The 144,179-nt window shown below is 41.7% G+C and overlaps 1 long non-coding RNA gene across 1 annotated transcript; it reads left to right on the top strand.

Moving 5' to 3' along the window:
- Window positions 1–45,292: 45,292 nt before the first annotated feature.
- LOC146496772 (uncharacterized) lies at window positions 45,293–112,839 on the top strand. Its single transcript, XR_014871265.1, has 2 exons — window positions 45,293–45,342; window positions 112,361–112,839. It is a non-coding gene; the product is annotated as an uncharacterized LOC146496772 (long non-coding RNA).
- The last annotated feature ends 31,340 nt before the right edge of the window (window positions 112,840–144,179 follow it).

The following is a 144,179-nucleotide window of genomic DNA, read 5'->3' as shown; positions in this document are numbered from 1 at the left end:
ACAGGAAACCCAGCATGTTTACTTTATCATGTGTTAGCAGTGTGTGCAGGTAGTGAACAACATTACCAGCGGTGCTGACGACGCGTTCTGAAGGTGTGCTCGTGGCTGGTATACACAGATATTTCCGTGCCATGTGTGACATCAATGGGAAACATTTTTCATGCATTTTCCTTGGATTTTCTTCTCCGTCTACGACCTCCTCACTGAGGTAACAGTCCATTTCTACCTGTGCCTTCCCTCCAGTGTGCAATTTGGCAATTAGTTCGTCCACGTTTGGACTTCTCCTGTGTTATAAACGCCAAATCAGTCCGTGCATGATTATATTGCTCCGCCCATCAAATAGTCTGCGCATGTGCGAATATATTGCCTATCGTCGGTTACTGGACTGGCAATTGTCAGTTGGAAAGTTACATATCGCCCAGCCTTACCACAGTATAAGTCTAAATAACATTTGACCTCTCTATTAGGTAGTTGTTGGGATCATCTTTCCAGCTTGGCTTTACAACAGTTTTTTATCAACTTCTTAACATCCATCAGGAGATCAATGAAATTAAAATGTTTTGGGGATGGGCTCATAAACATTACAAACCTTACCTGACTGGAAGGTAAAATCAGTCTCCTCGTGGTTTCCTCTGTGTTCCCAGAGATGCCTGATCATGCAGAACCACCTGAATGTTGACAGAAAAAGTAGGATCCATGTCCGAAGTCTCACCTGACACACCGCCATGATGCTTAGAAACTGTGGACAACTGGTCATAGTTGAAGGTCCAGTTATCATTACCAGCGAGGATGCGTCAAGCAGAATAAGGTTCACTCTCTGGAAGTTTGATGTCCACGGTGAAATCACAAAGCACATGTTGAAGTTGGCAGAATGAGACTTCCATCGAGGGATCTACACATAACAACAGGCATCTAAGGACATCCCTGAAGAGGGAATGCGAAGTAACACTACTTCACATTGATGGAGCTTTAGAGTTAAACAGATCTTTTATGGTTTGCACTAAATTATCCAAAATAAATAAAAAGTAAACTTAAATGTAATATTACATTAAGAACTTTTAATTATGATCTACGATGAACGATCGTGGCTCAAGAGTTGGGTGTTCGTCTTGTAATTGGAAGGTTGCCGGTTCGAGCCCCGGCTCGGACAGTCTCGGTCGTTGTGTCCTTGGGCAAGACACTTCACCTCCCACCTACTGGTGTTGGCCAGAAGGGCCTGTAGCCAAGTACAGGATAGGGTAGGGAAAGTTCAAGTAAGATGGAGAGAATGGGCCAATAGCTAGATTCGTAGGAGGGATAAAGTGAGTTGCGTGGAGAAGAATGACTGGAGCCACAGGTAAAGTTGCTATGAATTGTATTCAACTATTTAGCAACAATTTAACAGCATTTCATGAACAGAAATGAAAACATAAAATAAAATACAGTGACAGCAATAATAATAACAATCAGAATCCTATCTGAGCTCAGATATGTCAGTCTTGCCGGCTTAATAGTCAGTGTTCAGTCAAGTCAAATCCAATAGGTCAAAAGTCTGTGATTGGTGCGATTTCGTCCTGCCGCACTGTTGCAATTGTTCGTGAGGGAAGAGCAACCTGTACTTCAGGGCCAACTCGGAATGGCTGTGGTTCGGTTCAAAGGGAAAGGCTCGCCATCTTCCTCGTCAGGAAGAAATCCAGGTCTCACGATCCCATAAAAAAAACCTAGCCTGTAAACAACAGGACTATTACTAATTCAGTTCACACTCTAATGATATACATGGCCATATGTGTAAATAATGCAAGTGCTATAACAAAACAAGCACAAAACATTAATTCTAATTTCTAACTATAGTCTATACAGTGCATCTTAATCATGAATGCAATCTTTAAATCACAATCAGCTTATTCATCAAGATACACATTTCTATCAGAAATCAGAAATAAACCATAAACTATGGTAGATTGTTTTTTTTACAGTATTGCCCTTTAACTGAATTACAGGAGCATTGCTTTACACTGCATAGCAATGAAGCAATATATTATTTACACTCAATGTACAGAATAAAATTACCAAAAGAATATACAAAAACCCACAGGCTGTATTTTTACAGTATGTGGTAACGTATCAGCACAGTAAGAATACACACGGACATCTATCCAGTGCCGCTCAGCATCAAATGTAACAAAAATAAAGTAGATTCATGACCTTTAAGATCAAAATTAACTTATTCCATCATCTTATTTTAGTGAATTTAATGTTCAACAAGTAATACTAGAATATCATCAGCACACAAGCTGAGTGCTCAGAATGGCTGAACTCCGTGGGAAACCCCGTGTGTTCTCCCACAGTGAAAACGTGGTCAGCTACAGCTACAGCTATAAGCACCAGGCTAGTTAGCTTTTCAATTAGCCTGATTCGCCCAGTCCCAGTTTAACTCACCAGCACACTTCTAATGTTCAACTCTCAGAGAGGATCTTGTCCACTTCATCCGCTCCGTGCAGATCTACAACATTGAAATTGGGCCATTATATTCCCCGTTAACTTCTTGTTAGCTTTTTAGCTTCAAGGTTAGCTTAACAGCTTCTGACTCACCGCGATGGTTTCAAGGTCCAAAATATTCACAACAAATCAGGTCCGTTTCTCCAAGGTCCATGCAGATCTCCGGTATGGATATTTGCTCAATTTATCAAGTTAATAGTTATTTTCCAGCAAAAAGCTTGGCTGTGAAAATCAGTGATGGTCTCGTGCACCTCCGTCTCTCTCTGTGTCTGAGCACGTGAAGGTACAGAGCAGGGGAAGGCGGGGCTTGTTCCTTCCTAACCAGTAGGGGTGTTAAATATACTCTTTGGGATTTATTCTTATATTTATAGTATTTATCTTTTATTATTGATTTACTTTTGATCAACTCAGTGATTAACAGAGTAATGATGAATCACAATTAACAATAACAATGTTGTAGTGCGTTACTGAGTTGTGTAAACTCACTGGGTTACAGGCCGATGGCGCGATATGGCAGCCTCGCCTCTGTCAGTCTGTCCCAGGGCAGCTGTGGCTACAACCGTAGCTGCCTCCACCAGTGTGTGAATGTGAGAGTGAAGGAATAGTGGCATTGTAAAGCGCTTTGAGGGGTCCCGAAAAGCGCTATATAAATGCAATCCATTATTATTATTGATGTGAAACTCACCTTAAAATCTAACATGTTCTGCTTCTAGCCAATGTAATTATTTGGGTAAATCAGTCAAAATCAAGCAATAAAACAGAAAACAAGCTAACAGTGTCCAAATTGCAACTGCAACTGATGACTTTATACTTATAACTTGGTAATTCAAGGCCACTCATTGACTGAGTGGACTTTAGATACAGCTGCTTAAACTGTTTTCGCCTTGGGCTACTTGGGCTCCTTTGCTGCTTTTATAAGATTATCTTATATAGTTTGATAAAATCTGGTTTCTATCCAGCGAAAACTAGTTTGATCACTGCTCCAAATCTCTCCAGTAGAATTGTTAGAATTGTTGTGTACTAAAAGAAATATGGAGTGGGGCTAACCATTGAGGAATATTACTGGTTTCTTCAATTGGTGTCACACACTGAGAGCACACCCTGGGCAGGAGAATAGCTCCCCTTCTTTATTCTTTTCGTTTAAATCCAGTTTGGGAAGCCTCACATCCTTTGCAGCAGATCTGATAACCGCCATACCGGATAACATCGAACTGCACTAGCCTCTAAGAAGTCCTTCCCTGGGGTGCAATTGCCATTGCCGATCTCAGCATTAAAATAGACCTTTGATGGTCATTATTAAGATAAGCATCATGTTAGTCTAGCAGAAGATTAAACTGATAGTGTCAGAACCTTGAACGACTGTCTTTTTGTTGGAGGCTTGAAAAAGCAGAGATATTAGATAAAAAGAGCCCCTCTTAGTTACTGGGACGAGGTAGCCCTCGAACAAGAATTGCAGATTTCAGTTGTTGTTTAATGCTACTTGTCAATTTTGTTTAGCATATTAACTATCAATCAGACAGCATGCGTTGAGGTTTTCTGGCTTTCTGCATCCAGTCTCTTTTTCATCTCCTCCTGAAAGAACAGCACAGGTACGATCCTACACTTCGCATTATACTTTTCCTTAATAAAACCACGTCCGTATCTGTTATCAACTAATCTAAAACAATATATAAAATAAATTGTAACATGTGTAACCCAGCTGGAGAAATCTGTTAAAAGATGAAACGATTTGTAAATGATTTGTGTAGTTGTGGAATTGTTCTTTTGTTTTCATGTTATTGTTACACACAAGAAGTGATGGTCTGAAAGAATTTGTTTTGGTTTCTGCACTTCTTGCTGGGTCGAGCAGGACCTTTAATTTTGAAGATCCAATTCAATTCAATTCAATTCAATTTTATTTATATAGCGCCAAATCACAACAAATGTCGCCTCAAGGCGCTTCATCAGGAAGTCATTGACTGATATGTTGTGTTGGTATGAATGATGCAAAAAACAAAATTTTTCTTGACTAGTGGGAGAAACTGACGTTTGTGCTGGAGCTCAGCTTCGTAAAAGTTTTTAAAAAACTGCAAGTTTAGACTACTGCATAAGGTCACCACTTACACACCTACATAATAACAGTGAGAGGAATAGATATATCTTCTGAAGTTGCCAGAAGTGTCAGCTAATGTAATGTTGCTGCATGTGTCTCAGTAAGCTAACCATCTGAGAGGTCATGCATTTGATGCAGAGTATTATTTTACTGTCATATTTGCCAAATGAATGAGGACATTCTCCCATACATTAGTCACTCCCTTGTTATTTTAAGAGTCATTACATTATTTTTTGTCTGTGATGGTTCTCAGTCATCCTTGAAGGTTCTGGACTTCTCTAAGTTGCTTGAAGACAAGAAGTTTCTTCAGTTCTAGGGTCAAATGGTGGAGAGTCCCAGATATAAGCCCTGTGGGAGAGGGACAATGCACCCCCTAATGATCCTCTACCTAATCACACGAGCCAATAGTGTGAAAACGGGTGTAGGTCACAATCAGCGGTTTCGGGTGAGCTCATTGTGAAGCCTAGCCCCGGCCTATCATGTGATTTCCTGAGGTCAGAAGGCCCAGGATGTGAGTGGGCGTTAAGGCGTCTGGAAAGGATCTCAAAACTAGATTATAGATGGCAGACAGTTGGTGTCGTAAACCACCGCCTCTGTTCAAAGAATATGGTTTCTGACCCAGTCTCTATTAGTGGCATTATTAAGAGATTCACTGCAATCTCTACAGCTCTGAATCACATTCAGTTTGAGATGAGATGCTTGCCATGATCTAGAATTACACTATATGCACGATTATACATTGCTAAACACATTTGTTTCTGCTCATTGCCCCATATCTGAGGTGATTATGTCTCTCGATGCAGAGAAGGCCTTTGTTCGGTTTGAATGGGACTACGTCTTTGCTGTCCTGAATAGGTTTGGGTTTGGAGAAAGGTTTGTGTCTTGGATCAAACTTCTTTATACTCAGGCTTGTGTCATCACCAAGTGTGTTCAATCTGAACACCTGTAAACTCTTTAGCGTTAGCACTTGAGTAATCTGACATTCCTTTCTGACATCTGACATACCTAAACTCAGCCCCTTGGGGTTTATTACTTAATAATATCACGCGTACTTTGCCTTCACTGTTTTCAGAGTTTGGCCCCCGTGGTCTAACAATTTACATCAGATTTCCAGAGGGGGAACTCTCTCCCCTGTCTCTAATAGGCAGGATTAATATTATCAAAATGAATGTGCTACCCAGATTTCTCTTTTTATGTCAGTGTATTCCCCTATTTCTGCCCAAACAGTTTTTTAAGTTCTTAGACCAGATGGTTTCTTCTTTTTTGTGGAGTGGGCGGGCCCCTAGACTGAGGCTCACTCTACCATATCTCCCTATTAGAGCACTTCGCTCTCACTCTGCAGGCCTACTTGTTGTTCCTAGAGTATTTAAAAGTAGAATGGGAGGCAGAGCCTTCAGTTTTCAGGCCCCTCTTCTGTGGAACCAGCTTCCAGTTTGGATTCAGGAGACAGACACTATCTCTACTTTCAAGATTAGGCTTCAAACTTTCCTTTTTGCTAAAGCATATAGTTAGGGCTGGACCAGGTGACCCTGAATCCTCCCTTAGTTATGCTGCAATAGACGTAGGCTGCCGGGGGATTCCCATGATGCATTGAGTTTTTCCTTTCCAGTCACCTTTCTCACTCACTATGTGTTAACAGACCTCTCTGTATTGAATCATATCTGTTATTAATCTCTGTCTCTCTTCCACAGCATGTCTTTATCCTGTCTTCCTTCTCTCACCCCAACCAATCACAGCAGATGGCCCCGCCCCCTCCCTGAGCCTGGTTCTGCTGGAGGTTTCTTCCTGTTAAAAGGGAGTTTTTCCTTCCCACTGTCGCCAAAGTGCTGCTCATAGGGGGTCATATGATTGTTGGGTTTTTCTCTGTATCTATGAAGCGCCTTGAGGCGACTTTTGTTGTGATTTGGCGCTATATAAATAAAATTGAATTGAATTGAATTGAATTGAATTGAATTGAATTGAATTGAATTATTGCGGGGGTCTTTCCCTATCCAATTTTTTAATGTATTACTGGTCTTCACATATTCATAAACTGACTTATGGATAAATTCACCTAACTTGATTTGGTGTAAACTTGAAATTCAATCAATTTCTCCACATTTTTCTCTCTTATCTATTCATCACGGCCTATTAAAACATCTTCTGTTACTTCAAATCCGAGATTGTAGTTGCTAAGAAATCATCAATTTCATCTACCAACGCCGCCTATTTGATTTGGCACAAAAGAGGCATAAAAACCATGAGAGCCCTTTACAAAGATGATGTCCTACTTAGCCCTTCAGAGCTGTCCTCAAAATTTAACCTACCTTCTTCTCAGTTGTTTCTCTACTTTCAAATTAGACACTGTGTCTCATCCCTGTGTCTCATCACTGTGTCTCAACCAGAAGGTCATATATATCGTACGCTTATGGCGACCGATTCCGACTCATCAGGTAAAATTAGAACCCCCTAGGAGCGTGAATTATGTCCTGAACTGTTTGACTCATGGTGGGATACGGTGAATCTCACCGTATGTTCAAATACACCACGTGCTAGGCTACAGCTTTTACAGTTTAAAGTAATAAACAGAGTTCATTTTTCAAAATCCCATTTTTTCCTTCTTTCCTTCAGTTATAGACCAATGTGACACATATCAAACCTCCCCTTGCAACCTAATCCATATGTTTTTCTGATGTCCAAGTTTACACAAGTTTTGGAGTGATTTATTTTCTGTAGTTTCAGGGGTTTTGGAATCCAGATCCAAAAAGACCATCTAATTGTCATATTTGGAGTTCCAATGACCCCTCTTAATCTATCTCACCAGCAAAGTGCGATCTTAGCTTTCTGTTCTCTTCTTGCTAGTAGCTGTATTTTAGTTCTTTGGAAATCTCCCACACCTCCACCTGAATCACTATGGCTTAATACTGACATTTTTGAGGGTGGAAAAGATTTGTAATTTGCTCTTATTTAATTTAGAAATAGAATTTTGCTGGCTGTAGTCTGAATCCGGTTTCAAACAATTATTCAGCCACCAAGTTGAAATGTTTAGAAAAGTAAAGGATCTGAAAAGCCACTTATTTATAGTAGTAATGATCATGCTGCACTACAATGGGTAGGGATGGGAATTGATAAAACTTTTTATTCCATTCCATAAACCTGAGGCTACAACCCCACACCAGCACAAAGAGGCTTTAAAGTGATCATCACAGTGAGTCTATGGTAGAAACATGAACAGGTAGAAATGGAGGCTGCAGCCTGACTGCTAATCAGTTTGTTACCTGTTGAAGTTCAGCAGCGGCTGGCTTCACTTTATCACGGTGCTGGGCTAGGATCAGCATTTAATCAACATCCCTCTGGGTGTTTCTGGCTAGCTTAGCATTAGCATGCTGTCTTTGCAGGTACTTGTGAAGAGCCAAAGTTGTGTTAACAGTATGATGTAGTTGTTTCTATCCTGTAGCAGTCTCCACTTTACCATCTCACTCTTGTCCTTTTGTGCAATAAAAAACAAAAGTAATGTCCACATCCACGCTGGAGATTTCGCCACTTTTCCTCCTCCAACACACAGACTGAAATCAGCTGGTCATAGTGAGAGTGCAAGAATTCATAAGTGGGATTGATAGGCAGGCAGAGTAACAATTCCAAGGAATTGGACAACTGAGAACCAGTTCTTGTAAAGCACTGAATTCCCACCCATAACTATGGGTGTTCAGAACCAAGCTGAGCACCCGACTCATCAAGTGGGCACTCTAGCTTCAGGAATTCACAGTCACTATGGAGTATAGGAAAGGCAACACTGTGCTCTCTCACCAGGCAGGATGTCTATAGCGAACTTGTATAGGTTGCAAGAGAGCAAGGTCTTTGCAAATCACCTCCCCCAGATTGTGATACTGAGTAGGCACAGGAGACATCAGGTTGCCTGCCATTACATGTGGATAGGGCATGCTTGGAAGAGAAGATTGCAAGCACAGCTTATGACAGTGAGATTATGCAATTTTAATCATGAAAAACCTTGTACTAGTGATGTCCCTCATTCCTTGCAGATATAAAGGCTCATGCAGTCATGGTCCTTGTAGGAGATGAAGAACAGGAGATGAAGAACAGGATTGGTACAATGAATAATCTGGTCCAGTAGGATTCCATTGAGTCTGGTCACCTGAAGGGTGGTTAGAAGAGTCTCTAGGGTGACCCATAGCTGGGTAGCCACCTCATGGTGCAGAAAACCTTGCTCACTATTCCCACCTTTACTGTCAAGCTTCTTCTTTTGGCCACCCAGAACAACCACTAGCATATGCTTTGTGCACAGTGAAAGCACTTGTTGATGGTGACTGTCCTCTGGTGTTATGAAGGGCAAAGTTAGTCTCTAGCTGTATGGCCTCAGGTGGTGACTCGCCAGAGTCACATCCTTTTAACAATTCTAGTGCATCCGTTCCCATGTTGGAATCAAAGCAAACCCAGGATTGCTGATATTTGTAGTTCCTGAATGTGATTATCCGCCTTAATATATGTAAAAAGATGGTAGAATTAAGGGAAGCAGTTCCTTAGCAGCCTATTCATTGCTTAACCAATGCAGAAAGGCACTATGAAGATGTTTCTTCTCATAGTCTTTTGCTAATATCCAGAAAGCTATAGCACAACCTGCAAACCTGCTCCTTCCCTGACTGAGATTCTTTCTTTTTCTTCAAAACGATCTAAAGTGACAGAAGCACTACCAGTACCCACCCGAGAGCCACGCCCCTAAGGAGGTTAGCCAGTTTTTGACAGAGCCATCTAAACAGTCAAACGCAATGTGTCATGAAACACAGTGTATATGTTTTTATTGCAAGACAGCGTTCACTGAACAAAGACAGGGTTGATCAAAGAGTCTGTTATAAAGGGACAAATGTAACTGGGGTTGAGTTTCCTTGATATAAATCTGAGTCGAGATATGTCTGATGAAGAGTCAAACCTTTTGATCTGGAAGGTAGTTAGGAGAAGGGATGCTAGCTACTTGTTTTGCTGCTTTGTCCGCAGCAAGGCAGCCTGGGCATCTCTCCAGATCCTGTGACAGATGAAACAAAAATCTCACCTTCGGTAGCAGAAAGCAGTAGTGGTTGATGAGATGCTCAAAAGGTTAAAGACTAATTGCAGTTGATGTCTTAAAATTCCAATGGTATTCAAGCCAGGTAAGTTGTCGGTTCCACGTGGACTGGTTGAAAGAAGCTCCACACCGAAGGGCTGCCTCACACTCTTTGTTTGCTCTCTAAGCTTGACCAGTGGTTTATGGGTGAAAACCAGAAATAAGGCTCACCTGTGTTCCAGGATAGAACAAAACTACTATACCCAACATGTCATCTGTGGCCCGCTGTCAGTAATGGTGTCCAGTGGGAGTTCCTGGAGATGGAAAATATTGTCCACAAGGAGCTGAGCAATCTCTAAAGCAGAACAACAAAATGTGCAGCCGTAGAAAAATGATAATGAGAATGATGGTGTTAATAGCTGACAAGTGACAAAATCCACCGCTTTGTGGGACCATGGTTGTCCAGAAGTCAGAAGACGGTGAAGCAGACCAGAAGAAAACCAGAAGAGATGCTCTATTGCATCTCAAAAAAAAAGTTGCTCTCAAAACCTTTTCCTCCAGACTCGCTTCACTGCCAGAATCTAGAAATCAATGAAATACCTGCAACGCTCTGCTTACCTTGCCATATGGTGAGGAGTCTGTCCTGCTGTGTTGGGACTTTACCATTTATGAACAACTGATTTCAGTTTGCTTAAAATACAAACAAACAACAAAAAACCCAAACAAAACATGGAAAGACAGGTTAGGGTGAGTTTTCAAAACAGCTTGTGCCCATTTTAAAGCTCGATCCCACAGTAACTGTATAAGGAACACTATATTGGTGCCATTAGACGAATATGTGTAGCATTGCTGTCTAAACACTAGCATGCCCTGGGCACTCGGATAAAACCGGTGAAGAAAATGGGTTATAGACTGGCATAGATGAGGAAGTAGGAGAAGTCAACCCATTTCCTAGCTCAGCTATTTTTTTATATACCGAAACACCCCAATAACTTAGTGGAGGCAAGAGTGTGGCTGACCTGAGCTGAACCTGCTGAGTCTGCAATCCAATTCAGCCCGGATTGCTTTCAGATGGACTCAAAATATAAACTGGATCTTTCTATTGTCAATGACAACAGAAAGATCCAGTTACCTAGAGCTCCAGAGCAGTCTGATCCACATCCCAGTTACAGTCCCAGGAAGGCACCGATATACTTGGATCTTCAATCCTCCTTTCCACAAGATCACTTTCACTCAGGACTACTCACACACAGTGTGCAGAAGGTTAGTTGGAGTCCACTAACAGGGCTTATCTAACAGTTCAGTATTGAATGGACACCTTCCTCCAGCTTAAGCAGGAGACAGCTGATCACTGAATCAGACACAGGTGAGGTAATGTTCCCAGCCCAGGCGCACAGGTTTTGGCAGGTGGGAGCTGGAGGAAGATCTGCCTCGAAAACACGGGGTGTGTTTATAGGACACACACACAAATGGAGAGAGAGTGATAAACAAGAGTGAGAAAAAGAGAGGCAAGTGAGCCAGGAGGACTGGGACACCATTCAATGTCATTTATTTTCAATATGTAATATAAAATAAATGCAAAATTTAAACAGCACAAAATGCAGGCAATGCAAAAAGAATGAAATAACATAAGTATCCCCATATAACAGATGCCCAATCAAAAATAGTCCATTTTAATAACAGACTTTTTCTGCTTTCCTGCAGCACATTGCCCTCTTTTACCCACATCGGCAAATCTCCAGACAAGCAGCTCTGATCATTTACTGAGATCAACAACAGACTTTCGAGTTTGAGAGTTAATAAATATGTTTATATTGCAAAGCCAGCAAACCCTGTAAGTAATTTTTCAGAGATGGCCTTCACGGCAAGAGTTTCTGTAGGCAGACAGCATCCTCATAGCTGCACTTCAATAAATTACAAAAAGAAGCTGCACAGTTACCCTTTGCAGAGGATTCTAAACCAACAACCAGCCGAGTGGTTGACGCCGTATTTCTAGGATCGTTTTGAGTCTTCTAACACTCAGAAACTGGTTATTTTCTCTTGCATTTAGTTAACATAGTTTTCATTCTGAAACAGTGGTGTTTTTTGGGTCCATGAAAATGGAACACATCCAGATAATCTCTCTGTATATGGTGTCACCTTTGGTGAAAGTCAAGTTTCAGATTTGAGTGACGTTTGCACTGCATTGTGTACTGTATATACTGTGCAGCGCTAAAGGAGCATGTCTTTGTGTGTCTGTGTGTGTGTGTGTGTGCTAGTCCTCATCAGGAATGAAAAATTCTGCTGTGGCAGGGACATATAGACCAGAGGGTGGGAAACACCCTGCATCCCAGCAAATCACACCTTGGATACACCAATCGGATTATCTTTTTTATTGTTCCCTTCATTTAACAGTTTGATATATGGAAGGTGGGCAGTGACATGAAATAATACCTCACATGCAATAACCCCAAAGTAACAAGTCTGTTTTGAAACTATAAGTGTAGAAAGAGAGATTTTGTATTGTGTTGCATATTTGACTTCTGCACATATTGTACACGTTTTATTCTGCACAGATGTTTTTTTATTGTGACTTGCTTTCTTTTAGCCCTGATGTGGGGCAGTACTGCAACTTCATTGTACTTTTGTACAAAGTATGCCTGTGCAATGACAAGAGAGAGTTAAAGTGTAGAGAGTAAAAAGTAATAAAGTATTTGTACTCATACTTCCCAACTTTACTCTTAAACTGTGAGATCGTGACAGATTGCAATTAGCATGCAGCACCAACAGCTGTGAAGAATCCAGCTCACGTGAATGAGCACCTTATTAATTGTTCTCTTTATGTTAGCATACCTGTACTTGTCTGTCTTGTGACTAATCCTAAGACACCAATTAGTATTTATGATGCTAAAGTGTTTCCAATCTAAACACATGTTAGCATGGTAGCTGGCCCGTCTTTTTCAACCCTTGTTATAAATGATTAGTAGGGGTTTTAACTTAGATGTGCATTGTGCTAACATCCAGGGATTTAAAAGACTTGTTCCTAAAGAACTGCATTAATGTTGTGTGAGTGCAAACTGCATGAAATTTCCTTGCACCATTTGCTCACTCAACCCTATAAACTCCAGTGGTAATTGACAGCACATTCCCTATGACTCCACATCTCATCAAATCATTCTTAATACATGTTAACACACCATAGGGGGAGAAATAGTCAAAGGCAGCATTATCCAAATTGGTCTCATGAATAATGTAGATACATGTAACGGTGCTTGGTTATCATGTTAAAAGGTCCTTTTTATGGCAAGCATTCGCTCTGATTAATCTGAGGTGTCTTTGAATTAATTCTCAATGCAAATTCACCATGACACAGTTTTAGAGAAGAAAGAGAGCACAGGTCATTTGAATACTGGTGACACTTGATGATACATTGTTATGCTTTTTAAATAGCAATTAAATCAATTATTCCCTTAGGTTCTTCCTGCCAACACCCACATAACACTTAATGGACCCGAGCTTTAGTGAACCCAGAACAAGTAATGTGATCATGACAGTATGCGTTTAATGCAACCCAGTGCTGCAGCAAGGAACAAAGGGGGTTGCAATAAGGATTAATCCGCATGTTTAAACACTGTCCCTGTTCAGCTCTGAATGTAAATAGACTGTGATTCACAATGCATTGCTGTTCTTTTTTCAAATAAAGGGAAATAACAGTTGGAAAGGGGGTTTACCTGCGTGAGTCAGCAATTCTAGGGTACCCTTAAAATTGTACATGACTTACGCCTGTGTGGGGTGTATGTATGTGTGTTTTGTTATGTAAACCGGGACATACGGACACACATATGTGCCCTGGGAAAACAGAATGAAATCATTTAATCCTCACAACCAACTCCTTCAATTTCACCAGACAAAGGGAACTAAGGCGAGACTTGGCGCAGTCAAATGCATGTTCGGCAGTCCATACGAAGGGTTCCTTTGGACTGCACAAACGAGTCAGAGGAGCCACTACTGTCGAAAAACATCTGTAGTAGCCCACTAGACCCAAGAAGCGCCTGAGTTCCTGTCTTGTGGTGGGCACAGGGTAGCTCAGGACAGCTTCCACCTTCACATTTACAGGACATACCTGGCCGTGTCCCACTTGCTTGCCGAGGTATGTCCCTACTGCCTTGGCAAATTCACATTTTGCCAGGTTCAGGGTTAGGGAAGCCTGAGCTAAATGAGCAAAAACATCCCTCAGTGTGCTAATGTGCTCAGTCCAGAACAACGAATATATCACGATGTCATCCAAATACACGTTACAGTTGTTAAATCCTGCTAACACAGAGTTCATAAGCTGTTGGAAAGTGGCTGGTGCATTTCACATACCAAATGCTATTACTGTCTACTGCAGGAAGTGGTCTGGAGTAACAAAAGCTGAAATATCAGAGACCCTACTAGTGAGAGGAACTTGCCAGTACCCTTTTAACAAATCTAATTTTGTTATGTAGGTGGCTGCTCCGATGCTGTCTTTGCAGTTTTCCATGCGAGGCAATGGATATGAATCTGGGACTGTGACTGCATTTCCTCTCCGAAAATCAGTGTAAAAACGAGGAGAAGCGTCAAACGTCAATGTCATGCTTTAACACTGAGGTTCTAGAGGGTACATCCCCAAACAGAGGGTGCGCTTGGATCAGGTTTTTCACATCATCTTTCCCATCATGGGGAAGATAGGAAAGGTAAATGTCTAAGGCATCAAGAACCTCAGAGTTCACAAGTCTACCACTTTGCTGACATTCACTGCACTTTTCCAAACCCTCATCTTGGCCTATGGGCACAGACATGAGAGACATGGATGCAGATTTTGGAAAGTTTCAACATATTTATATGGCAGAGACGTGTTTTGCACCTTCTATCAGGAGTGGGAACAATGTAGTCCGTGTCATTGACTTTGCTCTCAACCACATATGGACCCACATATGAGCTCTTGCCAGTCTCCAGACAATATTTCCACATCATCGCCTTTATGGTCTGATGCCATCTTTCTAGTGCGCCTTGTGACTGGGGATGGTAAGGGCTGGAAGGGATATGTTTGATACCAAGTGACTGTAAAGTCTACTTAAACAGTTTTGACTGAAAATTGCTGCCTTGGTCGGTTTAAATAATTCTGGGCAGACCAAATGTTGAAAATTCGCAAGCAGAGACATAGTTATGGTGGGAGCAGGGATTTTCCTGAGAGGAATGGCTTCAGGAAAATGGGTTGCAGCACACATGATTGTCAAGAGGAAATGATTACCTGGTTTTGTTCTAGGTAGAGGACCCACACAGTCCACCAAGACACGCTCGTACAGCTGCAACGTAAAACTTTCATAAGCTAAAATGAGCTTAAAATAACGGGGCTACGTGTGGTGATTCTAGCGTTAGCCACGTTAGCACGTTACCTTCACAGGTGGTCAGACTTTGTAAACTTCATTCTTCCCTTCATTCTTCACATATCCGTGTCGAGCCGAGTGTAAATCCTGAGGCCGAACAGCCTTTGTACAAGCACACATGCTTCTTAGCAGGGTGAAGCTATGAGCTAGAAAAATCCAGGCTGGCAGACAGCCTGTGTCTGACCAACCAATCAGAGAGCTCCTTACATCCCACGGTGTGGCTAATTTGAATAGCAGCAGGATTTTTAAAACGAAGTTGTTAATCCAACTGCTAATCCAACTGCTAATCCACATGTTAATCCCTGAGCGAACAGGAAAGGGAAATGGATTTTGAAATGCAGTTTATTAAAGTGCAATTCGAAAATGGTTTTTGAAATGAAGACTTAAAAAGCATTTTAAAAATCAGTTTATTAAATTGGAATTCAAAAATGAAATTACAAATGAACATTTTATTCTACAATTCATTAATTAAGCACAGAATCTTTTATTTCGATGCGGTGGCTCTTGTGGTCCTCCATACTTAGAGCCGAATCTTTGAAGTGAACAACACGAGCCGGCTCCTTATTGGGAGCACTGGGAAGAGGGGGGAGGGGCGGTAGTTACACTCCCAGTAGCACAGGAACAGAGCGGGAGGGAGAGAGAGAGAAAGAGACAACAACGTCACATTAGAAAAGTATAGTAATCATCCACAACTACTTTCAGTTGCGGATGATAAAGGATTCAGAAAGTTTATTCATGCAGGTCCATATGACAGAGAATATGCATCTTCTTTTTGTTTTATATTTTAATTTATATTTAATTGTGTTGTGGTTTGCAGTGTTTTGTGTTGTTTCACTTTAAATTTGTTTAAAAGGAAAAAGCTGAAAATTTAAATAGTTAAAAGTTGAAATGTGAATAGTTGGTTTTTGTATTATATGATTTATTTATTGCATTTTATGTGGAGTGAATAAATAAAAGTATATTTACAGTGGCCCCTACAGACAAAAAACATAAAAACTCCAAAACACGTAAAAACTTCATAGCACGTACAAAACACAATGGACGTGCTCCAGGATGCTAGGGGGCAGTGTTGAGCTTTTGTTACCTAGTGGCTACACAAACCAGGAAGTATCAACGACTGGATTTGGTGTGTGGTCCGGTCGTTAAGTCTGACGTCACTAGCCGTGTCTGGGCCTAAACTCCGCTGCAGGTCCATATATCAAACGATCACTATGGCATTACTGAGAGTTGAAAAACTAAAATCTTTCATCTTTAATAAAATGATCAGTGTTCTGCTCTATCAGGTGTAACAATTGAGTTTAACATCCATGAAAACGGAATTTATGACATTTAACGGAGTTAGAAGTTAGCAGGAAGTTAGCTCGCTAGCTTCTATCCAAATACAATATAGCATGTCCTGACTGCGGGGTTTTGGAAACAAATTCAAACATACAGCTCTGCTATCACTTCCAACACAAATGAAGACAGAAAACTAAACAGCAGTGACGTTTGTAGGGTTACTGAAGTTTGGCTAGCTGGTATATAATGATGTGCTACATGACCGCTAGCGACACAGCTATGTTAGCATAATATAAACAAGCTAACTTTTTTTTCCACTGAATAAAAGTTAATGTGAGTGTTCTCGGTGGTCAGGAACAAATGTAATCGCATGGCAGGATGCTGTAAAAGGACCAAACTTCAGCCAGGAGAACAACTGAGATAATCCATCCACAATACGAGGTTAGTCATTCATATACTGCTGCATGGGCTGGGCTGTAGTTACATCCTATGGTTTTAAAAACTGAGCTTAAATAAATGATTAGAGGTAATAAAAGCCGAGGGAGGTCAACAGTGATCACTGACTGTTTTAGGAGCTTTTTGAGATTAAATAGAAGAAAATACAAAACATTAAACATGTTAACAACACAAAAGCCATATTAAACGCAGACTACTTTAGGCCCGCAAGTAGGATTCGTCACGTCATCACTTAATGACCGGATACTCAAGTCAACTGATCAAAGTCATCCAGGCCAAAGGAGGAGCAACATGTTCAAAAATGGCTGGCATCATGAAATATGATGAGGTATGCATATTATCAGTTATTGAAATAAGCTATGGCCATTAACTTCTTTCCTTTTAAACAAAGAAATGAAGATGACTAGTTACTTTCTTTTAATTGCCAATACTTTTTTGATACACTTTTGTGTAAAGCTGCCATCATTCAAAGAAAAGCACGTTTGCCTGTCTCTTGCATTTCCGCTGCATTAAGCCTGGTTATAGTGAGCCTGTATTGTGACTCATTTATAAATTCAATAAAATACACCTTTACAGCCAACTTGCAAGATGAACAGATGTAATGTCACCAGATTTAATTTTCCTTCTGTTACACCTACATTTTTAACCTTTGAATGTTAGACTAATAGCAATAGCTACACTGTAAGATGTCTTTAATGACAAATGATCACTAGATCTGGTAGATTGTGCTAAGACAAAGCCATAACTTCGGAAATTCTTAACTTCAGTCTAGTTAGGCAAATTGAGCCTTGAAGGATAAACATGGCAGAGGAGGAAATGATGTAATTTGGAAGTGAAGTATTCAGACCCAGTGGACATGTGCACTGCCTATTATGGCATCCGATTGTCTTCAGCCAGAATACATTACTTTTACTTCATGAATCTCTTCAGAGATTTTGAATATTAGTAAAAACTTTTCACCAGGTTGAAGAAATTGACATTCAGAGGGTGTCATCACCTGGTGTCATCAAGATGCAGAAGACCTTATTAAGGAATACTGCAAGTTTTTAAAACTTTCTTTCTGGCCTGCCTGTATACAATGTGAACAACTGTTTAAATGCAGGCGACACGTTGAGTGTCTAAATGGTAAATTTAATATAGCTGTATCCTGTTTAAATCCAAACTTCATTTGAGATGAGTGCTTTGCTAATCAGCAGACTTCATTATCAGCTTAATCTGCTGTTCACCAATAGGTCAAACAATCAATACAAACTGAGAATGCATGTTTTAGAGGAATCATGCTAATTGGATGCTAATATCTGACAAGAAGTTCAACCATACAAAAACCTTTGGCTAAATTTGACAAAGTTATTCTGCATTGATGTAAAATCTAAGGACTCAATCTGTCATCTGTGGCCAAACATATAAAGCTATATATAACTGTTACCATGACAAAACCATTAGGAAACACCCTGTGGGCTATTCAGTTATTTGTAGTGCAATTTTGAACTTTATCAAGGAAATTTCAAATGTCTTAAACACGTTTGAGAAGCTCACATTCACAAGCTTTGCATCTTGAAGTAGATTCTAGCATTTACATGTTTTTTGTTTTCCAAATTCTGCAGTCAAAGATTAGTTACTGTCTTAAAGGTTGAACACATTATTGGAGTGGAGATGATGCTCAGATGGAACTCAAACAATCCACCATGGCACTGCTTATTATTCATGAGGGCTGAATGATGAGGGAGGGTGAAGAGCCTCCAGAAGACAGAGTCACTGAGGGAGTGGAGCTGTTGCATCACCTGACTTCAGTTGCCTCAGCATGTGTCCTGCTGGGTGTGATACATGCTCTTAACCTGGCTTATCCAAATCCTCTGCACTTCACATTTAAAGTCTTCCAAAAAGTTTTCATGCAACTCGAGCAGCACAAGATGTCTCCCAAAGTTCAGAGTTTGTTTGGAAGACTTCAGCGTCTGTATTGTGAGCGCTGATGTGCCAAAGGACAGATTTGTTTTTGATTGAACAGAAGAGCTCCATGTCTCGGACGCCTAACAAGGATTTGAACTGGACTTTCTGATCTTCTTTGACATTGTGCGCCATATGCACAAAGTAAAATGTACAACAAATTTTTGGCCGGTTACAGGGATTTCATTGCATGATGGCAAGTGTCATGCGTCTGCCCAGCATATGTTTGCCGCCTCACAATTTGTGATCAACACAAACACAGTGATGTTACATGATTCAATTGGAAAACTTATTATAGGTAGGAGTCAATCATGCAAACTGGCCAATAGAAGCCAAAGTTACTGCTCGGCAAAATTCAAAGAGGCCATGAAACACATATAAAGGTTAATTTACATCATGGATCCCTGCAATCAAACACTGACAGAGATGTAACTCTGCCTGTGAAGCTGGACTTAAGGATGTGCTTAGAGTTAGTGTTAAAAACATGTTTGGTGCCATATTCTGTCATTGCAGAACATGATGTCACCTAATTGGCTGGTTGCAGCTAATAGTATATGTGAGCGAACTAGTGAGAGAATTGATAACTCAGAGGAAAATAAGGACAGTAGAACTAAAATGAGTTTCAGAGGATCACATTTGTGCTGCAACAATGAGTTTTATTTATACTCTCCACTTTCACTGTCTGTCTCTTTAGCAGTAAGAAGCTGTTGATGACTCACCCATTTAACAAAATTATTTTCTAACTTCTAATTAGATGACCATCTAGAAACTTTTTCTGGATTAGAGTTACACTACGGATAGTTTTTTTTTCTGTTGTTGAATTTGCTCAATCCAGTTGAAAGATTTCATTCATTCATTTTTGTGACTCAGAATTTCATCTTACAAATTATTCTGCAACCTTTATTTTACAGCATTGTGCAGTATATAACTATATATGATTCAGAAATCATCTCTAGTTATCTTTTGCAGTTTAAAGTGTTTTATTGTGTACTTAAATATGTCCTTAAGTAGCAATGTTGGACTTTTTTTGTGTGTCCATCTCAACTTACAGATCCTGAATCATTTTGATGGTAAAAAGAACAGTACATTTCTGTCCCTAATTTCAATACTCAGAAACAAAGGTTGACGGACACACACACAAACAAAAAACACTTGAAAAGTATTTGTTATAGGAAACTAAAATTTCACAACACTGATTATACAGGTTGAAACTTTTCATGCAAATTGGAGATGGTCGAGTAGGAAATGTTCTAAATTGGTTGATTTGAGATGGTCCATGAGACGTGTACCTGTACATCTGTTGGTTTCCTTCCAATCTGCACCACTAGTAAGACATCAGATGCTCGAGCTGGGTTCAGGCTTTATTAAGATGTTACAGTGTTGGCATGCAGTGAGGACAGAAGCCCCTGGATGGGAGAGCTTGCATGAAAAATGGAGATCCAGCTCTGTCACCAAGTCACAGGATGTGGCTTATCAACCCATATTTAAATGTCTTCTGTTGGTGGATTGGATGATTGTATTCTTGTGGTCTTTTCATTTGTCTGAACTAAACATCCTGTGTTGGCAAACCGCAACTTATGGTAACACGATGGCAGAAGAGCACCTGTGCTAACGGTTGACTGCTGGCTTTGTTTATACATGTTTTTCAGTGACGGATACAGCGGCTTCATTTGAGCTAGAGTGTATTATATACTGCTGTGTCACAACTAACACATAAAAGTAGGAGTTCACTGCTCACACTCACATTATTTATTGCACTGAAGTTAGAGTGAACTGTGCTCAAAATCATCATAGTTTAGTTTCTATATCTGTACATAAAATATCTTTTCAAGGGTTATAAGCAGTAACAGCTCCTTTGGTATCTGAATGAATACACAGCATGAACACAGTCTGTAAGTGATCGTCTTTGTTTTGTGTTACATTTGTATTATTTACATTAAATATTTGACAAGCCATGGTATTTTAGCTCACGATGAGTAAAATAGAACAACGCAACTCAAATAAGGCATGCTCTGAACACAAGTTTCAAAATTTTGTGTGTGTGTGTGTGAGAGAGAGAGAGAGAAAGTGTGTGGTGGGGGAGTTAACCTTTTCTTTATGTCGAGTCATACTGATGACTCAGTGAAGACCAAATCTTTCCAGATTTTTCCTGTATCCATTACAGACTCCTTTCCAGATGTGTTCATCGGATGCAAAGGGGAAGTTTTACATAAGAATTTGTGTTGCTGCAAGAAATCGTGTGTTTGAGCTTGGTGTAGGCACCAGATGTCTATTTTATATTTTGGGTTAAACATTAAGTTCAGATTTGATGAGTGATTCAAAGATGTTTATCATCATTTAAAGCATTTTGTTTAGATCAGGTTAACCAGCTAAGTAAATGACATGGCACTGTTTGAGATCAGGAGCTAAAATAGTTGCTACCACTTAAAGAGTGCATTTATGGAACAAGTGGAAATGTGGATGAAAGCATCAGAGGAGTGTTCTGAAGACGCTAGATGGTGTAATGCAGGCATCAGCCTTCCAACAGCACATCTGTGTTGTTTGCTGCAACAAGAGCATTAAGTGTGGGTCAGCTGCTTCCTCGGGGTGCCTCAGAGTTGAAATGGTATGTAATGCCACATTGAGAGCAAACAAGACCTTCAACAACAGGATGTTAAATGAAAGGTTTTACCACAAAGCCAAACAGCTGCTTAAAGAGCATTTGGAAATGACTACACAATTGCTCTGTCCTACATGAACAAAGTCTTGAGCTGGAGCCAGAGGATGCAGAAGCTTTAAATGCATTTTCACTCTTTCGGACAACTTGCCTGTAACACATGGTTGAAGTGAGCTACATGGAAAACTCTGTTAATGTTGCAAACTTGAAAGCCTTTGTAGCAAAACGTCCATCCAAGCTATGTGACAGATAGAGAACTGCTGTGTGAGGTACGCAAGAGCAAAGTGACAGAAGCAAGTTTCAGGATGTGGTGGAGTTTAATAATAAACAACCCGAAATTGCTTTTCATCCAGCCTTTGGTGGCGTAAAGCAGCGGTTCACAACCTTTTTTGCGCTATGGACCGGTTTATATTTTCACGGACCAGCCTTTAAGGTGTCGCGGACAAATACAACAAAATAAAACCAGGTAGCAAAAGAAGATATATTCATAACACACGTGAAAAGACCCAGGTAAACTGAGTTAACGATAAAAACGATAAAAAATACATTTCACACTGAGCCTCAACTCTCACAGCCCGGTACCACATGACTCATGGACCGGTACTGGTCCGTGGCCCGGGGGTGTAAAGGATGGCACAACAAAACAATAACAAAGAGCAGAAAAGGTCGTAATGAAGAAGTCATTCACCCCAAATATCGTACACTTGGACAATCAGGAGACACAAAGCCAAAGGAGAGAACACTCTGTCACACCAACTACACAAACTACGTCTGTTTTGTAAGCACGTCATAGACTTCTGGAGTAAAATGAAAAACTTGAATTCTTGAAAGGCAAAGGACTTAACACTGAAAGTCAAACAATTTTTAGTGCCCTTGTTTTTACAGAGTTTAAGGATTGTGGGCCAACTGGGGTGAAAAAGATGTGTGCACACCTGCAATTGTTCCTGTCCAGGTCATTGGTGTTTTTGTGTAACTTATCTACGTGGCAGTTTATTTAAAAGTGTATAGATAACTTCTTATTTTACAGTGTAGTCTTCACATGCTTCATCCCAACCACAATCTCTGTGTATTCAGTGGTTTGTATCATATCTATCTAATAGACTCCAGTTTGTGCATGTAAATGGAGAGTCCTCTTCACACACTGAGGTTAATTATGGAGTTCCACAGGGTTCAGTGCTAGGACCAATTCTGTTTACATTATACATGCTTCCCTTAGGCAGCATCATTAGAAGACATAGCATACATTTACACTGCTATGCAGATGACACCCAGCTCTATCTGTCCATGAAGCCAGATAACACACACCAATGAGTTAAACTGCAGGAATGTCTTAAAGACATAAAGACCTGGATGGCCACTAACTTTCTGCTTCTTAACTCAGATCAAACTGAGGTTATTGTACTCGGCGCTGAAAAGCTTAGAAATATGGTATCTAACCAGATTCTTACTCTGGATGGCATTGCCTTGGCCTCCAGTAACGCTGTGAGGAACCTTGGAGTCGTTTTTGACCAGGACATGTCCTTCAACGCACATATTAAACAAATATGTAAGACTGTGTTCTTTCATTTGTGCAACATCTCTAAAATTAGAAATATCCTGTCTCAGAGTGACGCTGAAAAACTAGTTCATGCATTTATTACTTCCAGGCTGGACGACTGTAATTCATTATTATCAGGAAGTCCAAAAAACTCCCTGAAAAGCCTTCAGCTAATCCAAAATGCTGCAGCAAGAGTCCTGACAGGGACTAGAAAGAGAGAGCAGACACTGTCGCCAAAGTGCTTGATCACAGGGGTTCATATGATTGTTGGGTTTTTCTCTGTATGTATCATTTGTAGGGTCTACCTTACAATATAAAGCACCTCAAGGCGGCTGTTGTTGTGATTTGGTGCCCTTTAAACAAAACTGAAACTGATTTGAACTGAATTAAATCTTCCACAAGAGTGAGTGTTGCCAGATGATCTACCCTTCAGACAGTATTGTGTGGACACATTTGAGGTGAGACATGGTGAGTTTGTGGAGTGCACACGGAGCTGACTCACCATTAGACACGGATTGCATAAATGGAACCTGGTGCTTGATAGCACATTGACTAGTTTGACGAATATTGTTGCTGCAAATTATGAGCTGAAGGCATCCACCTGACTGTTTCAGCACTCAACATTAAGTGGACATTCAACCCTCCCACTGCTTCACATCATGGTGCAGCGTGGAGAGGTTGATAAGGTCAAGAAGAAAAGTGCTGAATTCCATCACGAGGGAGCAAATCATTGATGAAGCAAAGATTCACACCGTCGTTTGTGAGTTAGAGTCACTCATCAGCAGATGTCCAGAGACCCGAGGTTCTGACACCTTCTGTTGTTGAAAACAAAACCATCATTGCTTCCAGACCTGTTAGAACTCTACTTTTGGATGTTTGCAGATGGAGATGGAGCATCGGCCTCAAGTCCAGGAGTGTCACTAATGGGCCACAGCAAAAAGATGCCTTTCTTGTTCTCGTGGCTTTACTTTGAACCCTATTAAAATAACAAACACAAAGTCAGAAAACAAGAAAAACAAACAAACAAACATAAGAAAAACAAAATAATTACAATAAATAACATGTTCAAAAAAGAGTAGGAAGAAGCATAAGCTTAATCATTCCCACCTCCTTTCCACCCTTTACTAAATAATCCGAATGATTTCTTTCTGTTTGTGCCCTATCATAAATCCTCCCTTACAGTTTGTTGTATTTGGTTTTATTAGACCAGTTACACACCAAGAGACATACACATTTGCAAATATGTATACATCTACACACATATTCACACACGTACACACATAAATGTATATAAACATACACATACAGTCTGTAAATAGTCCTCCTCCTCTCTACACTTTGCAAAAAACATATTTTTAAAAGCTTATTCCACAGAGTTATACTGGGACATTATACTGGGACATAGTTTCAGTTCCTCACACCGTCTGTTTCACAGCTTCTCTCCACATACACAGAGTTTTAGTATCGTTCGCGTGTTTTAAATTCAATTTCCGCCTCCAATAGCAACCCACATCTCTTTTAGAGAACAGTTTTACAACATTACCAGGATGGAGTTGTGTATGCTTTAAACATCATTTGTGTGACATGAACCAGATCGCTGAATTGTAGATTTTTTTATTTTATTTTAAGGTTATTGTATATACTATATATATTATTAAAAATGTTATCAATTAAGGCGGCACAGTGAGGTGTAACTCTGCTCGGCCGAGTAATTTTAGGATATAAACCCAAAGTGAGTTAAGACATACACTGATCATTTTTTGCTTGTTGAGATTCGGCAGGCCGATGTTAAAATCATCACAGACAAAAAAAAACTTTTTCAATTGTTTTCTTTTCTAAAGTCCTTAAATGCTTGGATGCTGGGGTCTGATTGTTATATTTCTCATTTTTTCCTTGCAAAGTTCAATTATTTATCCATTCTAGTAAGTTGTCAGTCACAGTTAATAACTGTAATAATAAATAAGTTTTATCCACATTCACAGCTATCCTTCCTCCATTTTTGTTCCTTCTATTTAAAACCTTCACACCCATCCAAAGTCCATTTCCTTTTCTCCATGTTTCAGAAATCACAACAATTTTTGAAAGGTTTTCTGAACTGATTCCTCGATGTTATCAACAGACGAGTACAGACTATTAAAAAGAATTCTGATCATTTTTATCCATGTGTGATTAAACTGTTCATCACTGCAGCAGCAACAGTTGTCACTGATGTTGGAGCAGAAATGATTCCCCAGGTCTGTGTCGATTTCCCAGTGCTGACCTGGTCTGTGTATTGAAATGTTCATAGTTTATCATAAACTGAGTTATATTGTTGCCAGATGCAGTTGAAGTTCTTTCACCCTGTGGTGCGCTGTGTGTCATGTCACATACATATTCATAGTGTATGATGAACATCTGCACCTGTTCAGTTCCTCCATGCTTCTGATGAACAACACTTGAATGAATACTTTACAGTTTGTGTCCATGTTTGGATTTTTTCTCTGTTTTTTCAAGTAACGTGGTTTCCTGGTGATGTCAGAATCTGTTTTGTTTTGTCAGAAGTTCATTAATGACATTAGATTCCTTGTGTTTCTTCCTTTGTTTTATCAGTTTCACAAATCTTGTTTTGCTGGCTGTTTTGTCTTTTTTTCGGGGCAGTTGTGGTCGACTTCAGCACCTCTGGTCTACAGAAAGGTAACCACCTGTCGGTCTGTGGATCATCCTCCTCGCCACGCTCCTCCCTGCTGTCATAGCTCCGTCTCCTAGTGAGCATCAAGAACCGTTTGGTTATTTACACACAGGCGCATTACGCACCAGTGTGGCTGTCCACTATTTTTTTGTGTTTCCAAAAATGACTTCTGATAAGCAAAACTAATTTCTGATATTCAGTACCTAAAACACTTTCACAGATGGTGCCAAACTGGAAAATGCTTAGCCGTGTCGCTGATAAAATCTCTGTAACTTTGCTCTGCTTCAATTCACCATCATCAGTCTTTCTACAGATATTCTCCATATGTTAATTCATGGTTTTCTTCAGTTTTTGGTCTATTTTAGCACATTTTCAAAGAGATTATATGCTATCAAGAAAAGACACCAGGAAAAAAAATTCCATCCCACACCCACGATTAAGTGTCACCTCTGTTAGCTTTTGTTTTATACCAATATGGTTTATACAGAGTTTGTAATTGTAGAGAAACAATCATTCATGTTGGGCGTGTCGTTTTCAAGTAGGAACCTCAGAAAGCCGCTGGGGTTTAAAAGGTTCCAGGTCCAGGATGACTTTCTGCTGCAGTTTGACAGCAAAAATCTCTTGATATCTTATATCGTTGCTTTCTTCGGCTGTCAGTCTGATCTTTGGGCCCAGAGACCCTCTCATACCGTTACCCTGGAAACCCACTAGCTAGTTTGCTACTAGCGTCCTTCTTCCAAAACATTCCTGGGAGAGATCATTCAAATCAATCAATGTTGGTAATAAATAAGTTGGTAATAAATAGTCCACTGGTTGTACTCCAAAGTCAAAAACTTAGAAAACAGAAAAAGTAGTCAAAGTGAGGATAGTGAGCAATGTGCATATGATCACTGAGGAAACATCATCGAAGCAGGTCCAGACAAAAAGGCTCTTTTCTGCTGAGTCAGGATAAAGACAAAGACCAATGTCTTTGACAGACCCAATGCAAAGATGTGTAATGAGTATCTGAACGGAGAAGTGATAAAGCCTGACAGCTATGATGAGCCATGTACATCCGCTCTCTCTCTCTTCATGTTTTAAAGAAATTGACAACCAACAAACTTGTTATCATCTTCAACGCTGATGACACAAGTATTGGAAAAATAATATTTTTCCTGTCATGCGTTGGGACATATGGTATGTCTAAATGTGTATATTGGTTCATATTATGTTTTAAAGTTAATAGAAATATGGTTAATGTCAGTATATTATTAGAACAATTAGGAGACGGTTACGTAGGCACCAGATGTCCACTTCATATTTTGGGGTCAATATTTAGTTCATATTTGATAAGTAATTCATAGATGTTTAAGAAAATTTCAGGATTAATAATGAGACCATTTGAGTTCAATCATCTACGGTACTCATATTGGACAGTCTGTGATAAGCGCTTACTGCTTTAAGCACAAAGGTGCAATTGTTACATTGTTGAGGGAGTCTTCCTGAATGTGTACATGTGTCAGATTTTCACAATGCCTTATATTATAATGTTAATGTCTCTATAATTACTTCATTGTTATCTCTTTAATTTATAATAAATTAATAAATCTTTAAAGTGTTACTATGTGCACCCCTCTTGCACACAGTGGATGATTTTTCTTTTTAAGCGTTAGGCATAGACTCCCTTTTTGAACTCGGTTTATTGGAAATTACCCAATGTTTGGGTAGCTGTAAACTGACCGACTCATATGTTCTTTGGAAACGTGGGATGAAAACTCAGACTTTTGGCCTTAATGCAAAGTGAAACAGCATATCATTACAAAGGCTTACCATCAGCTGTCAAGCACATTAGTGGAGAGGTGATGATTTGGAGTTTTTTGCAGCCAAAGGACCTGGCCACCTTACAGTCATTCGAGTAGACCATAAATGTTTCTGTATTCTGTTTAAGTATTGTAGAGTCAGATATGAGGACAGCTGATTGGCTGAAATTGGGTCATGCAAAAGGACAATATTCACAAACTTACCAGCAAATCTACAACAAAGGAATAAGAAGAGAATCAATATTATTGTAAGGTCTTTAAGTTACAATATATGAGGCAACTATTGATGTGATTTGGGGCTATATAAACAAAACCCTGATGAACTCAAGCAATGTTATAAAGAAGCGTGAACTCAAATCTCCATGATGTGACACACTAAAAATATAAAGAAACTGCTAAAGGTTGTTCTACAGCAGTGGTCTCAAACTCGCGGCCCGGGGGCCAGTTGTGGCCCACGTCACCCCCACTTGTGGCCCGTACACTGACGTGAAGAAATCTAGTGCAGTGTTTGAAGTTGTGTTAGGGAGGATTTGTTTGTTGTTGAGTGCAATGTTAAAGTTCTTTACATTATTTAATATGAAGGCAATCTTATGAAGTTTAATGCTTTATGAATAATTCCTGGTGGTGTTACAACTCTGTGTCTCATATCTGAAGTAATCCACGTGTTTGTCCGCTCAACCTCACAGTTCCTACAAGAAAACCACATGCACATTCAATAAAGTGAACTGAGATTCCTGACAAGTTCACAACATTACAAATCAAACAAAGTGAAGGGAAGAAGTTATCGAGGAGACCGTGCTGCTTTCATTTAGATTGTGGACTCTAAAGCTGGAAACACTTGTATATGTTGCTGGAGCGTTGCCTTCAGGGCCCAATACAGCCACATAATGCAAATCGAACACAGTGAATCTAAATGTGATTTATAGTGTAAATCCTTGTATATCCAATGACTGCATTAATCAGCCGACAGTTTTGTTACTCTGTACTTTGCTTTGGGATTCAGTTTTCAGTCTTAACTCTGTCCAAGTGTTAACTGGAGAAACTGGCTTCTATCTGTGTGTGTGTGTGTGTGTGTGTGTGTGTGTGTGTGTGTGTGTGTGTGTGTGTGTGTGTGTGAATGAATGAATATCTTGATAAAGCTTCACTAATCTCCCATCCTAATCTGATTCTCAGTGGGATATATGTCTTATGTCTATACTTAGGTGACCCACGCAGCTTGTTGTGCATGTTCGGTTCCATGAGATCAGGGAAATTGGAAAAAGATGTAGCATCTTTGTGCCACCTCAAATTGGATTGCATGGTTTCTTAAATGAAAGCAAATAATTTCATGGCTAATGGGCTTAATTTCAGGAAATTATTACAGATTTCCACAGTCTCCTTTTTTGCATGTGATTTCCTCAGAAACTACTTTTGGAGATATTGTTATTGTGTGTGCGTGTTCACTGAATTTACCCGAATTAGAGAGCAGTGCAGTGCTGTTAGGCAGATCACATTTAGCACATTAAGAGTTGATCAAATGTGTGACACTGTGCTTTGACCACTTTCTTCTGATGCTGCGGTATTGTCGTAGGTATTGACAGGACCAGCACTGCTATTCTCTAAGCTTTCATCCACCGGGGACAGAACAGAAGAACAAAGTTATAGCCAAAAAATTTAAATAAAAGAAAGGAAAAATAACTGACATAAACAAGAAATAAAGATGTGATTGCCAACAAAGAAGTGATTAAGCCTCACAAAAAGTCTTCAGTTGTTAAATAAAAAAAAAAAATAGCTGTAATTAAATAATGAATGAAGGAATCAGTCCATAAAGCTTTGATTGATGTCCAGGAAAGGGGGTCTCTCTAATGGAGGCTGGCTGACAGTGATTGCGAAGGCCCATTTACCAGCTGATGTTTTGTTATGATTGGACATGTCAGTCTTCCTCCTCTGATTAAAAAGAGAGGGGGGAGAAAGCCCAAATGCGCCCCACACCCCTTTCTTCATTTTTTCCATTCTCTTTCCATCCGCTGGCATAAAGCAGTGGGTGCATATTATTTTGTCAATCCACAAGAACGAGTGACATTCTGGGGTTTGTAAAGATGCCAACTGCCCTTTACAACTACCTTGAAGATGTTGCTCCTACAAAATAAGCTTGAAACAGGTGTTTGTGGTATTCTTGACACAAAGGTTTCAAATTGATTGCTTTGTTTTCATAAGCAAAATATGGTACATTTACATTTCAAATATGCTTTTAACAGTAATATAGAACAGAAAATACTTAAGATCACCGGTTTGAATAACACATACAATAATACCATGGTTCCAAACACAGGTAGCTTCAGCCTGTTCTTTATTTGATGGTTTTCTGTGTGTTTATTTATAGCATTGATAACTTATTAGCAATGCCTTTAATGCCGTTAATGTTTTAGGGAATATTGGGGGTTACGTGACATCGAAAGAAGTTTGCATATTATTGTGAGATAGCATAGCAATCTGCCAATCTCAATCTTTATTCTTTAAGTTAGAGATGCAACGATACCAATTTTCTCAAACCGATACGATACCGATACTTGGATCTGAGTACTTGCCGATACAGAGTACAAAAAACGATACTTCTACCACACACACACACAAATACAATTAATTGGAAGACAGGTTTTATTATATTCCCTGCTGATAAAAAATAAAATCTTAATAAAAATGACCACAAAAAAAATTTCAAGTGAAAAATAAACACTTCTGTTAAATTATTGCAGAGTCTCCACATTGTAATTTTACAAAATATCACTGAACTATTGGCACTGTCTCGAGCTTTCAGAATAATACATAAACACTTCTGTTTGGAATAAATTAAAACTTAGTAGCGGCCGCCATTGTAAAAAACTGTAATTGGGTGCAGGCGGGACAGGTGAAGAAGGTGTGTGGCTTGTCACTCAGCTAAGAGCTAAGCTAAGCTAGCTATCCCTAAAGACAAATGAATACTGTGAATATATATATACATATATATATATAATATAAAATAAAATAAATAATAAATAAAATAATAATTGGCTCCCTAGTGGCCAATCTAAAAAACTACAACAGAAATGACAAGCCACCCTCTGATTAATGAAATAAGTTGGTATCGGTTCATGGTATCGGTTAACTTTTACGAGTATGAGTACACACACATTTTACAGTATCGGCCCTGATACCAGTATCGGTATCGGTGCATTCCTACTTTAAGTAACTGTTCATCTCATGCCCACATCACACCTTGTTGTTATCCAATGATGGTCTTGCTTCCTTCATTGGGCATATGGCATTAAAAACAGGCAGGCCATCTCCCCAGGCTCTTAAAGTGACTGTTAGTCCAAAGCCTATGCTTGGCCCATGGTCAGTTCTTATATTTAGGGGAATGTTATCCTTACTGGCTTCAAATCCGCTGGAATCACTGTTATCTCCAACAGTATCTGAAGTTTTCTTAGAAAGATCCTGTGTTGATTTGTTTTGAGTAGAGGAATTACTGCTTGTGAAAAAAAGCCATCACCCTATGCCACCCATTCATTACCCTGTGACACCCTCTATTGTTTGATTTGGGGACGAGGGTTCGCTCTGGAGGGAAATCTGAACACCTTGATGATTAGTTGAAAGAAGAGGCCTTATTTTTCTTTTTTTTCACCATTTCAACTGACTGTACTGAATTCAGTTGAACTAGACTGAACTGACAAAGAACTGAATTTAACTGGATTGCTGGTCTATTTGCAAACAGACTGCTGTTTGTGGCGATCTCATTTGGTGTTGGCTTTTTCTCCTGTGTCATTATCACACAGGGGTGTTTTGTATACCTTATCTATTTTAAAACCTAAACATAATCACTTCTCTTATAGTGTTATCTTCATGTGCTTTATCTAAAGCACACTCTTTGCTGAATCACCTGTTATATATATTCACAGTATTCATTTGTCTTTAGGGATAGCTAGCTTAGCTTAGCTCTTAGCTGAGTGACAAGCCACACACCTTCTTCACCTGTCTCGCCTGCACCCAATTACAGTTTTTTACAATGGCGGCCGCTACTAAGTTTTAATATGACTCTTATTCCTCTCTCTGGGTTACAAAATAAACTTTTAACATATTTTCAGGCGAGAAAGTAGCTGTGTAAACTTCAAATATCTGCTCGGTTTATCAAGATATCGCATATTTGCAAAAGTGCTTCGACGTTTTCGGAGACGTCTGCTACCCACCAGCTCGATAGCTCGCCGGGAGATCGAGGGTCACTGAAGCCGCCGAGAACGGCACAACTCCCGGCACATCATTTTCAGATCACTGGAGAGTTTTGCTACTCAGGTTAAACGTGATATATAAGTCACTTAGACAACCTAAAAATGTTATTGTTGGGCTTTTTTCAGTGTTTTGTTTGTTCGTGAGTAAATCGGTTTGGCTGAGATTAAAGTTATTAGATTAGATAAAATAAAACTTTATTAATCCCCCGGGTGGGTTCCTCCTTGGTTTTCACACAGCTGACTAAACGTCAAACAGAAAACTGATTAAACCAGATTAAACGGTCGAGAGTTTCCTCCAGTGTCCTGTTATATTTTAGGTAGCAAGGAGCAGACGGCCGAGTTTATTAAACTCCACCGAGACAGCGGTGACGCTAATCAGAAGGCGAGACCGTCCAATTCCACAGCCGTTTACTTCCAGCCTACCCGACCTCCTGAGGACCCGGCCCATGTAGACCACGAAGGCCGGGTCCTCAGGAGCATGCAGCCCATGAATTTGGACACGACCACAGAGAGAGCGCGTCACCATGGCAACCGTAACGCTGCCACAGAACGTAGCTGTCAAACAAAACCCAAACAGGCCTGACCCGCCACAATATGAAACAGGGAAGTACCGCCGTGTAATCCATTTATTTCAACAAAGTAACTGTATCCTAAATACCAGTTACTTACCAGTAACAGCGGTACATGTATTCCATTACTCCCCAACACTGATGACTGCAGAGGTCCTTGTAAATGGTAAATGGACTGATTCTTATAGAGCGCTTTTCTACTCTCACGGAGTCAAAGTGCTCTATACAACATGCCTCATTCACCCAATCACACCACATTCTCACAAGCACTTTATCTACACTTAGTGCTTTCTAACGACATTCATACACTTTCATACTCCGATGGATCCATCGGAGAGCAAGTTGGGGTTAGTATCTTGCCCCAGGATGCTTGACATGCAGACTGGAGGAGCCACCGACCTTCCGATCAGCAGGTAACCTGCTCTACCTCCTGAGCTACAGCCTGTCGTGGTTGGTGGAGTCGTGTGGAGTTTGGATTCTGCTATTGGTGGTTTGGGTCTTTGGCCCTAAGCAGAGCTGTTTTACTCTGCTTCTAGAGCCAGCTGCACCGCCACAGATAATGCTGGACAGAAGGGAACCGACCCATAGCTGATGATGTTAGTGTGCTGTGAGTGTACTGTATCCAGCTGAGGTGAGAGGTGGATTCATAAAAGCTACGTACCGCACAGCTGCTTCTAGTTCCTGGTTTAATCTCTCTGTCGGTCCATTTGATTGGAAGTGGTAACCTGAAGTTAGACTTACGATAGCTACCAATGAGGCCAAAAGCTTTCAGTGCTTGCATGAACTGTGGTCCCCAGTTAGAAACAATAGCATGTGTTGAACCAGAGGCAGAAGGGAACTTTAGCAAGGCTATAAAGTGTGCTTACAATGTGTTTACAATAGTTGATGATTTATGACCCTGAGAAGTGAGAGCACTTGTTTTTTGTGTTTATTTTATCAAGATCCTGATGATCTATGCAAGGCTTTAATGATTTCACTTTAAAAAAAAAAAGAAAAAAAGAAAAAGAAAGTGGAGCTCCTGGAAGAAGGTCATTGGAACAATTTTACGTTCAATTTTTTAAAGGGAGATTCAATTCAATTCAGTTTAATTCAATTTTATTTATACAGCGCCAAATCACAACAACAGTCATCTCAAGGTGCTTTATAAGCCCTCAACAGCCAAAACTCTAAATTCAGTCACCATTTAAGCACACTGTTGCCTTGTTTTATCAGCAACAACGGCCTCTGCTTGTCTTTGGGGGTGATCAAAGACCCACTGTGTGCTTGGTCTTTGTTATTTAACCAGTCCACAAATGTTTTCCCTAAAGACTATTTAAAACTTTCTCACTCAGTTGGGTCTTCAGACTACATTGTTTTTGAAGTTGATATTTTTTATTGATCAAACAGAACAAAACCAATTTCTTTGCTCTTATTTTGAAAATTCATCTGCTGTTCACCAGCTAGACCTTCCCATCTCTCACCACCGCGCTCAGCAAGGTTGGTTTTGTGGTTTTATTACGTTGGTAAGCAAAATATTGTTACTTCCCTTTATTGTAATGTAAGCTGAGGTCATGAGGTGTGCCCTGCGGCTTTACAAATGGCTGTAGTGCTAAAGACATCATCCGTACCAAAAAGGGAAAGAGCGCATTAATTCAAGCCAGTCAATACATGCTAGCAGGGCCAGCTAATAAATAACCCAGAGTTTGGTCTTGAGCTCAGCCATGTCTTTCAGCCGCCTGTGGCATCTTAATGTGCCGTTTTAATCAAGGCCAGTGGCTGTTAAAAGGCTTACGTTAGCACATTGCCTGCTGCATTTCCATCCATGTTCCGCGGATTTACTTAGAGATCCAGTAAGCCATCACCGGAGCCCCTCGTCCCATTCTCATTCCTTCTATGAAAACCTCACTGTTGCCATGAGGACCTGTTACACTGACTTAAACCCCTCAGTTCTTCTTCTTTCTTTATTTCAAAATTAAAAAGACAAATGGCTGGTGCTGGGTTGGGTGTAATAAGCACGGCTTTCATACGTAATGATGTTGAAACCCACATTTTACCAGCTTTTATCCTGATAGGGGAAAAGAGTCCTCCTTGTGCTGGTCTGAGGTGTGCAGGCAGGAGAGCACGTAGCACAGGGAGTGCGGCGCAGAAGTTGGATGTTAATACGCAGATTGTCCAAAGATTATAGCAGGTTCACTGAGATTCAGCTGGCAGATTTAAGTTGCTGCCTTTCTTCACCAGTAACCATGCCAACTACACTGGGAAACTATTAAAACAGCTCTGCATGGCAAAATAGGGACACTCAACAGAAAGAAGAAAAATGGCAGTCTATTGGCCCACAAACCCAGGATAAGCTTCTCATCAGTTTGGGAACAGCAGACTGCTTATGGTACAAAACATTTTGCCGAGGAGAGGATTTTGACACTCCGACTCATTTTCATACATATTGTCTCCACAATGTTTCGGGCTGGATAAGCAGCAGAGCTTTAGAAATCACTCTTTTCTGCAGCAGGCTACTCTGAATTCTGTTAATAACTGCACCATCACTGTCAGGATGGCTAAGGTTACACTTTCAAACCAACCTAGCATCATCAGACACATATCGCACTTACAGGTAGGGTATATGGCATTATTTATAGGATCTAATATAATGGGTTAAAATCATCGTGTGCACCTGCAAGCACTCATTCACTAATTGTTTAAAAAACTGAAATCATTAAACAGTAAAGAGCAATGCTCTGGCCTGACTGTATTACACAGTTGGGTTCACAAAATAATTTATTAAAAAGGGCATGAAAATATGATTTAGATTTAGTTTGGATGTAAAAACTTCCAGCTCACAGTTCCACTATTCTTGCACTCTCTACACGGGGGTCTGAGATGCTGTCAGTCCCCGTCAATAGTCTATGGAAAAGGAAAGATGAGGTGCTGGGGGACAATGATCATTGGTTGTTACAATCATAAAAAAACAGATTGGTGTGTCAAAGGTGCTTTTTTAGTTTCACATTAAGAAACATATTTGGATAATGCTTTTAATGCTAATCAAATACTTCCATTTTTATCTTATTGTTCATTTGTGTACATGGAAACACATTCATTCTTCTTTCCTCACTAATCCTACACTCGTACTGTGTGCATTGACCAACTGCTTCAACAACTGGATAAGTAGAACATATCTTACCACTTATTTGTGCCTCCTTTTCAACATAACCCACCTTTCCATGTCTTTCTGTCTAAGCACAATGTGAGCGAGCAGCTGTGAAACAAGTGAAACAGTGGTGGAAGGTGTCAGGCTCTTTGCTCTTATCACAAATCACAGATCTGTGTTGGTCTTCCACAGGTCACTGGTTATGAGTTAAAGGGTGTGTTCAGCTTTTCAGGTGTCCGGTTTATGATCTGATTTCTAGAAAAACATGATCTCAAAGGTCAAGGTCTTTACAAGAGATGCTGCATATTGTACAAGGCTGTCGGAGGGAATAGAAACTCTTGGCAGACGCTTGTGTAACTGTCAGTCATCCAGGTCAAGATAGTCTTAAGAACGTCTTAAGGAGGCGACTGGACTTATCTAAGGCAAAGTGGCTTCGGTTCTAAAACCAAATGTTGGAAAGTCCCAGTATTTAAACTCAGACACCTGGGCCCATAGAAAATGGTTGTTAATCACTATTAATGGAAAGCACTACCAAAGGTTTCAGGTGAAACCACAGGGAGACCTTGGCCAACACTATTATGTGACCTACTGAGATCATCTGACACAAAGTGTGAGTGGGGGGCTGTAACGAGATCTAAGGACTGCACTGTAGGTACCTGAGACGTGGTGTTGTAAGCCACCTCTTCTTTTCAATAATGGTCATTGACAGTGGACATAGATGACTCTTTTACTCGTCTTTCAAACCATCTGCCTTTTTTTTTCCTGTCCCATTTGGTTCTTTAGCCGTCAGAATTGTTGTCTGAAGACCAACAAGGATACCCAATGGATTTACTTTGCCAAATGGATCATCATGGCATTGCCGTATTGGTCCATTTGATCGACCTTTGTTGTTATTGTTTATTTTATTTTATTTTCAGTTGTTACAGACGGGACAGACATGACTGAGGGATAGGAAAGGGAGAAAGAAAGAAAAACAGAAGGGAAGAGGGACAGTGAGAGAGGAAACTTAAAAAGAGAAAGAAGAGAAAAACAAATCTCCTGGATCACCTGTTGAGAGAAAAAGAGAAAACAAGCAAAAAAACAGAGCAACATACTAATCACAACACTATCACGTTAATCTAGCTAAGTGTAAACAGCAGTAAATACTAAATATTGAATGTTGTTGTGCAGCACGCAGGACAGACAGCGCACAATGTGCTTTGAAGTAGCAGCCAATAAAGGTATAGTTTATGTCTACGAACAGTGAACACCTGTGTGCACCTGTGTGGATCAGCACGCTTGTATTCAGAAGGTTTCCCCATGTAATGGTCTGCTAGAGGATGTAGAGAGCCATAGCCCCGCCCCCAGGGGATGAAGCAGGCATGGAGGAGATCCAGGCCCCAGACATCCAGAGGCCCCAGAGTGCGAGAGCCCAAGGAGGACCACCGGAGGGGCATCCGTGCCACCCTCATGGGAAGAGCTGAGGAGAGCCCAGATGAGGGGTCACCCAGTAGCCACGGAGCAGAAGCTAGAGGGGGCTGCACTGGTGTGCCTGCCGGCAGCCAGCTGTGCCAGAGTGAACCGAGCCGCAGGCACAGAGGCCGGAGGCCCGAGGGCCCCCTTTGCCCCGGAAGAGGCCTGACCGAGCAGCAGGCGCCAGGCCCCGCCAAGTAGCCACCGGGAGTGAGCTGGCACATGACCTGAGCGCCCAGCCCCGGACACCAAGAACCACCAACGCACCGACCCCTGAGGGCATCAGTCACCGGCAGGGAGTGTGGTGAGGGGAGATAGGCCTCCACACTTTGGAGGGCCTGGGAGTTCCCAGAGAGGTGGAGTCTAAGACCCGACCTGACATATAGACACAGACAAACAGACACACACAGACACAAACATGCATTCCCACCCTCATGCACACATATACAAACACTCAGCACTCACCCAACGTAAGGATAGACATACATGGACATGTACACACAATCACACTCCCCAAACAAACTCTATACCCCGGGTCCAGGTACCCTCAACCCTGGAGGGGGAAACGGCACCTAGACCCAGGAGATGTTACCCTTTCCCCCGGGGTGGAGGCAAGCAGACCGCCCCAGGCTCCGCAGCAGCAGGGAGGCCCTTTTCATCCTAAAATGTAAATATTGGCATCCTTGAAAGAGTGTCCTAAATCCTTCAGGTGCAACTACACATGTACATACAGTCCTGCACATTTCAAGTGCAGTTAGACACACAGCAATTGCTCCTTTAATACCCAATCCTCATAGCCGGTTTCTGGTCTTGCAGAAATGGAAGTGAAATCATTGTTATATGCTAAGCTTTAAAAGTAAATAATAATAATAAATTCCTCATCTTGTGAAGCAAAAGAAACATATTTCTGATGACTGCACTTGAGAAATTCCTTAAATGTACTTTATCTGTTAAAACTTAAAGTAGAAATGTTATTCAGATGTTGTTTGTTATCCTCCTGGTGGCTAACAGCACAGGTGTGTGTGGATACTCACAGTGAGTCCCCCAACCCTGAAGTGATTAAAATATCTAATTATCTACCCTTTAAAGGTTTGACTAATTTACTAATTTTTCCTTCCTGTGTTTTTGTTTTTATGAGATAACTAATTTGTTAATAAGTTGAATAAATTTGCCATTAAGTAATCATCACTCAATAAAATAATTTAACTGTACTAATTTTTTCCAAGGTTCTGACAAACCTCCTTTTTCTCCCCTGTTTGCTTCCTTTTCTCTCCTCTTAGCGTCTTTTATGGTTTCAGGTAGAGGTCCAACCACGGGGCAGCATGGACCTATCCTCAGTCCAGCCAGCACACCTGCGTATCATTAGCTCATTATCTCCTGTGGATAAAAACCCACTGAAACATTTACTTTTACGAGACTGTTGTCACCTTCTTTCAGCAACCTAAGTTTGTTAATGCCGTTACTTGAAAACATAGGATTTTGTCCTCTAAAACAAGTTTGAATCTCTCATTCAAAGGTCACCTGGGAAAGTTTTCTGAAAATTTTGTGAATGTGATGACTCAAGAGTGAAGGCACCTAGGACTGATTGACACCACAAGGTGTCAAAAATCCTGGACAAGTTCAAATGTCAGTGTTCTTCAACTGAGGCTCCATCAGTATTTTTGATTTCACGTTGTATTAACTGACCACGTTCTCTTGCCTCTGCTCCTAATTCTCTCCTGGTGTTGATTCCTATGCGTGTCCTATTAAGTCTTATGTGCGCCTGCAAAAGAAGAATTTTCCACACACCCGCCTGCTCCTCTGTCATTCAAAAGTCACCTTGCTGCCCGCTCTCCACCAAGACTGCCTTCCAGAACTTTCACCTGCCTTTCCTGCCTGCAAATTACAAAGGAGACAGAAGTGACAATTCAAGTCAGGTTTGAAACAATTTTGGTAAAATACTTCACTGCATCAATATTTACCATTCTTCTTCTTTCTGGCAGTTTCTCGTCCCATTGGTGCCTGTGCTGAAAAACAACTTACCTTAGATGAAACTTACCTGTTTCTTTCCTTGAGAATCCTCATAAAAGCTTAAAATGTGCCCTGGATTCTGCTCTGATTCCAGACAATAGGAAAACATTAATTTGAGCATCCAGTTATAGAAAGTACTGCGTATGATAGACAAGATACAAAGAAAGACAAGTGAAGGAAGTCCCATTTCAGTCTCAGACTACTGTTTTAATAACAAAATAAAGACTAGTGTGGAAAAGGTGTCTGCAACATAAAAACAGTGTGTTTATTATACATTCCTTGCTAATTTAAATCTGTGGGACATGTTAATAAAAAAAGTCACATTTAATTGAAGGCATAGACATTAATAAAAATCTAATTTTACATTTTTCGAGTTTTATTAACTTTTGGATTTGCGTGTGTTTACATTGTTCTCAGCTCACTGTCATAGGGGATGGGTTAGGTCAGTATTTTTCTGCTCCAGACGGTTCTTCCTGCAGGCGTCCTCCCCCCATGTGGGCGGAGCCTTGGGTTCGTGCTCTTCAGCAGACACACCTGATCGCTCTCGCCTGCATCGGTATAAAGAAACCAGCTGAGCCATGCATGCCTCTCCTGAGTGGAAACAGGCCAATCCTACTCTCTCTGAGCTCCTGGGATGTATTCCTGCTCTTCTGGGTTTTTTCCTTGTATTCAGCAGTCCTCCTACCATCTGAAGGTTCTCCTACCATCAGTTCACACTGCCAAGCTAACCAGGCTGGTTCTCATCTGCCTGCTCACCACTGATACTCACCTGAATACCAACCCATGCCTGCTCCTCCCCTCTGGAAGTTTCTCTGTGGATTCTCACTTAAGCCCTCCTCATACTGGTACTACACACTGACCATATCCTGTCCCTTCTGGACTCGGATCTAACTCTTACCTCCTTTTCCCTTGGAGCTGCAGCACTGATAGGTAGAGCAGGGAATCCATATATACATGTACCTGGGCCTCTGCATTAGCCTTATGACATCTGCTGCATATCTTTCACTGTGCAAGTCAATAAAGGCTAAAAAGGCCCAAAAAATATATATTGTGACATTCAGCACAAAGAGTAATGTTTATTAATAAATTACTAGAGCATTTCGCATTATAGGTTAAATGTTTTGCATGTGATGCCATAACATCAACTTCTGAAAAACCATGGCACGGTGCAACAGTCAGCTGTTTAACAGAGGGTCACATGTGAACCTTGTTTCACAAGCTAGGAGGACAAACACATGCAGATTCATTTACGGGCTCTGCTCTGGCCCTTTTCATTTCTTCATCCATTGTCTAAATTGATGGGCGCAGAATGCAAGCTGTGGAAATAAACAGTCAGATTTAGATAGGCAGACAGAGGAGGGAGTGTGTGCTGCATGGCTGAGGCTGCTCTCTCACCCTGGGAACAGCAACATCAATAGAGCAGAGGAGGTATTAGCCCAGCTCAGGCATAGGTTACTCAGGAATTAATGAACTTTCAGTCGGACTCCTTATCCCGTTGTATTGACAGGATGAAGTCAGAAAGCCTCGGCAGTCCTCTGTGCTCCCAAGTGCAAGAACAGAGAGGGAGGGAGAGTTTCCTGATATGGAAAAAAAAGCAGTGCTTCTTATCTCTGAGACAGGTTGTAAGAATGGCTGGTGAACAAGGCAGAGGGCATACACACATGAACACAACACGTACTGAAATCTTCAAGGGAGAAAGTGCTCAGCAGGCCTGACCGCAATGTGTAAAACACTTGGCTCAGGTCAGATAAAAGGAGCCTGGAATGAATCACTGTCTTAGCCCTCGATGTAAGGAACGGGAAGATTTAAGGCACGCTGTCCAGTTCTCTCTGCATGAATGGTTTGTAAAAGAAACCCAGTCTCACCACTACTAACCAGGCAGATCTGGCTGCATTAGCAAAGAATGCAAAACACATTGTAAGATATTCTTACTATCGTCTGTAACTCCACCAGAGGAATGAACACAGGTGTTACAAACTGTTCCTCATTTATTGCTTTGGTCATGGTGGCTTTGCAGTGACTATACTAGTGTCTAATGTTGGGGTCTTCACTCTAAACTGACTGGGTCACCCAGCAAAAACTGCAATCAAGCATTTGCTAGAACAGTTAAAAAATACCATTGTAGTAGTAGTCCTAGGAGCACATGGGTATAAGAGCCTGGATGCAGGCAGAGCCCCCAGTGGGGGCACAAAGCTGAAAGCCAATATTAGGGAAGCCGGAAAGATGTTAATCTGATAACTGAGGTGCAAAAAGGTGTCATGAGAGGCAGGCCCTGAATGAAAAAGAGGAACAACATGATGTCCATAACTAAGCCTCTGGAAACTGCCAAACAAAGGCTCACAGCTCTGGACGGGAGGCTGAAGAGACATACCAGGAAGCAGAGGCTGAAAGAATACATGCCTGTTTGCCAAAGATTCATGCACAGTATACGCTCATGTACAACTGAATGTAAAAGTGGCACAACGGTAGACCTACTCAGAGATGAACCCGAGCAACACTGGAAGAACATGGTGAATGGGCTGGGTCTTATATAGTGCATTTACTGTACTCGAACATTCACACCCATGGCCCTAGCCATGGGTGTGAATGATGCAAAAGATGGCCCGCCATCTTTTGCTGTGAAGTACAGCCAGACTTTTGCCCACTTCGCCTTGGACATTTTTAATCTGTAGCTCTGCTCTAAAAGAACGTACGTACCTGGACCCGCCTACTATCCTCGGAAACGTAAAATGATTGGCTAGAATCTAAAGTGTATCACATCTCAGGGAAAAAAAGCACCAAAATAAAGCACCGAAATGTGCGCCGCTTTTCGGTCTGGTTACTACCGTTTATGTCAGAACCAGTGCCATCATGGCACCGGATACCGGTACCCATCCTTATTCCTGTGTATTCTCATTCCCAGTGTTTTTTCCTGGCTTCTAATCATGTTTTCTTGCATATAGATCTTCCTGCACCTGTCCCCGTTTCCACCCCTGGAGTTGTGATCGTGAGCGTCAGTGTTTTTGCTGAGTGGCTGAAGAAGAGTGTGGTTTTACCCCTCTAACCTCCCTTGGATTCCCTGCATCTTCTTTCCCCTTGCACTTGTATATACAGTGGGGCAAAAAAGTATTTAGTCAGCCACCGATTGTGCAAGTTCCCCCACTTAAAATGATGACAGAGGTCAGTAATTTGCACCAGAGGTACACTTCAACTGTGAGAGACAGAATGAGAAAAAAAAATCCATGAATTCACATGGTAGGATTTGTAAAGAATTTATTCGTAAATCAGGGTGGAAAATAAGTATTTGGTCACCTCAAACAAGGAAAATCCCTGGCTCTCACAGACCTGTAACGTCTTCTGTAAGAAGCTTTTCTGTCCCCCACTCGTTACCTGTATGAATGGCACCTGTTTGACCTCATCATCTGTATAAAAGACACCTGTCCACAGCCTCAACCAGTCAGACTCCAAACTCTGCCATGGCCAAGACCAAAGAGCTTTCGAAGGACACCAGGAAAAGAATTGTAGACCTGCACCAGACTGGGAAGAGTGAATCTACAATAGGCAAGCAGCTTGGTGTGAAAAAATCAACTGTGGGAGCAATCATCAGAAAATGGAAGACATACAAGACCACTGATAATCTCCCTCGATCTGGGGCTCCACGCAAGATCTCATCCCGTGGGGTCAAAATGATCATGAGAACGGTGAGCAAAGATCCCAGAACCACACGGGGGGACCTGGTGAATGACCTGCAGAGAGCTGGGACCAAAGTAACAAAGGTCACCATCAGTAACACACTACAACGGCAGGGAATCAAATCCCGCAGTGCCAGACGTGTTCCGCTGCTGAAGCCAGTGCATGTCCAGGCCCGTCTGAAGTTTGCCAGAGAGCACATGGATGATACAGCAGAGGATTGGGAGAATGTCATGTGGTCAGATGAAACCAAAGTAGAACTTTTTGGTATAAACTCAACTCGTCGTGTTTGGAGGAAGAAGAATACTGAGTTGCATCCCAAGAACACCATACCTACTGTGAAGCATGGGGGTGGAAACATCATGCTATGGGGCTGTTTTTCTGCCAAGGGGACAGGACGACTGATCCGTGTTAAGGACAGAATGAAAGGGGCCAAGTATCGTGAGATTTTGAGCCAAAACCTCCTTCCATCAGTGAGAACTTTGAAGATGAAACGAGGCTGGGTCTTCCAACATGACAATGATCCAAAACGCACCGCCCGGGCAACAAAGGAGTGGCTCCGTAAGAAGCATTTGAAAGTCCTGGAGTGGCCTAGCCAGTCTCCAGACCTCAACCCCATAGAAAATCTGTGGCGGGAGTTGAAAGTCCGTGTTGCTCGGCGACAGCCCCAAAACATCACTGCTCTTGAGAAGATCTGCATGGAGGAATGGGCCAAAATACCAGCTACTGTGTGTGCAAACCTGGTAAAGACCTATAGTAAACGTTTGACCTCTGTTATTGCCAACAAAGGTTATGTTACAAAGTATTGAGTTGTATTTTTGTTATTGACCAAATACTTATTTTCCACCCTGATTTACGAATAAATTCTTTACAAATCCTACCATGTGAATTCATGGATTTTTTTTTCACATTCTGTCTCTCACAGTTGAAGTGTACCTCTGGTGCAAATTACTGACCTCTGTCATCATTTTAAGTGGGGGAACTTGCACAATCGGTGGCTGACTAAATACTTTTTTGCCCCACTGTAGCACCTGGTGATTGTTTAAATAAACTGTTATTTTTGCAACATCAACAGTCCTGCACTTGAGTCTGCTTCTTCTTTGTGACAGAACGATCCAGCCACATCATGGACTCAGCAGACTCTGACCCAACTCGCTGGGATCTAGCAGCTCAGGAAGGCATTGCTAAGGTGCCACGAGCAAATGTTGACACATTTGCCTCTGGGCCATAGCACAACAGACACCCTTGGAAAGCTCACCATGTCCAATTAACCCACCATCTCCCAAGGAGGTTCAGGGCCCAATGGCGAGCCCCGCACCATTCCCTGCTTCTCCCGCACTGCCTGAGACTTTGCCTACCCTGGAAGCGTTCACTGGTGAGTTGGACAAATGTGCTGGATTCTTGATGCAATGTTCACTCGTGTTTCGCCAGGAATGATTGTTTTTGAGGATGATGGGGCCAAAATTGCCTACTTTGTGCAATTGCTTCACAATCGAGCATTAAAATGGGCTCAGGCAGCATTAAAAGCTAACCCGATCATAACTTACCCTGAGTTTCTTTTCAAGTTCAGTGAAGGTTCTCAGTCATCCAGGTCATCGTAGTCTAAGGAGCTTGCAAAGAAAAGCGTCTGGACTTCTTTAAGTTGCTTGAAGACGTTTCACCTTCATCCGAGAAGCTTCTTCAGTTCTAAGGTCAAATGGTGGAGAGTCCCAGATTTAAACCTAGTGGGAGTCTCCCCCCACAGAGGGACAAAGGACCCCCTGATGATCCTCTAATCGCCTGAGCCAAGGTGTGAAACTGGGTGTGGGTCCCAATCAGCCAGAGTTTCAGGTGAGCTCATTGTGAAACCTGGCCCCACCTTATCATGTGATTTCCTGAGGTCAGATGGCCCAGGATGTGAGTGGGCGTTAAGGCGTCTGGGGAGGATCTGAAAACTGGATTATAGATGGCAGAGAGTTGGTGTCGTAAACCACCGCCTCTGTTCAAAGATGGTCACTCACAGTGGACATAGATGCTTCTTTCACTCCTCTTTCAAACCATCTGTCCTCTCTGTCCAAAATGTGAACATTGGCATCCTCAAAAGAGTGACCTTTGACCTTTAGATGCAGATGGACTGAGTCTTGTCCTGTGGAGGTGGCTCTTCTGTGTTGTGCCATGCGCTTGTGAAGTGGCTGTTTGGTCTCTCCAATGTAGAGGTCTGGGCATTCCTCGCTGCTGTACAGCAAACACCACGTTGTTAAGTCTGTGTTTTGGTGTTTTGTCTTTTGGGTGAACCAGTTTGTATCTGAGTGTGTTGCTGGGTCTGAAGTACACCGGGATGTCATGCTTGGAGAAAACTCTCCTGAGTTTCTCTGATACACCGGCTACATAGGGGATGACAATGTTGTTGCGTCTGTCCTTCTTATCCTCCCTCGCTGGTGTCTGATCTCCTTTTCTGAGCCTCTTTGCTGACTTTAAAAACGCCCATTTAGGATAGCCGCACGTTTTGAGTGCTTCCTTTACGTGTGTGTTCCTTCTTTTTCCCTTCAGGCTTAGAGGGAACATGTTCTGCCCGGTGGTGTAGGGGCCTGATTACTCCAAGTTTGTGTTCCAGAGGGTGATGGGAGTCAAACAGGAGGTACTAGTCCGTGTGTGTGGGCTTCCGGTAAACTTCGATGTTGAGGTTGCCAAGGCAAACAGTCGTCCTTTGTGTCTTCCCTGGTGAACTTGATGTTTTTATCCACAGCGTTAATGTGCACAGTGAAGGATTCCACTTCTTGTGTCTTGATTTTGACCCAGGTGTCGTCCACATATCTGTACCAGAGGGTACTCTTCCTTTGAAAGAGCCAAGAGCCTTCCTTTCCACTCCTTTACATGGAGGGAGTGGAAAGGAAGGCTCTTGGCTGAAAAGACCCTTTTCACCTCAATACGAAACGCGTAATATTTTCTCTGAATACGAGACGATTCTGTTTTTTATGGGACGGTTGGCAACTCTACTAACTAACCTTATGAATAACATGAAGTTCACTATCAATAACATCATAGCACCCACCCAGCTGTATAGAAACTCCATCATGCTAGCTAGTAGCAGTACGAGTTATTGTAACTGACTGTAAAAAAAGGTCAGCCTCCCCTTTCCCTCATCCACCCGCTGGCCTCTGTGGAAGCTCCGCCATAGCCACCACCAAACAACTGAGTTATTTTTACACATCTGCCAGCATTTGGCCAATCCACCACCTTTGACTGTTTATACCGTTACTAAAAACAAATAAATAAATAAATCATCGGCCCATAAAAACAAAAAATCACCATCGACCCCCTGGACAAATGCCCAGTGGCCAGTCCAGCTATGTGTACAGCCTATCGCAACCTGAAGGGGAGGCCATGGAAAAATATATAAGTGACTCCTCAGCTGCTGGCAGCATTCGGCCTTCCTCCTCTCCTGTAGGAGCAGGTTTCTTATTCATTCAAAAGAAAGACAAGAGTCTAAGATGCTGTGTTGAGTACCGTGGCCTGAATAAAATCACAGTTAAAAATAAGTATACACTGCCTCGCCTCTGCTTTTGAGTTACTCCAGGGAGTCTTCAAGCAGACTCATTTGGTAAGATTAAGAGAGAGGGATGAGTGAAAGACGCCTTTCAACACCCACTTGGGCCACTTCAAATACCTGGTGATGCCTTTCTGGTCAACCCATGCTCCAGCAGTATTCCAGGCCTTAGTCAACGACGTTGAGACTATTTCTTTCCTGGGGTGTATCGTTGTGCAGGGGAGCTTGAAACTGTACCCCATCAAAGTTGAAGTGGTGAACTGGCCTGACCCCAAAGATCGTAAGCAGCTTCAATGTTTCTCTAACGTTTATCAGAGATTCATTCGTGACTTTAACAAAATTACTAACCCGCCTAACCTTCCCTAAGATTCTGTTCCAGTGGGATCAAGCTGCCGTCTCAAGGAGCGTTTTGCCTCAGCTCCCATTTTGGCTCAACTGGATCTGGGTCTCCAATTCATCATGGAAATAAGATGCTTCCACTCCAGGGTGGGGGACATGGTCTCCCAGCAAAAGGTAAGCTTCACCCATGGGCTGTTTTCTCTCGCCTTTTGTCCCCTGCAGAACCCAAACTATGACGCGGGACATTGGGAGTTACTGGCAATAAAATTCGCCCTGGAGGAATGGAGACACTAGCTCCAGGCCATGGTCCAATCCCTCATCATCTGGACTGATCACAGAAACCTAGCATACCTACAGTACAGTTAAACAACATTAGACCAGTGGAAATCTGTGCTTTGGTCTGATGAGCCCAAATCTGAGATCTTTGGTTCCACCTGCCGTGTCTTTGTGTGGTGAACGATGGTCTCTACATTCATTGTTGCCACCGTGAGGCATGGAGGAGGAGGAGGTGTGGTGGTGTGGGGGGGCTTTGCTGATGACACTGTTGGAGATCGACCCAGCATGGCTACCACAGCATCCTGCAGGGACATGCCATCATGTTAGTTGGACAATCATTTATTGTTCAAAAGGACAATGACCCCAAACCTCCAGGCTGTGTGAGGGCTATTTGACCAAGAAGGAGAGTGATGGCGGCCTGGCCTCCACAGTCACCTGACCTAAACCCAATGGAGATGGTTTGGGATGAGATGGAGCGCAGAGTGAAGGCAAAAGGACCAACAAGTGTTCAGCATCTCTGGGAACTCCTTCAAGACTGTTGGAAAACCAATTCAGGTGACGACCTCATGAAGCTCATGGAGAGAGAGCCGAGCAAAGGGTGGCTATTACGAAGAAACATGTTTTGAATTAGTTCACACTTTTTTGTTCACTACATGTGTTCATTCATAGTTTGATGCCTTCAGTGAGAATCTGCAATGTAAAGAGTCATGAAAATACAGAAAAACCATTAATCAGAATCAGAATACTTTATTAATCTCTAAGGAAATTATGTGGGCTTTCTTAGGCATTAATAAGTATTCAGATTCTGATAAATGAGAAGGTGTGTCCAAACGTTTGACAGGTATATGCACATATATTTAAATAAAGTTTTAATAAACTCATAAGATGGTTAAAACTGTTATATTAATCGAGCAATATTCCTTTTAGTTCTCTGCTCTCGCACATACATATGCACACACTCACACATAGCTCCCGCCTTGGCCACTTATTCACCACATTTCTCTGGGGCGCCATTTCTATTCTGTCTGAGGCGTCGCAGAGATTAGCTCTCTGCTGTGATTTTAAAAAGACCAAGTAAAAGAGAAAAAAGGCGGCAATCATACTTCCATTCTTAAATCATTTTTGAAAAAAGAAAGAATTTGCTCTAATGCTTTCACATAATAATGGGTTTATAGCCTTTATTTGTAAGTGGATGGGTCAGCCTTAATTACAGTCATTGGAGACCCTATTTTGCTTTTGTAATCTTCGACATATCAGTGCTTGATGAGATTAATGTTTAATGGGTGCTAATATAATAGTTTTCAAAACATGGGGCTCTTTTGTCTGTCTCTTTTCTACAGTGTCATTTTTACAAATGCTGAAATTGAGCTGTGATGAATTCACATTTTATCCAACTATTTATTAGCTGACAATGATAACTGAGAGAGGAGTTTTTTTTTTTTTTTTAGAACCATTGTTTTAGAAAAAAGTAACAATAAAAATTATGAAAACTACCATAAAACAATATTGGCAAATTCTCTATATAAATTTATTTAATTTATTTTCCTTATTCTGCAGAACAATGTTCCTCATCAGTTGATGAATATTATTGCAGCATGTGTTTAAATCATTTTATTAAATACAGACTGTAACTGCCAACATTTGTAGTGTTGGTGGAGCTGAGTGTTTAACTTGACTGTTTTATTGAAGCAGACAGAGATGGAGCTCTTTTCTCCATCTTTACAGCTTTTAACACCAACGAGTTATTGAAGGAGGTGGTGAGTAAGAGAAAACTACTGCTGATCTATTACTGTGATCAGTGCTTGTTTACGTGCTAATGTTAGCTGTATTTGCAGACAGTAACTGATCTCAGAGCAGTGAAAACAAAGCTCACAGTGCTTTTGATTTGGCGATCATTTTGGCTGTCTCATAGCTTGTGTTGTGTTTTTTTGCAGGAAATCTCAGATTTGTCTTTTACACTTACATGTCATCCACACTGTTGATGCATTTTTTACTCTTTCAACACCGTTGTGGACAAAAATCTGCACGCACAAATTCTGTCATAAAATCCAAACAACAAATTTTCTGTCTGCCCTTTTAAAAAAAAAAAAAAAAAAAGATCTCTTCCTTGAGCCCTTTTGAATTTAAATTCCAATGTAAACGTTTAAATTAATAATTATTTACTGAACAAACTCACAAAAACCAAATATTTTCCATATAATAAATATAATGGGCATGGGGCATTGATGCGATTAATTCAATTCAATTCAATTCAATTTTATTTATATAGCGCCAAATCACAACAAAAGTCGCCTCAAGGCGCTTCATAGATACAGAGAAAAGCCCAACAATCATATGACACCCTATGAGCAGCACTTTGGCGACAGTGGGAAGGAAAAACTCCCTTTTAACAGGAAGAAACCTCCAGCAGAACCAGGCTCAGGGAGGGGCGGGGCCATCTGCTGCGACCGGTTGGGGTGAGAGAAGGAGAGTCTTGGACATGTCAAAGATCAGCAACAAAACTGATTTGATTGCATTATTAGGTTTTGATACTCCCTCTCAACACCCTCCTGGAAAAAAAAGTGTCCCATTCATTTCCACTGAAGCCACATTTTTTAATGTCTCTGCCACTGCAGCATAAAACGTGTCAGCATTTCATTTTGAGGAGAAAAGTAGTGAGATTTGACATTTATACTGTATTTCACCACTGTGTCTTATGTGTACTGTGTTCAGCTGAGAGATGATATCAGTGATTAGTTGATTTAATTTCTAAGCTGCTTGCTGTTTATACTGGGAGCCAAGAAAGACACTGCAGCAATTCAAGTGGAATTTCTGCATCTAATTACAACATGTCATTTTTGAAGAACGTTACAGTTCCACATTGGCAAGCATTCAATACATAAAAATAAATGTGTGCTGCTTAGTCCTGCACCTCTAAGCCAAGGTAAAGAGGTGATGTCTCCGAAAAAGTCTTCCCCCACTTCTCCAAGCATGTTTCATTTTTTTTATTTATTTTGAAATCCGTGTGCTTCTGTCTGCTCCTTTGTTATGCAGCGTGTGTCTATGATGCAGAATTATTCAAATCCCAGTATCGGCTTTGTGCTTTATTCACCATCCACCACTGCTGTCAGTGAAAGCAGTGTATGACTTTAGGCCCCTGGGAATTAACGTGTGTGCATGTGTGTGTGTGTGTGTGTGTGTGTGTGTGTGTGTGTGTGTGTGTGTGTGTGTGTGTGCGCGTGTGTGTGTGCGCGCGTGCAGTGAAAGCAGCATCCATGAATCCTTTGGGTCCATCCTGAAGCTTTCCTCACCGTCTCGTCCCCTTAGAACTGAGACCTGGGGAGGAGGAGGAAGCCTTCATCCTGCTTCTTTCTGAGGCACATTCTATCTGCATATGAAACAGGAAAGCCCCCGGCCCACCCCAGCCAAACAGGTCACTTTGCATCCACTACAAGAATGCAGCTGAACAGGTGAATAATCAGAAGCCTCTTTTCCAAAGACAGAACATAACTCAAACCAAATCTAGACTTTTCTGCACATTATGGATATTGAATTCATTTTTCTGTAGACTTGAGGACAAATAAAGACAAAGTGGTTACTTTATTTTAAGAATAAGGAACAAGAGAAAACATTTCATTTAGATTTCAAAGAGAGAGGACCATATAGAAAATATAAATCTCAAAGATCCATCCTTTTAAAATGTTTGTTTTAAGATACACCTTTAGACTGACATGAAAAAAACAAGCTTTTGCTAAGCTGTTTGTGTGGTACTGTACCATTGATCTGATCTTATAAAAGCATGGCTGATAGGTCGAACAGTCACTCCCCCATTTTCTGCTCTCTTTTTTATTTTTTTTAAGAAAACCTCAGTAAATAGACCATAGAATTCAACAGCACCTTGTTTTAGTGAGTGCAGGATATGGTTCAAATATATATGAATGAACTTCAGCTTCTTGATGGTGACACAGTTCAGATAGCAACCTTAGTTTTATCTGAATCAGGTTCTTGTTCCCAGTTTTACAAGTTGTGCTCACAGAGAAAAACAAGTGGAACTGTAATAATGAACCCTGCTCTAAACTTAATTAGCAAATAATTATATTTAAGTGTTTGTTTTTTTGCCTCCTCGTCTCAGATTCTTGTTGACCACTGTATCCACCCCTGTGGACCTCTTCCTCTAAATCTTTTTCTTCTTGGCCTTTGACCTCAGGCCTCTGCAGCCAAGCCTAATCTCCTCTAGGTCCCATTCAGGGCTCCTTAGCTCCCTGTGTACCAGCCATCTCTGCTATCACTGTAACTGGCTGAATTGGAGGGCAATTAATGTCACTGCTGATGGCGGTTGTTATGTTAAACAGACTGCTGGCAGAGTCACTCCATTATTCATAGAGGAATTACTGTCACACGTAAAAAATCGTATGTTAGGTGGCAGAGGGAAAGACCTGATGTCCAGGAGGGATGAAGAAGAATGAAAACTGTATTAAGGGAAAGATGATTTGGGGAAAACATAACAGTACATCATTTAAATGCTTTCAACTTTATGACAGTCCAACAAAGCAGTTACTGTATATGTTAGAAATGAAGTCAGCTTTAAACTGTCTACTTCAATCCTTTTCCCCCACAGTCCTCCAAATGAAACCGTTTGCCTATAATCTACATATGATTTCTAAACTGGTATCCTTGCATCTATACAGACAATCTCTTGGTTCCTCTAGTTTTTCTTCTTGTTCTCCAACCAGTCAGACAAGATGCTGGTGTCTGGTTCAGCTGGAGGTCTCTTTCTATTTAAAGGGAGTTTTTACTTCCCACCATTGCAGGGTTTTTACATTACTATAAATGGTAAATGGTAAATGGACTGGTTCTTATATAGCGCTTTTCTACTCTGTCCGAGCACTCAAAGCGCTTTATACAGCTAATTCATTCACCCAATCACACCCATTCACACAAGCACTTCTAAGTTTAAGTGCTGAGTATCTAACATTCGTACACATTCACACTCCGATGGATGCATCGGAGAGCAACATGGGGTTAGTATCTTGCCCAAGGATATTTGGCATGCAGACTGGAGCAGACTGGGGACCGAACCACCGACCTTCTGGTTAGTGGCTGATCCGCTCTGCCACCTGAGCTACAGCCACCCCTATAGACAGTGCCTTCAGATTATTGTTATGTTAAGTAGTGCTACAGTATGTTACAGTATGTTACAGTATGCTACAGTATGCTACAATATGCTACAGTATGCAACAGCATGTTACAGTTATGTTACAGTATGTTACAGTATGCTACAGTATGTTACGGTATGCTACAGTATGCTACAGTATGTTACAGTATGCTACAGTATGTTACGTATGTTACAGTATGCTACAGTATGTTACAGTTATGCTACAGCATGTTACAGTATGCTACAGTTATGTTACGGTATGCTACAGTATGTTACAGTAAGCTACAGTTATGTTACAGTATGCTACAGTATGTTACAGTATGTTACAGTATGCTTCAGTATGCTACAGTATGCAAAAGTATGCTACAGTTATGTTACGGTATGCTACAGTATGCTACAGTATGTTACAGTATGCTACAGTTATGTTACAGTATGCTACAGCATGTTATAGTATGTTACACTATATTACAGTATGCTACAGTATGTTACAGTGTGCTACAGTATATTACAATATGTTACAGTTATGCTACAGTATGTTACAGTATGCAAAAGTATGTTACAGCATGTTACAGTATGTTACAGTATGCAAAAGTATGCTACAGTATGTTACAGTATGTTACAGTATATTACAGTATGTTACAGTATGCTACAGTATGCAAAAGTATGTTACATTATGCTACAGTATGTTACAGTATGCTACAGCATGTTACAGTATGTTACAGTATGCTACATTGTGCTACAGTATGCTACAGTATGCTACAGTATGTTACAGTATGCTACAGTATGTTACAGTATGTTACAGTATGCTACAGTATGCAAAAGTATGTTACAGTATGCTACAGTTTGTTACAGTTTGCAAAAATATGCTACAGTATGTTACAGTATGCTACAGTATGCAAAAGTATGCTACAGTATGTTACAGTATGCTACAGTATGCAAAAGTATATTACAGTATGCTACAGTATGTTACAGTATTGTACAGTATGCAAAAGTATGTTACAGTATGTTACAGTATGTTACAGTATTCCACAGTATGCAAACGTATGCTACAGTATGCTACAGTATGTTACAGTATGCTACAGTATGCTCCAATATGCTACAGTATGTTACAGTATGCTACAGTATGTTACAGTTTGCAAAAGTATGCTACAGTATATTACAATATGTTACAGTATGCAAAAGTATGCAAAAGTATGCTACAGTATGCTACAGTATGTTACAGTATGTTACACTATGCAAAAGTTTGTTATAGTATGCAAAAGTATGCTACAGTATGTTACAGTATCTTACAGTATGCAAAAGTATGCTACAGTATGTTACAGTATGTTACAGTATGCCACAGTATGTTACAGTATGCTACAGTATGTCACAGTATTCTACAGTATGCAAAAGTATGCTACAGTATGTTACAGTATGCTACAGAATGCTACAATATGTTACAGTATGCTACAGTATGCTCCAGTATGCTACAGTATGTTACAGTATGCTACAGTATGCTACAATATGTTACAGTATGCTACAGTATGCTCCAGTATGCTACAGTATGTTACAGTATGCCACAGTATGCTACAATATGTTACAGTATGCTACAGTATGCTCCAGTATGCTACAGTATGTTACAGTATGCTACAGTATGTTACAGTTTGCAAAAGTATGCTACAGTATATTACAGTATGTTACAGTATGCTACAGTATGCAAAAGTATGCTACAGTATGTTACAGTATGTTACAGTATGTTACACTATGCAAAAGTATGTTATAGTATGCAAAAGTATGCTACAGTATGTTACAGTATGTTACAGTATGCCACAGTATGTTACAGTATGCTACAGTATGTCACAGTATGCTACAGTATGTTACAGTTTGCAAAAGTATGCTACAGTATATTACAATATGTTACAGTATGCTACAGTATGCAAAAGTATGCTACAGTATGCTACAGTATGTTACAGTATGTTACAGTATGCTACAGTATGCAAAAGTTTGCTACAGTATATTACAGTATGCTACAGTATGTTACAGTATGTTACACTATGCAAAAGTTTGTTATAGTATGCAAAAGTATGCTACAGTATCTTACAGTATCTTACAGTATGTTACAGTTTGCAAAAGTATGCTACAGTATGTTACAATATGTTACAGTATGCTACAGTATGCAAAAGTATGCTACAGTATGCTACAGTATGTTACAGTATGTTACAGTATGCTACAGTATGCAAAAGTTTGCTACAGTATGTTACAGTATGTTACAGTATGCTACAGAATGCTACAGTATGTTACAGTATTCTACAGTATGTTACAGTATGTTACAGTATGCCACAGTATGCTACAATATGTTACAGTATGCTACAGTATGCTCCAGTATGCTACAGTATGTTACAGTTTGCAAAAGTATGCTACAGTATATTACAGTATGTTACAGTATGCTACAGTATGCAAAAGTATGCTACAGTATGTTACAGTATGTTACAGTATGTTACACTATGCAAAAGTATGTTATAGTATGCAAAAGTATGCTACAGTATGTTACAGTATGTTACAGTATGCAAAAGTATGCTACAGTATGTTACAGTATGTTACAGTATGCAAAAGTATGCAACAGTATGTTACAGTATGCTACAGTATGTTACAGTTTGCAAAAGTATGCTACAGTATATTACAATATGTTACAGTATGCTACAGTATGCAAAAGTATGCTACAGTATGCTACAGTATGTTACAGTATGTTACAGTATGCTACAGTATGCAAAAGTTTGCTACAGTATATTACAGTATGCTACAGTATGTTACAGTATGTTACACTATGCAAAAGTTTGTTATAGTATGCAAAAGTATGCTACAGTATCTTACAGTATCTTACAGTATGTTACAGTTTGCAAAAGTATGCTACAGTATGTTACAATATGTTACAGTGTGCTACAGTATGCAAAAGTATGCTACAGTATGCTACAGTATGTTACAGTATGTTACAGTATGCTACAGTATGCAAAAGTTTGCTACAGTATGTTACAGTATGTTACAGTATGTTACACTATGCAAAAGTTTGTTATAGTATGCAAAAGTATGCTACAGTATGTTACAGTATCTTACAGTATGCAAAAGTATGCTACAGTATGTTACAGTATGTTACAGTATGCCACAGTATGTTACAGTATGCTACAGTATGTCACAGTATTCTACAGTATGCAAAAGTATGCTACAGTATGTTACAGTATGCTACAGAATGCTACAGTATGTTACAGTATTCTACAGTATGTTACAGTATGTTACAGTATGCCACAGTATGCTACAGTATGCTCCAGTATGCTACAGTATGTTACAGTATGCTACAGTATGTTACAGTTTGCAAAAGTATGCTACAGTATATTACAGTATGTTACAGTATGCTACAGTATGCAAAAGTATGCTACAGTATGCTACAGTATGTTACAGTATGTTACAGTATGCTACAGTATGCAAAGGTTTGCTACAGTATGTTACAGTATGTTACAGTATGTTACACTATGCAAAAGTATGTTATAGTATGCAAAAGTATGCTACAGTATGTTACAGTATCTTACAGTATGCAAAAGTATGCTACAGTATGTTACAGTATGTTACAGTATGCTACAGTATGTTACAGTATGCTACAGTATGTTACAGTTTGCAAAAGTATGCTACAGTATATTACAATATGTTACAGTATGCTACAGTATGCAAAAGTATGCTACAGTATGCTACAGTATGTTACAGTATGTTACAGTATGCTACAGTATGCAAAAGTTTGCTACAGTATATTACAGTATGCTACAGTATGTTACAGTATGTTACAGTATGTTACACTATGCAAAAGTTTGTTATAGTATGCAAAAGTATGCTACAGTATGTTACAGTATCTTACAGTATGCAAAGTATGTTACAGTATGTTACAGTATGTTACAGTATGCCACAGTATGTTACAGTATGCTACAGTATGTCACAGTATTCTACAGTATGCAAATGTATGCTACAGTATGTTACAGTATGCTACAGAATGCTACAGTATGTTACAGTATTCTACAGTATGTTACAGTATGTTACAGTATGCCACAGTATGCTACAATATGTTACAGTATGCTACAGTATGCTCCAGTATGCTCCAGTATGTTACAGTATGCTACAGTATGTTACAGTTTGCAAAAGTATGCTACAGTATATTACAGTATGTTACAGTATGCTACAGTATGCAAAAGTATGCTACAGTATGCTACAGTATGTTACAGTATGTTACAGTATGCTACAGTATGCAAAGGTTTGCTACAGTATGTTACAGTATGTTACAGTATGTTACACTATGCAAAAGTATGTTACAGTATGCTACAGTATGTTACAGTATCTTACAGTATGCAAAAGTATGCTACAGAATGTTACAGTATGTTACAGTATGCCACAGTATGTTACAGTATGCTACAGTATGTCACAGTATGCTACAGTATGCAAAAGTATGCTACAGTATGTTACAGTATGCTACAGTATGCTACAGTATGTTACAGCATGTTACAGTATGCTACAGTATGTTACAGTGTGTTACAGTATGCTACAGTATGCTACAGTATGCAAAAGTATGTTACAGTATTCTACAGTATGTTACAGTATGTTACAGTATGCCACAGTATGCTACAGTATGCTACAGTATGTTACAGTATGCTACAGTATGCAAAAGTATGCTACAGTATGCTACAGTATGCTACAGTATGTTACAGTATGCAAAAGTATGCAAAAGTATGCTATAGTATGGCTTTTCTAACAAGAAGGTAGAGGCAGACATTGGCCAACATATGTGTTTTGAATGGGATGATGCTGTACTACCTGCAGGAGACCCATTCAGGACCAGTGGAACCAGAAAACTCAACACAGAAAGTCTTCTGCCCACTAGGGATGGGTATCGTTTAGGTTTTATCTGATACCAGTACCAAACCGGTACTTTTGAAACGGTGCCGGTGCTTAAAGAATGGAGAACACAAACTTTGTCCAAAAACCTCTCATGTTCTGCTGTCTTCCACTTTTTCTTTGGTCATTTTAGCTGTTTTGGCCAGGGTGAAGGGAGTATCTGCCATCAAACAAGAAGACAGCCGCATGTAGCTATGATGGTGTTTGCTAGTTCACCTTACATGCATTAATGTAATAACGTGGTTAGCTTACTCAATGTAAATTACACATGAACAACATTAAGCTACTCACGCAGAGAAGAACGGCTGCTGCTACATCATCATCCTCATCATTTCTGCTACACTGGCAGGGCTAGGGGCCAGGACTCTCCTCTTCGGGTTTTTGGGGGATGTTGCTAACTCCGGGTCCGATAACAGGCACCACACCCACAGTAGATGTGCTCGATGTGAGGTCTCGCAGCAAGCTATCAAATACGGCGCATTTCTCGGCTTTTAAAAAAACGCTATGCGTCGCCAGGTGTTTCATCAGATTCGAGGTGTTACCTCCTTTGACAGTATCACAGTATCAGCTTAAAGCACTTGTTGCAGCTGCTGAGTTTGCATCTTTTGCTGTGAAGTACAGCCGGACTTTGACCGTTTCGCTTTGGGCATTTTTAATCTGTAGCTCTGCTCTAAAAGAACGTACGTACCAGGGCCCGCCTACTATCCTCGGAAACGTAAAATGATTGGCTAGAATCTAAAGTGTATGACATCTCAGGAAAAAAGCACCAAAATAAAGCACCGAAATGTGCGCTGCTTTTCGGTCTGGTTACTACTGTTTATGTCAGAACCGGTGCCATCATGGCACCGGATACCGGTACCCATCCCTACTGCCCACCAGGAGATTTCTGTCCAGGAACCTTGGACAGAGCCACCGCTTTGAGCCGCGGTGCTAACCAACACACAACCATGCTGCTCACGCTCTTTTGGGGCTCAAAGTCCAGAATCAATGAAATGTTCAAAACATTTATACTGTCAGTGATGATGATTTAAAGAAATGGATCATTTGCATATGAGCGTTTTAACTATTTCATCATGACTGTATCTCAGATTTTACATCATCAGCATTTAGTGTTTTGGCCAATAAGGTCAACAAATCCTAACAAATAGTTGCCTCCACCTAATCTTAGTAACAGACGTCAGAAAATGCTGAAGTGAAGCTCAGGTGGGATGGTTACTCTAGAAGGAACTGACAGATGTTTCAGAACATGAACCGGAAAGATTTGCTTCCTTTAAATAAAATATTTAACTGAAAGCAGCTTTAAACATGAACACGTCATATATGACAGACTGTACACGCAGCATCATTTAATCGCCTCTGTCAGTGCGCCCCAGGGCGGCTGTGGCTACAATGTAGCTTGCCCTCACCAGTGTGTGAATGTGTGCATGAATGGGTGGATGACTGGATATGTAAAGCGCTTTGGGGTCCTTAGGGACTAGTAAAGCGCTATATAAATACAGGCCATTTACCATTTACCATTTACCAATTGCAGAACAACATGTGACATATTTGAGCCAATTACAGGCTGAACAGGTTTTCTAGCCCAGCCAACCTCAGCGTAATGGTCATGTAGCGGGCTTATGGACAACACCAATTGTCTTTGTGGTCTTTAATGCAGAGAAGCCATTGGTTTCCCTCCTCTTTCATTTAGCAGCTCCTTGAAAGCTGTCAGCCATTTGTGGTTTGGATGGGACAGCCTTGTTTTTGGCTGCATTTGCCTTTCTCTGTGGTCATCTTCCACCAGCTTTGGTTCAGCAGAACACAGACACAGAAAGAGAATGATGAAGAGGAGGAAATTAATGGATTTTAATTAACTGTCCATAGGATCCAGGGATCAGAACTCCTACTGTGGCTCTGTTCTGTGTTTTTTTATACAATTTCTCCTTCTGTCTGTGTTCAGCATGACCTCAGGGAGGCTCCGAGTGCTCGGTAGCCAGCTGGCTGGCCAGGGCATAGCAGAAACATACAGCGTATGCCAATCCTGCAATACCCCGCTCAGTAAGATTTCTCTCTCGCTTTGCTCTACCTCTCCATCTTTCTTGACCAGCAGCGTAGGGGGGCTCAAAGCTGCCACTCATTAGGATAAACTGTGCCAAGCCAGGGGTGCTTGCTGCCAAAGCTTTAGTGGCTCAGTGTGCTAGGGAAATCAGTGTATGCATGTGTATATGAGCAGCTTCCAGGGGTTTTCAGAGTAGCGGGAGCTCCGGGAGCTTCAAGGAGTTTTGCAGCCAATCCAGAAAGAAGAGAAGGTGGGTTTCAGTCCATGGCACTTTCCTACTCCTGGGATCCCTCGGTAGCTGCTCCAGTGGGTGTAAATGGATGAAAAGGAGGAGTATGTGTGAGAGAAAGAGACTCTGGGGGGAGAAGGGAATTTTCAGTTCCAGCATTGATCAAAACTTTGCGGACTCCCTGGGCAGACTTGTTGGACAGAAATCCAAGCACTGTTGCTCATCATCTGTAACAGCACTCCTATGTAAAAACTGCTTTGCTTTGTGAATCAGCAGCAGGGACAGGAAGACTGTCTCCGTTCACTTTAGTCTGGAGGTTTTCTTCAACTTCTCAGTGTTAGTTAAACTGAAGCCAAAGGTGAGACAAACAAGGCTGTGATGGTGTGGCTTCAGGAGGGAGGACGACCAGGTTACAGAGAGCAGGTAGGTGATTGACATGGAAGATCGCAGTCACACTGCAGTACAGATTTGGCAGTTCCTCTCTCCTGTCCCCAGATGTGAAGGAAAATGTGCATTTCTCAGCTGATGAGTGGATGCTGGAGATTGCTGGGTAAAACCAGCCACACTGTGGTTCCTGCAATAAAAAACCTCCATGTGGTTGCTTTGCCCATGGTTTGCATGGAAGATGCCGACTTGTCTGCAAACACTTTCTAACTGAGCACCATGTGGTAAAATAACTTGAAATGGACAGTGTTTGCCTTCAAAGTGCATTTGTTCTCATAAACTGGTCAAATAATGATACCGTTAACTGTTTCAGACAGGGCTGCACGGGAGGGGCCGCTCTTTGCACCAGTGAGCCACACTAAAGCCACTAATAAACAGGCTCTCTCCTCAGGGTGTGGGGCAACCCACAGCTCTGTGGTCCTCGTTCTATAATGCTCCATACCAGAGACAAAAGACAAACAGAACAAATCTTTCAGTGATGAACCACACAGCCTCCATGCTTGTCCTGGGTGACGTCTCCCAGCAGGGAACCTGTGAGTCTTCATCATCACACCTATGTACCTGACCTCATATGTTCTTTGTTTAATAATTGTATTATTATTATTATTAAAATTATTATTGTTGCTGTTATTATTGTTATCAATGAGTTGATAATGTTGATAATGATCTTTTAATTATTATTATTATTATTATTGTTATAGGCCCCCCCAACACACACACACACACACACACACAAACATGCCATTGCACTAAACCCAGACTATACAAAGTTACAGTCACCCTATTAGAGCACTTCGCTCTCGCTCTGCAGGCCTACTTGTTGTTCCTAGAGTATTTAAAAGTAGAATGGGAGGCAGAGCCTTCAGTTTTCAGGCCCCTCTTCTGTGGAACCAGCTTCCAGTTTGGATTCAGGAGACAGACACTATCTCTACTTTCAAGATTAGGCTTCAAACTTTCCTTTTTGCTAAAGCATATAGTTAGGGCTGGACCAGGTGACCCTGAATCCTCCCTTAGTTATGCTGCAATAGATGTAGGCTGCCGGGGGATTCCCATGATGCATTGAGTTTTTCCTTTCCAGTCACCTTTCTCACTCACTTGCTGTGTCCCAATTCGGGGTCTGCACGCTTGAAGTACGCATTTTAAGTGCGGTTACGTCACCGCCACGCGACGACGGCTGTCCCAATTCGAAGTGTACTTGAAATGCATACTCCAAATGCGCCGTCGATTTCCCCAAATATCAAGCGTGGTCCGGTGCACGCTTCGTGGTCCCATATATCCCACAATTCATAGCGCGGCGATGGGTGTGGATAATTTTGCCGCAAAATACGGCAGAAGGGAGCGGCCAAGAGTGAACTGTCAAAAGTAAGTACTGAATATGACGTCACTTATTCATGTGCGAATGTTTAATAACAAAGAACATTAAAACATTGCTGTTGGCCACATGTCGGCAAAGTTATGTGACATTAGTGATGTTTGTACTTTCAGCATTAACTTGGTTTTAAAGCCTCAACTTCTAAATATACATATAGTCGACCTTAATCTTACAGAGAATCTGATGATTTTATGGATAATTAAAGTCAGTCATATATCCACAAACACAACAAGCTGACAGTCAGTGATATAGATTATATATATCATAATAATCTGTCAATACTATAATATTGGCCATATTATATTTACATTACCATAGTGAGATGACTTTAGTCTCATGAACAACATTAACTAATTATTATTTACTAGCTAATCTTAAATGACTGTTCAGTACAGAAATGAAGCCCTTGAATCATGTTTTACAGTCCTGTGGTCTCAGCCTCAGATACTCAACTAATCAAAGTGATGTCATGACAAAAATGAATGACCAACAAAACATTTTTTCTCCTTCATTTCTGTCAAACAAAGCTGTATGTAATGTTTCTCCCGGTTAGCATCATGGTTGCTAGGCAACCTGAACAGCACGACGAAGCATATACTGTCCCATTTCACAAGCCTCTCACTTCCGCACTTCTCGTACTTATAGTACGCACCGTACGTAGTACGCGTAGTGTGCGTACTTCAAGCGTGCAGACCCCGAATTGGGACACAGCAACTATGTGTTAACAGACCTCTCTGTGTTGAATCATATCTGTTATTAATCTCTGTCTCTCTTCCACAGCATGTCTTTATCCTGTCTTCCTTCTCTCACCCCAACCAATCACAGCAGATGGCCCCGCCCCTCCCTGAGCCTGGTTCTGCTGGAGGTTTCTTCCTGTTAAAAGGGAGTTTTTCCTTCCCACTGTCACCAAAGTGCTGCTCATAGGGGGTCATATGATTGTTGGGTTTTTATCTGTATCTATGAAGCGCCTTGAGGCGACTTTTGTTGTGATTTGGCGCTATATAAATAAAATTGAATTGAATTGAATTGAACTCTTATCATATCCTGTCTGTTTCTCATCTATTCTGTTTGATTGTATTTTTCAAAATGATAATAAAAGCGCTTTGTGAGACTGCCCCATCTTGTCAGGTTAATCCATAAAAACACGTACTGATTACTTCGCTGTCTGAAGTTTTCACAGTTCATGACTGTATCAGTAAAGTTTTTCATGTTCACCAGAGAGCTGTCGTGTTTGTTTTAAGCAGTTTGAGTTAAACAGACTAAACACTGCAGTAAAAATGTCCGTCGCACACACAGACAAGCCTAAAACAGACTGTGACCTCAGGTAAAACAGGTGTTTTAGTTCAGCCTGGTAGCTTTAACCAAAATAGCTGTTTCTGACAGCAGCCGTATGACCTCAAATCACCGTGAATATGTCCTGTAGTTACAATGACAGGAAGCTTTGGTGGTCACAGTGTTTTGTTCTAGTGTTTGTCCACAGTGTTTCACATCCGTGTGAGCAGGATGCTTCAGTGCTTCACTGACTCAGGAACAAGCAGGCAGCAAGTAGCCACACAACCCTGCCTGACTTTGTGCAACATGTTGTTTCATGCCATCATGATCACTTGTGAAAATAGTGAAGACACCACACTTCACAGCTTTGTGTGTTGTCAGTGTTACATGCATCAGTGTTGGGGAGTAACAGAATACATGTACCGCCGTTACGTATTTAAAATACAAAATATGAGTAACTGTATTCCGTTACAGTTACCGTTTAAAAAGGTGGTATTTAGAATACAGTTACTTTGTTGAAATAAATGGATTACACGGCGGTACTTCCCTGTTTCATATTGTGGCGGGTCAGGACTGTTTGGGTTTTGTTTGACAGCTACGTTCTGTTGTTCCAGGCGGCAGCGTTACGGTTGCCATGGTTACAGGGTGACGCTCTCTCTGTGTGTTTCCTGGGTGAGAGAGCGCCTGTTGTTGTTGTTGTGCTAAGCTAACAGGCAGAATGCTACAGGTATAGCTCTAAAGAATGTAGCATCATGGGCAGTGTAGTCCGTGCTGCAGGGAGAATGGACTGCCATACACGTTATGTGTCTGTGAGCGAGGGAGGGAGAAAAAGGAAAAGTACGAGCTGTCATCGAGCAGAAACGGAGCTGGAAGCATGTAAATATAATAATAACCACTGCAGCCAAGAAGAGAGCCTGAGAGCCCAGCTGTAAGTAAGCTATTAAGACTCGACTGTACACCGTGTTCGTGTTTTCCTCTGAAACAATAAGTTCTGTTGGAGCAGCCTTTCAACGCCTCTCTCTGTCTCTGCTAGCAAAGTTGACCCAGACAACAAAGTAAAGCTAGTTTTCAGCTACGAGCCGACACAGAACCCACCGTATTAGCCAGAGGTCCCTTTACTACGGTTCGGAGCCGCGGACCTTCAGTAACAGTAATAAATCACAGCAATAGTACATTCATGTAGTTGTAAACAGCATGATAATATATTAAGTAATGCAAAGTATTCAGAATACGTTACTCTCATTGAGTAACGTAACGGAATATGTTACAGAATACATTTTGGGACATGTAATCTGTAATCTGTAATGGAATACATTTGAAAAGTAACCTTCCCAACACTGCATGCATGAATATTTGTAAATGACATACAGATTACATACCTGTCCCGCAATTGTAATTCTTATATCAATTATTTACTGACTGGGTTTTCTTACAAGTGTTTGTGAGTATATAATCTCTCTCAGGCTCAGGAAGGAACTTTTTAGAATGACTAAGATTCTTGAGAAGCTTAAATAGTTTATCCCTGCAGAGATCTTAAGATGTTCTCTCTTTTTGAGCCCACTAGTGAACACAGTCGAGCAGTGCAGTGCCAGGATGGCAATCTGGTTTTAGATGGTTCAAATAAAAGTTCATGCAGCCACGGTGGCCTCTTCAAGGACTTCACTCTGAAGCAGGTCTATGTAGTTTGATTTGTTTCAGTTTAATGATCCCAGAGCCATTCTAGAGAATAAACCCAGTGATTACACAGACTGGGAGGTCTGCAACACCCATTCCAAGCCAAGCCAATTATAACCCCATACTATCAGCAATTAAATACCTCTTACTCTAAAAGCTGAATGAGTCTAATCACATATATTGTTGACATAGCATGTCCTATACAAAACCGAAAAGTAAAAAAGACTTGGATATTTACCAAAAGAAAATCTTTATCAAATGCCGTGTTGCTAAAGTCTCGGCTGGCATCCAAGTCAAAACCTACTGAGAATGTCAGGGTGTCTCCAAGTCAGGCCAAGCATGTAGTGAAGAGAAAAAGAGGGTTGAGCGGAGAGAGAGGGATAAAAGGATGGATGGGGAAAAGTGGGTGCAGCTGGTGCCCTTTGTCGCTCTAGTGCATGGTCCTCGGAGCTCCAGCACCACTGGGAGGGTAGAGAAAGCCCCAGTAATGACATGCTAATGTGACTGTCAGAAAGAATAGTAGAGGGATCGGAAATTACGCCAATTCTGTGCCATAAATGGGCAACATTGCAAAAAGGAGGGGAAATACTCCCCATCCTTTTATATGAAAAGTGATAAAAGCCTTGATAAATCCCAATAAAAAGGGGTTTAGAGATATAAAGCAAGCAGATAAGAGTGATGCAGGTGGAGCAGACTGGATAGAGGTGTAATTTTGGTGGAAGAGTGGAAGTGCTCATTGCCTGCTGGGAAATCTGCTTGCAGAGCTGGTTTTTGGTTTTACATTCTAGTCTGATGTCCTCCCTGTTTTGAACTCACTTACAGAGCTCGCTGAGGTATCGACTCGTAAAACGACACATCTGACAGCACAGAGAAACAGTCGTGCACTGTACAACTTTTACTTCTGCAGTTAGTGACCAGTCTGAGACACCTCAACAGTATACAGGGATAACTCCTTCCTCTGTGAGGAATAGATGTTTGTGGATGATATACCTGAAGAGAACAATAAAGAATTTGTCCATGAACATTTCTGCAAAAACAGTGTTTTTAGGGTAGCTTAGGGGGGTGAGAGTCTGCACAGTTTTGGGGGGGTCTTTCTGTGAGCAGGTATGCTCAGATGGAGCCGTGGCAGCCGAGGTTTGTTTTGCTCAGCTGTGTCTCGTGTCCCTGATTTTAGCAGCTTATTTAAGAAGCAGCCAGAGCAGCAGTTCTTCGCCAGATTGTTATTGCAGCCTTCGTGCTAATGTTTAGGTCTCTCTCGTGTTTGCCTCTACTTCTGCGCTTCCATGCCGATGCAGCTAGGCCGTGCAAGATTAACACCAGATGGGCGGCAGTGGAGGATTGAATCACGGCTGTGTATTTACTGGTGGCCATTCCCCACTATCCTGTCCCATGCACTCAAAAGCCAACACTTGCCAGTAGCCACGGGGACACTGGTGGGTGGTGCCACTCATGAGCCTTAAACACCCACATGCTGTTGTCGGCTTCTGTTAGTGGAGACTTTATTTCTCACTCTTTTTCTGCATTCTTCGATTCTGGTGGAGAACATTCTGGTGGAGTCATTAATGATCAGTTACAACCCCCACTTAATGGCCAGTCCCTCACCTCCATTACACACAAAACCAAACTGCTTGAGCTTGTTTTGAAAAGCAGCCAGCACAAATTCATTCTATTCTCTGTTTTTCACTCACTTAACACAACCACAGTTCTAGGATTCCCCTGGCTAGCTGCCCCCAAATATTGATTGGGCTGGTCTGGGAATGGTTCAGTGAGAGGGAGGTTTGGGTGTCTCTTCCCCCGTGATAAGAACCCAGATAGGCAGAAAATGGATGGATGGATTCAATTAAATGCCTCCACAAATGGGAACACCACTGTGTGTAAAGCTGCCTGTGTGGCTGTTGGCACAGAAGCTCCAGCCCCAAAAGTAGGAGGAGGCTCGGCAACTGAATCGGGGGAACCTTTGTTCCTGTGTTGCTGCTGCAAGAGTCCTGACAGGGACTAGAAAGAGAGAGCAGATTTCTCCTGTTTTGGCTTCCTGTTAAATCCAGAATTCAAAATCCTGCTCCTCACATACAAGGTCTTAAATAATCAGGCCCCATCTTATCTTAATGACCTTGTAGTACCATATCACCCTATTAGAGCACTTCGCTCTCGCTCTGCAGGCCTACTTGTTGTTCCTAGAGTATTCAAAAGTAGAATGGGAGGGAGAGCCTTCAGTTTTCAGGCCCCTCTTCTGTGGAACCAGCTTCCAGTTTGGATTCAGGAGACAGACACTATCTCTACTTTCAAGATTAGGCTTCAAACTTTCCTTTTTGCTAAAGCATATACAGGGTGGGCCATTTATATGGATACACCGTAATAACCTGGGAATGGTTGGTGAATAAAGTTACGTAGAAACCAAGCACACCATTGTTTTTCTTGTGACATTACCAATAAGTTTGATGTGTCACATGGCCCTCTTCCTATTGAAAAAACAAAAGTTGTATCCAAGATGGCCGACTTCTAAATGGCCACCATGGTCACCACCCATCTTGAGGAGTTTGCCCCCTCACATATACTAATGTGCCACAAACAGGACTTTAATATCACCAACCATTCCCATGTTATTACGGTGTATCCATATAAATGGCCCACCCTGTAGTTAGGGCTGGACCAGGTGACCCTGAATCCTCCCTTAGTTATGCTGCAATAGATGTAGGCTGCCGGGGGATTCCCATGATGCACTGAGTTTTTCCTTTCCAGTCACCTTTCTCACTCACTATGTGTTAACAGACCTCTCTGCATTGAATCATATCTGTTATTAATCTCTGTCTCTCTTCCACAGCATGTCTTTATCCTGTCTTCCTTCTCTCACCCCAACCAATCACAGCAGATGGCCGCCCCTCCCTGAGCCTGGTTCTGCTGGAGGTTTCTTCCTGTTAAAAGGGAGTTTTTCCTTCCCACTGTCGCCAAAGTGCTGCTCATAGGGGGTCATATGATTGTTGGGTTTTTCTCTGTATCTATGAAGCGCCTTGAGGCGACTTTTGTTGTGATTTGGTGCTATATAAATAAAATTGAATTGAATTGAATTGAATTTGTGAGCAGGACGGCGTCTATCATAAATAGCCAGATGCTGCTGCTGGTCCAGAAAGTGGACATCCAACTTGTTCCATGTCTCCCTCCTTTTTCCTACTGTCTCTCTCTTCTTGTCCGATCACTTATGGGGTTTGGTCCTGTGGTTCTGGGGGAAGGGGACCTGGCCCAATGGACTCCTACTGGTGTCTCCATAGGGGAGTGGCTTGCTGTGGAGGTGTACGTGCCGTGGTGGCTATGAGTGGGCTACGTATTTGCATCTGCTGCGTTGTCTCATGGCACTGGGCAGGGAGGGATCAGATTGCAACAAACGATGTGACCCAAGCATTGTTTGTTGAAGGGGGTGAAAGTGGAGGGTCTCTCCTGCTCTGCGTCAGGACGGGCACCTTACACATGGTGCATCCAGATTCTTCTGGCTGGGATCCTCCCTGGAGTTTGAGTCTGGTTGTTGTGGTACTATCAGCTCTGCTTCCTGGGTGTCCATGCTGTCTGCCTCTATTGACAGGCAGCAGGTTTCTGGTTCAGCTAAAATGCTAATATTAATAGTGGGTTACTCTTCCCTGTTTATCGCGCCCACCTGGGGTTTCTGAGCTCCTTAAGATACTAATCACAGCTCTGTGTTCTGATATTTAAACTCTGCTGATTCAGTTGGGAGTGAAGGCATCTTCAAGGCATAAATTATCAGTAATATCGGTAGTTTGATGCTCGGCTGCTCCAGTCGGCATGCCCAAGAATCCTTGGACACAATACTGAACCCCAAGTTTCTCTCTGATGTATTTGTTGGAATATGAATAAACAGAAAGTGTGTTTAATACTTTATTAGCTCTACTGAAAAGGAAGGTGGGGAAGGTCACACACACGTCCACAAATGTAAATAAAACAGTACGAGTGACACAAACTTCACAGCATAAACAAAACCATGTTGCTCCTTGTTTTTTTCTTCTGTTTCACTGAGCCACGTTTTACCAGATTAGCTAACTCTGGTGTACATCGACCTTTAAAGAATGCTGGTCACACGTACCCCCCAAACAAACCAAATCAGAAGAATACAAGGTGAACAGATGACTCAGCCTGTAGCTGGTGAAACATGTCCTCTAGCTTAATGTTTCATCCACAGACGCAGGACACCTGGCATTTTTTTTTAAAGAAGCAAGCTACAGTTTAGGATTACTGCTTTAATATGAGATGATTATCTGCAAAGACAGATCCTGTGGTGGCAAATATGTACCTGATAACGTCTGCAAAAGCATGAAGTAAGTAGCGCTCCAGGGATTTAAAAAAAAAAGGGTTAAATGAACTAAACACTCTGCTTGATATATGCTGTGTAGCTGAAACACAGCAGGCTCACTGAGGCTGGCTCTGAGGAGGAAAACCCACCTGGATAAAGGGAGTGCACTACAGCACTGAGACTGCTGCAGTGATCTGAAGTGGACAGATATCAGTTGGACAGATAACATATATTTAAGAAACATAACAGTGCACAGTGTTCAGGTACAACCTCTTGATGTCTTTTTATGAGGAAAATAGCTCACCTGTCTCCCCCCCCCCCCCCCCCCCCCCCCCGTGCAGTGAAGACTCACCCACAAACAGCGAGATGAAGTAAAAGTTAGGCAGGAGATTTAAACTCAGACTAACACACAGAAACACTCTCCTTCTGTTTCCTCTAATTGTGAGACTGATGATTAATCAGTGTGCCAGCGCCTCACACATGCACGTTCATGGGAGGCAGAAGCACCAGGACTGTGTGTGTGTGTGTGTGTGTGTGTGTGTGTGTGCTCTTGCATGTCATATATGTGTGTCAGTTATGAGTAGAGATACTTTCGTGTGTTCTGTCTGGCACTGTAAAAATCAGATTTATTGTCTGAAGGCCAAGAAAAATGCCCAACAGATTTACTTTCCCAAGTGGGCCTTTTGCTGTACTGGCCCACTTGATTGTCATAGTTTATTTGATCTTTATTAGTTATTTTTATTCTAAGTTATTGTAATCAGGCCAGACTGGACTCGGGGACAGGAAAGAAAAACAAGAAGAAAAGTTCAGAAGAAAGTTAACAGAAGGAGAGAAAAAGGAGAAAAGACAATGAAAATCTGCTTCATCACCTTTGTCTTTTTCCCCTGGATCACCTGCTGAGAAAGGAAAAAGAAAACAAGCAGAAGAAAACGAGAGCAATATAATAAACAACATCACGATGATCTATGGGAATATAACAGTAAATACTAAGTGTTAAACATTATTGTGCAGCACTTAAGATCGACAGCGCACAGTGTGCTTTAAGGTAGGAGCCAGAAAGGGTGTAGTTATGAGTGGAGATACCAACATATAACTACATCATAGTGGAATAAAATGTAATATGAAGATAATAACTGTGCTATTACTGCTCAACATGTGAACAAGAACATAAGATAAACATCGCTCTGACTGACAAACTCCTGGATCCCTCTGACCGCCATGAGCCTCCTCTCAGCCATTCCTTTTTTCTTTTCTTTTTTTTCCTGTCCCATTTGGTTCTTTAGCCGTCAGAATTGTTGTCTGAAGACCAACAAGGAGACCCAATGGATTTACTTTGTCAAATGGATCATCATGGCATTGTCGTATTGGTCCATTTGATCGACCTTTGTTTTTATTATTTATTTTATTTTATTTTCAGTTGTTACAGACGGGACAGACATGAGTGAGGGATAGGAAAGGGAGAAAGAAAGAGGAAGGAAAAGAAAAACAGAAGGGGAGAGGGACAGTGAGGAAGGGGGGAAAAAATATCTCCGGGATCACCTGTTGAGAGAAAAAGAATAGAAAACAAGCAAAAAAAACAAAACAAAGCACACCTCTCAGCCATTCCTGACCGTCTCTCTCTCTCCCCCCCCCCCCCCCCCCCCCCCCCCGAGCCTGGCTCTGCAGGAGGTTTCTTCCTGTTAAAAGGGAGTTTTTCCTTCCCAACGTTGCCAAGTGGTTGCTCTTGTTGTGCTTTGGTGCTTTATAAACGAGTGAACTTGAATTGAAACTGAACGTAAACTAACCCTAAGCAGCCCTCCTGAAGCAAACTAGCCCGACTAGCAAATGAGTGTTAACCTAACTATGTTAGTGAGACTGTCTCCAGTTAATAAGTCTGTTACCTGTCTGCCTGGCTGAGCACTGTTCCTCTTCTCTGTGCAGAAGCCTTGCCATGTTCTCCTGTGAGAGGAATCTGTGGAGGAGGCTGTACTCCTGCTCATGTGTGATTGGAGCTTTCCAATGAACTTTCCGAAGAACTTGTAAATAGAAACTGGCCTGAACTTTCTCACAGGCATTAGAAATCCCACAATCCATTTGATGGTCTTGTTGAAAATGTGTTTAAATAAAAGATTCACAACTTTTCCCATTATGTGAAAAACAATGATTAAAAAGAACAGTAAGTTTAGCACAGTTAGTTAAAACAAGGCCATCAGAAGGAGCCTCGACACTTAAACTCTCTATACTATGGATCTTGGGTTCATCAGGTCAGGTCAGTTGTATATGTGAGAACTAACTCCTACAAGAACGATTTGATTTAAAGTATATCCTGAAACAAAGTCAGTAAATGTTGCTGCACATGAACAGGCTCCTGTATTCCAGCTGAATCATGTCAGAGACTATTTTAACTTAAAAAAAAAACATGAACTAACTTAATAACTGTCAGCCTATCAGAGCTGATGAAACAGAAAATCAAAGCTTTAAAATTTGTGATTGTTTGAAATACATTCAGATTCCAGATGTGTTATATTATTATTATTCCTATATGATGCAAGCAGTTTATTTCTCAGTGTCAATCGGTCAGAAATATCTTTGTACAGCAAAGAAACACATTAATTAATCGTGTGTGTGTGTGTGTGTGTGTGTGTGTGTGAGCATCTTTAACGCTGAAACAAAAGAAGAGAACAGAGACTATTGTTGAGCAGAGAAATAAAGATGGTGTTGGAGTCTGAGCGTGTTGCCCTAAATAAGGCAGATGAGTGTAAGGTGTGGGTGTGTGTGAACACCTAATTGGCCCAGATATCACAGAATGAAATATTCATAGGGAAGCCTGGTGTCTTCTGAAAAGGGAATCTGGTGTGTAATGATGAAGTCGGACTGTTTTATCTGCCATGCACCCCACTGACACACTTAAAGCTCACCATGCGACACCACCCACAGACTCACTCTCTCAGACAGACACACACAGACACGCACATGCGCGGAGTACACAAACATACTCAGAAATCCTTATGAAGTTATGCATACACATAAACCTGTGATAATAGTCTGACTTGAATGTGTGCGAGGAGTTTACACGACATATAAACATCTCCCCACTGAGCCTTCAGTGAGTGGTGAATGGCAAAGATTTGGAGGAGCTGAGAGTAGACTCAGTGACTGTTAAACGTGAAGCTGTTTTAGTAAAGGACCACATATAGTTTGCTGACCTGCACTTAACTCAAGGTCAAGAGCCGTGCAGCATGTCCTAGATAATGATTAAGATATCACTGCAAACTGAACAAAGACCACATTATATATTTTATGTTGGTATGAAATAAACTTCAAGAAGTATTTGTATACAACTTATGTGTCATTCCACAAAAACGTTTGACACCATCACCTCTCGATAGAGGCACGAAACTATGTGTTACAGTATGCAGAGGGTGCAATCTGAAAGAGACTTCAAGGGAGGGGAGATTGTATCGCAGCAGTATCAGGATGGCTTTGGAAAAAAAAAGACGTGGAAGAGAGTGAAGGCAAAAGCAGGGTGGAAAAAGATGGAAGTTGAAGAAGGAAGACTTCTAGGTGGTAGGGAAGAGTTACCAGATGAGGACTGAAGAAAACTGCTACGAATGTGTTTAGTGCATCCTCTGGAAGGGTTGAAGAAGACAAGAAAAATGGGTGGTAGAAGGAGGAAGTGCTGGAAAGTAAGCAAATAAAAAGTGGGATAGCATCCTAACACAAAGCTAGTGACAAACCCAGAGTGATGCTAAAGCTGAGTGTATGTTGACCCCATCCCAGCAGCCAACAGGTAACAAAAGCTACTGATTCAATTCAGTTCAGTTTTATTTATATAGCGCCAAATCACAACAACAGTCGCCTCAAGGCGCTTCATAGATACAGAGAAAAACCCAACAATCATATGACCCCCTATGAGCAGCACTTTGGTGACAGTGGGAAGGAAAAACTCCCTTTTAACAGGAAGAAACCTCCAGCAGAACCAGGCTCAGGAAGGGGCGGGGCCATCTGCTGTGATTGGTTGGGGTGAGAGAAGGAAGACAGGATAAAGACATGCTGTGGAAGAGAGACAGAGATTAATAACAGATATGATTCAATACAGAGAGGTCTGTTAATACATAGTGAGTGAGAAAGGTGACTGGAAAGGAAAAACTCAATGCATCATGGGAATCCCCCGGCAGCCTACATCTATTGCAGCATAACTAAGGGAGGATTCAGGGTCACCTGGTCCAGCACTAACTATATGCTTTAGCAAAAAGGAAAGTTTGAAGCCTAATCTTGAAAGTAGAGATAGTGTCTGTCTCCTGAATCCAAACTGGAAGCTGGTTCCACAGAAGAGGGGCCTGAAAACTGAAGGTTCTCCCTCCCATTCTACTTTTAAATACTCTAGGAACAACAAGTAGGCCTGCAGAGCGAGAGCGAAGTGCTCTAATAGGGTGATATGGTACTACAAGGTCATTAAGATAAGATGGGGCCTGATTATTTAAGACCTTGTATGTGAGGAGCAGGATTTTGAATTCTGGGTTTAACAGGAAGCCAAAAATGAGTCCTCAGGGATATCTCTAAATTCTGCTTTACATAACACAATAACTGGATTCATTCAAGAAGTCATGGAACATAAATATCTGTTTGATTTTATAACTTTGTGAAATCTCAAATAAAAATATTAATGATGGGAACAGGAGCCAGTGGCATGATCATCACCATTCACGCTATTCATCATTCCAACAGGACTAATCTCACATTGTTAAAGCCTCCCAGTCCACCATCGGACCAGCTTAAAGCTCAGAGAAAAATCCATCTCTTAACCATTCTGACCAGTCACATACTCACGCATGAATATGTCACATCCAAATCAAATCCGAGCACGGGGGGACCTTTATAATCGACTTTTTAATCCTTAATCCTTAATGTGTTCAATCCCATAACCTGAATGACCTACCATGTTAGAGGAGGTTGATGAGATCAGTGCTGAATTCAGACATTCTTTAAGAAATTCAGTTTGTTCTTCCTTTGTTTGCCGTACACGTCAGTACTCCGGTTCTTTTGTTGCGCTACTATGAGCCTCGCTGCACATACCTGTGATGTGACGTACTCTGAGGATGTGAGTTTGATGCATCTTACAAAAAATGTAGCATCCATTTAAATACTGTTACATGTTAACTGTTTAGTATAAAGACCACGTCTACTACATAAAATGGAATTTTTATTTACATGTGGAAATGCTGTCAGAAGAACTACTTAAAGAGTAGAGTTTCTTTCCCTCTCCTTCGTTCCATGGTGTGACTTGCTTGTAGGGCTGCTCGATTATGGCAAAAATGATAATCACGATTATTTTCACTGAAACTGAGATCTCAATTATTTGACGATATTTATTTAACAATAACAATGTATTGAATAATGACTTTAAAGATTGTCAAAAATAACATAAAATAGTGCAAATACTGATAACAGTGCAAATGTTTGCAATATAAAAATAAATGAAAAACAAACATCTATGTTTAGTGAACTTTGCAGTGTTGCTCTGTGGTGCAGCTACGACACTGTAGCAAAGTTTACACACTGTGTCTACTTGATCCACGTCTGACTCTGAACCCATAATGTTTCCACACCAAGTTTTTTTACCTCTTTTCAACCAACGGCAGTCACTCTCCTCTCCAAATAACTTCTGCTTAGCTTTCCGAGCTTCCCTCGGGTCCTCTTAACCAGCGGTCCCCAACCCCCGGGCCTCGGACCGGTACCGGTCTGTGAGTCGTTTGGTACCGGGCCGCGAGAGTTGAGGCTCAGGTGTGAAATGTCTAGTTTTCAGGGTTTTTATCAGTTTTCAGCGTTATTTTGTTATCGTTTTTATCGTTAACTTGGTTTTCCTGGGTCTTTTCACGTGTGTTATGAATAAATTGTATTTTTTTCGGTACCGGTACTAGTTTTATTTTGTTGTATTTATCCACGACACCTTAAAGGCCGGTCCATGGAAATATTGTCGGGCATAAACCGGTCCGTGTCGCAAAAAAGGTTGGAGACCGCTGCTCTAAATTGTTGTGACACGTGATCGAAATGCAGAGGGGTGCGCTCGATTTGCTACACGGAGCAGCGCGAGAGTAAAGCACGAGGGAGGGGCTAATAATCGGCTTGGTCATTTTTAATGATCGTTGAAAGCCCAGATCGTAATCGAGATTAAAATTCGATTAATTGAGCAGCCCTACTTGCTTGTTTGGGGTAAACCTTAGCTTATATCTAGGGTAGATGCTAAAGGGTCGAGAGGCAGAATCCAGGCTTATGTTTTCAGCTGTACCCAGCATACTGACCGTAGTGTAATTATCCAGTAAAACTACCAAAGTGCTCATAGTCAGCTGTAATATAGTTTTTACAAAGCAGCATCTATTACAAGATTGTATATTTGTATGTAGAATTTTGCCAAGACGAAAAAACACATTGTGCTGAACGTGCAGGCAGAACATATGTAAACCTATTCAAAAATAATTATTTGTGGGATCTTTCACAACACACATTCTCAAATGTGTATATCCACACGGGCCAGATTAATGTTTTTTGAGACAGTGTGCCCCACTGCTATCCCTTGAACTTCCACACCCCCTCATGCATGATGGAAAGGAAATTGCTTTAACCGATGAAAGCAATACCCCCACTTCAGCACATTAACTTGTTTATATCTCTACTGGTGACAACAGAAAGAGGAAAAGTTTCAAGCTTGGCTGCTCATTGTGGGCCAGTGAGATCCAGGCAGAGACACGGCAAAACAAAAGGCAGCCAGAGAAATTTGCATGGTGCTCAATTATACATTAGCGAACATCACTTGCCAATCTGTTCATATCAATTTAATTGGATTTTAATACTGCCTGTGATCTTGTTTCCTAATTAACAGCAGCGGCTGGCAATAAAGCAGAAGCATGCACCCAGCGACACCTTTGATCCAGGCCATATGGACTTGCTTGGAGCTCATTGGTAGGGGGAGAGAAAAATATCAGTCACCTAAATATGGGCCTATGACAAGCCAGTGAAAAGGGGACTTCCGTGTGTGTGTGAATGCGATGCTGTGTGTGTCCGTGCGTGTGTGAATTTTCTCACATCCTGTCAGAATTTTCTACTCCCTGTTCATGTGTGCATGTGCATACTTGGGTGCATCTATTTGTTGGACATGCCCGTGTGTGTGCTTTTCAGGGGGTGGAGGAACCAGTGCAACCCCCAGATGGTGGATATCGCTTATGCCTTGCGCCTTCATTGATTAATTTCTTCTCTGATTGGTTGTGATTACTGATAAATAAAACATGATCTCGAGATCAGATGCAAATCAGCTCAAGGGGTGTTGAGGGGGACTGTTGATTGCTTTTTCAAATCTGTTTATTTCGTGCCCCGCTGCCCTCCACTCTGGATTGGAGGGCAGAAAAAGGGCAGAACTCATTTGTGCTACAACACATGCTAGCTCAGGATGCTCTCTGATCGTATTTGATTTGTGTATGTTATACATATATAAACTAGTCTTAGTGTATGTATTCATATATAGGCCGCAACTCAGTGTACTCCTAGTGCAGGTTCCACGCACAGATAAATGGGGAGGGTCAAGAAGATCAAGCAACAGTCATCTCCACTGAGGATAGAGTGACAGGACAGCAGGTGACCCACAGCTTTGAGCTCTAAAGGGTGCAGCTGAAAAAAATAAGATATATTTGTTTTATTTATTGACATACTGTTCTGGCCCCTTTGGCTATCACTACACAACACAAGGCCATGTATCTGTAGTATCTGTGCATTGTTTGACTTGGAAGCTTGGTGCTTTGATTAGTCCAGTATTTTACTTAGATATTTGATTTCTTGGGCTTCCTTCCTTCCAGGTTAGCAAATCAAGCAGCTTAAAGATGTCAGTTCAACAATATCAAAGAAAAAGTTCAAGTTTGTTGAACCTTGCAAGACTGACTAAACATTGTATTAAATATTACAAGACATGTTAACTTTTATTTATTTATTTATTTTTATTTTTTTTAATTTATTTTATTTTCAGTTGTTACAGACGGGACAGACATGAGTGAGGGATAGGAAAGGGAGAAAGAAAGAGGAAGGAAAAGAAAAACAGAAGGGGAGAGGGACAGTGAGAAAGGGGGGAAGAAAAAATATCTCCGGGATCACCTGTTGAGAGAAAAAGAATAGAAAACAAGCAAAAAACAAAACAAAACAATGCAACATACTATACACAACACCATCGCATTAATCTAGCTAAGTGTAAACAGCAGTAAATACTAAATATTGAATGTTGTTGTGCAGCACGCAGGACAGACAGCGCACAATGTGCTTTGAAGTAGCAGCCAAGAAAGGTGTGATTTAAGTCTACGAATAGTGAACACCCATGTGCACACCTGTGTGGATCGGCGCGCTTGTATTCAAATGGTTTCCCCATGTAATGGTCTGCTAGAGGATGTAGAGAGCCATAGCCCCGTCCCCCAGGGCATGAAGCAGGCATGGAGGAGATCCAGGCCCCAGACATCCAGAGGCCCCAGAGTGCAAGAGCCCAAGGAGGACCACCGGAGGGGCATCCGTGCCACCCTCATGGGAAGAGCTGAGGAGAGCCCAGATGAGGGGTCACCCAGTAGCCACCGGGCAGAAGCTAGAGGGGGCTGCACCGGCGTGCCCGCCGGCTCTGCCGGCAGCCAGCTGTGCCAGAGTGAACCGAGCCGCAGGCACAGAGGCCAGAGGCCCGAGGGCCCCCCGCGCCCCGGAAGAGGCCTGACCGAGCAGCAGGCGCCAGGCCCCGCCAAGTAGTCACCGGGAGTGAGCTGGTACATACCTGAGCGCCCAGCCCCGGACACCAAGAACCACCAACGCACCGACCCCTGAGGGCATCAGTCACCGGCAGGGAGTGTGGTGAGGGGAGATAGGCCTCCACACTTTGGAGGGCCTTGGAGTTCCCAGAGAGGTGAAGTCTAAGACCCGACCTGACATATAGACACAGACAAACAGGCACACACAGACACAGACATGCATTCCCACCCTCATGCACACATACTCAGCACTCACCCAACGCAGGAATAAACGTAAATGGACATGTACACACAATCACACTCCCCAAACATACTCTATACCCCGGGTCCAGGTATCCTCACCCCCAGAGATGGAAACGGCACCCAGACCCAAGAGATGTCATGTTAACTTTTATGACGTTTAAAAGTTTTACTTTGCATGTACTGTTGCATCCAATGTGACCCCGTGTCCTATATTGAGATTCAGAACCAGTTAAACTCTCTCTTGGATCACTTCCTCCAAGGAACAGGCACGTGTTGTATTTGGACAGGATTTAATGCAAAAAAGTGTGAAACTGAAATGATACAAAATACAGAAATGTCACATAACCATTAGCTTGGATTGGACTTATGTGGACATATAAAACAAACATTTCCAAATCACTTCAATAATATCATATACCCTGTCTGAAAGGTAAACACAATTAAGAAACTTACTCATATTGTCACTCAAAGGGATTTAACGGAGTGCATGGCTTTGGATCGGAAGGAACACACCATGTCTTGCTTCACCCATGAGCAAACACTTCCTATCACACTTCTTCTAGTAACTAATTAGCTCAACGTAGGAAATTGTGCAAACCTGCGCCCCCTATAGGCCTGGAGAAATAACATTAAAAACAGCTCCAGTACACTCCCCACCTGGCATTATTTTAAGAATGCCACTAGACCCTATTTACATATTAGAACAATCTCTCAGAAGAAGGATACAGTTCGAAATGGGTCTACAGAATGTCTTTGCAATCTTGTCACGTGTCACCTTCACTTCCATCTTTCTGACAACTCCATCTCCTTGTGGAAGTGCCTTCACAATGACACCCATAGGCCACTCATTTCTTTTTAGTTGCTTGTCCTTCAGAAGAACAACATCTCCTTCCTTCAAGTTTGGTTTGCTGCGCTGCCATTTCTGACGACCTTGGACCATGTGGAGGTACTCCTTCTGCCACCTGGCCCAGAATGTGTCGGCCAGGGCTTGAACTCTCTTCCATAGGTGTGTATACATGTCGGCCTTGGTGAAATCCCCAGGTGGAGTTGGGATCGGATCGAACTTCTGGGTAGGCAGAGCTGAGGGGGTCAGGATTAAGGGAGCATCTGGATCTGTGGAAACAGGTACCAAGGACCTTGCACTGATAACAGCGTGACCTCAGCCATTAACGTTGTCAGGACCTCGTGAGTTAGAGTAGGGTTTCCTGCTTGTAGGAGCATTGAGTCTAGGATGCGTCGTGAGATGCCTATCACACGCTCCCAGGCGCCACCGATGTGAGATGAGTGAGGAGCCTTAAACACCCAAGGATACCTCTGCTTGCGTAGGTAGTCACCCACACTTGTCTCGCCAGGTTTTGGGGAATGCAACTTTAGGTACTTGGAGGCACCAATGAAATTGGTTCCGCAATCTGACCTCAACTGTTTGGCGGGGCCTCTGATTGCAAAGAACCTGCAAAGAGCATTGATGAAACTGGAAGAGCTGAGAGTTTCAATCACGTCAATATGAACAGCCCGTGTAGACATGCAAGTGAACAAGGCTGCCCATCTCTTACTGTTTGCTTGACCACCTTTGGTGCGGCGTTTTGAATCCTCCCACGGTCTAAATACATCGAGGCCAACGTAAGAAAATGGGGGATCAGTCTGTAGGCATTCAGCAGGTAAGTCAGACATTATTTTCTTCTCTGTTCTACCTCGAAGCTTTCTGCAGGTGACACATTTGTGGATTACACTGCTGATAGACCTCTTAGAACCAACTACCCATAAGCCACTTGCTCTCACAGCCCCATCAGTGAAGTGTCTTCCTTGGTGCTGGGTGGCTTCATGGTGATCCCGAATGAGCAGTGTTGCAATGTGATGCTTCCCTGGTATCAGAAGAGGGTTAGCTTGATGACTCGGCAAGCCATATTCTTCAAGTCAGCCTCCTACTCACAGTAAGTTTTTGCCATCGACGATGGGATGAAGTTTGTGAAGAGCACTGTTGCATGGTAAGTCTCGTTTTGCCATGATGCATTTTATTTCTTCTGCATAGACTTCATGCTGGACACATCTGATTATTGTGCACTCTGCTTGAGATAAGGTTTCATCTGTAAGACTAGGTTTACAAAGATGCCAGCCGCTACAGGCGCTACCATCTTTAGAGTTAGACTTTAGACTGTGGGAGGTGTGGCGAAGGTAGGCCACCGCTTGGACAAAGGAAGTCCATTTTGAGAATCTTTCAAAGCGTGATGAACCCAAGGCACCTGGCACAGTTGTGGTCACAAGCACATTCATGTTATGTCGAATTTCAATGTCCGACTCTGGATCAACAAGTTCAAATGGGCCCTTTTCTGGGAGAGTCTTGTGATTGAGAAGAAATGCCGGGCCATACAACCATGAAGTACCAGAGAGTTTTTGTGCTGATACAGACCGAGAGCCATGATCAGCAGGATTGTGCTCTGATGGGACGTATCTCCATTGATCTGGTAGGGAAGACTGCTTGATCCTCTGTACACGATTGTTCACATATACATGGAATCTTCTGCTTTGATTGTTAATGTATCCTAACACCACTTTACTGTCAGTGTAGAATGTTGTCTTGTCAATCTTTATGTTTAGTTCTTCCGTGAGAAGCTCTGACATCTCCACAGCAAGCACTGAAGCGCACAGCTCTAATCGAGGAATGGTCGGTTCTGGTACAGGAGCTAGTTTGGCCTTATCCATAACGAATCCGACCTCACTGTGCCTATCTTCATGTGTGACCTTCAGGTAAGCTACCGCAGCGATGGCTTTCATCGAAGTGTCTGAGAACACACAAAGTTCAATGAAGGTAGCTTGTGGGATGGAGAATGTGACCTAGGGGCGGGGAATGTGTAGATTTGTGAGACATCGTAGCGAGTCATGCCACCTTCTCCAGCCATCGTACATGTCTTGGGATAAGGAACTGTCCCACTCAAGGGCGCTGCTGGAGAGCTCCCTGAGAAGAAGCCTGCCTTTGATGGTTACGGGTGCAAACAAACCAAGAGGGTCAAACAAGCTGTTCACTGTTGAGAGCACGCCCCGGCGAGTGAAGGGTTTTTGCTCTTGTGAAACATGGAATGTGAACGTGTCTGTTGTGGGGTTTCAACTTACCACCAAGCTGCATTGGACTGGAAGCTCATCTGTTGTTAAATCGAGATCTTTGATATCTTTGGCCCTATCCTCAGGGGGGAATGCACTCACCACTTCCACTTTATTGGAAGCAATCTCTGTAGGACTCTGTAGGACATCAACAGCCTCAACTGTTGTTGGGAAAGACTTTAATGCGTCATCGACATAGAAGTTGTGCTCGACGAAGTCTCGGGCATCAGTTCCATACCCACTTTCTGCCTCCCTTGCTGCCAGTCTCAGCCCATAAATTGCCACTGCCGGGGAGGGACTGTTACCAAAGATATGCACCCTCATTCTGTAGTCTACTACGTCGTTGCCAAGGTCGTTGTCTTTGTGCCAAAGAAAGCGAAGGTAGTCTCTGTGATCTTTCTGGACCACAAAGCAGTAGAACATTTGTTCAGTGTCAGCTGTGACGGCGACTGGTTCTTTCCTGAAGCGAAGCAGCACACCCAAACGTGTGTTGTTCAGGTCCGGGCCGGAAAGCAACACCTCACTGAGGGACACTCCATCAAACTGCGCACTCAAATCAAACACCACACGCATCTTCCCCGGCTTTTGTGGATGGTACACACCAAATATTGGGAGATACCAGTACTCTGTCTTTGTCAGGAGGTGGTGCGAGCTCTGCGTGTTGGTTGTCTAGCATTTTCTGCATGAATTCCACAAGGTGTGTTTTCATTTCTGGTTTCTTGTCAAGCATACGTCGTAACGACATGAGCAGTTGGTAGACGTAGGACCGGTTATCCGGGAGTTTGCGTCAGGGGGTTTGGAATGGGAGTGGTGCAACCCAGCTGTTTGTATTGTCCTTGAAGAAGCCTGCCATCTTTTTCAAAAAGATCACATCTTCAGCTGAATGAGCAAGGTGGTTGTTGTTACTGGTGTGACAAAACACAGAGTCTCCTAAATTCTCAGCTGTGGGCCTTTGGTGTGAGTGAGCGGATGGCAGTTCATTGGAGATGGCTTTGGTTTGGCTCAGACTGAAGTCCTCCTTTACACTAAGGTGACTGTCACAGGGAGTGAGATAGCTTGGGCGTCCATTGTCCAATACATAGGTTTTCAAAACATTCACTTTACTTGACTTGTGGGCATTGCCAAGACACACGTCGCCAGTGATAACCCAGGCCAGGTCAAGCTTCTGTGCAAACGGGTCATTATCTCTGCCGTTGATTTGCTCCCTCACTTTGTGAACTCTCAGAAGGTTGCGTCCTATCAGCAACAGAATGCACTTGGGTCGAGAGGTGGTATTTCAGCAGCTATTGCTTTCAGGTGCGGCTGGTGCACTTCAGGAGATGAGAGAGGCTTGGGAATTTGCGTTGCTGGGGCAGGATGAAGAGCTGCCAGGTGTTTCTCACTATTGCACTCTTCACACTTAAACAATGTCGCTACTTGTATCATAGCTTTATCTTTATTGATTGGCTAGGAGAAATCCATGTGGTTCTATGAGGTCACAGAGAGGTGAAGAAAGCCACTTTGGAGGTCCTGAAGTTACCCATTATGGTTTCTCATCTGATAAATGGTTGAAATGAGATCAAATATTGATGATGGTAAACCAAAACATGAATCTTCTGTGATTAACAACTACTTTGGAACGTAGAGTTCAATTTTACTAGGCTGATTACTGCCGGACCTCTGCAATGACTTAAGAATCTGTCTGACAAAGTGAAGCAGGTCAAAACATCTCAAAGAGCAACACCTCATGCCACAGTCTACAGAAAAAGCTGAGAATCAAAGTAATTGACATTTATTATTCTGGAAAAGTTTACAAAGCCCCCGGCCCTGGACACTGAGAACCGCCATTGCACCAGCTGGCGGGGGCACCAGCCGCTGGCAGGAAGTGTCGTGGAGGAAAATAGACCTGACACCTGGGGGAGCCTGAGATGTTCTAAAAGAGAGGTGGAGTCTAAGACCTGACCTGACACACAGACATACAAATAGGCAAAAAACCCACACTATACTCCCAGGTCCCAATACCACCAGAGGGGTAATCAGCAGATGGTTCCTTAAGTCTGGGGTGGAGACGAGCAGCAGAGCAGCCCACCAGCCAAGACCCTGAGTGGACAACCAGCTCCTCCATGGGGCTTCCAGCTCCAGACGGCAAACAGAGAATGGATCTGTGAAAAGACCACATGCCTCATTCTGCCCGCTGATATGTGGTGTTGATGCGTGGTGTTGTAAAGTGCATTTAAAACAGGGTGGCCATGGTGCAGACTGCCCTCTACAAGTGATGTCTAAGACTTTATGATTCAAGAGAACCAAGAGAGCCATAATCTACAAATGTAAAAAACGTTGGAATACTGGTGAACCTTCTCAGGTGTTCCTGCATAGCAAAATTCCTGCATAGCAAAATTACTTCAAGAGCACGTCGATGACTCATCCAGGAGGTCCCAAAAAACCCTGCAGGCCTTATGACGCTAAATCGTCACCAAAAGTTTGAACATTTGAAACTGAAATTCTAAGTTTTCATATTTAAAAAAAACAATAAAAAAAATTGAATGACCTTATTTTTAGTAAGTTAATTGTTTGAATATTTAAAACATATTCATATTCATTAAGGTGTGAAAAAATTTACCCCAGCAACAGGGAATACTGTTATCTGATTGACTGGTATGTTGCTAAGCTGTGAGAGCGATTAACTCGTAGATAAACTCTAAGACTCACCTGTTCATTTGTGTATTTTAAGTAGTACCTTACTACATCTTTAACCTTAAAGCATATCAGTATGCTACAAACATTCCCATCATCATAGGATGACCAGAAACCTGGTTTCCTCTTGTTGGCTGGTACCGATGTCATCCTGTGAAGGAGCGGTGGGCAACTTCAACCACAATGCTAATTTAACTACATGACACAGGAGCTGTCAATCATTAGTCTATGCCCTGCCCCTCCCCCTTGATACACACCCATAACACAAAATCACTGTCAAAAGTCTGAAACTAATTTTTATTAATTTTTTAAATCACAACTTTCAGAATTTTGTCAAGTGAATAAAACTGCTGACCCTGATTTAGCTCCACAGGGCCTCACCAGTCTGAGGAAAGGCCTTATGGAGCAGTTTATATTATCAGTCAAACATGGCACTGGTAGTGTGATGGGCTGAGACTGCTTTAGTGCTTCACAACCTTTAGTGACTTGCCATAAATGGTGAAACGAAGAATTCTACTTTCTACTTTAAAATCCTGAGAGAAAGTCTCGTTGTTAGTCCATGCTCTGAAGCTTATGCACGCTTCAGTCATGCAGCGGACAATGATCTGAAACACAGGCCTACCCCTAAATGACTTGAAAATAAATTAAAAAGGGCTTTATAGAAGGCTCATGACTCTTAAATTTGATTGAGATGCTTTGGCGTGATCTTAAACAAGCCAGTCATGTTCACAAACTGAACAGAACAAAATGTGGAGAGGCTTAATTAAAACGATTCTGGAGAGGAAGAGTGGGCCAAACTTCCTCCACAGTGATGTGAAAGACTCGTTGCCACTTATGGCAACTGGTTGGATTGGAGTTCTTGCAGCCATGTGTGGCACAACCAGCTATTAGATTTAGTGGGCAATTACTTTTTCCACACAGGGCAGTGTAGGCTTGGGTACCCTTTGTCCTGTAATAGCTCGCGGATGCGCACACACACACACACACACACACACACACACATATGTATTATACTCATCTGCACAGCTGTTTTTAAACATAATATTTTGGTGGATGGTAAAATACTGCAGCAGGTATTTATTTAAAATGGAAGCAGCAAAAACTTTCTAGTTTGTTTCCATTTATTTATGTTTTCAGGAAAGGTCTGAGTGTGTACACAGAGTAGGACCCAAACGCACGACTCGGGAGGCAGGAAGTGAACTCAAAAGGCAGCTTTATTGCTAAAGACTTTCCAAGACAAAGGAAGCAAAACTAAACACAAGAGACTATTAAAATAACACTTTATGTAACTAAGGACATGTCCACACTGGTATGTTTTCGTTTGAAAACGTGTCTTTTTTCTCCGTTTTGGCCGCACTAAGACAGCATTTTTGGTCAAGGAAAACGGAGATTTTTGAAAATGCTCTCCAAAGTGGATACATTTGAAAACGCCGTTTTCACGTCGTGGTGTGGAGTGTGAAAACAGAGGCTTTCGAAAACAATGACGCATTTTAATCATATGATGCAGTCATGTGACCAATTCAATTAAGATGGTGGATGGCATTGTACAGCAGTTGTTTTGTTTTATATACACAGCAAATTCAAAAGTGTTAAATGTTTTGGTGTTAGTAGTCTTAGAGTTAATTTTACTCTAAGTAGAGTCACATTCTTTTAATGTAACTCTGAGGTGTAAAATGATAGTAGTTAAAATCGAGTGTTAAAAATGAGTGTTTCTATGTTAAATCTGGAGGTGTTACAATGGAAACATTAACTCTTGACCTCTGAACTCTGAACTCCTACAGGGGCTATGACACCAATTGAGTAAATTCACAGACTCCGCCCCCAGCACGGCTCCAATCGAAGCTGAAGTGAAGCCGTTTCAGATTTTTTGCTCTACATATTTGAGTTGTTTGCCATGCTTGGTAAGTCATTTTTTCAAAGATTGTTTCAATTATTATTATTAGCTTTTACTTCTGTGGCTCTTTGGAGTTGAGACAAAGCTGTGTGAAAGGCATTAGCCATGTTGCTCGCTGATAGCATAATATTCTGTTTTAGCTAGCTGAAAGGCATTAGCCATGTTGCTCGCTGATAGCATAATATTCTGTTTTAGCTAGCTGAAAGGTATTGTTTGCAGGCAAATACCACAGCCTTGAAAAAAAGCTTGCAGGTGAATTTTCAGTCAAACCTTTGGTCAAATTTCTAATGAAAGTGAGAACATGTACACTGTTACATCTTTAGAAAATGTTTTGAAATTGTGCTGCACAGTTCAGAATAAATGTTTTTCAAAAACCATTGCGTCTTTTTAGTAAATGTTTATTTCCAAAAGAAATTTCTAGAAGTTCAGAACAGTAAAATTCCCGCTTTTTAGAATTAATTAGAAGATAACTCTTACGTAGTTAAACTAAAATACTTTTTGAGAGTTAATATATAAACTCTTAACACCAAGTGTTAAATTATCAACTCCAGACAGATTTGGTGTTTAACACTAAATCAGAGTTAACGTACCAACTCTCCAAAAAGAGTTAAATTAACACTCTCTGGTGTGGACCCATATAGACACTTTAATAGTGTTGAAATCAAATCTGACAGTGTTAATTTGGACATGCTGGATTTGCTGTGTATATATTTAAACTTCCTGCAGTCGGTGATTTCGATGAACAACTCCTGTCAGCTGAACTTCGTGTGGATGGAACTGAATTTATAAAATGTAACATCAGGAATGTTATTGCATGAATAAAATTAATGTTGAACGTGTCACAGGTTTGGGCAGTGACCTGTCATTTTACTGCTCCTACATGTGATCCCTCAAGGTCGAAGGAGACCAGGAAAGCACATTACACGTTTGGCACATCATATAACACAATGCTTCAACTCCAAATCTGTACAGTGGCTCCCATCACAAACTCCTTTCCCATCTCACAGTGAGAAAAAACACATCTACACGATCTGGCAAATTTTACACACACAAGTTTTTCACTAGCGAACAGGGTCTGTACTGACGAGTAAACTTAATGGTCCAGCCTCGACTGAAGCTCAGCCACTCAGTTAAGCATGGAGGCTGCTGGCGATGACAAACCGCTGCAGCTGGCGAGAGCTGATGAGCAGCAGGTGTGGCTGACTTCAGCGCCGGAACACTTCCTGGTCAGATGGTGTTTGAAACCGGACTTCCGGAAACACAAATCACAACACAGAAGCACACAAACAGGGAAATAGGGGACCGGGAGGGGAGTCGAGACAAACAAAAGACGACACACGGACACAACGGGCAGGTCGACCGGCGACAACTGCCGGAGCATCACAGTTTTTAATATGTTTTGATCTGATCAGTACATCTTTGGTCATTTCTAACTAAGGATGTTTGGTCTGTTTTTGGTTTCAGATGCAGGGCTGAGGGTTTAATGGTTTATTTTTTAGTTTAATTTGAAAGCACCTTATAAATACATTGGTTTTCAGATTTACTTGTATACATATAATTTTTCACTCAGGAAGAACAAGTTACAACACAGAAAAGGAGAAAAATAACACCACAACTGTTAATTCTGTTAACTCTACGCAGTGTCATTATTTATGGGTTCCAATTTTGAGTTAATTTATCAAGAAGAGTAAAATATTAACACTTAAATTTGTAAATAATACTCTTCACAGAGTCATTCAGCCTGTAGTGTTAATCTCATAGAACACTATCCAGTGTTGGTCCAGACGAATTCAGACTCGATTTAGAATCAATTTGACTTCACAACTTCAACTCTTGTGAGTAAATTTAACAGCAATACCAATGGGACCAAATACAGAATCAGCTGTAACTCTAAGTGATTTAACACAGCCATATTTACTGGAGATAAACAATTAAGGCTGTTGGTCTTCTACTGGTCAAAAGAGAGAAATGAAGAAAGTAAACTGAACAGCTGAAGCAGGGAGGCTTCTCCAGTCACAGGTGGATGACTCCTAGCATTGTATAAGGAATTTCCTTCTTGATGTCAGCGAGACCCCAGACTGATCATTTAGAGCATTTTGAAGCCTGTTTTTTAAGGTACATCGTGCTAATAGCAGGTTGGACCCTCTTTTACCTTTTGCGTTAATCCTTCTTGGCACAGATTCAACCAAACTGGAAACACTCTTCAGAGAGTTTGCTCAAATTATGGCCTCAAACAGTTGCTGCAGATCTGTCACCTCGTCCATGACTTGAATCTCCTGCTTGACAGCATCACCAAGGTGCTTTTTTGGAGGGGATGCTGTTTATGTCAAACTCTAACCCTATCTTCTGAATGTCACAGCAGAAATCAAGACTCAGACCGAGCAGCACTTTTCCAGTTTTCTGTCCTTAGCTGACAGGAATGTAGCTCACCTGCTTTAAAGATTGGTGTGCTGTGTATTCCAGTGTGTGAATGTGTGTGTGAATGGGTGGTTGTGTAAAGCGCTTTGGGGTCCTTAGGGACTATGTAACTACTGACTCATTTTAAATAGTTTAGGACAGCCAAACTACGGACCAGTTGCTAGGTTCGGCAGGGCTACAATAGAAAGCGAGGCGAATACAGAATGAAATGGCTGGAGACAGGAATTTGAGCAGCAACGGTTATTATTTACACAAAAATGAAATAAACAAGACACAAATTCCACATTGACAGTAGTAATGATAATAATAACAATAACAATAATAAGAATAAGCCGGCAAAACAAAAATAAACCCAAAAATAGTTGTTTGAGCTCAATATTCAATTGTCTTTTTGTCTTTGGTCATTTGTCAAGTCAAAAATTCTTAGTCTAGTTCTTTTTCTCTTTCGTTTGTGGTTTGTGTGTTACCACTTGGGAGTCTCCATCGAGGAAGAAGAGTAAGTTCCTCTGCAAAGTTCAGTCTGGGCTCAGGCTCGCCATCTCCATCCGGAGAGAATCCATCGGAATCCAAAATCTTAGTTCCTTCCACACGAACAAGGAAAAAAACCTAGCCTGCACAACAATATTAACATTATTGCACACAGCCAGCTCAGTTTCTTCTCTTGTATCACAGCTATAGCTTTAGTTCTTTATCTCTTTTCACATTTCTTTCACATTACCACAGTAATACATTACATGCATGCTTTGAATATCTCTCGATGTACATGAAATTATTTTAACCACATGTAAAACAACAAATGAATTTCTCGTTCTCTTTTCGATCATGTAATTGTGATTAATAGGTATAACCAGCAAGATAATAGATTTTTCCAATCATCCTTCAAGTATGCTAAACAAATTCTACCACAAACAGCATTTCAACCGTTTTTAAACAGCAAATTACCACTCGCGAATCGGTACGACAGAAGAAACAACTTTTAGCAACAGACTAACACATTATTAATTTTTCAAACCCATGGGCTCAACTCACCAAAATGTTAGAAAATTCCGCATGAGCTATCCATGGCCTGTCTCATCTACTTCCACGTGCAAAAAGACCTAGCTCATGTGAAACGATGGTCTGGTGTTTTGGAAGACGGGGCTAAACCCACTTTCAACCAATGAAAAAAAAGCATTTACCCCTTGTGATTCGGCAACAGAAAAATAAAGTTTGCTGGAGGATCACACTTCCTATTTTCAAAATAAATGTTGCTTTTCAAAATAAAAGAATGAAAATACATTATACAAATAAAAAGAAACCAAGAAAGAATAACAACAAAAGCGCTTTTCTCTACTGGGTTACAACTAGTAAAGGGCTATACAAATACAGGCCATTTACCATTTACCATTTACAGATGCTCTTCTACTGTAGTTGTAATGAGTATTTATTTCAGTTACTGTTTGAAGCAGTCCTGCCTACGGAAGAGTAGAGCTGCCACCCAGGCAAAAGAAAAATACAAGTGTATCACGTTATAACGTGAAAAGTTTATTGTTCTAACAAGATACTTTTCCTGTTTGTACAATATACTATCATGTTTGTACAATATACCTTTCACGTTTGAACAACATAATATCACGTTATTACAATATACATAATTATCACGTTCGTACAATATAAATATTATATTGTACAAACAGGAAAAGTATCTCGTTAGAACAATAAACTTTTCACGTTATAACGTGATACACTTGTATTTTTCTTTTGCCTGGGTGGCAGCTCTACTCTTCCGTACCTGCCTTCTCTTCTGACTTCTGGCATCAAGTTTATAATAACAAGTTTACAATAATGATATAAAACCAAAATGCACATTTTGGGGTGTTTGTTATCCCATTAAATAAAACTATAAAAGACATAAAACTGAAAATTACGCAGCTTCAAACCAACTTCCTAAAAAGCACCAAAGCATGGTAAACAAACGTGTGTCTCACAATACTTCAATAAGAAAGAGCAATTAAACCCCAAAATGAAAAGAAGCATCGAAGAAACAAAAGAGATGCAACATAGACACACAGGAAGTTAAAGAACGAGTGTTCATGAGGGTGTGTGTGTGTGTGTGTGTGTGTGTGTGTGTGTGTGTGTGTGTATGGCAGTCTCATTGGATTAAAGGTCCATTGTATTGAGGAAAAAGCTCCGGGGGCTTTCATTTAGGCACGATTTAGAGTCTTTTCTTTGGAAATAAAATTATTCCCTTCCACTGAAATGTGAGATTTTCATAAACACAGTTTTCTCTCTATCGACCATGTGCAGCTTCATCTCACTGTTTGCTACATGTAAGCATTGTAATCATCTGCAGTTTGGAGCTTTTCCATTCAAGCTAGTGTCTTCCAAGTAGCATTGAAAATCTCCCTGCTCTTTATCAACATGTAGATTAAAACACATCTAGTGTTTAAGCCTGTGCCTGCATACAGCCTCTATAAGATTACTCATGCCTTAAACATGGAGAAAGTGGTAACAAGAACCAGCATGTCATAAATGCACACTGTAGCGTTTCTGCCTCCAGCTACATAGTTGCAGTCACTTTGAAAAATTAAGTACCGCACATAAAAAATGCTGTATTTCTTTTTGGACCTGGAAACAAATGATTTAGTCTTTGATAGGTGGTAATAGTCCCATGGCCCTAAAAGGTGCAATCCCATATAACAGATTCACATGAAAAACGATAACAAAATAAGGCTGAAAACCGATAAAAACCCTGAAAACCAGACATTTCACACCTGAGCCTCAACTCTCGCGGCCCGGTACCAAACGACTCACGGACCAGTCCGAGGCCCGGGGGTTGGGGACCGCTGCTCCAGATTGTATGGACTTTGGAAGTATTTGTCCATTTGTGTGTGTTTGCTGGTTTTCAGAGAGGCCTCGTCTTCTTGACAGGGCCTGTCTGCTAATGAGGGATCCTTTTCCTATCAAGTCCCCTCTCCCTAACCCTCCCTCGTGTTTGAAACCCAATCCACACCTCTCCTCCAACATCAGAGGACGCACTGGCTTTCTTCCAATCTTTCTTTTTCACCTCTCCATCCCCACCATTCCAATCTCTTTATCAATGAATAAACTGCTCCCGACACTAAAAACTTAACATCAAATGAGCTTGGAAATCCATTTCCACACTTTTGGCTGCCCAGTCCAAACCTTTGTGTGTGTTTCTCTCTGTGTGTTTCAGAGGAAGCGAACAGAAATGCGACTCACAGACGCAGAGTTGCCTTTGTTCGTCTGCCCTCTGGCCCTTAGTGCCCGGGCTGCCGGTACCACTGGGAGATTGCTAGAGGAGATCAAATGGCCGGCAGCAAGGAGCGCCGGTACCTGGCCCCTAAAGATGCCCCCTGGCACTCACAATTAAATCAGCCAGCTCGCAAAAAAATCCCTAGCACCGTCAATCAAAATAATTTACCTAGGCACAGTTGCTTTCTTAAAGGCACACCGCTGCTTTCCTGACGGGGCCTGTCCACTTAATTTCAAAGCTCTTTATTCAAATCAGGGCTGAGGAGGAAGTGCCGGCAAGCACCACAACCAGGATTCTTATCCTCTAGCCTGCAGTAGTCTTCAAAAATAATGTCTGGGGGTGGGGGTGGGGGGGGCAAGAAGGGAAGGAGATAGAGGAGAGAGAAAAGAGGCACCCGGTGAGGCAGTGTGTCATTTGAATAATACGCTGGACACTTTCAATCTCCCAGAACATAAGAGAGAAAGGTTTTAATGCATGGGGTGCGAGGAAGCACACACAGTGCTCCTGGTTGGCTCGGCAGAGAGCGCTTAAAAAGACGTGTGTCGAAGTCAGATGGAGGTTAAATTCAAGAGTTCTGATGATCAAAGAAGTGGGCTGAGTCTGAAAACAACATCACACTCCTCTGTGTTTTGTGCATGTCACTTCCTGTCAGGGACTGAATCATATAAAATCACATTTCCACAATAAACATGGAAAACAGCAGATTTTATTTCCACTTGCTGTTCGCTGCATCACACAACAGAAAGTAGTGGAGATTAATAGTTTTATTTTTCTGCTTTCCCTGCGTGTGAGGCATTTGTGCTCCTTAATCAAGGCTGTATGGATTTGCAAGTGATGACCAACAAACACCTCACAAAGGTATTGTACCCAGGAAATCAATTGTGGCCTCTCTCCATTCATATTACCTGCAGTAAATGACAGTGTCTTGTCTTTCACGGGTTCTTATGCAGCGTTCTTTGTCTGTGGAAGGACTCTGGGCATTGTTCTATTATCCTGTGTCCTCATGGCATAAATCACAAAACGTCATCCACCCATACAGATGCTTTTTCGGAGAATCTTAGAAACAGCGGGTTTCTCTTAAAGGCTTTTGTGCTGGCCTGACAGACAGCGAGGTATTGTTACCTGATTTAAACAAAGGTGGGTTTCCATGTTTTCTGTGTATTGTGCTTGTTTTCCCCCCTTTTCTTCTTCCTCTTGCTAAAGAACATGGAAGTTCATTGAGATTGCTGAGTTGGGTGTGCAGTAGAGCTGCATTTGTGTATTATTGTAAAGTGCGTGCCTTGTCATCATCGTGCTTTGCATATAAACCCCATGAATGCTTGTAGTCTGTAAGTGTGTCCACCTAATAAGCGATGGAGAAAGCTTTTGGGTAAATACCCAGGAGGAGGATGATGAGCGTATTCAAATCACACTCAGAAATGCACAGAAGACACTTTCAACATAAAGGAAGTAGAGGATATAGGGTTGGGGGTTTAGGGTCTGACTGGGAGTAGCCTCTTTCTTTCCAGAGGAAATAACTGTGCAGCCAAGCCTGCATTTTTCTTCTCCCTGTGAGTAACTATCAAAAAAGAGAGATTCATCACTGACACAGAAAACAATGAAATCTGTGACTCAGAGACTATTTTTTATCTAAATATACACTTAAATACATTTAACTGACCATGAGGGGAGTATGCAGGGGCTTCCAATAAACCAAGATAAAGTACTGCAATGCTACTTTGATTTGAGCGTCTTGGAACTGAAAACAAAATGGACTCTTCTATAAATCATGATAACTCTGTGACTGCAGGGAGGAAAAAGAAGGGGGCAGCTATGCGAATGCAATAAGAGATAAAAAGTAGGACGTTAAAAAAGTAAACTCTGTTGTCGTGGCATGGAGAAAAGAGACTATTCTTAAGGCAAGAACGATTTGTGTACATTGGCAAGAGACGGCTCTGTATTTGGGTGGGAGACAACAGCTCATCAAAGCCGATGAGCTCCAAAGAGGTGAGACGCATGAAACCAGGTTGGGCCCCGAGTGAGGACCGTGGGCCACCAAAGACATCAGAGCAAAGAAGTGGTTAGACAGGAAAACGGTCTGTTGTCAGATAAAAGCTGTCAGTGCCAGGCGCCCGGTGTTATTCGGCACCGAGGTGTTATCAGAATTCTTTAAAGTTCAATTTTTCCAGTACGTTCCACTGTGGATCAAACTGAGTGTCAGGTGTTTCACTGCCTAATGCTAACACGCCACGACAATGCCTGCTGTTCTTGGGGTGGTAGAGCAGGTCATCTACTGATCGGTTGGTGGTTCGATTCCTGGCTTCCCCCAGTCTGCGTGCCAAATATCCTTAGGCAAGATACTAACCCCAAGTTGTTCTCCGATGCATCCATCAGAGTATGAATGTGTGTGAATGTCAGTTAGAAACCTAGGAAAAATGTGCTTGTGCGAATGGGTGAATGCACAAGTTGTATAGAGCGCTTTGAGTGCTCAGAAGAGTAGAAAAGCGCTACATAAGAACCAGCCCATTTATTCTGGAGATGCTCTACACCAACTACAGCTTTCTGTTCACGCACTCCTGAGTATATGCACTTAGCTGCTGTCATTAAACAGTCTTCACCTGTCAGTAATTGTTGATGTTAGTCATTGGTTGTAGATTACTCAGGCTGTATCCCAACTCAGCGTCTGCAGCCTTAAAGGCCGCATTTTAAGGCCGATTACGTCACAGCGACGCAACGAAGGCTGTCCCAATTCAAAGGCTGCTCGAAATGCGGCCCTCAAATGCGTCCTTCATTTCCCTGAATTTTAAGGACGTGGCGGTGTAGACTTCGTGGCCCAACATATCCCAGAATGCATAGCGCGGCGGTGGGTGTGGATAATTTTGCCCAAAAAAAACGGCGGATGAGGGGCGCCTGAAGAGTAAACTTTAAGTAAGTACTGAATATCATGTCACTTATTTATGTGCAAATGTTTAATAACGAAGAACATTAAAACATTACTGTTGGCCACATGTCAGCAAAGTCATGTGACATTAGTGACGTTTGTACTAACTTGGTTTTAAAGCCTTTACTTTAAAATATACGCTGTTCAATAGCTGAGCTTAATCAGAGAATGATCAAAGCTCATGTAGAAACAAACAAACAAATGAACAAAAGATTTTCTCCTTCATTTCTGTCAAACAAAGCTGTATGAAACGTTTCCAGCTGTTAGTATCATGGTTGCTAGGCAACCTGGGCAGCGCAAGGAGGCTACACCGTCCCATTTCACAAGCCTCGCACTTCCGGCCTTAGCGGTCTTTGAGTACGCGGCCCTTGAGGATCGTTGAGACTGCGTACTTTAAGGCTGCAGACCCTGAATTGGGATACAGCCTGAGTCACACTGTGAATAGTGTTAAATCACAGAAACATTTCATAATTTCAGTAATTAAGAACCAAGACAGAACTCTAAACCCGGCTCTAACGTGCCGAGTGAAACATAAATCCAGCATTGCATCAATGTGACGTTGAGTTCAGTTAGAATCCCAGAACAGAGCAGTTGATACCAGTTGGTGCCGACTCAGGTGCTGGCTTAGCCTATAACTTTATACACATCCAACTGGCAGAGCTCATACAGTACACTTAAGGATGTCTGTTCTGTGCTGTGTTGCTACTCATCCCACCTTATGGGGCATTCACCCAGGCAGCAACCAGATACCAAAGACAGTTGGATGACGATATGAAAACATCTGTTGTTTCATGTTATTCATGTTGTGAGTTTAGATGACAGTTTGCAATAGTCACCACGGATAGTCGACCAAAACAAGTCGAAAGCTTGTTCCTAAATGAGGGGCTACCTCTGCAACATGGACACGGTTCAGTTATGAAAGTCTGACACCGAGCAGAAAACTGCACTGTGCAAACCAACATAACAAGCCTGCACTACCAGCTAGGGCTGGGCGATATGGCCTAAAATTCATATCGCGATATAATTTGAAGCATGTGCGGTAACGATATATATCACGATATGTTCTTTTCTTCTGTATAACGTATTTTCCGCACTATAAGGACTTAAAATCCTTTAATTTTCTCAAAAATCGAGAGTGTGCCTTATGTATGAATTCTGGTTGTGCTTACTGACCTCAAACCGATTTTGGCAGGAATCTGTTAAAAATGTTTTAGTACAACTTTGATAAGCCGCACTGCTTGATGGATTGTCAGAGCATTACGGCTGCCGTAGTGAGGAGCTTCACGGAGTAATCTGGGTCCTAAACTCCGTCATATTCAGGTCCCAAAGTCAAACGAACACAGAGTAAAAAACGGTCTAAATTCTTTCATCTGTAATTAAATCATCAGCGTTGCTGCTTTACCAGGTGTAACAATTAAGTTTAACATCCATGAAAACAGAATTTATTAAATTTAACGGAGTTAGAAGTTAGCAGGAAGTTAGCTCGCTAGCTTCCACGTAAACATTTCATACCATGTTCTGACAGAGAGATTTTTTAAATTAATTCAAACGTACAGCTCTGCTGTCACTTCCAACATAAACGAAGACAGAAAACTAAACAGCAGTGACGTTTTCAGGGTTACTGAAGTTGGACTACCTGGTATATAATGTTGTGCTACGTGATTGCTAGCGACACAGCTATGTTAGCATAACATTAGCACAGTGAAGCTGGAGGATGAACGCCAACTTTTTTTCCACTCGATAAAGCGCAGTTTTTGGCTTTCCCCGTATTTCAAAAGTGCTTCATCTCTTTGCTATGACTATCGCCCGGCATAATTTCCAAATGATAATGATTTTAGCTGCTGCGATGCTTTCGACCAAAACAGGCGCAGCTTGATGGTAAATGGACTGGTTCTTATATAGCGCTTTTCTACTCTGTCCGAGCACTCAAAGCACTTTATACAGCTAATTCATTCACCCAATCACACCCATTCACACAAGCACTTCTAAACTTAAGTGCTAAGTAGCTAACATTCATACACATTCACACTCCGATGGATGCATCGGAGAGCAACATGGGGTTAGTATCTTGCCCAAGGATATTTGGCATGCAGACTGGAGCAGCCTGGGATTGAACCACCGACCTTCTGGTTAGTGGCTGATCCGCTCTGTCACCTGAGCTACAGCCACCCCAATGACATCATCAACATGCGCTATCGCGATGGAGCAATATAGTCAAAATCTCTATCGTTGGCCAAATTGATATCGTTTCTATCGTATATCGTTTCTATCTCCCACCCCTACTACCAGCTAAGCAAAAATCCTGTAAAAGACCCAAATATCAGAACAGGCTTTTCCATGTGGCACGCTAACTTTTATCTGCACTGGTCAAAGCACTCGACTCCACCTACACAGCACCCAAACAAAAACAGTCCACACAAGTCGAAGAGCTCGTTTATGTTACAAATGTCGGGCCAAAGTATCGGAGGAAATCGCCAACATAGCAAACTGCACTGCAACAACAGATATGTAGACGAGGCAAACAACGCATCCATGTATGAACTGTTGAGCGTCATCAGTCAGTGTTTGCAGACAGGCTAGTTTCCTGCCAACCATACAGGAGCAGTAATGATAGCGGGAGGCCTCAGGGATGCTCTCCTGTGACTGCATCGTGTGTGTCACTATGGGATAACACCACATAATGCCCGTATTCATTTCATTTTTTATTATTTCATTTAAATGTAAGAAAAAATAGTACTAGAGTAATATATATAGTATATAGAATAGAGTAATATATATTGTAATTGGACTAACGAATGACTTCCATCGGGAAATGAGATTTTGGTCATATTCCACAGACTACTGTCCTAAAGGAAAGACAAAAGCCTGTAGCAGGGATAAATAAGGTGACCAATCACCACACTGCAGTTTATCAGGTGTTAGTCTCCCTTTAAACTCTGATCTTGACGGTGAGGGCAGTGAAGTGTGCATCTCTTTTACATGGCGTTGGGGCTGCAAGGGGGCACTTGGATTGCATTTGTCTGCGCTGACGCTCACTGTGCCTCGATGCCTCAGAAAGGGCAGACTTGCTGGAGCGTGTTACTAATTAACGCAGAGCCAAAATACGGGTGTGCGGCTGTTAACACAGAAAGAAATCAGGTCACTTTATTTTATTCATTCTTCCTTACAAGGGTTCAATCAAACACATTTAAGACAGCTTGCTGATCCAGTCGCACAGCAGTCTGTTGCAGCTGTGCAGATCAATAGCACTAATAACATTTGAGGTTTAATCATGCATACATACGGGGGGAAGCTGGACTTGCTTGAGTAACTGTAATAATTGGAAAATGATTTTGATAGCCTGAAACAATCTAACATATTACAGAATTTTATTAAAATAATATCAAATCAAATTAACTGCTATTCCATAATGAATTAGGTAACAAGTTAGGCAGATATTAATCGCTATCCCCTCCCTTAGGCCAGAGCAGACTGGGAGCGAGGATGAGGGGGTGATGAGCGAGTGGTGTGAGGAGGGATGATGGGAAAGACGGATGGAAAGATAGAAGAGAGAAGGAAAAGGGTTATTAACTTGGCTCTTGCGGCTTGTTAGAACACCAGTGAGTGCTAGGAGGAGGTCTGAGGTTTTTGTGTCTTTCTCTGTTTACTGCTCTTTTATTAATACCTTTCTATTTGCCGTTATTTCATTAAAGATTCTCTGAGAAAATGCTATACCAGTCCCAGAAAGGTAAACAGCTCGAGACATCTTCTTCTTCCTTTGCAGCAGTTGATTGGCTGGTTGAAACAAGCCCAATTAAAGGGACCTGTGATTTGGCCAGCATGCCATGACTTCATCCAGGGCTACTGTTCCTCACTCTGGCTCACCTTGCTGGCATTTCTGAGGATGCCTACAGGGGCTTCACAGGGGCCTACATCTGGGCTACACAGTTTTTAATCAAGTCCAGTCTGAGTTCTTGAAATCATAATCAGATGCCTGCTTGCTGAGCTTTGCCAGATCTTTAATAAATCGGGCCTGTGCTCCCTTCCGTTTGGCAAGTCTCCCCTTAATTCCATCACGCCAATCAATTACTGCTCTTATGAGCCAAAGGAATAAGCGGCTGCAACACTTTGTGGACAATGTTGCTGCTGTCTGCTCTGATATCATGGCTTGATGCGATGCTTTCAAAGACCCAGCCACACGACTCTGTGAAGAAATTACCTAAAGACTTTGAAGGGAGAGAAATGACAAACTCCTTGCTCCTCTTGCATTGCTGTGTCTGCAGGGATTAAAAGAAGATAACTGAAAGGACGGCAGTGCTGATGACATTCTTAGCAGTGGCACAAGCCTGACGAACCCTTATCCAAAGCTACTGTAGCACTAATGAGATGAGGCTTAACCTAGTCCAGAATATCCAAGGGTTTTGTCAATTTAGGATCACTTTACCAGGATTTTGGTGGTGTGGCAGCATGGATTATCATTTGCGGCCCACAGCACGACGGGAATATGTGCCCCCAAACCCACGATAATGGAGTCTGCTTTCCTAAGGGAGATAAGACTAGCTACTTATCAAAGGCATTGCAGGTGTTCACAAAGTCAATTGGGGGTGAAAGGCGAACAACTAGTGAGGATTTCAGCGCTGTGTGAGAGAGTCTTCCATTGAACCATCTTCCCAAAGAGGCTTCAGATATAGGAAGGAAGTGGGGAAGAGGACCTAGAGTCCTACGCTGACAAGATTAAAGAGATTAAAAAGCTCCAGCAAAGACTTGTGGTATCACAAGTCACAGAGAAGCAGAATTTAGGCATTTCATCAAACTTCCTGAGGAGAGAGGAAAGCCCAGGAAGTTTTCCCTAGGAAACAGAAGGAAGTGTGAATGGGAAGCATTTGTTTAACCGGATACGTCTATGAGAAAATCCCTTCTTCAGCCACACTTCAGAAAAAGATCTGACGAGTGGTGAAAGACACGTCACCCTGACACCTCAGAACACTAGCCTCGACTCCTAGGGAAACATGCCAAAGGAACACAAAACAACACACTCTTTTTATTTTTAATTACTAATTATTTCAGAGAGGCTTTAATGGCTTTATTCGAGCTGTCACAGTCATCAGAGAGAGAGAGAGACAGAGCAATGGAAATAGACGAAGCGAGGGAGGCAGGATTAGGTTTCTCCTGGGGAAAGCAAGGAGGAGGGAGGACAGCTCGTTCCTGATCCAGGGGGTTTTCAGGCCAGGGGGGCGACAGCTGCACTGTCTTTAGCCTGGATTTGAATTTGAATTCTATCTAACGATGCAGCGCCGGCGAGGACTTGGCAGGGCAGTCTGCTAATCTCCCAGACACAAATGCCTGGGCTTTTCTTGTGTGCCCTCGCCGAGATTTGAGTAATTAAAGTTAAATTGAAGGGAATAAAAAATATCCTTCTTGTACCCGGGCTGTCTTGCTAATGCCAAGTGTGAATAGTCAGGTTTGTCTTCAGAACTATAATCCCCAACGCTATTTCTCTTCCCTCTGTCTCTCTCTCTTTCCCCCCTCTTTCTCTCTAAAAAGCTGCAGTATAGCCAAGTTTTCACAAGCTCTAAAGACAGTGATAAGGCAAGGGCCGCAGCCTTTCATCTTGCAGGCATCTTTAAGAAAAGGTGAAAGAAAAGAAGTGACGGCAGTTGTGTGTGCATGTGTGTCGAGGGGGTTGGGGGCACGGTGGCTGCAAGAGAAAGTGTGCACGGCCAATACCTACATCCATCATTTTCTAGGAGCCGGCTTAAACTCTGGACTTGTTGGAGTTAAGAGTTAAACAGTGAGGCAGGCCTTCGTGGCAGATGGTTAACCCTCCTCTTCCCTTTCTAGTGCTTTCCTGATACTGGTGTGCAGACTTTTCCTCGTGTGAAATTAAATCTTATTAAATCTGTATCTCTCCCTCATCTCGTACTTGTGCATGCTTATGTTCAAAAATGTAACTTAACTGTAGAAGTTTCTCAATGTCTGCTTCCACATCCAGCCACTCTGTCACATCATCCATATAAACACTGCTGTAATCCTCACTTTATTTAGTTTTTGGACGTGTGGCACATCATTTTTAATTCAATTCAGTTTTATTTATACAGCACCAACAACAGTCGCCTCATGGTGCTTTATACTGTGAGGTCGACCCTACAGTAATAGATACAGAGAAAAGCCCAACAATCATATGACCCCCTATGAGCAGCACTTTGGCGACAGTGGGAAGGAAAAACTCCCTTTTAACAGGAAGAAACCTCCAGCAGAACCAGGCTCAGGGAGGGGCGGGGCCATTATGCGATTGGTTGGAGTGAGAGAAGGAAGACAGGATAAAGACATGCTGTGGAAGAGAGACAGAGGTTAATAACAGATATGATTCAATGCAGAGAGGTCTGTTAATACATAGTGACTGAAGAAGAAACACCCAGTGCATCATGGGAATCCCCCGGCAGCCTACGTCTATTGCAGCATAACTAAGGGAGGATTCAGGGTCACTGTTAAATAAAGTCATTCTACTTTTAAATACTCTAGGAACAACAAGTAGGCCTGCAGAGCGAGCTATACTGGGCATAGTAAGTATGCTTTTCATGGTTCTGATAGTAACACCAGCAGTCTATGAAATGGGAAAAATCTTCTTTCTTTCTTTCATTAAAAAAATGGTCCTGGTAAATGTGCTGTAAAAGTCACACATTTTTTACATTTTATTTATTTATTCACAATGGTGTGTGGCAGATGGTTTTGATGTAAGCCATTATAAATAAATTGAACAGCACCCAGGAAGACCTTCCCCTCAGCCTTGACCTACAAATTACTTTTACATAGTCATGTGAAAGTATGCCAATAGACATATGTGGTTATACATATATAGAGGAGGGGTATAAACGTCTACAAACAAAAAGAGGAGGAAAGGAGAACTGAAAGAATGTAATTGATGGGAAGAGAGAAAAAAGCTTAAAGGAAGCAAGAGGAGAGAGAGGAGGATGGCAACGAGAAGAAATGGTTTAAAAGTCTGTTTTTTGTTCCAGTTTCTCCACTTACCAGGAAGAAAACGATCCGAGGAGTGTGGGTGGAAAAGAAACGCATTCCAGAAGCATCCTTCAGTTTGTCAGGAGAGGCAGCAAGGACCAGCTCACCTAACCTGAAAACACACATACTGCACATTTTGTGTGCACACATAGTGCAGCAGTCGACATAGTCCCAGGTTAATACTGGACTTCCTCATCATGATTACACAGATGGTCACGGGAGAACTTAATTATTCCTCTATTGACTGAGTTTGCATCACCATGCCCTGCTGTAATGACCCATCATCAGGTCTACTGAGCGAACAAGGTTCACACTCAGTGAGACAGAGAGAGAGAGAGAGGAGGATGAAACTGTGGAAACAGTGCACCTGTGCAGACACTCCCAGTCTGTATTTCACATTGATGTCACTTTCTACATATTTTTTCAGGTGTGTTAATGTGCAACACTGGCTTCACCCTAAACCCACCTGATGACGGTTATTAACCACATTTTTTCAGTTTCTTTGGTTCATGTGCTGATCACATGATCAACGACCCTCAGGACCACCTGGATCTCCACGATCAACTTCCATAGTTTAAGTTTGTTTGTTGGGTGTGCTCAGCACTGATAAATACTATTGATTGATTGATTGGTAATTTATTTCAACATGTGAACAATATACAAGTACATTTAGAAAATAAAATAAGAAAGAAAAAAATACTGTACAAATTACATACAAATTTTTTTTTATTAATTTACATGTTGAAAGGGAGTGGGAAGAAGTAAACACTTATTTAATCCCACCCCTTTGCCATAAATTATCAGTTAATATTTAGTCAGCTTCCTTACTGATATAATTTGTAATAACAACAGTGAACAGATTTCTGATATACTATATACTATAATATCACATCATGAGTTGTTTTGTTTTTTTTTGTTTTTTTTTTTAAATAGAGACATTCACTTAATTTCAATATTTTCCTTTTCTTTATAGTTCGAGAAGATCATATTTTTATAACTCTTTTTGAACAGTTTTATGTTTGGACGTTGCTTTAATTCCATATTCAGACTGTTCCATAGTTTCACTCCATGAACAGAAACACAAAAGCCTTTTCTTGTGGTACGTACCTTCATTGTTTTGAAGTTACAAAAACCCCTTAAATTATAACTTCCTTCTTTCAAAAAAAACATACTCTGAATATTACCTGGCAGTTCTTTATTTTTTGCTTTGAATAGAATTTGTGCTGTTTGGAATTTCACTAGTCAATTTTCAATATTTCAGACTGCAAAAATAGTGAGTTTGTATGTTCCCTATAACCTGCATTGTGGATGATTCGAATTGCTTTTTTTTGAAGAATAAGAGTACTATGGCAATAAGATGAGTCTGAGAGTCACCTGTTTTAATGTAATGTCACTCTTTATTATGAAGTTCTGAGTACTGAGCTTTTCTATAGCCCACATATGACACGACCAGTGTATTGTAGGGTTTTCACCTTACAGCCAGCTGTTGTTGTGTTGTGCTCATACGTTTAGTTCTCAGGCCTTCACAATATATTGTTGTGATTCAGGCTGTCATTTGGGTTTTCTTAATACATTTTGCTCTCAACTACTGTAGCTTATAAATACTCAAAACAAAGAATTATCCACTCCTGACCTTCTGACAAAAGAAACAGTTGTAAGCACATTCCTGGAATACTGGAGAAGGGAACTGTTAAGGAAAGCAAACAAACAAAAAACATCCTTGTTTTATGATTATCTATACAGTGCTTCTGCATAATGCTTCACAAACAACAAAAAGATAAGAAAAAATGAGGATATGAAGTATTATATGAAATAAAAGAACATGGGAAAGTTTTACAATACAGAAATTACGTTTACCTTAATTAGAAGCAAAAGAAGAAGAGTTCTTAGTAGAAGAATCCTAACGAGCTTGACCATGCAATGCTGCATGTATCTAAGGTGAAATTTAAAAACCGTTTCATGACTTTGCTAGTTTCAAGTCTTGATACTGCCAAGTTATTAACATGTGTGTGTGCAATGTCCCTTGGTTTCAAACTCAGAACAGGGTTTTCACAGTGGGACCGTGCTAAACATTGGGTGGGTTCAAGTAGGTAAGTCTATGTTTGATATGCAGTGCCCTTCTACTGCATATAAAGATAGTACTAAAGTACTTGGAAACTAAAAATCTTAATATCTTAATAATTTTGCCTCCTCACTACATATGACTCTGGATACTGTATCTCCTGTGAAAGATAGAGCCTCAAATCAGAAGTACTTGACTCCCTGGTGTAATTCTCGAACATGTAGGAAAGTGGCAAGGAGAGGTAGTGTGTAGCAACTATTAGCTTAGCCACTTAGCATTAACTCGTCTTAGCATGCTAACACTAAAGAACATTAGATGGTGGACAATTTAGACTGAAATATTAACATTTATTGACAGTGTTGGGGAGTAATGGAATACATGTACCGCCGTTACGTATTTAAAATACAAAATATGAGTAACTGTATTCCGTTACAGTTAGGAGAGAAAAAGGAAAAGTACGAGTTGTCACCGAGCAGAAATGGGAGCTGGAAGCATGTAAATATAATAATAACCACTGCAGCCAAGAAGAGAGCCTGACGAGCCCAGCTGTAAGTAAGCTATTAAGACTCGACTGTACACCGTGTTTGTGTTTTCCTCTGAAACATAAGTTATAAGTTCTGTTGGAGCAGCCTTTCAACGCCTCTCTCTGTCTCTGCTAGCAAAGTTGACCCAGACAACAAAGTAAAGCTAGTTTTCAGCTACGAGCCGACACAGAACCCACCGTATTAGCCAGAGGTCCCTTTACTATGGTTCGGAGCCGCGGACCTTCAGTAACAGTAATAAATCACAGCAATAGGACATTCATGTAGTTGTAAACAGCCTGATAATATATTAAGTAATCCAAAGTATTCAGAATAGTTACTCTCATTGAGTAACGTAACGGAATACGTTACAAAATACATTTTGGGGCATGTAATCTGTAATCTGTAGTGGAATACATTTTAAAAGTAACCTTCCCAACACTGTTTATTGATAAGACGAAGCAAAACTGCAATGTGAACTTTGTATTTAGCAAAGTTTGTATTTTAAAACATCAGCTGTAACCTTAAAAATATGCTGAGTGGAAGCTGGCTAAGGCCTTAATTCAAGCTAACAGATATGACCGCGTCTACTCACAGATAGAAGCAAACAGCAACAGCAGTACACTAAAGAGGAAAACTTCTAAAATTTACTCCCACAAAGTCTATGGCACCATCTCCAAAGCAAAAACCTCCAGTAACTGGAAACACAGCTCCGGTTACAGCTACTGAAAAGCTGTCCTCTAAAATGTACAACTGCTGTAACTAATTGAGGAATAACTCAGTTATGGCGGCTAACATCACCAGGGTGGTGGAGATGAATGATTCTGAAATTTTAAAAAATGGAAAAAGCAAGATACAAGCACTGAAAGATGATGTAATCTTTTAAAAGAAAAAGAGGAGTCGAAAGAAAAGGCGACGAATTGGAACAGAATAAAAAACAGATTGAACCTTAAAATCTGTAGTCAAAGACAAAGAGCATAAACAGACTCAATATGTTAAAGATGTGCCAGTCAAACCTACATGGACAGCATTTATGTAAACAATAACAACAACAGCCCTATAGAGGACTTCTTCAAAGCTGACAGGCTTGAGCTGCTGCACGAGCAAAGATGGAGCGAGCCAGAAAGACCGTGTTCTTCGGAGGATGTATGGGTTACATCAGTGATAACGGGGTTATTCTGCACTAGAAAGGATAATTAGAGCTTGCTGATCATTTTGATGTTCAGTGGTGTTCAAAAGGCAATTTAAGGTTCCTTAAATCACTATTAGTTTTTTTCCCTCCATGAAACTGATTCAAATGACATGGATGAAAAGTTTTGGTAAAATCAATGAAGTGATAAAATACTTTATAGTCATGGTATAAATAGGTTAGCTGGGGTCGCACTTATTTTTACATGTTTCATTGGAACAGGAAGCATCTTCAGCATTTTAATATTTTTTATTAAAACAGGTGGGTCGTATTGATCGTCTGCCTAATCACACAAGCCCGGGTGTGGAAACGGGTGTGGGTCACAATCAGCCAGACAGAGGATCAATAGGGGGTCCATCCCATAGAGGACGCTCCCGTAGGAGACGCTCCCGTAGGGGACGCTCCCGTAGAGGACGCTCCCGTAGGAGACGCTCCCATAGGGGACACTCCCGTAGGGGACGCTCCCGTAGGGGACGCTCCCATAGAGGACGCTCCCATAGGGGACTCTGCTCCCATAGGGGACGCTCCCATAGGGGACGCTCCCATAGGAGACGCTCCCGTAGGGGACGCTCCCGTAGGGGACGCTCCCGTAGGGGACGCTCCCATAGAGGACGCTCCCATAGGAGACGCTCCCATAGAAGACGCTCCCATAGGGGATGCTCCCATAGGGGATGCTCCCATAGAGGACTCTCCCATAGGGGACGCTCCCATAGAGGACGCTCCCATAGAGGACGCTCCCATAGAGGACGCTCCCATAGGAGACGCTCCCATAGAGGACGCTCCCATAGGGGATGCTCCCATAGAGGACACTCCCATAGAGGACGCTCCCATAGGAGACGCTCCCATAGAGGACGCTCCCATAGAGGACACTCCCATAAGGGACGCTCCCATAGGGGACGCTCCCATAGGGGACGCTCCCATAGAGGACGCTCCCATAGAGGACGCTCCCAGATAACACACACCAATTAGTTAAACTGCAGGAATGTCTTAAAGACATAAAGACTTGGATGGCCACTAACTTTCTGCTTCTTAACTCAGATAAAACTGAGGTCATTGTACTCGGCGCTGAAAAGCTTAGAAATATGGTATCTAACCAGATTCTTACTCTGGATGGCATTACCTTGGCCTCCAGTAACACTGTGAGGAACCTTGGAGTCATTTTTGACCAGGATATGTCCTTCAACGCACATATTAAACAAATATGTAAGACTGCGTTCTTCCATTTGCGCAACATCTCTAAAATTAGAAATATCCTGTCTCAGAGTGACGCTGAAAAACTAGTTCATGCATTTATTACTTCCAGGCTAGACTACTGCAATTCATTATTATCAGGATGTCCAAAAAACTCACTGAAAAGCCTTCAGTTAATCCAAAATGCTGCAGCAAGAGTACTGACAGGGACTAGAAGGAGAGAGCATATTTCTCCTGTTTTGGCTTCCCTTCATTGGCTTCCTGTTAAATCCAGAATTGAATTCAAAATCCTGCTCCTCACATACAAGGTCTTAAATAATCAGGCCCCATCTTATCTTAATGACCTTGTAGTACCATATCACCCTATTAGAGCACTTCGCTCTCGCTCTGCAGGCCTACTTGTTGTTCCTAGAGTATTTAAAAGTAGAATGGGAGGGAGAGCCTTCAGTTTTCAGGCCCCTCTTCTGTGGAACCAGCTTCCAGTTTGGATTCGGGAGACAGACACTATCTCTACTTTTAAGATTAGGCTTAAAACCTTCCTTTTTGCTAAAGCATATAGTTAGGGCTGGACCAGGTGACCCTGAATCCTCCCTTAGTTATGCTGCAATAGATGTAGGCTGCCGGGGGATTCCCATGATGGACGCTCCCATAGAGGACGCTCCCATAGAGGACACTCCCATAAGGGACGCTCCCATAGGGGACGCTCCCATAGAGGACGCTCCCATAGAGGACGCTCCCATAGAGGACTCTCCCATAAGGGACGCTCCCATAAGGGACGCTCCCATAGGAGACGCTCCCATAGAGGACGCTCCCATAGAGGACGCTCCCATAAGGGACGCTCCCATAGGGGACGCTCCCATAGAGGACGCTCCCATAGAGGACGCTCCCATAGGAGACGCTCCCATAGAGGACTCTCCCATAAGGGACGCTCCCATAAGGGACGCTCCCATAGGGGACGCTCCCATAGAGGACGCTCCCATTGAGGACACTCGCATAGGAGACGCTCCAATAGAGGACGCTCCCATAGAGGACACTCCCATAAGGGACGCTCCCATAGGGGACGCTCCCATAGAGGACGCTCCCATAGAGGACGCTCCCATAGAGGACGCTCCCATAGGAGACGCTCCCGTAGGGGACGCTCCCATAGAGGACACTCCCATAGAGGACGCTCCCGTAGGGGACGCTCCCGTAGAGGACGCTCCCATAGAGGACTCTCCCATAAGGGACGCTCCCATAGGAGACGCTCCCATAGAGGACGCTCCCATAGAGGACTCTCCCATAAGGGACGCTCCCATAGGGGACGCTCCCATAGAGGACACTCCCATAAGGGACGCTCCCATAGGGGACGCTCCCATAGAGGACACTCCCATAGAGGACGCTCCCATATGAGACGCTCCCATAGAGGACACTCCCATAGGGGACGCTCCCTTAAGGGACGCTCCCATAGGGGACGCTCCCATAGAGGACGCTCCCATAGGGGATGCTCCCATAGAGGACACTCCCATAAAGGACGCTCCCATAGGAGACGCTCCCATAGAGGACGCTCCCATAGAGGACACTCCCATAAGGGACGCTCCCATAGGGGACGCTCCCATAGAGGACGCTCCCATAGAGGACGCTCCCATAGGAGACGCTCCCATAGAGGACGCTCCCATAGAGGACGCTCCCATAGGGGATGCTCCCATAGGGGATGCTCCCATAGAGGACACTCCCATAGAGGACGCTCCCGTAGGGGACGCTCCCGTAGAGGACGCTCCCATAGAGGACACTCCCATAGAGGACGCTCCCATAGGAGACGCTCCCATAGAGGACTCTCCCATAAGGGACGCTCCCATAGAGGACGCTCCCATAGGGGATGCTCCCATAGGGGATGCTCCCATAGAGGACACTCCCATAGAGGACGCTCCCATAGAGGACGCTCCCATAGGAGACGCTCCAATAGAGGACGCTCCCATAGAGGACACTCCCATAGAGGACGCTCCCGTAGGGGACGCTCCCGTAGAGGACGCTCCCATAGAGGACACTCCCATAGAGGACGCTCCCATAGGAGACGCTCCCATAGAGGACTCTCCCATAAGGGACGCTCCCATAGGGGACGCTCCCATAGAGGACACTCCCATAGAGGACGCTCCCATAGAGGACGCTCCCATAGGAGACGCTCCAATAGACGACGCTCCCACAGAGGACACTCCCATAAGGGACGCTCCCATAGGGGACGCTCCCATAGAGGACGCTCCCATAGAGGACGCTCCCATAGGAGACGCTCCCGTAGGGGACGCTCCCATAGAGGACACTCCCATAGAGGACGCTCCCGTAGGGGACGCTCCCGTAGAGGACGCTCCCATAGAGGACACTCCCATAGAGGACGCTCCCATAGGAGACGCTCCCATAGAGGACTCTCCCATAAGGGACGCTCCCATAGGGGACGCTCCCATAGAGGACACTCCCATAAGGGACGCTCCCACAGGGGACGCTCCCATAGAGGACACTCCCATAGAGGACGCTCCCATAGGAGACGCTCCCATAGAGGACACTCCCATAGGGGACGCTCCCATAGGGGACGCTCCCACAGGGGACGCTCCCATAGAGGACGCTCCCATAGAGGACGCTCCCATAGGAGACGCTCCCATAGGGGACGCTCCCATAGAGGACGCTCCCATAGGAGACGCTCCCATAGAGGACTCTCCCATAAGGGACGCTCCCATAAGGGACGCTCCCATAGAGGACGCTCCCATAGGGGACGCTCCCATAGAGGACGCTCCCATAGGGGACGCTCCCATAGAGGACGCTCCCATAGAGGACGCTCCCATAGAGGACGCTCCCGTAGGGGACGCTCCCATAGGGGACGCTCCCATAGAGGACGCTCCCATAGGGGATGCTCCCATAGAGGACACTCCCATAAAGGACGCTCCCATAGAGGACGCTCCCATAGGAGACGCTCCCATAGAGGACGCTCCCATAGAGGACGCTCCCATAGAGGACACTCCCATATGGGACGCTCCCATAAGGGACGCTCCCATAGAGGACGCTCCCATAGAGGACGCTCCCATAGAGGACGCTCCCATAGAGGACGCTCCCATAGGGGACGCTCCCGTAGGGGACGCTCCCGTAGGGGACGCTCCCATAGAGGACGCTCCCATAGAGGACACTCCCATAGAGGACGCTCCCATAGGAGACGCTCCCATAGAGGACTCTCCCATAAGGGACGCTCCCATAAGGGACGCTCCCATAGAGGACGCTCCCATAGGGGACGCTCCCATAGAGGACGCTCCCATAGGGGACGCTCCCATAGGGGACGCTCCCATAGAGGACGCTCCCATAGAGGACGCTCCCGTAGGAGACGCTCCCGTAGGGGACGCTCCAGTAGGGGACGCTCCCATAGGGCTTAGAGTCTGGGACTCTCCACCAATCGCTCTGAGAACTAAAGACGCTTCTCGGATGAAACGGAAACTTAAAGAAGTCCAGACGATTGTCTTTCCGAGCTCCGTAGACTACGAGGACCTGGATGACTGAGAACCTTCACAGACGTCTTCCTTTTTTGTTGTTTGTTATGTTCTGCTCATTCCAACCATCAGCTCTTCACTTTCTTCTCTTACATTAATACCGTTATTCCCATTTGTCCTCCTTCTATCACTTTACCTGACAAAGACCTTCACAAAACAGTTAAATCCTCTCTGTCTCTATCCATCCTCACACACTTTCCTTTGGAAAGTGAGCAGACATAAATATATGTCTAGATGCTGTCAGCTGATATGAATTCTTCTGATTCATATTTTAAATTAAGTACTGTTTACACTACCAGGAAGTTTTAAGATTTAGTATTTTTAGAGCGATACAATAATAATAAAGCACATTATTTTCCACAGGTGTGCAGTAGTCTGAAGCTACGTGAGATTGGTGTGTTAGCATTTTAGCTGTAAATTGTCTGACAGGCAGACAGTAAAAGCTCAGAGTGTCTGTGTGAAACGCTAGAGCAGATAAACTCTATGCCATGGTCATTCTGTAACTTTATGCCCAGCCATTCCTTCACTGAAACAGCTCTCCCTAATGGTCTGTAAAAGCACACACAGAGTCAATGGGTGCTTATGAACCATGTGCGCCCTAGATTACAGTTTGGTATTACAGCCCAGCATACAGTTTTGCTGTATTGATAGGCCCATATATCAAATCTCCTCCAGACAATCGCAGATGGCTAATTGGGACTTTTTACAACCTCCCAGTTTATGCAGGAATTTTGCTATAAATTAAACACACAAGGCACCATTCACTTTCATGAAGCTTTACTTGGACAGAGCCTCATCTGATGAATACCTCATTTTATTGATGCAAAGACCTCCAAGGCCTCAGTGAGATGGAATATTGTTTTTAATACGTACCTGTCTGTGGTAATTAATTATGGCTTGCTGTGTTGCCTGCAGACACACTTGGAAGAAAAAATCTCTGTCCCCATCTCTTTGCTCGTCTCTTTCCTCGTCTTTCTTTTTCTCCCGTCCCTCTGTCTGTAAATCTTTGGACATCCAACATTCAACGTTGGGTGTTTGAATTTTCCAAAGCAGAGATTCTTCATTTGTCATTGAAGAAACAAAATGTTGTTTAGTGAGTGTTCATCCCCTGTTAATGCTCATTTCAAAGTTACTACTTATTCCAGGTTAATTTCTTAAAATCCACCATCATTAGTGACCTATCTATGGTTAGGGACCAGTGTAGACTGCTGTATGCACTGTTCCCTCGTTTATCGTGGGAGTCTTTAAATCAAATCTCAAGACCTACTTATTTTCCAAGGCTTTCGGATCTCTTTGACATCCTTTTTTTATTCTGTCTATTTGGTCTCTTATCTTATTGGATGATGTTGTATGTCTATATACGTTATGTTCACATATGTGTGAATGTGTGTGAATGTGTACAGTTTTGTATATGTATGTGCATATTTGCATGTACATTATATAATCTATGCTATATACTCTTACATGTCTTACAATTCTTTTTTTAAAATGTTTTCTTTCTATTTTAATTCTTTTATTATATTATCCCTCTGTTCAGCACTTTGGCCGACACTTGATGTCTTTTAAATGTGCTATATAAATAAAGATGACTTATGTTCTAAAAATAACCCGCAATAGGTGAAATCCGTGAAGTAGCCAGCTTTATTGTTTTTACAATTATCATAGACGTTTTAAGGCTGTAAAACCCCTCACTACACACTTTATACACTTTTCTCACACAGGCATGGATATTTTTACACTTTTCTCTCTTGTTTAAACTCTCAAAGTTCAAACCTTCGTAGAAAAATAAGTCCAGTATTATATTATAATCCGAAAAATACGGTAACTTCTACCTTCCTTTAGCATGTCCAGAAGTCCAACTTCTTGTGTGATGGTTAGCATCTTCCTCTGCCTTTTGGGTGCTACCATGGGTGCATTTGATGGTGCACAACGATTCATCAACATGTGTTGCGTTTGTTGGGGAGCAAACTTACAAACATACAGTGTAGCACTTCAGAGTCACGCTGCTACCGATCAAAGATTTATTTAAATTTGAGAAGCAGAACACATTCTGTACTGTACAGGAGATGCGGCACAATGGTCTACAGCCAATTAGGATGCAGAACACAATGTGCTGTAAAAACAAACAAACAAACAAACAAACAAACAAACAAACAAAGGCATTCAAAATTGCACAAAAAAATCCACGAAACAGCGAGACTGCGAGAAGCGAACCGCATTATAGCGAGGGACCACTGTACTGCTTTTCAGAGAATTGTTGTCTGTTTGGAACACTTTGGAAAAGGACTGGAAAAATTTTGGAAAAGTCTTTAACAGAAAAACTAATGACGCCGTAGAAAACCCCAGTTCAAACTCTGATTCTGAAGATTTGACAGCATGTGGCTAAAGCCTCGATAGATTTTCTCAGTGGTATGTATACACCACCAGTGTTGGGTAAGTTACTTTAAATTAGTAACTTAGTTACATTACTACTTACTTCTATCAAAAGTAACTCAGTTACTTCAAGTTACTCGTTACTTTCAGAGTAACTAGTTACTAGGAAAAGTAACTTTGGTTTTACTCTGAATTCTCTTGTTAATGTGTTGCTTCCATAACTTTGCCAGTCTTCTAGCTTGCTTACTTGCCACAAGTGCTCTGTGCCACCTACCAATAGAAAGGAAAAGATAATGTGCATATTTCCACGAGAGAAATCCCACGCCTGGACCGTCGTCGACTGCCGCCATGATTCTAGCCTACGTCACAGCGTCATGTGCGCTTTTTACATCCAACACAAAAACTGCAGTCGTGGTGCTTTGATTGTACTCAGAACTCGGAAATTCTGCCTTCTGAATAGGAAGATGTAGGTAACACCAGACTGCAGATGAGCTGCATACAGGGCTGGACGGGGACAAAAAATCGTCCCGGGCATTTTGACAAGAGACTGGCCGCCATTATAGGAAAAATCATAAAGCCTTTGAATGAAAACAAACGCTGTTGTGACAGTGATGTTCACTGTTTTGATGGTATATATGTATCAATCTATCAATCGTTTGTTGTAAGACTCAGATAATTATTTTTTTTAAAGCTAGACATTTTAAATGAGAATAAGAAAGAAAAGTATTTCTTTGTGCCCCCCTCTCCCTGTTAATGCCCTACCTGCCCCCCTGGCAACACTTTGCTAGACCCGCCCCTGCACAGTTACCAGCTGTCAGCTGCTTAGAAAAGGATCCTGGTGTTATTTGTCTCTCAGAAACAGTTCATAACTTCAACTCATTCATGTCACCTAAAAGGTAAACCTGTTTCTCCATCACAGCTCTGATGATTCAGTAAGGACGTCTCCTGGTTTCATCTTCATGTTTCCCTCTCACCACATATCCAAACCATCATGACCAGCAGCTTTACAGCTGTGGCTCCAGCAAACATCAGCTGATACTAGAAATTAATATTAAATCAATTCTAACAACAGCTGATCAAACTTAAAAGTGCTGCTGTTGTTTAGCGTGACATCCGCTGGTTCCCTCTTTCTGGCGCAAAGTGATAAACAAACATGAGAGACGATCAGCTGATCATTGATCAGTTTCATGATTGAAGTAGAAACAGGAGAGAGAGGGAGGGGAGAGAATGAGAGAAGAAGAGGCAGCTGTGCAGCAAAGACAGAATAAATCCAGCTTTGTGTCTTTTTCATTGTAGCTGAAGTTCGGGACAAACTGTTCCTTTTCACCTCAACACGAAACTCGTAATATTTTCTCTGAATACGAGACGATTCAGTTTTTTACAGGACGGTTGGAAACTCTACTAACTAACCTTATGAACAAAATAAAGTTCAACATCAGTAACATCATAGCACCACCCAGCTGTATAGAAACTCCATCATGCTAGCTAGTAGCAGTACGAGTTATTGTAACTGACTGTAAAAATTCAGCACAACAAAAATAAACTCCACCTAAACTTGGTTTATATCTGACCAACATAGACTGCAGGTCATAGCTTCTTACCTGAAGTTCAGTTCACCACCTCGGGTCTCTGCTCCTCCTGCCTCCACTTTCCCTCATCCACCCGCTGCCTCCACCACTTGCTAATGTTACTGAATCTGTGGAAGCTCCGCGATGCCACCACACAAAGTAATGAATAACGAGCCTATCTAAATCCCAGTAACAGTTAACGCGTTCCTGATTATGGCATAATAACTAGTTACCGTGCTCGTTACCACAATAATAACGTAGTTAAGGTAACACGTTACTTAATAACACGTTAATCCCAACATTGTACACCACATACAGAAAATAACATCATCATAAGACATAAAGCACTAATTGTGCAAACTAATTTGTTGCTTGTCGTCAGGAGTCCAAAAGACCTTTTCAGTGTATGGTTGAACTGGATGTATTCAGTCACAGACTGGATCAGTTCTCCGTTAATGAAAATGACATTTCTTGGTTCTCTGTGGTGCTGAGGCAAAATCTGCCCTCTCACTCTGTAAAATGTTGAAAATCTGGTCTAGACTTATCCTCTGCACTGAATAAGGAGCTCACTGAAACTGCATGACCACGTCTTATGTGATATCAATGTCAATAAGAGGAAGGTTACTACAACATTTTTCATAATTTGAAATCTACAACATAAAAACCTGAATGTGAAATGTTTTAAAATGACTTGTGATCAGAATAAAAGAACCAGATTAAATACTGATTGAATTCAATTTGTCAGTTCAATTTTATGTAATAGTTAATAATAACTAAGGGAAGCATGTATAATGTAAGCAGAACTGGCCCCAGCACAGAACCCTGTGGAGCTCTGTGATTAACCTGTGTGCAGAAGAAATCACGCTCGAGTGATGGCTTATTAAGAAATGGTTATCTCAGTGCCACATTAACAGCCAGTAGTATGTAGGACATTAATAGGGATAGACTGGCTGTATTTAATCAGAAACCAACTCACAGTCAGTGTTCAGCCCACTGCATCTCTCGCAGATGAGCTCAACAACTTCCATGCTCGTTTTGACGCAGACAACAGAGAGCAGATCCTCTACCCTCAGGAGGACAGTGAGGCTGTAACTTTAACTCTGAAAACAGAAGCTGTGAGATGGACTTTTAAAAAGGTCAATCCTCACAAAGCTCCAGGACCGGACGGCATCCCAGAGTGTGTGCCGACCAGCTGGCAGAGGTGTTCACCAACATCTTCAACCTCTCCCTGAGGCAGTCAAGAACCGAACCGTGAATTTTGTGTATCGTTGCACCTCTAATATATATATATATATATATATATATATATATATATATATATATATATATATATATATATATATTAGGGGTGCAACGATACTCGTATCGATATTGAACCGTTCGATACAGTGCTTTCGGTTCGGTACGCATATGTATCGAACAATACAACATTTTTAATTTATTTTATCAACTTTCCTTCTGACGATGCTGTCTGTGTTGAGTGCTCAGTGGATCTGCGCTCGACAGTGCAGCCTAGGCGAGTAGTCAAACACAGATTCACTGAGCACAGGGCAAGCTAGCAAGACAGAAGCTAAGCTCGTTGCAACATGGCAAATTGAACCTCCCCCACCCTCATTCAGATCTGGCGTCTGGAACTATTTTGGTCTTCATGTGACGTATGACCCTGAAGGTAAGCGCGTCATGGACTAAAGTAAAACAGTATGTTGGATGTGCCAGCAATGCTCAATTACATGAGTGGGAACTAGTGTGTTAGCGCAGTTAGCTCGTTAATGTGTTGACGCTGTCCAGCCCCACGCACGGGGCGATCCGCGGTAGCTCGTTAACGGAGATTTGCCGTGTTGTGGCGTTAACCTCATTTCAGATTAAGGCTGACAGCACTAGTGGGAACACAACGAATATGACTGCACATTTACTCCGACATCATCCTAGTGCAAAGACAAGTGGAAGCAGACAAAAACAACAAGCACGCATGCTACAAACTTTACCCGAGTCATTTAGACAGCCGTTAGCACATGATTCTCCTTATGGGGACCTGATATGTTTAATATGCTGCTGAGAATATAGCCCAGAAGAAGCGTACAGTAGAGCTTTTATTTTGGAAAGAGACATTTCTCTGTAATAAACTCTCTTTTCCAAAGATGAGTGATTCCTCAATCAGATACAGGACTCGCAAAATCGCTAGCCCGACGTCCCGGGGCTAGCGATTTTTCCAGTCGGGCTCTGCTCGTCGGCCTATCGTAGGAAGGAAAAATATATGTCAATGCTTTTGCATTCTTTCAGAAATGTAGCTGTGTAATTATGTCATTGGCATCGGTGAGCCACTGTCAATATGTGACATATTGAAATCGCGTTTGAATTTGCGCTTGTTTTTTGCTTTCACTTTGCAATCGCGCGAACTGTGTATAGAGAGCGACAGCACTGATTGGTGAGTGATGATAATTTGCGCACCAATTCCTCTGACATCGTCTTATCAATCGTTAGCTTACTATGCAAACATGACAAGTGAAATCTCCTGCAGCTTAAACATGTGAGAGGTTGATCACGCAGAGAATCGCTGAGCGTTATGTGAGTGCGTGTGTAAAAGCAGCAGGATATATATTTTAGTTCTGCTGAGCCAAATAAGACAGGTCAGGGTGAAGAAGTGACAGCCAAAGAAAAGCTTACCACAAAACGGAAAAGTTATGACAAATCAGACTATAAGGCAAAAAGAAAGTGCAGCTTTATGGTTTCATGGACAAAAGAATTTCTGTGGCTGCAATATGACGAGCTAAATAACCAGGTCTACACATAAGTGGTCCACAGGTGCGCATTTGCTGTCAAAATAAAAAACGCGCACAAGATAAGAAGTTGCAACGCGTGTTTGCATACATAAGATTTTCAGGAGGAGGACAGACATTTGTTTAGAACTCTTAAAGATGTCGAAGAAGCTCCTTTAAGCAATTACTTTGGTGTTCCTCCACCTCCAAAGAAATGTCAGGAGTCCGAACCACAAAAGAAGCGCGTATTCTCGGAAAAGTGGTTGCAGGAGGTGAGCTGGCTTCAAACAAATGATGAACGCACAGAGAGGTGGTGCAGAATGTGCTGTGAAAATGTAATAAATGACAAATTAATAAAAAGGCATAAACTTTTTTTTTTGTATCGAAAAAATATCGAACCGTGACACCAAAGTATCGAACCGAACCGAACCGTGAATTTTGTGTATCGTTGCACCCCTAATATATATATATATATATGTGTGTATATATATATATATATATATATATATATATATATATATATACACACATATATATATATATATATACATACTTTGGTGTCACGGTTCGATATTTTTTCGATACAAAAAAATGTTCATGCCTTTTTAATTTGTCATTTATTAAAATTATAAATATATATTTTAACTCAAAAGTACAGTTTTTAAATTTAATGTTGCTGAAACAACAAAGTAATAAAATAAATAAATCTCTCTGATTGAGGAATCACTCATCTTTGGAAAAGAGAGTTTATTACAGAGAAATGTCTCTTTCCAAAATAAAAGCTCTACTATACGCTTCTTCTGGGCTATATTCTCAGCAGCATATTAAACATATCAGGTCCCCATAAGGAGAATCATGTGCTAACGGCTGTCTAAATGACTCAGGTAAAGTTTGTAGCATGCGTGCTTGTTGTTTTTGTCTGCTTCCACTTGTCTTTGCACGAGGATGATGTCGGAGTAAATGTGCAGTCATATTCGTTGTGTTCCCACTAGTGCTGTCAGCGTTAATCTGAAATGACATTAACGCCACAACACGGCAAATCTCCGTTAACGAGCTACCGCGGGGGCTGGACGGCCAACACGTTAACGAGCTAACTGCGCTAACACACTAGTTCCCACCCATGTAATTGAGCATTGTGTGGCACATCCAACATACTGTTTTACTTTAGTCCATGACGCGCTTACCTTCAGGGTCATACGTCACATGAAGACCAAAATAGTTCCAAACGCCAGATCTGAATGAGGGTGGGGGAGGTTCAAATTGACATGTTGCAACGAGCTTAGCTTCTGTCTTGCTAGCTTGCCCTGCGCTCAGTGAATCTGCGTTCAACTACTCCGCCTAGGCTGCACTGTCGAGCGCAGATCCACTGAGCGCTCAACACAGACAGCATCGTCAGAAGGAAAGTTGATAAAATAAATTTATATAATAAATGTTGTATTGTTCATATCAAAAATCCTTGAAAGAGTAGTTGTCAAACAGCTAACAGATCATCTGCAGAGGAATGGTTTATTTGAAGAGTTTCAGTCAGGTTTCAGAGTTCATCACAGCACAGAAACAGCTTTATTGAAGGTTACAAATGATCTTCTTATGGCCTCTGACAGTGGACTCATCTCTGTGCTTGTCCTTCTTGACCTTAGTGCAGCATTCGATACTGTTGACCATAATATTCTATTAGAGCGATTAGAACATGCTGTAGGTATTACAGGTATTGCACTGCAGTGGTTTGTATCATATCTATCTAATAGACTCCAGTTTGTGCATGTAAATGGAGAGTCCTCTTCACACACTGAGGTTAATTATGGAGTTCCACAGGGTTCAGTGCTAGGACCAATTCTGTTTACATTATACATGCTTCCCCTAGGCAGCATCATTAGAAGACATAGCATACATTTTCACTGCTATGCAGATGACACCCAGCTCTATCTGTCCATGAAGCCAGATAACACACACCAATTAGTTAAACTGCAGGAATGTCTTAAAGACATAAAGACTTGGATGGCCACTAACTTTCTGCTTCTTAACTCAGATAAAACTGAGGTCATTGTACTCGGCGCTGAAAAGCTTAGAAATATGGTATCTAACCAGATTCTTACTCTGGATGGCATTACCTTGGCCTCCAGTAACACTGTGAGGAACCTTGGAGTCATTTTTGACCAGGATATGTCCTTCAACGCACATATTAAACAAATATGTAAGACTGCATTCTTCCATTTGCGCAACATCTCTAAAATTAGAAATATCCTGTCTCAGAGTGACGCTGAAAAACTAGTTCATGCATTTATTACTTCCAGGCTAGACTACTGCAATTCATTATTATCAGGATGTCCAAAAAAACTCACTGAAAAGCCTTCAGCTAATCCAAAATGCTGCAGCAAGAGTACTGACAGGGACTAGAAAGAGAGAGCATATTTCTCCTGTTTTGGCTTCCCTTCATTGGCTTCCTGTTAAATCCAGAATTGAATTCAAAATCCTGCTCCTCACATACAAGGTCTTAAATAATCAGGCCCCATCTTATCTTAATGACCTTGTAGTACCATATCACCCTATTAGAGCACTTCGCTCCCGCTCTGCAGGCCTACTTGTTGTTCCTAGAGTATTTAAAAGTAGAATGGGAGGGAGAGCCTTCAGTTTTCAGGCCCCTCTTCTGTGGAACCAGCTTCCAGTTTGGATTCAGGAGACAGACACTATCTCTACTTTTAAGATTAGGCTTAAAACCTTCCTTTTTGCTAAAGCATATAGTTAGGGCTGGACCAGGTGACCCTGAATCCTCCCTTAGTTATGCTGCAATAGATGTAGGCTGCCGGGGGATTCCCATGATGCATTGAGTTTTTCCTTTCCAGTCACCTTTCTCACTCACTATGTGTTAACAGACCTCTCTGTATTGAATCGTATCTGTTATTAATCTCTGTCTCTCTTCCACAGCATGTCTTTATCCTGTCTTCCTTCTCTCACCCCAACCAATCACAGCAGATGGCCGCCCCTCCCTGAGCCTGGTTCTGCCGGAGGTTTCTTCCTGTTAAAAGGGAGTTTTTCCTTCCCACTGTCGCCAAAGTGCTTGCTCATAGGGGGTCATATGATTGTTGGGCTTTTCTCTGTATCTATGAAGCGCCTTGAGGCGACATTTGTTGTGATTTGGCGCTATATAAATAAAACTGAATTGAATTGAATTCATACATATGCGTACTGAACCGAAAGCACTGTATCGAACAGTTCAATATCGATACAAGTATCGTTGCACCCCTAATATATATATATATATATATATATATATATATATAGTCAGTTAACTGAAAATCTCTTTTTTCTTTTACTACATCTTATTAATATTTTGCTCTTTACTATTTTTCGATTTATTTTTTATTATTTTATTTTATTTATTTATTTTTTCTACTGTACCATTCTGCTGAGTGACTGTCTTCTGCTCGTCAAATACATTTCATTGCGATGTTGACCCTGTGGTAACTTGCATATGACAAATAAGACTGAAAACTCCCTGATTTAGAATCAATAATAGTAAAACCTGTAGGGTCAACCTGAGGGCAACAGGTCCAACAGGTAGGATGCAGGATTGGTTTGAGTCTGTTGTGACTGTGACAGAGTGTATTGACCGCTCCCTGGTGCCTCTTTCCCTTAGCCTGGATGAAGTGTGGGAAACACACTGCGAGTGGTCCAAGGTCACCAGCTTCTCACAGATGTTGTTTAGTAATCCACATCTAACCATTTTCTTCTTTGGTCCAGCTGTATTGTTCTTTCTCTGTGATCCTCTGAGGTCCAGCAGGACAGAGAGGTGCAGCATCTGCTGTCAGGGAGTCGAGAGGAGGAAGTCAGGACAAGGACACGCTGTGGAAGAAGCCAGAGATTATTTAGAACTAAGGTGATGACAGGAAGCAAATCACCAACAGGAGCTTCTGATAAACATCATTGTTGCCAGACTTGCTGTCATTGTTCTTCAGTCCACGATGATCCAAAGTCATTTAAAGCCTGAATGGTATGGCAATATAATGTCTGCTTCAGCAGAGGCTTAGGAGGTAGACCATATCATCTACTAACCAGAAGGTCAGGTGGTTTGATCTCAGGCTCCTTCACACTACAAGTAAAGAATCCTTAGGAACAGCACTGAAACCAAAACCGCCCCAGACTCATCTATTGGAGTGTGATGAAAAAGAACTAAAGTACATGAAATAGATACTCCATGAATGTGTGATTTGTAGTATAGATGCATCAGGTTCTGTCCACTTCTCTTCAACATCAATAATCCTCCTCTGAGCAAAACTACACATATTTACAGAAGATACTTCCTTGCTGTGCTTTCTCACCCCAGCGGCCATCAAACATACACACTCACACACACACACACACACACACACACACACGCACACACACACACACGCACACACACACGCACACACACACACACGCACACACACACACGCACACACACACACACGCACACACACACGCTCTGTTTACACTCACTGGGTATGTTCCAGGTAGTTGCTCTGTTCCATTTTCAGATAATCTGCCGTTCCATTTCTCCTTTCTTCCCTGAGAATAAAAGCCCGTCAGCGTTCCCCAGACCTATACGGGCCACAGTGGACTCTTTGGGAGCACAAACATGGTTTTAGTCCAGTAAAGTGTTCAAACTGCAGTTATATCGAAACCTGTGTTTGAAGTTAAAACAGATATATAAGGATTATTTTGAACTGTTAATCATGCAAAGCTACTCTAGTGGAGTCCAAGAATAGAATGCAGCACTAGAAATGAACATAGAAGATTAACATTAACATTATAAACATGTTTCATGTTTTATTCCTGGCATTCATTTTGTTTTTGGTCTCGTCAGCCTCTGACGCTGTGCCTGGACCCCTCATTACTTCATCATTTGGTTTGGTACAGGTAGCAGCTGATGCCGAGTGCCAGTAAGATGTTAAAAGAGAAGTCTAAATATCAAGAAAGAAAAGAAAGTGGGTGGAAATTAAACTCAGTGAAGTCCACATGAAAGAAACTGCTTGACTTTTCTAGCTTTAGTTAGCTTACTTCATTTCTAACAGAAAGTAATGTGTTTGTGTTATTTTAGCCAACAAGTAATTGATGCACGCAGTCCCTTTTCACATATGTACATCAGTATATATATATATATATATATATATATATATATATATATATATATATATATATATACCAACCTGAAAAACATCAAACCTCTGGCTCAGGCACAGCCGTCCACTCCCATCTCCCACACTCTCCACTGAAATCTGAAGACGTAGGTGAGTTGATCATTAAACACATGGCTTGCACATATCAAAATTATCTTGCACAAAATCAAAAATCTATTTAGCTAAGCAGGATATCGATTTGTGTTTGCACAGTTTCTTTTTTTCAGGGCTGGCATGTTTGGGCCAAAGTGATATTTTTTTCACAGGGCCCCAAATCCTTGAGTGTGGGTGCCAAATACCTGAGATACTCTGCATGATGTGATGCAAAGTACTCCAGTGTCCATGCCAATGTTTTATTGATGCAACAACTTAAATCTTAATGATCTCTCGGGTGTTTCTCAGTCTCTAACAGGATTAGGAGGCATGCTGTAACACGATGACTTGCCACTCAAAACGCAATACATGGCTTGTTTAAAAAAACATTAATCTTACCCCAGACTTGAGTTATTAGGAGAAGAATAATTGAAAATATTCATATGTACCAGTGTCATGTTCATCTGCATAATCAGCTATGTTGATTACTATTTTCCAGTCGTGTGCAAGGATAAGGCTACTTTCACCTGTAAACATGTTGGATTAGTGCTACACAAGGATCCAGAGGAAAATACAAAACATCTCCTAATATTCTTAATTTATGGAAAATTGAACTACTGGGATTTCAATCGTGCCATGGAAAGTTTCAGTGCTTTAGCTGGTCACAACAAACGAGTGTTTGTGACAGTGGCTGATTTAATCCCAGATTTGAATTTGCTAGTAATTATTCAAATTACACTCTCACCAAAGGAAAAAAAAATATTTCGGGCATGCTAATAATCACCTACAAGGTTGGACAAAGATGGAAAAACACAGACATAATTTCTTTGTTTGCATACAGGTAAATGTGAACGTAAGCACAGGATACGTTTGTGCATTTAAGGGGTTTCCCTTCACCTTCCCAAGAGTAAACCTGCAGCAGTGACTCGCCTTCAAGAGGAGCATCGAACAAAGTTTATATCTTTTCTTTAAATTAAGTAAACTTGGTCCACCTGGGTCCATAAATCCAGCACGGAGACCTGGAGCAGAGCGCCTGTTCTTCTATTCTCTTCCCCTCTGGTCAGTGGATTTACCGCGGGAGTAATAACTGTCAGGCCAAATGCCTGGTAAAGTGGCATACAGAAGCGAGTGGAGGGAGAGTATTTATCATGGTATTGACTTTGTGACTGCCGTGTCGTGAACTCTTTTGTCATAAACTGGAGCAGCGCTGCAGATCGATCCGAGGAAAACTGCTGTCAGCTCGACTCCCAGCGAGCATTGCTTTTCCTACAGCCACTTAGAGGACTGATAAATGCCCCCATCCCCCCTGCCCCCTGCCTGCTGCAGCAACAAGAGCATGGCCAGCATGGTCATACACACAGACACATGGTGAAACCATCTCTCAGCTTTTATATGCAGTCTAAATAATTCAATTTAATTTACATAGTGCCAGATCACAACAATAGTCACCTCAAGGCACTTATAGACACGTGAGAGGCTAACCATTTTTAAATATAACAATTTTTAAATGTAACCATTTTTAAATGTAACAATTTTTAAATGTAACAATTTTTAAATGTAACAATTTTTAAATATAACAATTTTTAAATGTAACCATTTTTAAATGTAACAATTTTTAAATGTAACCATTTTTAAATATAACCATTTTAAAATGTAACAACAAATGCATGAGTGTGAATACACTCATGCATTTGTTGTTACATTGTAAAAGCCTGTTTGGCTCCATTCTACACAGGTCTTACAAGCAGACCTGAACTTTGGTAATTTCTGAAATGTGTGTAATGCACAGTTCGATGTACAGATGTTAGGGTTGAGTGTGGGTCAGATTTGTCCAGAATTGTGATGGCTGGCTGGTTCACTATGATGCTATTAGCTGAGCTGTTGCTGGGCTCTGCTGTACTCTTGAGCAGGTTTTCTTCATTTCCATACTCCAATCACGCTACCATTCCTAGATGGTAGCATGATGCCACCACCACACTTCACTGCAGCAATTATGTTGGGTACAATTAGAAATACTTGATATTTGTCGTTGTGCTTGGAGTTCTGCCCAAAGACTGAAATGTTTCAGAAAGACAGTTGATGGTGACTTTTCTCATTAATGTCTTCCAGATTATATTTACTGGTACCTAAAAACATTCAGATCAGTAGTTCAGTTGCTTTTCTTCCTTGGGTAAGACACTGAATCCCAAATTTCCTCAGATGGAGTGCAGCATGCGCATGAATTATTAAAAAGGGGTTAAAGCGCACAAAATGTACCAATATCCCAAAAAAGCTTGATCGATGGATTGCTACCAAACGGTCGTCCTTTTTGCAGGTTCTCCAAAACCATAGTAGACACAACATCCTGGTTAAAAGAAGACATCTTTATACACTCACAGTGCTCGATTTTAGGAGCAGTAATATTCAGACGATAAGGTCTGAAAATGGAGAGCTTTTCCTCTTCCTGCTTTAAACCAGCGTGCCCAGTTGGAGAACGGTTTGATTGTGTACTGCCTTCCTGTTGTATGACATCATTCAAACCAGTTAAGGATCCAGGGGACAGTTGTATTTCTCAAGCTGAGTGACAAATTACCACGACCATCTGCATATTCATAAACACAATCGCTCTTCAGGTTGTAGACACTGTGGTGAAACATGACTTGGGGGATCGTGCATGTACAATAGCAGTTACAGCCTTTGGCTGAAGGTCAGTGAAGACACCAGAACAGGACAAAACAAACTTCCTCTTCTTTTCACCAGCAGAACAATGAGAAAAATAGAGTGACAGCAGACACAAGGAAATCATTTGCAATACAATACTGTGGAAACGCTGAGAAGCTTTAGTCTGTCGGGGTTTTGTGAAAGGCAAAATGCACCCGAGTGCTCTGAAATATGTTTCACAAACCATCACGAACTTTTCAAGCTGCTCCGCTTACAGCATCTGTCCAGTTTCATGTGAGCAAATACTTTGTGTCAAAATATTCAGCACATCTAGCCTAGCAACAATTGCTGCTCTGAATTTCAGTTTCCAGAACTAGATTCATTTGGGGAAATAAATTAGCTTGAGAGTGCAGCGCTGTGTCCGCCGAGTACTTGCATCTGTAAAGTCGGCAGGCTACAGAGAAGCGTCAGTGTTTTAGAAATGAACAAGGCAATAACGACAAAGGTATTTTCCATCGATTTTATTTTTCCTCAGTTCTCCTTACACCCTTTTAATTTCTAATTATTTATTAATTGTTCTTTTCTCTTCCTTGCCTGTCCTTTAACCTCGTTTCTGCATATCTTCACATCATGTATTTTTTGAGCACATCTGGACTTTTTTCTTGTTCTTTTCTGCTATTCCATTTTTTATGTCCCCTCTTGTTTTGTTCTACTTTTTTCTTTCCTGTAGGTCTTTGGTGGAGATGAATGCGAAATCAATAGTGTCTGTGTTGACATCGAGAAGTAGACTGACTCTAAAACACACCCAGGTGATGGATGATGACAGCTGCTGTGTGTGCGTGAGAGCAAACATTCAGCCCTTGACCGTGACCCTTCAGTGTTTCACTGGGTCTTGGTCCTTGATGGTCGGAGCTTGGGGGTTAGGTCAAGCCTAGGAGTATGAGACCCTGGGGAGGGCGGGCTGTATGGAAGTATTCAGCAGGTCAGCGTTATTGAGGACTGCAGGGAGCAGGGTAGCACAAGGAGGATGTGAAGGCAAGATAGATTCACCTGTTGTTCATCCTATGTGAATCTCACCTTGACCTCTTCTTGCACATGGAATGCAAACGTACAATAAAGGTATTTAAGCTGAATCAAATATAGAATAATAGAGAATAAATGTAGGAATAAACAGCTGCAGAGGTGTGTATTCCATGATGTGGATGGGCTTTCCCCAATTGCATTTTAATAAAGTGAACTAGCAGTGATTGAGCAGACCTCAGATTGTCTGTAAGGTTGCTGTAAATATAAATAAAATAAGAAACACTACTCCTGCAGACGTGTGCGGGGAATGGACGCTCAAGTGCAGATCTGTGCTTCAATCAGGCTAAACGACGTTTAAACAGACATGAGTATGAAAAACCCACCTTGTAATCATGCAGGCTTGTAACTCCTGCACCATTTGTCTCTTTACATTATTCAAATGCACTAATACACACAGACACACAGGCCTCTGACGCTAACGGGTCATCGGCAGATCGACTGAGGGTCTGACGTATGATGCCTGTGGACATCTGGGAACCTTTCTATTCGTCTCACCTTTCTCCTGTTCACCAATCCCCTATGCTGCTCACTTTCTCACAAAAAACCAATGAAAAAATACATGTGGCAACTACCAGGTGGCTGTGGCTTTGGAGGTAAAGCGGGATGTCTGCTAATCATACGTCTATGGAAGGTTTGATCCCCTGTGTGTGTGTGAAAGAGGCTTGTAGTAAGAAAGTGCTTTAAATGCTCCAATAGAGTAGAAAAGCAGTTAGTGACTGATACATGTAACCAAGTGCTGCTCAAAGCTCCTTGCAGTCCTCACAATACAGAACAAGCAGCTACATTTCAGATGCTCAAACATTCACAGACCGTTACATTAGACAGTGAGTTTAATTCTGTGATGGTGTAGTGCAGAGTAGTTTTAATTTTATAGCAAACAATAATGATCTTTATTTCACTAAAGCTGTCATCACAAAATGTTTTAGTATTGTGAGTTAACCTTAAACTCCAGGGAGTTTGTAGAACAACCTGATAATTTAATGTTTAATGTGTGCCTGAAAGTGTAGATGAAACACTACATGTATAAAGCTTAATACATCATGGAGCTCTGCTCTCCGACATAGATGTAACTCTGTGTGTGGATTTAAGAAATAAGTGCCAAGGTTTTAAAAACACGTGTAGCGCCATCTTCTGCTGTAAAGCACTTTATAAATGAGGACTGTGTGGAGGAGAGTCTGTTTGAATCACCGGACCAACAAGATTGATCCAAAACTACAACTTTTCCTTGACAAACCGGGTGTACCGAGCCACGCAGTTAGGTGGCAAAGCAGATGTTCAGAACATTGAACTATTTTGTGGAATATTCCACTGAGTTATTGTTTCCGCTACTGTTTAACTAACATAAACTAATGTAAGTCTATTAACCACAACCAACCGACCGACCCAGTAACCAAAACATCTTTCAAAAACTCTCCTTTCAGCTGTTTAGACAGTTTACATCCATGTCAGTTTAAGAGCAGGGCTCCATCGTGTAAATTAGCCTTTACAGTGGTCCCTGGCTATGTCTCGTGTACAGTACAGACTGTGTTCAGGTTGTTAAATTTACATAAATCTTCGATTGCTAGCAGTGTGACTCTGAAATGAAGTTTTCTCCCCAACAAACACAACGATGTCCGCGAAACGTTTTGCGCCATTGTTACGTCCCCCCCCACCATGGTGGTGGCAAAGGCAGGAAGGAGACAGCAACACCGGACAACCACAATCAATGAAGGAGGAGGACAACAGGACAGTTAAGAATCAGGCAGGATTTATTGGAATCTATAAGAAAAAAGGTGGGGGAGGAGGACTGGGCGGTTGAGCCAAACCAAAGAAAGTAATAAAACAAAAAGAGGTCGAGAGCTCCCAGGGCCTAACTAAAACAAGAATGCAAAACAAAAGGCCTACCTAGCTGCTCGACAAAAGGTCAGTGAAAACATACAAAAGTGGCATCAACCGCATAACCTAGTGTGTCTAACAGTTTAACGCCTGCAATCAGTGTATAGGGTACCCCAGCTTACCTGTCCAGCCTCCCACCACACATAATACAAAGAAGCCTGTTCGCAAATGTTTGTCATAGCAGAAGGCAGCAGCCACCAGCTGGCCAGGGAGCTGCTCATTTGTAGTAATCCCAGGCGTGTGATTGGCCAACTGGGCCCAGACCAGCCAATAGACACATACCAATCAACTTCGAACTGGCCAATAGATGGAGGCTTGACACCTGAAAGATAAATAGAACACAAAAGCAAAGCCACACCTCTTGGCACGTAACAGCCGTCAAAGGCAGCTGTGGTAGCACCCAAAAGGCAGATGATGGTGCTAACCATCACACAAAAAGTTGGACTTCTGATTCATTGATTCATTTATGATTCATGAATGTTGAATCCTCTGGCAGCTGCTCTATTCCCATGTTCTGGACCTGAAAACAGGGTTTGATCTTCGGTTTCATTCTATAATACTGGACTTGAAGGTTTGAACTTTGAGAGAGAAAAGTGTGAAAATGTTCATGACTGTGTGAGAAAAGAGTATAAAGTGTGTAGTGAGGGGTTTTACAGCCTTAAAACATCTATGATAATTTAAAAAAGTAAAGCTGGCTACTTCGTGGATTTCACCTATCGCAGGTTATTTTTAGAGCGTATATAAGCGATAAACGAGGGGCCGCTGTATACAGTTAGTGCCTCATTTCCACCTTAAAGGACATATCCTGGTCACAAATGACGGTTCCAGGCTCCCATATTAAGTGTTTTCTCAGAAACAGCATTTTTAAGAAAGTATTGGGCAAACACATCCAGGCCAGACACGTCAAGACATGTCTGTGGAAACCCTGTTAAACAAATCACATGTTGCCAACCCATTTTGTGTTATACCCTGTGTCTTTAAACACACACTCTTATACTGTAGGTAATGTCCTGTAGTGTAATAATAGAAGTGAGGTATCAGATACAACAGTTATAAACAAGAAATCCAAGCGAGGAGGTGGTACTGAACCTAGTAGGTGATTTTTTAAAATGTCCTTTTATTTAGTGAAGAACTCAGCCCTTTAAAGCGAGACTGATTTATTCTGTAAGCAATGTTCCAACATAATTAATAGAGGATCCAGCGTACATCTCCAATGCAGTCTCCTACAGAGAAATTTAGAGAGATCACCATCCCTGGCATAAAAGATGACAGCACTCTCCTTCTGCACTTAATCAATGAAGCTGACCTTTGCAGACAACCCCTTGCTGAGTGATTAAAGCCAAGTCTCAACATGGTTTGTAGGGATCATGGAAATAAAGCTGTCCAGATGGAGAGTGAGAGCAGGCGACGTCCTGCAGCTTGAATTCCTTCATCATTTCCATCCATCGCTTTCCAGCATGCTGCCGCCACATGCCAGCAGTCAGGTAACTATGCCTCATCTGATATTGTGAATAAAGACCTTTGATACCTGGCTGGTGTTTACCGCAGCAGTGTTATATGTCACCGGTATAACCGTAAGGAGATTTTTATTACTCCTAGAAAAACTCTGGCAGAACCAGGCTCAGGAAGTGACAGTCGCGAACAGCAGCTGGTCTGCTGGTGAGGTTACTTAATGCCAATAATATATATTTATTAGGGGTGCAACGATACTCGTATCAATATTGAACCGTTCGATACAGTGCTTTCGGTTCGGTTCCTCAAATAAATTTTATTTATTTTATCAACTTTTCTTCTGATGATGCTGTCTGTGTTGAGCGCTCAGTGGATCTGCGCATCTTCCAGACTTGTATTAGAGAAGGGAATGGCTGTTACGTTGCACTAAAAGGTCCAGGCAATGGGGGAAGGTAACAAAAAGTGTCAGGGAAGACAGGCAAGCAAAACTGTTAACTTCAGGGATTTTATTCTTATTGTTAATTACACTGAATGTGATGGACGTGCCACTATCACCTTCCAAAAGAAAAGGAAGCATGAAATTCAGGAGTTGGTTATTGAACTGATACGCACTCCTCTCCATAGGAGTAAGGAGCCACCCTAGTTGCAACCTAACAAGGCTCTCTGGCAGTAGAGCACTCCTTTCTCTGACCTTAAGTACTCTGGTTAATTGCTCAGTAGAGTCATCTGCACAAAAAGAGTGGCACTTAAAGCAGGAGAGTTGGCAAGACGTGCCCATACAGGGTCCAAATCATAGGAGGCCTTGCAAGGGCTGTAACAATGGAAAAACGGAAATCCAGCTGATGGAACAGATAAGTGCTGGAGAGCTTAGCCTCAGGAAAGAAACACGAGTCAGTCCACCTTGATTTAGCAAAGGGTAAGCAAACCAAATGGTAAATGGTAAATGGCCTGTATTTATATAGCGCTTTACTAGTCCCTAAGGACCCCAAAGCGCTTTACATATCCAGTCATCCACCCATTCACACACTGGTGATGGCAGCTACATTGTAGCCACAGCCGCCCTGGGGCGCACTGACAGAGGCGAGGCTGCCGGACACTGGCGCCACCGGGCCCTCTGACCACCACCAGTAGGCAACAGGTGAAGTGTCTTGCCCAAGGACACAACGACCGAGACTGTCCAAGCCGGGGCTCGAACTGGCAACCTTCCGGTTACAAGACGAACTCCCAACTCTTGAACCACGATCGCCCAATGGTGAGACCAAATTGTCCTCTTGGAGAGAGGAATTTGGAGGTTCTTCTCCTTCCTCATTATTCCGTGCACTTTGTGCTGTGTATTGTATTACTGGAGGCAAAACAGCATAAGAGCATGATGCTACTACCACCATGCTTGACAGCAGGTATAGTGTTCCCTAGGTTTAAAAAATGTCACTCCTTCAAACATATCTCTTGTTACTATGGCCAAATAGTTCAGTCTTTTTCTTGTCTGACCATAAAACCTTTCTTCAGAAGGCATTTGCTTTGTCCATGTGGTTAAAGGTGTCAGCTTTGGAGCACGAGATTCTTTCTTGCACATTCTCAGTAGGTGATGATGTAAAACTTGTTCATTGTGAAAAGTGGCCCCACTGTTCCAGCAGTTGCCTTGATGGTTCCTGAGTTGTTCCTTCACATCGTAACGGTTTTCCTCTCATCTGAGGGCAACAGTTAGGGATCTTCTTCAAGAGCTTGGCAAAGTGGTGAAACATCTGAATAAATGTTCTTATTGTTTGAACAGATGTGCTTGGATTCTGGAAGTGTTTAGAAAAAAAGGCTCTAAGAAACTTTGCCAACGTGAATCCATCTCCAGTTCCTTGGACTTTTCGGGTGTTCTAAGCATTGTTCAATCCAATGGATGCTGTTAAACAAATCTGTTTTCTTTTTGCTGGCAAAGAAAAGTTGCCACTTGTAGTCATGATCAACTACAGCTGGTAGTAGTCATAACTGATTACAAATGGTAGTACTCATAATTGGTTCTGATGGAGGTTTCTTCCTGTTAAAAGGGAGTTTTTCCTTCCCACTGTCGCCAAAGTGCTTGCTCATAGGGGGTCATATGATTGTTGGGTTTTTCTCTGTACCTATGAAGCGCCTTGAGGCGACTTTTGTTGTGATTTGGCGCTATATAAATAAAATTGAATTGAATTGATTACCATGTGGTAATCAAGTGCCATGATGGTAGAAATCATGACAGGCCAAGTGGAGTATAATGATTGTAGTAGCAGCTGAAGGAAAAACACAGGTTTAGAAGGTCTGGAGCAAGACCTTTGATTGGCCTTGAAGCAGTCCTGGCAAACCATCAGGCAACTCAGAAAGGGGAAGCTTCTTGGTCACACTGTATGCAGTGGAGATGGAGTGCTGCTGACCTCAATTGAGGATTTATTCAGGTAGTGGAAAGAATACATCAAGGATCTCCTTAATGTCACTTGCACACCTTCTCTAGTGAAAGCAATGTGCCTCAGAGCATCCTGCGGGGTGGCAGGATATTCAGTTCCTGTACAACTACAGTGAAAGGTTGGTATACACTGCAGTAATTAGGTTTTCAGTGGCAGATGGACTTTGTTTTCATGCTCAACTTTTTCTTTACCACAACAGGCCTGTATAGAGTCCACAGAAATTCTATCCATAAAAATCTGAACCAAATCAGTGACAAAGTATAGCCCTGGCAAAGCTATCCATTTACAAGTTGATCTATATTCCTACCCTCGCCTGTGGCCATGAGCACAGGGTAGCGATCAAAAGAATAAGATCACAGACGCAAGCAGCTGAAATGAGCTTCCTCTGAAAGTGTTTGGGCTTTCTCGTAGAGATAGGATGAAGAGCTTGAATATATGGGAGGAGCTCTGAGTAGAGCTGGTACTCTTCCACATTAAAAAAAAGCCACTTGAGGTAGTTCAGACATTTGACTAAGTCGACTCCTAGAGACCTCCCAGGTGAGAGGGAGATCTGGGCGTCTCTGATTAGACTGCTGCACCAGCAAAGCAAATCTGGATTAGTGGAAGAAATCGGATGGATATTTTAGAGTGAGAAACAAAAAAGGTGTTGCTATGTACCAGGAAAGAAGTCCATGTTCTACTATCAGTATCAGTAAGTCCTTGAAAAGTGGATAATTTCTGGATCTGCTTCTGAATGTCCTTTTTCAGTCTCTACAGATGTAATGACTTGCATCAAGCACCACCTGATATTGTTTTGAAATCTTATTCAAACTGCAATTTCAATGTGAGGTGGAAAATATCAGAGGCCTGAAAAATTTTACAGAGGTTGGCACCTGGAGCAAAACAGCAAGGCTGTAATTCACGCTTCCTTCCCGTTAAACCTCCTGATAATCCCAGAGTGCCTTTCACTGGCCCCAATCCAACGCACTCTGTAACAAAGAGACAAAATAAAAACTGGTGGATGAAACCAGCAGAGGAGTATAACATGGGTGAGAGATTTAGAATATGAATGGTTCAAACTTTCTCATAAATCAGTGCAAAATGCTTTCAGGTGGGTACGCTGACATTTATGCACGAGAGATGTCAACGGAACGAGTTCAATGAAGAGATGTGTGGAAGTGCAACTATGTCTATATGGTTCCGGTGACAACACACACACACACACATTTCTCTCTATAGGGTAAAATCATCCTGAGAATTGTGTACATGTTGGGGAAAAACATCTCAGTGATTAATCAAATGTACTTTGAAATATATTAATGACATGGCTGCTGTTGGTGATGCACCTAAAGGGTCTGTTCATAAAAGTAAAACTTTTAGATTAGCTGAAGTGAAAAGTATATGTTAGTTATACTACCAGGAACATACAGAAGGTTAGATGTTGACAGGCTGTCCTTGCTAATTAGCAATAAGATACAGATTTCCTCACAATTCAAATTCAATAAAATGATCACATGATATTGTATTAAAATGATGTCTTTCTTGTCTATTAGACTGAGGTCATTGTCATCATCCTCCACAGAGGATCCATCAATGTTAAGTGGAGAGTGATCTCTCCGTGATCTCCTGAGGTCAACAATCATCTCCTTTGTTTTTTCCACGTTCAGAGACAGGTTGTTGACTCTAAACCAGTCCATTAGCTGTTGCACCTCCTCTCTGTATGCTGACTCGTCGTTCTTGCTGACCCACCACAGTCGTGTCATCGGCAAACTTGATGATGTGGTTCAAACTGTGCATTGCTGCACAGTCGTGAGTTAGCAGAGTGAACAGCAGTGGGCTGAGCACACAGCCCTGAGGGGCTCCAGTGCTCAGTGTGGTGGTGTTGAAGTTGCTGTTCCTGGACTCTCCGAGGCCTCTCTGTTAGAAAGTCCAGGATCCAGTTTCAGAGGGAGGCGTTCAGATCCAGCAGCCTCAGTTTTCCAATCAAGTGCTGATGAATGATTGTGTAGGGTAGGGTAACACCACCTGGGTCTGGGTGCAGTTTCCCCCTCCAGGGGCAAAGGTACCTAGGCCCGGGGCTTAGAATACGCTTGGGGAGTGTGATTGTGTGTACAGCGTCTCTCTCTATGTCTGTCTCCATGTTGGGTGAGTGTTGAGTAATTGCATATGAGAGCATGAGGGTGGGAATGGATGTTTGTATCTGTGTGCGCCTGTATGTCTGTGTCTATATGTCAGGTTGGGTATCAATCAGACGCCACCTCTCTGTGGACATCTCAGGCCCTCTAAGGTATGGAGGCCTATCTCCCCCCACCACTCCCCCTGCCAGTGGCAGACGCCCTCAGACATCGGTGCGTTGGTGGTTCTTTGTGTCCGGGGATGGGCGTCCAGGTACCCACCGGCTCACTCCTTGGTGGCTGCTTATCGGGGCCTGGAGCCTGGGGCTCGCTCGGGCCACTTCGGGGGTGGGGTGCCCTCGGCCTCTCGGCCTGGGGCTCGGTCTCTCTGGCGCAGCTGGCTGCCAGCGGAGCTCACGGGCACGTCACTTCAACCCCCCCTGGCTTCTGCTCCGCGGCTGCTGAGTGACCCCTCATCTGGGACTCTCCTCAGCTCTTTCTGGGACAGTGGCTCAGCTGCCCCTCTGTTGGTCTTCCTTGGTCTCTTGTGTTCTGAGGGCCTCTGGATGTCTGGAGTTTTGATCTCCTCCATACCTGCTTCATGCCCTGGTGGACGGGGCAGTGGCCCCCCCACACCCTCTAACAGATCATTACATGAAGGAACCTTTTAAAAACAAGTGCGTTCATGCTCACAGGTGTACACACGGGTGCTCACACACACAAACTACACCCTTTTTGGCTCCTACCTCAAAGCACACTGTGCTGTCGATCTTAAGTGCTGCACAATAATGTTTAATATTTAGTATTTAAGTATTTACAGTTATATTCCCATAGATCATCGTGATGTTGTTTATTCTATTGCTCTCGTTTTCTTCTGCTTGTTTTCTTTTTTCATTCTCAACAGGTGAAATTAAAAAAGTATCTACTGTTATCTATTGTTAGCTAGTTTATTATGATGGTGTTGTTTTTATTATGTTGCTCTTTGGTGATCGTGGTGATCCAGGTGTTTTGTTTGTTTTTCTTTTTTTTCTTACCCCCTTTCTCACCATCTCTTCTCCCCTTCCCCCCTCCACTTGGCATCTTTCTTGGCCTTCAGACAACAGTTCTGATGGCTAAAGATCCAAACGGGACAGGCAAAAAAAAAAAAAAAGAACAGGGAAACGATAGGATGTCTTCCAGAGCATTGAAACCATCTGTAATATCAGATCAAGGCTGAGATACAGAACTCCACACTGATCAGTAATACAACTCCAGAAGACTCTGTGGTTGACATCATCAGGACCAGATACTCTATAATGCACTATGTCAGATTGTCAATATTGCCTATAAATGCGGTCAGGAAGTGCAGAAGATGGGTGGGTGAGACGGAGTTGTATGCCTCAGCCTTGTTGGTGTATAAGGCCAGTGTTTTATTGTCTCTTTTTATCAGTCAACATATTGTTTGAAAATGGTGGACTAGTTGAGAGATTAATGTGATTAAAATTTCCTACATTTTCCATGAAACACACCTGCACCATGATGGCATTGGTCACCATGTGAACAATGATGATAACACTATAGAAAACTGTCTTGGTAAATAATATGGCTGAAGACTAAGCACCAGCAGCTAATGACATGAACAAAGAGTTCTTCTCCTCTTTGTTTGTAACACATGATGGGATCTCTGTCCACTCTTACACAGGGGAAGCTGGTCAAGTCCAAAATGTTGTTGTACACTGAAAAAAAGAACATGTTGGATTTAATTAATTCAATAGTGGACATTGGTTGCCAGTGATGGTAAATTTGATTATTTTTACTGAATCGAGTTTCAATGAATCACTCACCAAAGTGAATCGGGTTTTTTGGGTCATTTGATTCACTGAGTCAGTTGACCAGAGAGTGCAAAAAAATGTACATTTTCACTCAAACTTAATTTGTTTCTCTTTTCATGTAAATCCTACTGCTAAGATGAATGATTCTTAAAAAAACAACAACTATTTTATAGAGCAAAAAAGAGCAAAAACATTTCTAAAATTAAGCAATTTCCTATCAAAATTCTTAATAAACATTTATTTTGTTTATTTTGATTTCATTAGCATTTTCCTTACATGTGTTAAATATATATTTTCTCATCTAAATGTCCACTGAAATGTGAGCCAGGGGGCGGTAATGCGCCTTAACATTGGTTGCCAACCAAGAAGAAGAAGAAGCTGTGAGCCAGGAGGGAGGGGGTGAGTAGCTCAAATGTGCTGTTAGCTTGTTAGCAGAGTGATGCTACTGTTAACCGAGGAGCTATTTTCTTGATGTGAGCTTCTACTCAGGGTTTTTTCTTCCAGTTCAGATAAGAAATGTTTTTGCTAAGATACTGGATGTTGTGTTTTTCTCCACAATTTTAATTATAAGCTAGATACATTGCTGCTAACAGCAGCAGGGATGAGTCAGTGAGTCAGTTGGGCTTGTGAATCATGATTCATGAGTCAGTAAAGTGATTCTCGAGTATTGAACGATTCGTTCATGATTTGCGCATCACTATTGGTTGCACACAATCGTTTTTGGCAGAAACTTAAACAACTGAGTTAAATCAACACAACTTATTCATATTCAATAAATCTGTGCACTTTGTCTTGATAAAATGTGATTAAAACATGTTTAGATGAAGTAAGTTGAGCTCTTGGAATATTTTAATCCTTCACAATTTTGTCATTTTATTTCAACACTGTTCAATAACCTTTACCCCAGTACTACTTGGTCACTTAAATAGGGCTTTGGAGCGTGATGTCACGGGAGGGGGTGTGACCGCTGAGGCGCCATTTTAGTAGGCCAAACAAAGGAAAGCACATGGATAGCATCAGCAGTGGTTCGCACTTGCTGAGTTGTCATGTTATATCGCACGATCGGGAAGGGAATAAGCTTGAAAATGGGCTCTCTTTATTCTTTCCCCACCTGGAAGCAACGTGAGGGAGCTCATGTATCGGATGTTACCAAAAGAAGGCGTCTAGCCTGGATAGCAGCTGTGAGACGAGCTGATATCCAGTTCTCTACCATCCACAGATATCTGTTGGTGTACTCCAGACATTTTCATTCAGGTAAGATCTAAATAAGTTCATATTACTCTTTATCCGGCCGTTAAGTGATGACGTGACGAATCCTACTTCCGGGCCTAAAGTAGTCTGCGTTTAATATGGCTTTTGTGTTGTTAACATGTTTAATGTTTTGTATTTTCTTCTATTTAATCTCAAAAAGCTCCTAAAACAGTCAGTGATCACTGTTGACCTCCCTCGGCTTTTATTACCGCTAATCATTTATTTAAGCTCAGTTTTTAAAACCTTAGGATGTAACTACAGCCCAGCCCATGCAGCAGTATATGAATGACTAACCTCGTATTGTGGATGGATTATCTCAGTTGTTCTCCTGGCTGAAGTTTGGTCCTTTTACAGCATCCTGCCATGCGATTACATTTGTTCCTGACCACCGAGAACACTCACGTTAACTTTTATCGAGTGGAAAAAAAGTTAGCTTGTTTATATTATGCTAACATAGCTGTGTCGCTAGCGGTCACGTAGCACATCATTTTATACCAGCTAGCCAAACTTCAGTAACCCTACAAACGTCACTGCTGTTTAGTTTTCTGTCTTCATTTATGTTGGAAGTGATAACAGAGCTTTACGTTTGAATTTGTTTCCAAAACCCCGCAGTCAGGACATGCTATATTGTATTTAGACAGAAGCTAGCTAGCTAGCGAGCTAACTTCCTGCTAACTGCTAACTCCGTTAAATGTCATAAATTCCGTTTTCATGGATGCCTGGATGTTAAACTCAATTGTTACACCTGGTAGAGCAGAACGCTGATCATTTTATTAAAGATGAAAGACTTTAGACAGTTTTTCTAGTCTCAGTAATGCCATAGTGATCGTTTGATATATGGACCTGCAGCGGAGTTTAGGCCCAGACACGGCTAGTCACGTCAGACTTAACGACCGGATAGCCTATTAGTTTTATTTTCAATGCGCTGTGAGGTCATAGCAAAATAGAACAAACATCCTAATGAGTGATTTTGTAGATATATGTTCTATTTACAGAGTTGCTAATTGTTTGTCATTATTGCAGGTAAACCAGCCTATGAAATGGATGAAACAAATCCTGACTGGGTTCCAACGCTACACATGGGGCACTACAAAAGTGACAATTATGAATCACTTAATATGATAAAGAGATTCTGCAGGTCATTAATCAATGTATAAAACTAAAATATAACATAATTTTAGTTGCACAGGACATGAAGACGGAAGCAAAATGTATAATTAGGATTATTTATAATAAATATGAATTAATTATTTCTTTAACCATAGAGAATAACTAAATCCTTCAGGACAATGTCTCATCAGTGCACTGAACTCACCATGTTATCCATCTAACAGCCTCCACATGTTCTCACTGTAATTTCCTCCTCATGAATGAATTTATGCTGCACTAATCCTGATGTTCAGGAGGAAATCAAATGCATTTTACTCGCAGTACTCAAGCTGACTTACCTTTGTTTGCATGACGGCAAATTCACGACGTGGAGGCTTAAAAATAGCCAAATCTTGTACCCATCCTTGGTGGATGTGCGCCTCCAGAGATTTATAATTGTGAAATTGGTTCACCTTGTACGCGCTGACTCCACAGACAAGGTACGAAAATATATCAGGCTGAGTCAATAGCGGTAGGTCTTCAGGGTTTCTACTCCACTGCCGTATTTCATACGGGTCCACATTTCCAGTGCACGCTATTTTTGGCAAGTACCGTCTACTTATTATTTATTTTTATTGTACACAAACAATACACACATGCTTTCAATTGTGTAATTTAAGTGATCTAGGTAGCTCTGCTTTGGAAGTTCAGTTCATGCTAGAAATGTGTTTTGGAGTTTGTATGTGCTTTGTCTCTAGGGGCCACCACATATATTTATATATAAACATATATAAATAAAACCATTTTTTTACATTAGTAATTCCTTTTGTGCATAATTTTATATTGTTGTTAATAATAAATTAATTAAAGCAACAAAACAACCTTTAGAGCCGGTTCTCTAAAAAGTCTGGTTAACATAAAAATTTAATGGCTTTACAACGACTGGTAATGTTGCTAGCTCATCCATCGTATGAACAAAGGTCTGACCAAAGTACTGGCTGGTACCTTTTCTTCTTTGGACATCGTCCCTACCTATATTGCAGCCTTGGTATTTTTGAGGGATTGCATGCTGAAGCAGTCATGCAGCAGCTGGGTTATTGCAGAGGTGGTCAGAACAAATAAAATTAAACAAGTAATTTACTAAAATGATCACGTTGGTAAGTTTCATGGAAATGAATTATTGTCCAACACAATTCTTAGCTTCAGAAGTTAGAATTAAATCAGCACATATGGAAACATGTGCGCAGCTCTGTGAACATGTTCCACATGTGTGGTGAAAAATAAAGTTTGTGAAATCTGAATCAACAGTGTTTGTTGGGAAACGTATCCGTGAGTCAGCCTTTTGTCACAAAACACAAAAAGAAGAAAAACAGACTAAATCAGAGAAAAATGGTAAATGGTAAATTTACTAGTCCCTCCAAAGCACTTTACACACCCAGTCATCCACCCATCCACCCACTGGCAGCTACAGTTGTAGCCACAGCTGCCCTCGAACCGGCAACCTTCCGACTACAAGGCGAACTCCCAACTCTTGAGCCATGATCTCCCCTGTAGGCATGTTAGGCAGTTTTCCGACTGCAATGTTGACAGAAGGAATTACCTGTAAATATTGTCAAGAACTGACATAATACAAATAATGTCAAAAGAATTTGGTTCTTATCAGGTTTCTCTAACAGTGAGACTTTATTTACCCTTACAGCCAAAGACAACAGCTCTATGGTAGAAATAAATGGTTCTTATTTCTGAGTTGTTTGACTAGTGGAATTTTGGTTATTATAACATGACAAATGACTAGACTGACAAGACTAATAAGAAACACGTCATTTGACCAGCAAAGAAGATTTTAAAAGCCTTTTCTTTATTGAAACTCTTCACCGCCACAGCACTATTTACATACTCTTCAACACTGTCCTACACTGTCTGTATGTGCCTATGTAGAGCGATTTGTATTGTTATAATTTGTAACTGTCTAATTTATTCATTTACATTATTTTGTTGACTTTAGTTGGTTATTGTTCTTACTGTCTTGGAGTACCTGTGACTGCATCCTTTCCTCTGGCATTAATAAAGTATTCTACTTGTGATCAGAACGTCTGAATCCACCTTCTGCTTCCCTTTCACAAACAGTGCCTACATTCCTTCTCAGAGGATAGATTTGCAATTTGTTTTTAATACGATGTTTAAATTAAATAATCACAAACAGTTGGACCAATTGAGTTATTTCTTACTCTACATTCTCCTCACACTGCATTCATTTGAACCTTTGCCATCAGGTCACATATAAAGAGCTTTATTTGCTGCTTCAGGCCGGCTGTAAATACTTGAATAAACATGCAGACTTTGTTGTGGTCCGCTGTGATGCTGGCTGGAAGTGCCTTTTTCAGACACATTCTCATTAAATTGGAGTTTGCTCCCTGAAAGCTACTCTCAGGACCTGCTAAGTGATGCAGGTGGCTTGCTTTAATATGCTGGAAAATGTATTTCTCTTGCCTGTAAATCCTTATTAACACCTGGTAAATATTAACATGTTTTGCTCAGACTACAGTTGCCACTTTGTGTCTTTCAAGTGTCCAAAGAACCTCGGTCTTGTTAAGAGTGTTGTGCTCGTTGTTCTATAATCTGTTCCAGAAGAAATACTGTCCCGAACATCACTGTTGCAAATACACCTGAACCATATCTGTCGAGACATCTGCACACGCTGCTCACTGTTCACCAGAGACAACAGTGTAACAGGTAAACCTTTCAATAAAAACAAACATAACATAAACACGTTTGTTTCCAACTTTCTTTTCCCCACAAATGCATCATAACAATGTTTTATACGACCTACAGGTTTGACTTTGTAATGAAGGCAAATGAAATCACTTTGAGTGCTCAGAGTAGAAAATCACTATATAAGAACCAGTCCATTTACCATTTACCACTGGTAGTCATTGTGATGACTAGTTATTATAGTTTTGGGTGTCGTGATACAAGCTGTGATACAAACATGTTGGTGAGTTTTCTTCTCATGTTCAAGATCATCCTTTCTGTCATGTCCAGACAAATTATGTGCTCTGCAATCTTATGTTTGCACATCAGCTTCAGCAGGTCATCTGAAGAGTGGAATCAGGAAGTTCAGCATTTTTTAGAGACATTAGACGATGGATTGGTCCCACAGGGTGAAACTGTTAGGATGGCTCTCCTGTAGTGATGGGTCGTTCGCGAACGAAATGGCTCTTAGAGCCGGATCTTTGACGTGAACGACGCGAGCCGGCTCCTTATCGCGAGCCGTCACGTGGGTTTTTTTTTTCTTTCTCTCACCCTCTCTCTCTCTCTCGCACTTTTTTCCCGCTTCACAATGCACGCGAGCCTTGTGCTTTATGCTGGGCAGAGGGGGGAGGGGCGGTAGTTACACTCAGTAGCACAGGAGGGAAAGAAAGAGAAAGAGAGCCAGGGACAACAACATCACATTAGAAAGGTATAGTAATCATCCACAACTATTTTCGGTTGCAGATGATAAAGGATTCAGAAAGTTTATTCATGCAGGTCCATATGACAGAGAATATGCATCTTCTTTTTGTTTTCATATTTTAATTTATATTTAATTGTGTTGTGGTTTGCAGTGTTTTGTGTTGTTTCACTTTAAATTTGTAAAAGGAAAAAGCTGAAAATTTAAATAGTTAAAATTTGAAATGTGAATAGTTGATTTTTGTATTATATGAATTACTTATTACATTTTATGTGGAGTGAATAAATAAAAGCATATTTACGGTGGCCCCTACAGACAAAGCACATACAAACTTCAAATCACGTACAAACTCAAAAACACGTACAAACTCCGAAGCACGTAAAAACACATACAAACTCCGAAGCACGTACAAACTCCGAAGCACGTACAAACTCCGAAGCACGTAAAAACACATACAAACTCCGAAGCACGTACAAACTCCGAAGCATGTAAAAACTCAAAAGCATATAAAAACTCAAAACACGTACAAAAGACAACAGAAGTGCTCCAGGATGCTGGGCGCAGTGTTGAGCTTTTGTTACCTAGTGGCTACACAAGCCAGCAAGTACCAACGACCGGATTTGGTGTGTGGTAGTAACAGGTAAATCTTTTTTTTTTTAATTATTTGAATATATATGAGTGCCTGTGTATAAATACACAAACAATACACACATGCTTTCATGCTTTCAATTGTGTAATTTAAGTGATCTAGTAGCTCTGTTTTGGAAGTTCAGTTAATGCTAGAAATGTGTTTTGGAGTTTGTACGTGTTTTGTCTCTAGGGGCCACCGCATATATTTATATATAAACATATATAAATAAAACCACTTTTTTTTACGTTAGTAATTCCTTTTGTGCATAATTTTATATTATTGTTAATAATAAATTAATTAAAGCAACAAAACAACCTGAAGAGCCGGTTCGGAGCCGAAAGAGCCGGCTCTTTTTAGTGAGCCGAACCGAAAGAGCCGGATCTCTAAAAAGAGCCGGAAATCCCATCACTACTCTCCTGAGGTATCTCCCAGAACATCCAGTTGCAATGATCAACACTGTCAGAATTCAGGGTTTGTGTTAGGGGTGGAGCCGAACAAATACTTTAAAAATTATTTGTATTCAGGAACAAGGGAAAACTTTATATCAAAAAGCTGAGTTTCCCTATGAGACCGCAGAACATGACCGGCTGAGTGAGTAACATGTTAAAGAGGTGACTGACACGGGCTGATCGAAAAAAAGCATGACGATTTTTGTTGAATCGATTTTTTTGTACCTTAACTGGGTTCCTGAGGCAGTTTATAACTTTCGTGAAGATCGGGACATTATTCCATTACGCTGCATTATTGACGTCTGCAGTCGGGGCTCTCATGTTCGCTCTGCTTACGTAGCTCTGTTAGCTCGGTCATTTAGACAACAGGCTGTTGACAGAGTAACGTTAACCGTTGGTTAAAAGGTTAAAACAGTGCTTGTGTAGTTGTCACTTATTAACTTAGCTGAAACTAACCACATGGATTTGGGGAACCAAATAGAAGAGTGCTGCTGCTGCTGAGCCCTCTGGCGATAACATAAACAACAACAGCCAATGGCTGTTATGTTATTTTCTTTTCAATGACAATGACCTTGTTACACGTTTATTGCTGGATTTATGGAAAAGCATCAACCAATATTGCATATCCATAATTATTATTAGTGATGGGATTTCTGGCTCTTTTTAGAGAGCCGGCTCTTCAAGTTGTTTTGTTGCTTTAATTTATTTATTATTAACAACAATATAAAATTATGCACAAAAGGAATTACTAACAGAAAAAAAGTGGTTTTATTTATATATGTTTATATATAAATATATGCAGTGGCTCCTAGAGACAAAACATGTACAAACTCCAAAACACATTTCTAGAGTTAACTGAACTTTCAAAACAGAGCTACCTAGATCACTGAAATTACACAATTGAAAGCATGAAAGCATATGTGTATTGTTTGTGTATTTATACACAAGCACTCATATATATTCAAATAATTAAAAAAAAAAAAGTTCATTTACCTGTTACTACCACACACCAAATCCGGTTGTTGGTACTTGCTGGCTTGTGTAGCCACCAGGTAACAAAAGCTCAACACTGCGCCCTAGCATCCTGGAGCACTTCTGTTGTGTTTTTACGTGTTTTGGAGTTTGTACGTGTTTTGGGGTTTGTACGTGCTTTTACTTGTTTTGGAGTTTGTACGTGTTTTGGAGTTTGTATGTGTTTTGGGGTTTGTACGTGTTTTTACGTGTTTTGGAGTTTGTACGTGTTTTGGGGTTTGTATGTGTTTTGGGGTTTGTACGTGCTTTTATGTGTTTTGGAGTTTGTACGTGTTTTTGGGGTTTGTATGTGTTTTGGGGTTTGTACGTGTTTTGGAGTTTGTACGTGTTTTGCGGTTTTTATGTGTTTTGGAGTTTTTACGTGTTTTGGAGTTTGTATGTGTTTTGGGGTTTGTACGTGTTTTGGGGTTTGTACGTGTTTTTACGTGTTTTGGAGTTTTTACGTGTTTTGGAGTTTGTATGTGTTTTGGGGTTTGTACGTATTTTTACGTGTTTTGGAGTTTGTACGTGTTTTGGAGTTTGTACGTGTTTTGGGGTTTGTACGTGTTTTTACGTGTTTTGGAGTTTTTACGTGTTTTGGAGTTTGTATGTGTTTTGGGGTTTGTACGTATTTTTACGTGTTTTGGAGTTTTTACGTGTTTTGGAGTTTATACGTGCTTCTGTCTCTAGGGGCCACCGTAAATATACTTTATCATCTGCAACTGAAAATAGTTGTGGATGATTACTATACCTTTCTAATGTGACGTTGTTGTGCCTGGCTCTCTTTCTCTCTCTGAGCTACTGAGTGTAACTACCGCCCCTCCCCCCTCTGCCCAGCTTAAAGCACAAGGCTGCGTGCGGAGTGAAGCGGGAAAAAAGTGCGAGAGAGGCTGAGAGAAAGAAAAAAACAACAACCCACGGCTCGCGATAAGGAGCCGGCTCACGTCGTTCACGTCAAAGATCCGGCTCTAAGAGCCATTTCGTTCGCGACGACCCATCACTAATTATTATAATCGATATAATTAAAGAATACTTAAAAAAAACTGGATTTTTACACCTATTTTGAATTTTACTCGAATACAAATACAAATAATTTTCCCTCCTCAACAAATACAGATACAAATACCGGCTGCTTTGCACGTCTCTAGTTTGTTTTTATTTGACACCTTGTGCCGTTTGTGGTCATCACCATGTTTCTCCTCCTCGTCTTGACTGCACATCTCTCGTATACCACTGAATTTTGGAACCAAACGTGACAAATATCTGCGAGCTTTGTTTGGCCCTGACTGATGACATTATCTTCCAAGGTGCGTCTGATAATCAGCAGAGTCAGTCTCAGGGTCAAGTACTCAAGCAAAAGATAAATCGTTTATTACACAAATGTTGGTTATTTGTTGATTTTAAAAAAGTTTTTTCAAGGTTTTACTATTGGCATGTTTTCTGTCTTTTGTGATTGACAAATTTTAAGAGCCAAAGTTGTGGTAATGTGTGTGAAATGTTATCTAACAGATGTCGTAGGGTCTAGATGAGAACTTGCTCTTTGGATTTTGTCCACAGAGACAAATGTGCATAGGATCAGGTTGGTTTAGAGTTTAGCTTCTTTCCCTTAAGAAATTAAATCATCTTTTTCTAATGTTGAAATGCTTTCTTGTAAGTGCAACTATTACAAATATGCCCCCCCATAACACACACACACACACACACACAATACCAACTGGAAAACAAATTGATAATATTTGAATTTATTTTTAATGACCAATATGAAATCATCATATTATCAAAAATCACTTTCCTGTAGTGGCCGACTTCTTCTTAATTAGTATTTAATGAAAAGTCTTCCTCGTGAATAAAAACAATGCATGAATGTAAGTCAGCAAAGCAAACCTTTAGCAACATTCACACAACAAACTGTCTGATTTAAGAAAATCTCTGCAACTAGAATTCAAATTCAGTTCTTTTTGTCATGTTTACAATAAGCTGTGCTGCTCGCAATGCAACACAAAAGATGTGTAAGAGCATAAGTTTAGTGGGAGACACGGATTTGCCTTTTAAATGAGTAGCTGTTGATGATACTGGATCTACCCTGTGTTCTGACTATATCAGGTTTGTGCGCTGCACTGTATGCAGCTCGTTCTGCAGGGAATTGTTCATCATAGCAGTTTATAGTCTCTGATCATAGAAACAAACTTGTTGGGAGGATCACTCTGCTTTTGAACAGTCACCAATGAAAGCCAAGAGGGATAACTGTAGGAGGGTGAAAACAGAGTGGAGGATAAATATCTATAGAGAGAGAGCGAGCATGAGAGGGAGGGAGGGAACAGCGAGAGGCTAATGCTAATCCACTTATTAAGGCAACAA

Source organism: Neolamprologus multifasciatus, chromosome 19, assembly GCF_963576455.1.
Source record: "Neolamprologus multifasciatus chromosome 19, fNeoMul1.2, whole genome shotgun sequence".
NCBI classification, from domain to species: domain Eukaryota; kingdom Metazoa; phylum Chordata; class Actinopteri; order Cichliformes; family Cichlidae; genus Neolamprologus; species Neolamprologus multifasciatus.
Note: the sequence above shows the minus strand (reverse complement) of the source record. Positions and strands in the feature narration are given on the sequence as shown.